Below are 144,179 nucleotides of genomic sequence, written 5' to 3' on the forward strand. Positions count from 1 at the left end.
GGTTATGTATAGGGGTCTATTCCCTATCATAAGACATAGGTACATTTGTACACTCCTTTAAAAATTTGGGAGGGGTACTTTGGCCCACCCCTTTAATTTTGGAAATTGCCCCTTTTACATGTTTGGTATTATAGTATAGAACCCTAATATATATTACTATAAATTTGGGTGGTTCACCACGTTTCCTTTGATGAGTACGAAATTGCCAAATTTTAGTACAACCACGTGTTTGGTTTTGGCTCAATTTATCCCCTTGGATGAGGTCCTATTACCTTATATGGTTATATGGTTATGTATAGGGGTTTATTCCCTATCATAAGACATAGGTACATTTGTGCGGGTACAAAATTGTCAAAATATAAACGTAAGCAATACGTTGTACCACGTGTTTGGTCTTTTGGCCCAATTTATCCTCTTGGATGAGGTTCTATTATCTTATATGGTTATATGGTTATGTATAGGGGTCTATTCCCTATCATAAGACATAGGTACATTTGTGCACTCCTTTAAAAATTTGGGAGGGGTACTTTGGCCTTCGGAGGTTATTGACACCTATTTAGCACGTTATATGGTTTATTACCTTTATATGTTTATGTTCCCTTTTAAATTTGGGAATTATCAAATAACAAAATTCGGTAAACGTTTTCTAGGACCCATTGGTGTTCCTCTTATGGCCAAATATTCAAAATTTAAATGTTATTGACCGGCTTTATTATTGAATAAGTACAGGATTTATTACTTTTTTCATAAGACACAGGTGTATTTGTGTACCAATCTTAAATTTTGGGAGGGGGTACATTTCTTATTGTCGTATCAATAATTGGTAATTGGATAGTATATCATTCATTGGGTAAATCATTGTCAAATATGAGTATGATCACGTGATCAGTTATTAACCTATGATGGGATTAGGAGTCCAGGACATTGGTACATTAAAACTTTGTAGTATAATTTAAGAATTGTCAAATGAAATTACGTCGTTGGTTTTGATTATTCACGCCAAATATAAACGTAAGCAAGACGTTGTACCACGTGATTGTCCTTGATGAGGTAGTGTACAGGGATTCATTTCCTTTGTTGTGGTACTTCTTAAGTTTGAGTACACACACTTCTAGAAAACAGTTGGTTCTACTCAGGTAAACAATTGACGGACATTATTGACCTTATTGAACATATAATAATATGATTAACTCTAAGACTTAGGTATATCAGAAGAAGTATTCTTTAAATTTGGGAATGGTGATAAACAGAATTTTAACATAAGGCGCGAAATTAGAAACAATACATTGAACTTTAGTCACAGCTCATAGTCTAAGATCATTGGTGGTGATTGATTTGACCTTGAGCTTTAGAAATCTGATAGCTAACCTTATTGAATCTTATGACTCATAGACGAAAGGCAATACATGCTACAACAGTTTGAAATTTAATGATAAGGTGATGTAATCTGACACTAGCAAAGTTATTGTTAATGCAATTTGATTGGCTGATCACTATCTTTCCTGCAATCTCATTGGTTGATCACTATCTTTCGTGCAATCTGATTGGTTGATGAGTTTTAAATCTTTGCTGTATTCAGTTTTTAAGTTTTGTTTTACATTTAAAAATCTTGTTTTCGTTCAACATTTTGCACTCAATGATAAATATGATCAAAACCGTTTATTTGTTAATCGAATAGTTAAAAACCGGATAAAGTTTGACGGTTAACCGTGAAACATAAAAATTTTTTAGTTTGAAATTTTTTTTTGCTTGAAACATTTTGTTTGAAAATTCTTGCTTTCAAATTTTTTGTTTGAATTTTTTGTTTCAGAATTTTGTTTGAAATTTTTTTTTGTTTCAAAATTTTGTTTGAATTTCTTTCGTTTGAAATTTTTTTGTTTGAATGTTTTTTCGTTTCAAAATTTTGTTTCAAAGATTTTTGTTTGAAATTTTTTGTTTCAAAGTTTGGTTTGACATTTTTAAAGTTTGTGCACTCATTAGTAAAGAACCGGAACTGTTTAGAACTAAAACCTCTGGCAACATTATGGTGCAATAGTACACGTCAGAACATGTGGTTTGTTCTTGAAATGAAAAAACACAATTCATTGAAAATGGATCATTTTATTACACTCCACATAATCCATACCAGATAGTTGTTCTGGATATTGTCGATACAATGTATTTTGAACTTCTTGCACTAGTTTGTCTTTAGCGTATAATTTTAATTCCAGTTGAAGTCTTTTAAGGTCTATTGCAATATCAATTGGTGGAAACTCAATGTCCATTTGATCACAAATAAACTGTTTATCAATACAGGTATGCACCCACGAACGATGTTGACAACCATCACAATATCTAGATACATGTTGTACAATATGCATAACACATTTTTCAAAATAGTACTTTTTCAGGAATATACTTGTTTTGTTGCACACTTCCACTGTATGTTTCACACACTGAAATACGCTGATGAATTTGTTCCATTCTGTTTCCGTTAGATACACCATATTGCGAGGGACATGAAATGTACTCTTTTTACGTAACAGCACCATCTTCTCTTCGAGGACTGTACGTAGCAAAACTTCATGATTTGAGCCTAATGATTTGACTATGGTCACATTTAGCTCATCATGAAAATAATCGTTCATTTGGTCGATTCGTGAACATAATATTTGCCATTCTTCACAGGTCAGTTGTACACCAAATTGTTCTGCTTTGCCCAATCGAATCACTGGTTCAAATGTTCTAGCACTGATACCAATCATCACATGTTTTGTTTGAAATATATTTATTGGATAATAGCTTGCGAAGATGAATTCTTTATCGTTAGAAGTACACATCTTTCCTCCTGAAAAGCAATTGCTCAAATGATTTCGTGGGATGACACTGTATTGGTTGATTTATAGAACTACGGCTGACGTCATTGGAAAGGAATGTGCTGACGTTTGAATTCATGATTTCATCACAGTTCCTGACGTCATGCCGACCAACCAAATTCATACAACTATGTCTGACGTGTTGATGTTTGAATTCATGATTTCATCAAAATTACTGACGAATCCGGCTGTGTACTAAATTCAAACTGATGACTTCGACCCAAGAATCCTTTGTAACATAAAGATACAGATCCAGTATTTAAGAAACGCAGCAGTTCTTCTTGTTTTGATGCCTCCATGGGAAAATATCTTGCTGGTAAAATTATATTCTTATCATTTTCAAGCTTCACTACGATTCTTAATCCAAACTTTGTAGGGATCATTTGGCTAGCTAAGATTCTATAAGGTACATTCTGTTGTAAATCAGTAATCTTGGTAAATGATTTCATCACATCACGTGTGTTTAGAAACTGCAGACAAGTAGCCATGATGACGTTACCATGAATACTAACGCGAACGATACTTATATATGATGCAAAACTGATGACGTTGCGTTATCATGTTCTGACGTGTACTATTGCACCATGTTCTGACGTGTACTATTGCACCACAATGTTGCCAGAGGTTTTAGTTCTAAACAGTTCCGGTTCTTTACTAATGAGTGCACAAACTTTAAAAATGTCAAACCAAACTTTGAAACAAAAAATTTCAAACAAAAATCTTTGAAACAAAATTTTGAAACGAAAAAACATTCAAACAAAAAAAATTTAAACAAAAAATTTTGAAACAAAAGTTGTCAAAAAAAATTTCAAACAAAATTCTGAAACAAAAATTTCAAACAAAAAATTTGAAAGCAAGAATTTTCAAACAAAATGTTTCAAGCAAAAAAAAAATTTCAAACTAAAAAATTTTTATGTTTCACGGTTAACCGTCAAACTTTATCCGGTTTTTAACTATTCGATTAACAAATAAACGGTTTTGATCATATTTATCATTGAGTGCAAAATGTTGAACGAAAACAAGATTTTTAAATGTAAAACAAAACTTAAAAACTGAATACAGCAAAGATTTAAAACTCATCAACCAATCAGATTGCACGAAAGATAGTGATCAACCAATGAGATTGCAGGAAAGATAGTGATCAGCCAATCAAATTGCATTAACAATAACTTTGCTAGTGTCAGATTACATCACCTTATCATTAAATTTCAAACTGTTGTAGCATGTATTGCCTTTCGTCTATGAGTCATAAGATTCAATAAGGTTAGCTATCAGATTTCTAAAGCTCAAGGTCAAATCAATCACCACCAATGATCTTAGACTATGAGCTGTGTCTAAAGTTCAATGTATTGTTTCTAATTTCGCGCCTTATGTTAAAATTCTGTTTATCACCATTCCCAAATTTAAAGAATACTTCTCCTGATATACCTAAGTCTTAGAGTTAATCATATTATTATATGTTCAATAAGGTCAATAATGTCCGTCAATTGTTTACCTGAGTAGAACCAACTGTTTTCTAGAAGTGTGTGTACTCAAACTTAAGAAGTACCACAACAAAGGAAATGAATCCCTGTACACTACCTCATCAAGGACAATCACGTGGTACAACGTCTTGCTTACGTTTATATTTGGCGTGAATAATCAAAACCAATGACGTAATTTCATTTGACAATTCTTAAATTATACTACAAAGTTTTAATGTACCAATGTCCTGGACTCCTAATCCCATCATAGGTTAATAACTGATCACGTGATCATACTCATATTTGACAATGATTTACCCAATGAATGATATACTATCCAATTACCAATTATTGATACGACAATAAGAAATGTACCCCCTCCCAAAATTTAAGATTGGTACACAAATACACCTGTGTCTTATGAAAAAAGTAATAAATCCTGTACTTATTCAATAATAAAGCCGGTCAATAACATTTAAATTTTGAATATTTGGCCATAAGAGGAACACCAATGGGTCCTAGAAAACGTTTACCGAATTTTGTTATTTGATAATTCCCAAATTTAAAAGGGAACATAAACATATAAAGGTAATAAACCATATGACGTGCTAAATAGGTGTCAATAACCTCCGAAGGCCAAAGTACCCCTCCCAAATTTTTAAAGGAGTGCACAAATGTACCTATGTCTTATGATAGGGAATAGACCCCTATACATAACCATATAACCATATAAGATAATAGAACCTCATCCAAGAGGATAAATTGGGCCAAAAGACCAAACACGTGGTACAACGTATTGCTTACGTTTATATTTTGACAATTTTGTACCCGCACAAATGTACCTATGTCTTATGATAGGGAATAAACCCCTATACATAACCATATAACCATATAAGGTAATAGGACCTCATCCAAGGGGATAAATTGAGCCAAAACCAAACACGTGGTTGTACTAAAATTTGGCAATTTCGTACTCATCAAAGGAAACGTGGTGAACCACCCAAATTTATAGTAATATATATTAGGGTTCTATACTATAATACCAAACATGTAAAAGGGGCAATTTCCAAAATTAAAGGGGTGGGCCAAAGTACCCCTCCCAAATTTTTAAAGGAGTGTACAAATGTACCTATGTCTTATGATAGGGAATAGACCCCTATACATAACCATATAACCATATAAGGTAATAGAACCTCATCCAAGGGGATAACTTAGGTCAAAACCAAACACGTGGTACAACGTATTGCTTACGTTTATATTTTGGCAATTTCGTACCCCTAAAAGGGAACGAGGTGAACCACTGAAATTTATCATAATAATACATGTTAGGGTCCAGTACTATAATACCAAATATATAAAATGAGCAATTTCTAAAATTTAAGGGGTGGGCCAAAGTACCCCTCCCGGGGTGCACAAATGTACCTATGTCTTATGATATGGAATAGACCCCTATACATAACCATATAAGGTAATAGAACCTCATCCAAGATGATAAATTGGGCCAAAAGACCAAACACGTGGTACAACGTATTGCTTACGTTTATATTTTGACAATTTTGTACCCCTAAAAGGGAACGAGGTGGACCACCCAAATTTATCATAATACATGTTAGAGTCCGGTACTATAATACCAAATGTTTAAATTGGGCAATTTCCAAAATTTAAGGGGTGGGCCAAAGTACCCCTCCCAAATTTTTAAAGGAGTGCACAAATATACCCATATCTTATGAAAGGTACTGGACCCCTATACATGACCATATAACTATATAGGATAATAACACCTCATCAAAGGGGATAAAATCGACCAAAAACCAAACACGTGGTACTACGTATTGCTTACGTTTATATTTTGGCAATTTTGTACCCCTAGAAGGGAACGAGGTGGACCATCCAAATTTATCATAATACATGTTAGAGTCCAGTACTATAATACCAAATATATAAAATGATCAATTTCCAAAATTTAAGGGGTGGGCCAAGGTACCCCTCCCAAATTTTTCAAGGGGTGCATTAATATACCCATATGTTATGAAAGGTAATGAACCCCTGTATACGCCAATATAACCATATAGGGTAATAACACCTCATCAAAGGGGATAAAATCGACCAAAAACCAAACACGTGGTACTACGTATAGCTTACGTTTAGGGATGCGCTCGAGTCGAGACATGTCTCGAATCTCGACTCGACTCGACTCGAATTCGAGTCGAGATTCGAGTCGAGACACACTTTGTAAAATTCGAGACGAGTCGAGACAAACGTATTTCTCGACTCGAATTTTCGAGTCGAGACACGAGTCGAGTCGAGACGGCTCTTAAAAATCTCGACTCGACTCGAATGTCTCGAAAATCTTTCTATAATTTTTAATATTATTTTGAAGAAAGTATTCACTCAGAAACAGCCTTGAAACCAATTCCAGCTTTTATTCCTTCAGAAAGGTACAGAACGCATAAAATTAATTGTTAATCTTTAAAGATCAAGATTTAATTTTCAGCTCAATTCAGTTAATTAGAACTAATAGTTAATGTCGTTGTATTTGGTTGTACTGCAAATATAATGATAATAATAATAATAATTGATTATCTAGTTTGTATAAAACTATCATCCCTAGTCTAAATCTAGTTTGTATAAAACTATTGCGATAAAATGAACTTCATAAATTCTCTGAATGAGCAGTTGGTAGTCTATAGTAATTTAGCATAATTATAATTATTGTGTTTTCGTTCCCATGAACGCAATAGGGTTACGTAACTTCTGGATTATTTGCTTGCCCAACTATTCTGAGGCTTTAATATGTTGCAGCATATCACGAGCTACGGATAATATATAATGTAACATTTGTTGTAAATCACATATTATGATACGAGACTATTTTACATAGTATATCTTATCTAATATAAATAAAATAAAGAGTTTGTTTGTGTGTTTGTCTGTCTGTCTGTCTGTCTGTGTGCGACCTGGGGACCAGACGAGTGGACCGAGAGTTCCCAAAATTTGTTCACGGGTACCTTAGTCGAGGCCCCAGATCAAGACGAAGCGTTTTTTTAAATTTCGAACCAGGGGGGTCTCGGGGGGGACGTTTACTGGGACCGACCTGGGGACCAGACAAGTTGACCGAGAGTTACCACATTTTGGTCACGGATACCTTGGTCTAGGTCCCAGTCTAAGGCGAAGCGTTTTTGTCAAAATTGGAACCAGGGGGTCTCAGGGGGACGTTTAGCGAGACATGTAGTAAAAGTAATCCAAATTGATCGACATTAGTGTCAAATTCATAGTTTTCACGGTCGCTGAGATCAATGGTGACACTTCCATCAGCGATGACTTGCAAATTCAGCTACTACTGTATGCGGGCCGGGTGTCAGCGGGTGAGGAATATCGAGACATGTATAAATAGCCCATATTGATTGATACTAGTGTCAAATCCATAGTTTTCGCGGTCACTGAAATGAATGGTGATACTTCCACTGGTGTTGACTTCCAAACACAGCCCCCATGCGAAGAATGGGTATATTAAGCTAGTATTACAATAAATGGACTGCTTGGATGCCAAGAACTAGTACAGATAAGTACCATTCACTTCTATGAATAGGTATTTTTTAAAAGGATTTTTGTAAACACTAAGTTATAAAACAATGAACTACATACAGTAGTTATGGTTTTGGTTCCCAACATAAAAGAAATATGGATTGTTCATGAGATATTGAACTTCAACTTTCACTCCTGGAAAATTTCAATTTTGGAGTTAGGCCACTTGGCATCAAAGCAGTTCACTGTAAGATAAATACATTCCGCACATTAGTAACATAGTTGTTCAGGAGCCTTCGATTTCCATTCTCTCAAATGAAAGCTGAACGATTGGTTGATACATGCTGACTATATAGGAGAAATAGTGTATTAAGTTTTCGAGCTTTGGTGCGTATCCGTATTTACACTCTGATATAACTTTAAGTTCACACTCAAATCGAGCTAATTGTTTAATGCATTTCGAAAGCTTTTGTTTTTATGCAGCTCATTAAGGAAAATCTATTTCATAATCGTAACATTTATGTACTAAGAAACTATGAACGTAAAGTGGACTCGACCCGTGGCCGCTGTAAGTCAGTGGCACAGCTATCACCCTTGGTGTGTGAGGACTCTGATTCTGTGTGTGTGTGTGAACTCCGCGGCTAGTGTACGCGTCTTTGCCGTGGAAGACTCGGGCTCAATTCCCGGCGCGAGCTCATGTAGTTCGGATTCCACGTTAATCAGTAGTTCTACATTTCATATATCCTCGCTGCTGAAAGAGACGGTAAAGTCAAAATCAACTCAACAATATATATGTGTGTGTGCTTATGTGAATTTCCTCGTGGCTGATGGTTAACACATACGCCTTGATCGCGGGAGACTCTGGTTCGATTTACGGTGGAAGCTCATGAAGTTGTTACCGGTATCCCACTTTAAACTGTAGATCCATGCCTCATATATCCATACATATAATATATATGCATTTGATACACTTGTTTTCCGACTTGGAAGCCATCGAAAATTTCCGGACACAGAGTCTCGTAGACCGAAAATGAAAAACATGGGTACAGAGTAAAACAGCCATAGAAATTTAAGTTTTTTAGGCTAACTTAATCCTTACATATAATGCAACTAGCTTGGCCAAGTTATAATGGAGGAAATGCTATCATTGCAACACTCTGAGAATAGAAAATGTTCGTCAGGTATTACTATCCCCCCTCTCCTGCAGAATGAAAACCCTGACTAAAACTCAATATATATATATATATATATATATATATATATATATATATATATATAAAACTATTTTGTGTAATGTAACAAAGAGTGGCGGATAGTATTCATGTTTCCTTGCAGAGGCTCTTACAAGGGTTCGCTTCCATCTTCCTCTCCCCAAGAACTAAAATAAATTAAAAAATTGCTATTACTTGTTAATCTTGTACAAAGGACGCAATTAAAGTCCCAGTGTAACAACCCTTCACATTTAGATTTTTCCCTTGGAAGAAAACCAGTTATTATTGTTTCTTGATTTCTCAGTCTCACTTACATAAACATACGAATAGAATTACAGGATAGGACATGTTTAGATTGCTTGCACGTGACATCTAACTATATTTCTCATCAAATGTGTCACAGATGAAAATTTCCGTTTGTACTGCCTCTATTTTCTGGTACATATGTTTCATTTATGTTATGTTGCTAAAATTCGTTAGGAAACAAGTACAGACTGCGCCTGTGTGCCTGACAAAACGTAAATGTACTGGATAATTATTTCTTCACTTTCTTCCAGAAAAAAAAGTAATCCATCTCATGTCGGCTAACAAAAGAAGGCAGCGGACCAAAGATAGCTAAGGTCGTTACACAGCAGGGGTTTCATTCAGTCAGAGGGAAAAGAAAAAATAACTTAAGGTTTCTACATTTGTTTTGAACTGCAATATACTTCTTCCTTTTATTTTAAGAACCATTTCCTTCTCATTTGTGTGCATCAGAAAAAAATGCAAAAAATCACTAGAATGTGCCTATTTACCCAAAGTACATACTAGATCACTAGTTCAATAGTAAAATCACTAAATCTAGTACGAAATCATAAATGTGGCATCCCTGGGTTGGAGCGAAAGTAATGGTTGGAGTAAAAACTAGTCCGTATTTCTACTGCGTTCTGTTGTTGAATTCACAGAAATGTTCAAAAATAAATTCAAGAAGTAAAACACGATCCTACAAAAGACTGTTTACTTGCTCACTGGTTTTCGTATTGTGAACTGAAACTCAAGTGCGCAGTCATGTTGAATACTTCTGTCCCTTTCTACTTTAAAACTTGAGGTGGGATGAGGGTCAGGATAGATCTAGTGATATACCGCTAAAGGAAGTGCTTCAGTATAGAGTCGGAAGCGGTATGTATTGTTTACACTACTTACAACGTTAGCCCCCACATAAAATATAAATTCACCCTTTCTCCCTTCCCTTTTTCGAATACAATGAACCGACTCTTTTGCTGAAGAAAGATGCTAAAAGAAAATTGAAACATCTGTGTCTAAACTTTCTTTGAAGCGCAGTCTTTTGTATTTGTAAGGTTTTGCGAGTGTTTTCGAGATAGCCAAATCTTTTACCATGGACTCCTGCTGCGAACTGACCGTGAGTAAACACCCGATCTCGCTGTGCTCAATTTCTCTCGCACACGTGAAATGGGTTTGTTGTTTCCAAAACAAATAGGAAGTTACCTTGTGCTTTTGCATTTCTGCACGCACACAGGTACCATTGTTGTTTTAATGATCAGAAGAAATATCAAAACCATCCGATATATATGATACGAAACAGCTAACAGAGGGAGGCAAAGATAAAAGTAGGCCTATACCAAGTTTTCCGCGTGGTACCATTACGGAGAATAAATATTTGATAAAGTCACGTAGATGCGCTTAAACCTATTCCATCTGTCCTTATAACTTTTCTGGTCTCATCAATTTCTCAGGAGAATACGTACAATATATGTCCAAATTCCATATATCCTCTTTCTAAACTAATGAGTTAACTCATTAAGAACACCAACTGATATCAATAAACAGGAAAGAAAACAATACTTTATACTTCTATCATTTGGTACACATCTCTATGAAGCACAGCTTGTTTCTTTTCGAAATAGCTCCTTCGTGTCACAGCTGTGGTTAGTTTTGTTTTGTGTTAGGATGAAAGAGAGAAATGCAACATTTGCTTCGCGGTGAAGTTATATATATTATTAAGATGAGCGGTGATAAGCGAGGTTTAACAAAGAGTGCCTTTCGGATGCACAATTTAACGGGTAGTTGCAGTCCGTGTTGAGAATCGAACCAAAGCTATGTAAGACATGTTATGACAAATCCAAAAGGTGTGTTGTATCGGTGCAGTACCAGTTTTTCACGTTTTTCAAAATGTTCCAAAACCCAAAGAATAATCTTTAATTTCTGATATTTTAGTCGTCACAAATTACAGTTTTATAATGTAGTCAATGTTTATAATTACTAGGCAGTTGGGCGTTTCAACTAATGACATCATAATAAAGTCAAAACCATAATTTTGAGTTGAATTGATTCTGAGTTTAACGTCCCGTTCAGCAGCGAGGCTATGTGAGACGTGGACTTACTGATTAACGTGAAATCCGAACCACATGAACTCCCACCGGGAATCAAGCCCAAGTTTCCCACGCCAAAGGCAAGTATGCTAACCGTTAGCCACGAAGGAGCTCCACCATAATTTTAGTGGGCGTTAAGAAATATCTCGCCAGTGCTTTTACAATAAATAAAATTTTATAAGTATTAAAGAATAGTGGTAAGAGATTTTATTATAGCTCTTTTATTTATGAGATATGAGTATTTAAAAAAAAACAACTAAAGAATAGGTTGGCGGAACCACAAAAGACTTTCTTATAAATACATACGCACCTTACTCACCTTTTATAATTGCCATGCTTACGTACTCCATAAAAACAGAAATTCTCTTTTAGTGATACTTTACACAAGATCATGAAGTGGGTTCAAATTTAATTAAAGGCAAAATACAATACAATAATCCACAAATATTGCCTCAAGTGAGTTTAAAGATTTCTAAACACCAGTGCGAAACCGGGCTCTGCCGTTGCGATCGATTTACAGGTCTTGAGACGAAAGTAAGAAGGGACTTACGCACACAGTAAGTAAAAACAATTAATATGCCTGTAACTTTCCCCCAAATGGGTGTATCTTAAAACTAACATCACCATTATTTTTCTAATTAAATTCTAGCCCGAAATTATGTATCATATTACCCTATTCCCATTTTGAAAACTTGACCTTAATTCAAAATGGTGGATTTCAAGATGGCTGCCATCAAGGTCATATCTACCATACGACTTCCCCCCAGGACTTATATGTATCCACATGGTTTTTCTTCACTTTTCTTCATTAACGCTCCGTTTACAAAGGGTAGTAAGGGACTTCTGTAGTAATCTCTAATAACCACATCACAACTCTTAAAAGTTATTTAAAAAAATAGAAAACATGCACCATGGCAAAAATTTGTCATCACAAGTAATGATGCATACATGCCTTCTATCAGCAAAAAAAGTTTCATTGAAATTGGAGCCGGACATTTGAGTGATGTCCCTTGTGGGATGTGATTGAACGTGACGTCAGAGCACATCGCCCCCTTCCCGGAATTTACGGGAATTAGGTGACCTGAGTGAGCACATGTGGTGCCAGCTCTCTCCAGCGACCTATCAAGGATCATTGCGTGTATGCCAAGACGTGTCGCCGTTTTTATCCATGCCAAAAGTCGACATACTGACAATTAGGTAGGTAGTCATGATGGTCTGGCTGATGTGTGCGTATATTTTAACTCGTACATTTTGTCTCGACTCGAATTTCGAGACGTCTCGACTCGAATTCGAGTCGAGTCGAGACAAAGACTGTCGAGTCGAAACACGAGTCGAGACAGAAACATATTTTCGAGTCGAGACACGAGTCGAGACAACATTTTCTCGAGACGAGTCGAGACAGGCTTAAATCTCGACTCGACTCGACTCGAATGCATCCCTACTTACGTTTATATTTATGGCAATTTTGTACCCCTAAAAGGGAACGAGGTGGACCACCCAAATTTATCATAATACATATTAGGGTCCTGTACTATAATACCCAATGTTTAAATTGGTCAATTTCCAAAATTTAAGGGGTGGGCCAAGGTACCCCTCCCAAATTTTTCAAGGGGTGCATTAATATACCCATATGTTATGAAAGGTAATGAACCCCTGTATACGCCCATATAACCATATAGGATAATAACACCTCATCAAAGGGGATAAATTAGGTCAAAAACCCCCGAAATTTCAATTTTTGGCAATTTTTTACCCATAAAAGGGAACGACATAGACACCCAATACTGATAGAGGTACATACTATGGTCCTAGGCTACCATACCCAATTTTTAGATTTGGCAATTTCCAAAAATTAAGGGGGGTGGTCCTATGTACCCCTGCCAAAATTTAGGGGGTGGGCCAAGGTACCCCTGCCAAAATTTAGAGGGGGTGGTCCTAGGTACCCCTAGGTCATTGACCCCGGGCCAAGGTCATTGACCTTTGACCTATGACGTCACTAAAATTTTTGCTGACTCAGTTGCATATACGGGGACCACTACTACTCCGGTAGCCAGCCCAAAATTGTAGGGGGCAGCTGAAGTTAGGGGGGGGTGATCCAACCATATTATAGTTTATCATCATATTATAGTTCATTTGCAAGCCTACCGTGAAAATTTTAGGGGGGCCAACGAAAATTTAGGGAGGGCCCGGCCCCTAGCCCCCCGGGTAGGGGCCTGCTACGTGCTACTCTCCGTCAGAATGGAGAGAAAATAAATTCAATTCTAGATTCAATTTTATTTGACAGTCTCTGGAAGGCAACCTAGGTTTTGTGACCAGAAGTGTACCAAATATTCAACTTTGGTTTCTCGATTCTCCACTTTATAGATAACTTCCTATTGGCTCTATTTCGTACGAGTACTGTCTACAATTCCTTATGTTCGAATAATCTTTTTCGCTCTTGTTTACAATCTCTGGAATCAGACCTAGTTCGTATTATCAGTAATAGTATATATTACCCTTTTTCACACACGCGCTGAGGGAACGCAGTTCTGAAAATATCTGTCTCCTCAAAATTCTCTGCCTCTTAGTTTGCCTTTCGAAGGAATTTAAGTTGATGTTGTTACTGTTCCTAAACTCAACTTTCCGCGAAAAATATCGAATCGGCAATTATAATTACAATACTGATGAAACAAATATTTTGCTGCTTTACGGAAAGAAACATACTTCTGAATGGCAATGTTGTATTTATATTGCGATAGTTATACAAAAGAATATATTTGCGTACATGATCTTCCAAGATACAGGAGTTTTATGGGGCCTTATTCCGTAACGCAACGCAACGCAAAATATGCATTTTTGTTTGTGATTATAGGTATAACAGACATAATTGATTTATCCATGTTTTGCGTTAGGTTACGCTCCGCAATTTTAGCTTAGGCTAACACGGAATAAGGCCCTTAATAGTAGTTGAATTTTGTTTGTGTCACGTATTTCAATTTTAGTTGAACTTGGCTTCACACATTTAAGACTTTATTTAAATTTCTAAGTTGGATGGTTACATCAGAAGTTTAAATCTATTTTTTTTCTAATTTAAGGGAAAATTAAACATCGATAAGTTTCACTGAATTAACGAAACCATCTTATTAGGATGGTCATGTGTACAAGAAGTGAAATACTGCACCGCATCAGCTGCATTTTTTTTTAAGTAGCACTAGGAACGCTGTCGCTGAACCCTAGCGGGCGACGTACATCCTTCATTTCTCAAGGGAAAGATACCATTTTGATTTTGTTCTGTGCATGAAGATTTTAGCTGCGTAACTTTATTTTGTAAGTGTACAGTGTAAATACTACCTTTAATATTAATTTTTGTATTTATATTCACATAAATGATTTTTTCTAGCTAGTTACAATGTTATAATAGTATTGGTTTGTGAGAGAAAACTTTAATGGCGTGGTTTGGAACTTCCTTGTGGCGGGTAGAAATGTCAAATTCGATAGTCCATTTTATGGAAATCTGTAGCTTCTGGCGTCTCTTAGATAGCTATATCCATAGCTTTGTAGTGTAAGATCATCATACTATATCTTTATGATAATTTGTTCTGGGAGTTAACCAGAAATTCAGTCGGGGTATCATACCTACCGGTGTTCGTAAATGAACAGACCGGTGTGCTACAAAAATGTAAATGTCTGAGTTACGTATGTTGCATTTCCAAGAACATCTGATGACAATCCAGAAATGTTTTGCGTAATATAATAACTGATTTCCATAACTAAAATTCAATTTGGAAGTTGTAGTTAGGGTCGTATCACAATTTCCGCGCTTCACTCACCACCAAGCAAAGGCAGTCCTTCAAAATGGAAATTCCGGATGGCATTTAGTATCTTCTCCAACTCGTTTCATGGTCCTAGAACCGAGTTCCTTGTTTTTGTCTAAATTGTGATAAAGGTGGAAGTACAGGGGCCCTGGGGGTTTCTAACTCTCTTCGCTAGCTGTCTCTAGCTTAGCTATATTTTGTAAAGTAAGTAACAGACTGTACATCTTATATGTGCAAGTTTGGGGGAGATACTAAATAGCCGAAATTTCTGTATATGTTTGAAAGTGCCTTAATACGTATGAAAAACATACATAATGAGTAACGAGTCTCGGTTACGAAGGTATCCTAGGTTAATCAAACTTTTTTTTTCCCACGTGAGTAACGTGAACAGTATCTCACACACTATGCTCATTCAATAATATTACGGATTACTTTCCAAAGTTGGTCATCTGTTTCTAGCAAAATTTTGAAAAGTTACCGGGAAGACCTGGATAATTTTCTTGTTTGTGTGCTCGATAGCATGTAAGGAAAACTTTTTTTTTTCTTTCTTCAAATAAGCGGTTATAACTATCGAACTATTTTAAAGTAGAGGGAACTTCTTCGCGCAGGTGGATTGTGGGAAAGTAACGAGCATTTTGTATTCTGAACATGGCTGCAGGTGTATAGAGACGCTTCAGTTGGTATCCTTACACAGAGATGAGAAATTACACTATTAATTTAAACTGGGCCCAAAGACTTTAACCGTAATCTAATCTTACTCTTATTATACCCTTTTGAAGCATTCCTAAAAATTTATGGTTTGTAAATTGTCATAGCTGTTATGCTTTTTGTTGAAAACTAGGCGGACGACCAACTTCGGAATAAATACGAATATTACTGTGGGATTTTGCGAAAACAAGAAATAAATTACTTAATATTATTTAAATGTAAATTAAATTGCACTTGCAGTTAGGTATACGATCTCTATTATACAAGTGTACATAAACTTTTATGTATTTCTGGTCAAAATTGGTTAATAGTTAAATGACTAAGTTGATTTGCATAAACTGAAATCTCATTTCGGGTTTAGTGCCGTATCGCCGGACCAATTTTGGGAAATTTACCGGGTCAATTGGAGAATTTATTTAAGTTTGTGAGAAAGAATGAGTACAAGGGAGGTAAGGGGGATAGTAAAAGTTAAGAAAGTGGTTGTATTTGTTAATTGTTTTTGATGTTAGCGGCACTGTATGTGGAGGCGGATGGGCTATTTCGCGGAGAGGTAGACCTTTTTTTACTATACGGTGCCCATTTCATGTCGAGAAGTGAACTCAACCAACCCCTGCCGGGCTTCTAACCCGTTCCTACTACTACTATTACTCCTGCTTCTACTACTACTAATACTTATACTATGGATCCGTATTAAAGCAATACTGCACGCCTAATGTAACGTACCAACAAAATATAACCGAATGCAATACACTTTTATGCTTTTTTCAGTTTTCAAAGTGGTCCGGCGATACGGCATAAGCGCCCTCATATCAATTCAGAACTCCGAGATTTTGCGTAATTAGTGAGTTTCTAAACTTTGGTCTGTCGTTTTACAGATCTATTCCATTCAGTTTTTATTGTGGGCATTCGATTTATTGGGTGAACCCTACAACACGCGCTGCAGTTGCACATCTGTAAGTAGGGCCGCTTGAAAAGCTATAGTAGCGTAGGGTAAGGTAGAGTAGAGTAAGATAGCGGTAAGTAGGGTAGGGGTGGGAACGGGTTAGCTTAAGAGTAGGGAACTTTTGATCCATTTTCAAAAAAATGATAGTGTAATTTTTAGTTTTCGAGTGAGTATACCAGATGGAGCGGGCATTGTAAAGTTAACCCTATTTATTATTTTACGTCTTGTTACGTTGGTGATGTTCGGTTTTGAAATAGATGATAATGGAGAGAATGTGACCAGATAATTCGTTGACGATCATCATTCCGTATTCGTCTCGTGTTCTGATAGTGGTACAGTGTTAGGTTTCCTGGTTCGATCTCAGGTCATGTAGGTGTAGTGAACAGCATCGGGCATTATTCGAGCAGACAGTTTTACCAAATTTTCACACATTTTCAGGTTAGGTTACAACTTTGTGTTTCTTTTAGCAGAGCATCCACTATATGAGCAGCTCCATTACTACTAACAGATTGACTTCAGGAGGGCTCACTATTGATACAGTGTAGACGTATGTCAAAAACTAGTGCGTAAAACTAACCAACTTTTGCTAGATGGCTAAAAAGGCCCTAATACAGGGCTTCAAAAATATTTCTTGCATGTACTATCCGGCCAAAAAATCTACTAGCCAGACCATTTAAGTCAGTGTTTATACAAATCACTTTTGTTTATTGGTGGTGGTGATGCATTGCAATGGTACATTTTTTATTTGTTGTGTGGAATATATCCCTTTTTTTTGATTGATTGCACTTATCAAATATAAAAAGGTACTCGCCACTGATGAACAGGTGCGTTGATATTTTGAGCCCTGGCTATCTAACCGAGTCAGGGCAGGAGCGCAGCAAGGGTCCGTGCATCTGAGGGGATGCGTCCATAGGGAATAGGTGCGTCAGCGACGGGGTATACAGATAAAGGAAGATAGTAGAAGAGCACACTTAAACATACAATACTTTCACTAATACTCAAAATTCATTTCAACCCTAGGACTCCCAACGGGGGGCTCGTCGAACCCACAACTTATTATTATTATTATTATTATTATTATTATTTTTAACGTTCCAAGAAGATATGATCAGTTTTTTTTTTTTTTTATATACTTATTTGTTACGGTTTGACAGCTTGACTAAGTTATATCTGGCCACACTGTTAAATCTGGCAACAGAGTTGTACACTGTTGTCCGCAACTGTATTTATTTATTTCCTTCCTAACTCGACATTGTGTTGGTAGAGGAATTTATGGTTTTGGAAATACCTCACAGGCTACGATAAAGTCCTATAGAGCGAGAATAGACTTTTGAATACAGATACTGATAATGAATATGATTTTAGTGATGAGGATAGCGGGTTAGGAGACATTATTTTGCAAGTTGAACGTGGTATTGAGTCAGAAGTTAGCAGTGACGAGAGTTTTGATTGTTTAGGAATAAGCTAGTGTCTAAAAGCGGTCGTGCTTGTATGAGTAGTGTTCCGAAATTATGAAAGTGATTGTTGAACATTCCAACCAAGAATCTCAAAGAAATAATATTCAGTTCACAAACGAAAACGAACTCTATGGTTTTATTGGCTTACTTATCCTAATGGGCGCCAAGAATGACAATACGCTCAGTCCCCAGACTTTGTAGTCAGAAATATTTTGTCGACTAATTTATGTTGGGACAATGGCCCGAATACGATTTTGTGAACTTCTGAAAATAATTAGTTTCAATGATGATGATGATGATGATAATAAAAAACGACAAATTTGCTGCTATACGTGAAGTGTTTGGACTAATAAACTCAAAATTTCGTCATTTTTACATCCCTGGACCACATACAACACTGGACAATATTTTTTTATTTTTTATTTCGGGGTCGCTGTCTTTTTAAAGTATTTGGTATCAAAATAAGCCTGGAATTCTTATTCGCATGTTGTGTTATGCAGAAACCAGTCATGTCGTTTCGATGCATGTGTATGTAGGGAAAGAAGAAACAGCCGTGTCAGAGAAAGTCCTGCCGAGTGGTTAAGAAGCTAGTTAAACCTACTAAAGTTACTGGTCGTAATGTAGCTACAGATCGATATTATACATCAGCTGAGCTAGCAGAAGAACTTTGATGATTTCATGCACTCTCTCGTAGGCACTCTGAAGCTGAATCGAAGGCACATTCCTGACGAGCTAAAGACTGTAACCAACAGAACGATTCACCCGTTAAAATTTGCGTTTACCGATCCGCAGTCCAATAAACCACCTGTGACTTTAGTATCGTACATTTGTAATGATAAACTGAAAAGAAGTCTATTACTTTCTACTATGCACCAGGAAGCTAAAGTTGAAAACACAGAAGAGCAAAAACCGGACATAAACTTGTAGTACAATTCTACGAAAGGAAGCGTAGATGTCATAGATCGAATGGTTGGACTGTACTCAGTGAAACGGGGAAGTAGAGAGTGGCCTCTGTGTTTTTTACGTTAAGGTTGGTTTAAAGGAACAAGATTTCCCGATAGATGGCACTACAGTCTTCGTATCTCTCCCATGTATTTTTTTACCATTCACAAAAAAATCACGATTTCTCTTACAAATTTCAACCTGCAGACTTCCAACTTTTAGAAAAGGAACTTCATAATCTATCGAAGGCAATAATCCGTGCCGATTCTTTATTTAGAATTTTCTTCATTGTTGAAATGGCTTGATTGTTGAAATGGATATCCAAACCTTTAACAATGGAACTGTTTCAACAATGAAGAAAATGCTAAATAAAAAATCGGCACGGATTGTTCCCTTTAATAGGTTATGAAGTTCCTTCTCTAAAAATTTAAAAGTTTCTAGGTGGAAATTTGTAAAAGAAATAGTAAATTTTCGTGAAAGTTAAAAAATACATGGGAGAGATACGAAGACTGTAGTGCCATCTATGGGCAAAACTTGTCCCTTTACACTAACCTTAATTGTTATTGTTGGTGTCTGCGCATACACGTTATTTTGCCTCATCAATCCAAATTGGAACGAAAAGAAATGCAACAAACGTAGTTTGTTTTTGCAAGAAAAAGCAAACAACAGTTAACCCTATTGTTGAGAATCGTACTAATGACCTTCAGGGACTTCCACGCAATATCTTTTCAATGGAATATATACTGGGTAGCAAAATGCAACAAACAATGCCAGCGCCAAAGGAGACAGTTACGAGAGGATATTGCCACATTTGCTGCAGGGATGCCGGCACGAAAAGAGAAAGTATTCAAGTATTTCGAAGTCCAAACAAACGTGTTCAGTGTGTGAAAAGCATGTGTGCCGAAAAGATTCTAAAAAATCCATTGTTTATAACGACTGTTCGGATACAGAATAACATTCACTTGAGGAAAAATGTTTGCAACTTTCCACATATTTGTCTGCTTTTAGATGGGCAACTTCAGAATATGTTTGCAGATTAGAAATAATATTCAACCAAGAATACTGCTTCTTTATGTATAAAGAACGAAATAAATCTTATGCGTTTTGTGTATGAGTGCACATGTACAGTTATGGGTTAAGAACAGCTTATATTACTCTTTTACTTTTCATTATATAAAGAATTTAGTGGGTTCGAGGAGTTCTCCCTGGGGATTACCTACTACCTAAAATAACTTGGGATTCCTAGGGTTAATATGCTGTACACTGACAGTAATTACTTATATTCACACTCTTTTTCCTTCACGAAAAAGGTTTCATATCGTATTATACAGGGATAATTTTTATTTTTGATAGAACTATCGGCTCAAGCTTTCCGAAATTCTCACATTTCCTCTTAAATTTTCATTATTATTTTTTTTTTTTTTCATTTACTTCTATTACTCATCCGCCTCTTTTAGTCCACAGTGCATAAACGTTGGATGAGATGTAGCTTTAGTTTTATTGCTAGGTGTGCGTTTGCTGGGTCAAGACATTCTCAGTGAGGGAAACTAGTACGAAGCAAGTAATTGGCAGAGTTTCCCAGCATTCACATATTGACAAGACACAAAATGTTTCTCTGGAGCCGGTGAAACATTGCTCAAGGTGATAAAAGTTACACCAGGGAATTTATAGAGGATTGTAGCAAAGCATACATCTATTTTAATGACTAAAGTTGTATACATCAAAAACTAATCATTATCTTGGATTTCTCATAACACGAAGTAAGAATATTCGACTAAGGTTCCGCTAATGGCTCCCTCTGTGCGCGAACCTGTTTCCAACGTTATTTCCGTAATTAATCCTACTTATGGTCATTAATATATCTTAGTTATTCCTGTTTCATTTCTCACTTCCCTAGTAATTGTTAGACGCGAATTTTGATTTCTTCTTTGCTATATACGTTTGAATATATATTGTCCTACTACGTCTACAACTTAAGTATTGCAAACTCCATATTATTTAGTTTCTCCCCTAAATCACTTACTAGTAACTCGGGCTCATTGGTAATGATTAGGGTTCATTATTTGTAACTGTGGTCTAGTCATGGGTATAAATGCAGCGTGGGCGCATTGCATAAAAACTACAGTACATAAAACACGAACCAACTGATGCTACGTGACCACTAAAAAGCATGAATGCAATCTAATTGAATCGGGGCAGGAACGTAGCGGGTGGGGAGGGGCAAGCTGTAGCGAGGGGTGCATCCGTTAGGAGCAGGCACGTCAGCGACTGTGGGTATATGCATAAACGAGGTTGTTTACGTAGTTTCACTGTAAGTCACAGTACTGGCTCCGGAACCGTCGATGGACTTGGAGAAGAAGCTGAAGGTCATCCAGATTTGCAATTAAGGGTGTGATAATCGTTAGCCATCGCCAGCTTTTTAGCATCCGAACAAGAAACAAAAGAATTTGTACTGGGTTGCCACTTTAGTTCACGAATGCAACCAGTTCGCTGCAGTAGAGTCCTGAAGGGACGATACGTTATTGTACATTTTTATTTAGTTATATCATAAATACTGTCACAAGTTTGGATGTGAATAACAGAGTATTAACACCAAGGCAATTTATTTTGGTCATGTTTTACATTGACACCTGACGTACGAATCAGTTTTCGAAATGTCCCCCCTTGGCCTTGATTCAGGCACAAAGTGTCCGGCCACTGGTCAATGGCATTACGCACCATGTCCATGGGAAAATTGTTCACTGCTCGGGTCAAGGATTGTTTCAGACTGTCGACAGATGGATGCCGTTTATGGCAGACCTTTGCCTGAAGGACTGCCCAAAGTTTGTAGTCCAACGGGTTAAGGTCCTGGCTGCTAGAAGGTCAATCAGCGGTAGAAATGAAGTAGGGGACGTTCCGTTCCAGCCACTCCTGGATTGTTTGCGCTTCGTGGCCTGGAGGCTGATGGAAGGTCCACCTTTCTCCAGAGAACATGATAGTAGACAGTGGTTTCACTATAGGTGTTAGCACTGTGCCCTGGTACACCTTGGCAGATGTTCTGATGCAGCTGGGTTGTGCCTGAGTAGCTCACTCCCCACCAAACCATCACTGAGGCAGGATGATGTGCCCTCTGAACCCTTGGAGCTGCCTCAGCAGCTGCAGTAGATGACTCGGCATACACACGGTCATTTTGGGCGTTGTAGGCCTGCTCAATTGTGAACACCTTTTAGTCAGTGAACAGACTCTTTCTGTGCAGATTGTTGGCATAACGCCTCAACAGTCTCTTTAAGGACCCTCTGCGACATTGTTTGGATCACCTCTTATACGCCCGTAGATGTAGGTCACTCCTGAGCACACGAGACATGGAATTTCTGCTGATGTTCATCTCAGCAGCAATCACGCTTTGTGTTCGAACAGGATTTCTTAAAATTCTTGCTGCGACTGCTCTCTGGACCTGCGGGATTCGTACCGTTCATGGTCTGCCACTCCTTGCGCGGCCAGCTGCCGTTCCAGTCTCGGTGTATCGTTGTATGGCGCGATACGCGAATCTCTTGCAGATTTGTAGGAGTTTCAGGAGGTTGAAAATCTGACCTGCTGTTTTCCCGACCTTGTGTAATGCAATTACTGCTACACGATTTTTGTAATCGTCCCACTCCATCAGAACTCAGTACAATATCAACATATGTCATGAACAGACACACACACACACACAGTACATGCATCTTCCGCTCTATACACAGATGGCAGCACTCTGCCACTCCTGATGCCTACAGCGCCAGTTTCCAAACTTTGTGACAGTATTTATGATATAAGTAGGTATATTTCTCTCTGCTATTGCATCGTACACTTCTACTTCAGTAACTGATACAGTGGGTTTGAAACACTGGCCCGTTCTTCTCTATTGTTAGCTTACGTAATACGCCCTTGGTAAGATATGGGCCGTCATATTGTCCAGTATTGAATGGCATTTTTGTTCCTACATCCTACAGTGATGATCATAATTACCGTTTTTGTGTTTCGGATGCTTAGATTTCGTATGATTATGTTAATTTCCCGTAAATTTTATAATTTTGTGGGGTATCTGCGGAATTTAACATGAATATTCTTATTGTGGAGGAGGGATCACAAATTTAGACAGTTCAGGGGCAGAAGCCGCCTCCTAACTTGTACAATTCCAATATGATTACTATTGCTATTTATTTAGCTGTAGAAGAATGAACTTCATATGCCAAATTGGTGAACATTTCCTAAAGTTCCAACGAAAGAAGACTTAAGGAAAGAAAGACCTTAAGCAGCAAATAAGTATGTTAACGTTCAGGATTTACAGAAGCTTTTACGTGGTATGTGACTTGGCTATTCTTATCTAGTTATTACTGATATTTCTTAAATTATGTATTGTACTGGGTTAAATACTTCAGTAGTTGGAGGATTATAGACTTTAACGTTATGTGCATCAAATATATATACTTAAATTTCGAAAACCGGTGTGCAAGGATTCTGAGAGATTTGGAGTAGACAAATACAGTCCGCAATTCGCTTTATTGAGATTCTTTCACTTTATGAATTCACGTCACATTCATGTAGCCATCTTAAAGCTACTTAATTGAATAGGATCTATATTAAACCCTTATTAAAACTGTACTTACCCAAAAGCACCGTTTTTATTTAACTGTGTATGTATCGCCAAATGTGTATTGCCATCCTCACATACGAGGTTTGTCCGGAAAATACGTATAAAAGTTGAATAAGAAGGTAGAGCTCTTACTTTGATGCGTGGGGTTCCAGGTTCTCCAAGGCCAAGTAACTTACAAGATTGTGTCCGTGGGTTTTCTTGGCGTACTTCCGTTTCCTTCCACATTCGTATTCCAGCAATTCTTCCAACATTCATTTGCCTTAGCTTGACGGGTATATTCGTGGTGCGTTGAACTGGAAAATATCATTCCATTTTATTTGCGAACTCTTGGAAAATTGTAGCAGTTCAGCAAATACTCAAATGACACTAGTCCTTTCTAAATACGTTAAGAAATTCTTGACGGTTAATAAATGTTGACAAGTACCGGTATCATTTTTCAGGTTACGTTATCTCTTGACACCACTAGTTCGGCACAGCCAGCTGATTGTATTGAAAACGACACTTTAATTAGATCGCGTTGTTTTGGTTCCATCTTTTATGTGAATCAGAGTTCATAATATGACTGCAAGCAATGTTTCAATCCAGTTGTGTTCTAAGGGACGAGAAGTATTCAGAAAGTAAGGTTACAAAGCGTGCAGTGAAACGTGTATCTATTATTTCGTACAACCAACAAATAGTACTTACATTAGGTAATTTTTTTTACAGTCTCCATGTCGGTTGAAGCACTTCTCGCATCATGGGATGAGTTCGAAGATACCATCCTGAAAAAAGAAAAAGCGTGTTGAACCACGTTGTCACGAAGTGTTTCACCTCGTCTGAAGCGAAGCGACGGCCTCCTAGATGCTCCTTCAAGTGCGGAAATAGATAAAAGTCGTTTGGAGCGAAGTCCGGACTGTAGGGAGGGTGGTCGATGATATCACAACGTAACTGCTTCAACCAATCGCAAACTTTCGACACCATTCTGCGACATACTGACGAGACATTACAATCTCTCCGTAAACCTCTACCAGTTGCCGGTGAATTTCAGCCGCGGTTAGAGATTTCGCCCACAGAAATCGAATAACTGAGCACACTTCTTCGCGAGACCAGTTTTCCAAACGAGTCGCCATTTGTGTTTACCTACAACTAGCGCCATACGTGTCGGGTGGCTGAAACTCTGCACAGTTGCCAACTCCATGTATTAAAATTACCGTAACACCTGATTCCTCGATAACAGACTAAACTCTCCAGAAATATCGGCCTTGTAACCTTAGTTACTGATCCTTTGTCTCATAAGTTAATGAGCTGAACTGTAGCAATGATAATATTGTATTAACGAGAGTAAGGCTTAATTTCTGCACTCATGTTTAGAGAAGGAATTGAAAAACATGGGGTACTGCCTAAGTAAATTTTATTTCTAAAGATACAAATAAATGGAAATTCAGTATACTTGAATTGTATACGATACTTTAATAAACAATATTAACTGCTACGTTTTCAGTAGTGAGTTACACTATAAACTTATTCATTAAAATGTTTATGAACTTCCCATTTTTTTTTTCTTAACTGGAATAAATAGCCTCGGTGGTAATGTTCTTATTAAACCATAATCCTTCATTCATTTCCATTTTTGTATTAACAATATAGTAAAATTTTCTTTTGCAAATTACAGTGTGAAAAGGGATGGAACAAAGTTATCTTATTACTTAAATTAAAATTTTAAGAAAAGCCCAAACCTTTTTTACTTCTACGTATATCTTATATGTAGCGGAGGTTATTTTATCCCATTAATGTTTACATGAAATGATTGTTAGGAGAAATGGGTTGCACAGAAGAGCAAATATGCGCTAGTACACTTAGGAAGAAGTTCGTGTTAATTGGAAGTACTAGTTACTTACTTGATCACACATCTTTCCTTGTTTTACGAGGTAGAAAATTAGCAAGAAAATATATATATTTGGCTTTGTAGCAATGTATGCTACGAGGCACTGGAAAGAGTGTATTTTTAATGCTGCTTATCCGTAATTTTGTACGAGAGTAATTCGGAAAGTAGCCTCCGTTTGATTGTAAATTTTTTTTTTTTTTTTAAAAAAAAACAAGCTCATAAATTTTTACTTTTTAAAACTACAGCTCTCTCTTTTTCAGTATAATCGCCATGGTAATTCAAGCACCTGGTATAGCTCTTCACCAACTTATATATGCTTCTGCATAAAACACCCATTTGGTAATTCAATCAACCTATCACAGCATTTTGAATATCCACATAGCCAGCGAAGGGCTGTGCTCCAAGCCACTTCATGTAAGCCAGCGAATCGGTTCTCAAGAACTTTGTCGTCGATTGGATTGAGGTCATGACTTACTACACAAGGCCTGCCACACCTCGGTTCATCATGAATGTTCGTTCGTTCTCCTTTGAAAAATGGGATCCACTTTTGCATTCCACCCTTCACTCGTAATGTTCGGGCTACATACAATTCACGATGTGTGTCTGCAGCTTACATGTTCTTTTACTCAATCAAATCTTATTCTGCGTACCTCGCACTTGGCGGGATTATAGCAACACACGCGGGGCAGTATTATACTCTTTCTAGTGCAGCTGGAAGTTTATTGAATTACAGATTGCGTGATGTAACGACGATGGAGCTCTATCCACTACCAGTGCCACGCCACAGCGGCGGTTACTTTTCAAATTACCTTCGTACATACTCGTCGGGAGGAGTTTTATGACTGTGTAAATGAATATACTATTCCTTTGCAACTGATGGTATATAATATTTCACGTGATCTGAGTTTCCCGAATAGAATATTGCCGTGTGACGAAAAATGAATTTTTCAAAATCCAAGCGTGCACAAGCAGTGGTTAAACATAACTCAGGTGTTAGGACCTACCGCCAAACATGGGCATTTGGAACACAGAACGATGTTGTGCGTTGAACACAAGGTATGAGGGGATAATCCACGAAGAGTTAGTTTCAGATGTTCCATCCAGTAATGCTGACCTCTGCTCCAAACAGTTGGAATGGATATATAACATTGTGTGCCAAAAATACCCTGCATTGAATAGAAAACTAAGATTTCAATAGCAAGACAACCAAAACATAATTTGGAATAAATTCCAGTCCTCTCGATCTGGAATAATCTCCAGGAACTTGAGAGAATTAGTGATGCTTCACCTAACATATAGTCCGGACGTCCCCCTCTCGAATTATTACCGGTACTTATTCCAATTGATCGTTCATTTACCGCGCTCGCGATGCTTCAACAGCCAAGAAGCTTGAAGCTGCAGTGCAGGAGTTTGAAGGATAAGAACTAGCATCGGTTCGTATCGAAGAACTGACTAAAAGGTGTCTTGAGACTGTTCAGCAGCGCCAGGCAGATTTAGTTATAATTTGACGCATGAACTAAATTAACTGGAATATTACAAAACTTTTGACTGACCTACATTTGGAGTAGACTTGAATTTTGTTCCCTATGCTAAATATATCCGTACGATAAGTTGTGCTTGACGAAATTGAATGGAATCGAATTTTCGATAGCTTTTAAAACTAAGATGTCCGTATTTATGCCAGAAGAATATTGGTACTGCACCTTCTTTATTTCTGGCCAGGTCTCTTTCTTCCCTTTATCTGTTCGTGCGTTGTCTATACCAGTCGTTTTTAACTTGATGCTCTGTTACGTTTCAGTTCGCTGCTTTCCTTCACAATAAACCACACGGGGAGAACAAAGAACAGGCAACAATCCTGGCATTGAGAAAGAGCAGTAGTGACAAGCAAACGAAATGATAGTGTAATCGATAGTTCTACAGACATATTACTCGTTGATCGATGATTCTTGTACATTGTTAACATTTCCTTACTCCATTCTTATCCCTCCTCCTCCTCTACTCGTCATGTTTTCTCTCTGTCATTTCTCTGATTGTGAAAGCTGTTCCTCCATCGCATTGCCAATTAGAAATGACTGAGCTAGACTTAACTAGTGTATAACATAGCCTTTAATTGCATTTTTTTCTAAAAATTCTCTGCTGCAGTAAAACTTCTGTCGTGTGTACAATCCTGTTAGAAAAAGATGGCCACTCACCTCTTTGAAAAGTTGTGCATTCTTCCCTACAATATGGAATTAAACAAATGTTGATTTATTTAGTCAATTGAGATCATTATTTAAAGCAAGTGAGTGGCCAAACTTTCTAGAACAAGACTACATACAATTCAGAATTGTGTAGTTCAGATTATACGCGTGAGACACTAGAAGCATTAAAATATATAATTTATATGAGAGAGAGTATATAAAAACATGTTCAATCACCTGGAAAAAAGTAACTGTACACATCTTTGAGATCGTGATTACAGTAGTCTTCTACATAATCGCCATGCTTTTTGACACATTTTTGCCAGCGGTTCTTCACCTTTCGTAAGCCGTTTTGAAGAAGTCGGCACTTTCGTCTTGGAACCGAATTTCTACTATAGAAACGACGTAATCCCTGGAGTCAAAATGGCGTCCTTGGAGTAGACGCTTCATTCCTGTAAAAACAAAATTGACGCTTGATTCGGTGAATCTGGGGCAAGCTTTCATATCCTTACAGCATTGCTTTCGCTATGCATGCGTTGACTGAGTGAATTTGTGCACTGTCTGCTAATAGCAGCAAACATTGCTGATCGTTCCTCGATGTGAGCTGAAATAAATTTTGTATATTTTAGCTACTAGGAATACAAAAAGGTTAATACAACTTTTGTCTTGTAATATGTATTCCGTACATTATATCAGTCAACATGATTTACCATTTTTCTTTTTTCGGTTTTAGCATTTTACTTCTTAGCATTTTATTTCTTAATCTCTAACAGAAGCCCATCTGCTGATAAATTTTGTATATTTTAGCTACTGTCCTTTCTCAAGGACCATGGAGGCTTAGATCATATTTTACATTAGATCTTCACACGCTTAAAGCTTCAGTATCAGAGAAAATTCTAAATTTGTACGTAGAAACGTTTTTTTACCAAGTAACGTATTTTGGAAGACTGTGTTTGGGGGGAGGGGGGACTCAAATCATACCTTCCTCCATGAAACTATATTAAGTGACAAAAGTGCTCTTAATACTATAATTCTAATATAACTTTTGAGGGGCGGTATAAGATTGTGAAGCCCTACATAATAGCTAATTGTCCAAAATACGTTACTTGGAAAAAGTACGTTATTACATATACAAATAATGATGATGAAGCTATAAGAATGTCGTACTGCAAAATGTTATTTAAGCATTTAACACCCGAACATCCGAAACATTGGAAAATATTTCAGGTACTAGGAATACAAAATTTTTGTCTGGTAGATAGTTGGAGAGTACGAAATCGCATGGAAACCAGAACTGTGTTGTCCCTGCTGGTCCAGCGACCAGTTTCCCTTTATTCCACAAAAAAAATTATATTAGTTCCATTTTTGTGTTAAATGTATTTTGTGTTTATTACGAACAGTATGTGCCTCACTGGTAGGAAATTGCATGTTTCTGTTAGGGGAAGACAGTAGGTACAATCGACTAATTATCAGTATTTTAACACAATACATAAATAACCCTATATGGCAGCGAAATAAAAACTGTCAGTTATTATCGGCAACGAACGACATACTTCTTGGCACCAGAAAAATTGTTTTCTCAAAAACTTAGGATGAGAATTCGTCCTTAACCATGTCATTTTGTTAGATTCAACGTGATCTATCGATTCATATACGAGGGTGATTCATAAAGAAATGCCTCCAAGCTTTGTGTTCGACAGATAGCACCGATGGTGGTCTCAGTGGAAAGCTTGCAATGTCAGCTACAAATTGTGGCATCATTTTTCAATATAGGCCTCATTACGGGCAACACACTTGCACCAACGCGAAATAAGATTTTCCATGCCCTCGGCGAAGAATTGTGGTGGTTGCTGGTGACACCATTGCCGAACTACAGTTTCCACCTCCGTGTCACAACTATAGCGTTGGCCATTAAGTTTGTGGAAGAGCCGAAAGTCGTAGGGCGCAAGCAGCAGATGATACAACTTTAAGTTTTTTTGGCGGAGGAGAGGAAATGTGGCGGTACTCCATCGACTAACTGTTCGTTTCCGGGTCGTAATGGTGTATCCAAGAATTGTCGCCGGCAATGAATGTTCCTGGGCGCACAACCTTCAGCAGTCAGAAATTCAATGACAGCCCGATGTTTAACCGGAAGTTACCACTAGATGCCATGGATTGCTCCACTACTTTGGAGCGAGAAGAGATAGGAAGGTGAAACAAGTGACATTCTATAGCTTAACCCTTTTAAAATATATCGTAGATTTTACTACGAAATGATAGTGTCTTCAAAATTCGATTAAAAAAGAACTAAGAAAGCTATTTGGCTCTAGTTTGTTAAACAAGGGAGGAGGCATTGAAGAAAGCCTTGGAAGAGTCTACAGCGTCGGAACATTACTGCACTGGAACATAGGGGGTATGACGTCATCACTTTACAAATTTCCTTTATTCCCTTTTTTTAGTGAGGTCTTAATTTCAACATTTTTTGATTAGCTTCTCTTTAACCCTAGATTTCTGAAGTTTTACACAATCAATCAATGGGCCCTTTAGTTTTTATCTGAATTTTTTCGAATCTCTTCAACGCAGAAGGGGGGTTCAGAGGGGCTAAAGGGTAAAAAAGGCATATTTCTCGACCAAAAATCCCACTTTCGCGATTATTGCTCTGTTCGGGTACATGGTAGGGAAATCTAAGTGGTATTTTCTGAAAGCCTGCTCGATTCTGAACAAAACAACGTATGAATCATCATTCTATGATAATTAGGAACGTGTCAGTTTTTTTTAATTACATAATATCCTTTTTGTTACTACTAATTTAGAGCGCTTTTCCCACATGGGAAAATATTTTCCCCGCCCTTAATATTGAAGATAGGATATTGGTATTTGTCACAAGTAATTAGTACCACAAGTACTATTTTTACAAGTGATTTTCAGAGCTGTATGTTTACTCAGGGCTGCGCCAGAGGGTCTCAAAATGGGTAAAAAGGGGATTTTTCACAAAAATCCCTATTTTCCTCAACTTTTCCCTCCTTTGGGACGTCCGAGGGACACGAGTGATACTGCCTGAAAGCTTACTCTATTCTGAAGAGAACGGCGTATGAATTGTGATCCTACAATAATTGGGGACGTGTCAGGAAATTTTTAAATTTTGTAGGGTGTATTTTAGGGAAATTGTATGCTTTTTTTGATGCTCTCCCAACATGGGTAAACATTTTTCCCGCCCGTACTATCGAAGACAGGAAATTCTAATTTGTCACAAGTAATTAGTACACTACGTAGTATTTTCAAGATTTTTTTCAGGTTTGTGCGCAGATCCGGGGGGTTCAGGGAGCCCCAAACTTTGAAGGTTTTTTTTGGTCCAAAAAATCCCGATTTCCCTTTAAAAATCCCCTCAGGTACATGATAGGGACATGAGTGATATTGTCTGAAAGCCTACTCTATTCTGAACAAAACGACGTATGAACCATAATCCTACGATAATTAGGGATGATGCTGTACCTTCTTGACTGAAAGTCAACCAAAACCCATATCTTAAAAGGGATAAACCTCAGTGCAGTAATGATAAACAGTTCAGAATGTTTAAACTACTGGCATTACTTTCTGAATTACCCTCGTACATCTGTATGTACAGTATTATATTAAATAAATCTTAAAATTTAAGAGTTAATCATAATTTAGTGTTATATCTCATGACTTAACAGTATGTTATCTTGCTAGATTTTCCTGGTGATTTAACTATAATCAAAGATTCTACTGGGTTGTAACAAATCTTAACATGGTATTGTACAGCTACTTAAACAATTTTCAGACACTGAGAGACTTGAGACAGACGTCTGGGACACGTAGTCACACTTTTAATATAAGTATCCTTTGATTATGGGGGTAAAAATTTGAAGATTGTTAGAGATACGTGGTCATATTGTGACATCTATGCATTTTCTATAACATTGCAAGTCGTTTGATAAAATGTTTGGAATATCTACGTCTTCCACAGAGGAAGGGTGTAAAACAGATTTTAAATACAGCAACGCAGTGTTTGATACATGGAAATGGTTAGCTAGCTTTTACTGCGCATTTATCCTTAAACATACGATGTGATAATTGCTTTGAAGACACATTCCTTGACAGTACAGAACATATCGACAAATACGAACTGTTTCATTTAAGTAATGATTTTTTAATTATAAAAAATTACACAGAGAAGTATTAGCTTTCCCCCGTCATTTATTTCGCAATGTTTTGATATATATATATATATATATATATATATATATTAATGGGTGGGGCTGATTAACTTCTTAAGTACAAATTGCTTATTACAATAAATCAGTGAAAGTGACGTGGAGAAGTGAAAGATTGGATTGTCTTATTTATTACGAAATTGTGAAAATACTGTCATATTTGTTCGCAGGGCTTGAAAAAATCTTGCTTCGAAGTTGTATCCAGATCATTTTGCAGTCGGTGTTTATACAAATAAACAAAAATCACGTTGCGACACAGTTAACATATCAATAATTTTTTTGAAATTTTGTTTAGTGGCATGTCTCTTACAAATAATAAAAAAAGAAGGGGAGAGTCACATAAGTTCAAAATTTTTAAGCGAATTATGGTCATTGTGTAAAACTTACTTCAATCTTTGATTTCTCCATTTTATACTGATGACGTCCTATTGGTCCCCAACCGGCTTCCTTTGTACTCAAGCAGAAAATTTACTCTAACCACCTTCATAAATAACATTCCAAATAAGCCATAAACGGTACGTCGAGGTAATGCGTCGGCGTGTTTGATGTCGAGCTGATGTGTTCTTACCATCGCTAAACTTATATTAACGATTGATACATTATGTAATAATAATAATATAATGTTACTAGCATCACATCATATATATATATATCTTTAAAGAAGTCCAGTATAGTAGTATGGACAGAGGCGGTTCAAGGACGGCCTTCTGGGAATGGCAACGAAAGATTGTATTTTTTTCTCAAAGGTCTTTTGCATACGTTGGAGAGGGGCGAACAACCTAACGTATTTGGTTCGTACAAACGTTATCATTATGGAAGTTACACGATTATAACCGCTTTCTGGACTTGCCCCCTGCTGTCCTACGAATGAGTATTTTCAGGAGACGTGGACTTACCTGGTTAAGACACCGTTTAGCACCTCCAAAAAGGAATTACAGAATTTTCCCCCAAATTGCCCGCCGGTCTCAATGAGATGAGCATTAGGCACCGAGAGGTTCGGAGGTCTCGTCTCGAAATCCTCACGGACGATCAGACGGTCACTCAGACCACGACGCTCACAAAGATCATTCATACATATAACAAAACACATTAAATAAAATGCTACTATGTTTATTTATTAAAACACTATTAAAATAATAACATAGGAGAGAAAAACAATCACAACACTGAATATATAACTATTTCCACGAACATACAATCACACCTCACTTTTATTATACTGTAGCCCTTCGTATTACGTAGATCAACGAATAAAAGATTGATTTCACCATAAATGCTTTTGTCACACCACGAATGCACATGAGGGATTAACACTCTGGGGGTAACGCTGGGATAATTCCACGAAGTGGTTTGCAGCTGCTGAACAAATCCATAGAAGTCGACGTTAATCTCTAACGAAAGTATGTAGACAGTCACCGAAATGGAATGAGAATGTTGGAGGGCGCGTTTACAACTGATACGCACTAAATTTGAGAACCCAGGACTTCTCTGATTGGGGCTAGCCGTTAACAACGTCATTCACCGGCTAATAGCGTGTGCCCCTTAACAACGTTATGCTCGATCCTACTGACGTGGTAGTGGCTCGCAGGTACGGAGTAAAACTCTCCGAACTTAGAGGTTCGAGATACGAACTGCATTGACTGACTGGTCAAGGTTGGCAGTTCGTTCTAAAGTGCACTGAGGTTAAATCACCTGTATGTACATGCAAATTAAATGCCAAAAGAATTGATGTTAATTTTTAGTTCACTGGCCACGACGCACAAATCATTGTGGGAACGTTTAGATAACGAACTGGCAGAGAGATGTGGTTGGCGACGATTTAGCGTTCGGACATCTGGTTTGCAATATTTCCATAAATGATTGAAAAATGCACTTAATCCAGTTCCAAATAACTATAGAACATAGTTTTTGCATATTAATATGTAAGGAATAAGCACTGAGAACCAGGGTGGAAAAAAATCATGATTTTTTCAAAAAAAAAAATCATTTTTGTTGATTTTTTTTATTTAAATCAAATCTTTTTCTTCGTATAATATAAGTCGCGAACTGAAGAAAAAACATTAGGAAATAGTATTAAATGTTAATTATGTCATTTAAGTGAAAGTATTCGGTTTTAATTTTGAATTAATTCCCAATCGTTAACCTATTTCAATCCCAAACAATGTTTCTTAAGCATTAAGGAAAAAGTACAGCAATGTTTATCAACATGACACTCTTCTTTTCATGAAAGTTACTGATATTTGGCATGGGCATATTTTTAAACAATTGGAACTAGCTAGCGGCACGAAATACATATAAAGTACATAAATTTCGCCTAAAATTAATTAACTCACTCTGACCTATGGAACCCGGAGGTTCAATGCCATGTTCACAAAAGCTCTCCTGACATCTATCCTTAGTCAACTGAATCCAGTTTCTATTTTGTATTCTTATTTCTGCGAGATCCATCTTAATCTTGTCCTCTCATCTGCGCCTAGGTCTTGCTAATGGTCGTTTACCGATTGGACTTCCAGTTAAAACTTTGAAAGCGTTCCTACTTTTTTCCATTCTAGCTACATGTCCTGCCCACCTGAGCCTCCAAGATCTGATGACCCTAAAAATGTTTGGTGAATGGTATAAATTATGCAGTTCCCCATCATGAAGTTTTCGCCATTCCTCATTTCCGTTCCTTTTGGTTCCGAATATTCGTTTCAGGATTTTATTCTCAAATACTTTCAGTCTGCGTTCTTCCCTCAGCGTAAGCAATCATGTTTCACAATCATACAACACAACAGGCATAATTATCGTTTTATATATTTTAAGCTTCAAATTCCTCGACAGAATTCGCGACGACAAGAGATTTTGAACTGAATAATAACACGAATTCCTGCAGGAATTCCAAAATAAAAAAAAAAATCAAGATGATCAGTTCCAGAAGAACAAACATTTGTGATTGTTAAAAATATGCTTTATGTGACATGAAAAACAGTTCAAATGCGAGTTGTCCGTGCATTTAAGACATCTATACATAGCAGGCACGTTTTTATACTTTTCTGTTGGCTATTTTATTTCCTCTGACATTTTTTTTCCTGCACAGGCGCGGCAAATTTTCTGTGATCACATCGCAGATCGCGGCATGTTCTGCAATGGGGTCAAGTATCCACTTTATCAAAAGTATTATTCGATATTTTAACGCATCCAAAATTTGTCGTATTACGATCCCGAGGAACTTCTATGTATTTAGTACATAAATTTCGCCCAAAATTTTAAAATTATTATTATTATTATTATTATTATTATTATTATTTTTGTTTCGGAGAGGGGATCGGACCCCTCTAAATACGCCGCTATTATCTGGAAACAAACAAATGGACGTGGACACAAAAGAGTTTTCATCTTAAATGTCCATGGTGATTTCCCCGTTGTGTTACAAAGAGAAGAAAGCAGGGTTCACCCGTAACCCGTTCAAACGGGATTTTCCCTGATCGTTCCCTACATGATACTAGTTTCATACTGTGCTTACATACATTTGAGTCTCATTGTATTATGATTATTATCTTCCGTAATCGAAATAACAGAAGAGAAACTGGATTTTACTTACTTTCACTTTAAATTAATTCATTTCGGAATTTAATTTAAATCAACGATTTTTATTTAAAAAATCAAGTGATTTAAATCTTGATTAAAATCGTGATTTAAATCAGACTGATTTAAATCAATCCACCCTGCTGAGAACATTTCTCGCTCACTAAAACATTCTCATCACAAAGCAATGTTTCAAACATATATATGAGTGGACGATGAAAGAGTCCCTTGTCCTGTTGCGTGGAAAGAAAAACAGCTCCCATCGAAGAAAGAAGTTATTGCGTCGGAGAATAAAGTATAAATCGAAGAATAACTGCTGTCTATACAAAATATACAGAGCGTCCACAAAAATTATTTGTATAACCTGGTGACGGTTATACGATATTAACAATATGCTATATTTAAGAGTAAAATAAGCACACACATCATGAAGCTAATGACTGATTTTATTTGTACCCTAAGGTCTCTACATGTTTTCTAAAGTAGGAGCCAATTATCAACAACGAGAAAAAAAAAGTGAACAACAGTACCGAAAACAAAACAACGAGAAATTAGAACAACGAAAAAAACTAGTTATAACAGAAGTTGAAAGTCAAAAAGCACACACGCACTGCCTTTCTGCCAACATTATATTGAAGAATCAGCAAGCAAGAAGGTGAAAATTGCAACACCGCTTTCTTTTTCAGCAGGTCAACTGGAAGGACTTGAAGTATTCCTCTCATGTAACAAAGAAACATGTGATTTTCTTCAATGGTGTTCTGCTTCCTTTGAAGCCTACTGAGGAGAGTGTGGGCGAGTTTGCTTTAATAAAAATGGAAAGCCATTGACTGGCTTCCAACCTTCCATATTTTCTGCGCACATTCTTGTTTAAGCTTCTGTAAGTAACGTCAAATGGGTTTGCATCGAGTAATTCTCATGTCCGTCCAGATAGTTTCGTTGAATAATGTGTGGCCACCACATTTCCTCGTGTCGTTATTATTTTTGGTTTTCTACACCAGTGATGATACCTCTTAATTCAAGTAGCTCCTCGATTTGCCTCACAATATTGGATCAGTGCCTTTGCTGAGAATCGAACAAGGACTCTGAGCACCAAAGATATGGGAATTCAACAGTTAAATATTTTCATGTTTCCGTAATAGTTATTCCCGTAAAAATTTAGGTGTCCTCAATCACCTTTTAAACCGCAAAACAGCGAATTACGAACTAGCTTAGAAGTGTTAATTTTGCTTTCCGAGACTCTCCTTTTCAATTTTATTCCCCCTCGAACTTTGGATAACCAACAAAAGTGACTTATCTTGTACCTCTGTGTTCGTTAATTTAATAGTATATTTCTTCCCTTGTTGGGAACGACATCACCACCAGTCTTATTACGGCGTCACCAGACTCACATCTATATCTATTTTAGATTTTGTTATAAAGATCAATTTGCACCAAATATTCCGTGGACTTAATTTCGTTTTTTACTCCTGATTGTTGTCTTCGTATTCAACAGTCCACTCGCTGTTTTTATGAACAAATTGTTGTTTTAATTAATAACTTAATGAAATTCCACAATATTTCAATTTGTTCTAATGTGTTTACCACCATATGCACTTTCTGAAACTATTGTGAACACATGTTGTCCTTGGCAGGTTTAAGAATCCCCAAATATTATATTAGATCTTTACATTAAGTTAAGGGAATATTAGGTCTTACATGATTGGATATTTATTTTGACTAATATTCACAATAGTGTTTGGGAAATGTTAAATCTGTCATCGGAAAGAATCTTCACAACCACCTCAGAAAGTAAATTTACGGGATCTCAGCGAGGAAAGAAACACTGAAAAGTAACATACACGGATGCAAAAGGTAAGTTTTTATTAAGTTAGTCATTGTATAGTTGGACCACATACCTGTTAACCGTGTAAATACATTCATATATTGTACTCAGGTAACTTGCCTCCTACTTATTTTCCCTAGCAGCAGGCGTTGCGAACTTAATTTCAATAACAGATAACGTAAAGTGTGTTCCCCATTTGAGATAGGAGAATGAGATCCACGGGTAATACAAACGTAGGGGTGCATATTTACTCGATTTCAGTACATACAGATAATGTAGTCAGCACGCTCGCCTGCCTTTCCCCTGTCTGTAGATTCCCTCATGCAATCATTTTGAGAGGCTGAGCGAACCATTTGGATTCAAATGAGAAATAAATCCCACCCTTCATCGGGGAGCGAACCTGTTCCCATCCGTAGATATCTTACCAATTACGTTACCGCAGCTGTGCAAAAATAAACAAACTCGGAGAAATTATCATTTTTGGGGTGATAATCAGTACTTTACAAATTGAAACATCTTTATTGCATATATTTTAGATTTACTGTAGAAAGTTTGGTATACTCACTATAATTGGTTTTCGTGTTCTTTCGATCATTCTTACATGCGCAGGTATATTTATATAGTGGAATCTTGCAATCCATTTCCTGTTTGTTTATACTGATTTACGTAGTTTTAACAGTAATATTAACATTTAAAATTCTTAACATATAGTTCCCACCGTTTAGTAATTCTAAGGTATTTTTTTCTTTTTTTAAATTTTATTTTGTCTTGAGTAAGTGTGCTGCAGTGTTTACGTAAATGATTTGAGTAGTGAAAGTTGTATATATCATTTGACATCTTGTAATTATTCTGTTAACCTTTATTTCGTGTGTGTCTGTATGTTAGAATTGAATTATGTATAATTAGGATGTGCTGCGACGTATTGAAGAAATTTCCGTATTCTTCATGGATAAATTTGAGACGAAAGTTTATTTTTAACCTACAAATAAACTTAATTGTAAATATTTTTTTATAGTTAGTCCGATAAGTTAAGACGCTTTCCGCTCTGGAGTCTGAAACCGGTTACAGCCGTTTGTGAGTTGGTAGGGAATACCGAACTATTTATATCAAATATACGGTAATTGGTTGAATCAAATCAGGTGACTGTGCTCGGTTAAAAATGTCTCTTGCCATCCTTAGAATATAAGCGAAATCCGATGGAATGAGTTTACCATAAACAGTAAATCACTAAAATTATAATCGTGAAATTCCTTGTCAATTGAGCAGTTCCCTATAATTTACCCGACGAAATTTTGAAGTGGTGGTTTTAAATAATTTCATCCACCATAGACACTCACGGAGTAGTGGGTGTGACGTTTCTTATTACGAAATCAACGGTGTTGGATTAACACACAATCTGGCAAGATAGTTTTATTGTGTAATGGTCAACAAAATTGGCTAAAATTTTTAGAACATGTGTGTGAAAATCAAGTCTACTTAAGCAGTACGTTTTACATTTTAATATCGCTATTCAGAGCTCCGTAATAAACTCATATTTTTCACTTTCATTGACAAAGTGTGTGATGTTCTATTGGGATTGTTATTAAGGATATGGAGGTAGTTCGCTAATATCCCTTTTTACCATGTGTCTGTCATTTGCGCTAACACATTTTGCCACACTACTTCCATATCCTCAAAACTGCAATATAAATTTTCGTCTTAATTTGGTATGAAGAATACATTAAATACGTTGTAGGACATGTCTGTATGTGTGAGTGTGTATGCTTTATGTGTATAATCAAATACTGTTAATTTTTGCTGAAATTAATGATCAATTTCCATGTAAAATATACCTGTATGCTCACTGGCAGGATCTTCTACCATTTTTAGAAAAAAAAAAATTAAATTCTAAGTTCCTAGAAAGCTAATTACAAATAAAATTTGCACTGTGCAACCCATTTTTATTGGTCGCATTGTATTTTTCGGTACGTAACGAGATTTAATAGGGAGAATTTTTAGTTAACCGAAATTTGTGATTTAAATATGAGGCAGGATATTCTGCCATCAGCATTAATGGGCAAAATTATATTTAGCGAGCATCATAGTTTGTCGTTTCTTGTTGTATAACTAGGGTCTACATGATCAGCGGGAGTTTGACAAGAATACAAATACAGCATGGAGCAGGGAGAGAACGCCCATAGAAACATTTCGGTAGTAAGTACTTTATCTTGACATTGGCCCTTGAGTTCTCCCAGTGTAGGTCTGGTGAGTTTTGAATATATATTTTTTTAAGTTGTAGATCACGGATTGTCGATTTTGTAGAGTAGTGAATTTCATAAACAGGAGGATCGTTTCGAATGGATAAGGAAAATGAATAGCATGCTTTTATTATTTTTATTTTATTTTTGATTTGTCGCTGCTAATTATGACTAACCAATCTTAAGATCCAGCTTACTTTGGAGAAATTTTAGACAGAACAGTAAACTGTAAAAAACTAAGAGGATTACATCTACTAGGGTATGTTAAATAGAAACGTAAATGCGCTTGAATGGAAATATTCCTTTGTGATCAGAAGTTTTAATTTCATGATTCAGTGGCATAGAACTGGTCTTACGTACAGTATACACGTTATAAAAGCATCACAAACAATATGCCTTAGTTATGAAGAAATCTGATACAATGGTTGCAAAAGAGGTATATTGCAGTGCAAACCGACAAATAACGTTTTTACTTTTCAACAAATGGTGCTGTTCACAACTCAGCAAGATTCATTACATTGTAGGCTGTTCATAGAGATGGTATTGTGCGTTTTTATTTTATTTTTCAGTCTTGCTAGACATATTAGTGTCATTACATCATGCGCAAAATATCACATTCAAAGGCTGATCTTGTACTTCTCATTGTAAATCCGTCTAAGGCAATTAGAAGAACCAAGTAACCATCTCAATCATCAAAGAATTGCAGTAGCTACATTTATTGCCTAACTGATTATTAGCAACTCGGAAGACTTCGTATCAGTACTATCCTGATTATTACTCTCATCTTAACCAAAGGAGATATCGAGAAATCCGACAACATTATTTGTAGTTGTTGTAGGATTTTCAGCCTTATAAGTATGGGAGCGAAACGAGAACTTAATTACTAACCTGTGACCACTTTCGAGCCCCTCGATACTTTGCGCTGTTCCAATATATTTTCATCAAATTGGATATCGACAGTATACTATTTGAAGGTCAGAAGGTTCTTCAAATTTTGCATTATGTGAAAGCGGCAGTCATTGGCTCTGAAATATTTGTGGTGTCAGAAATGTCTCTGTGTGGCGTATTATTTTCTTGAAGATGATATAAATTGTACAGCATTGCGTTTGTGTGATAATTATATTGTGAAATTAAATTTGCCTTATCATTATGTTATTTATTTGTTTAATTTGGTTTGATTTATTGCCAGGTTAGCACAAATATAATATTGCCTTCTTATTAGGTGTATTTGATTTATATGTTTGTCAAGTTACAGTGCATTATACCTCTTTAGCAAAATTGATTTTATGTTTTTGCACTCTGAGAAATCCCCGGTATCGTTTACGGTAATTAGTAGCACAATGAAAGAATGTGCCATCCTGGGATTAGATAGTAAAAATTTTGGCAACAAAATGTTGCTTTCTTCCGACTACACCTAGATAATTAATAGAAGCTTAGAGTAATTTATTTACATCATCTTGTGTAGCAGATTCACTTTAACGAACTTCTGTACGCTTGGAGATTTGAATATAAATAGTCTTCTCGAGTTGAAATGCTATATTTATACTCTGCTAATGCACTGATACTATGAAAAAGGTTACTGTATGTTTAAATTAATAAAGAGTGATGTATTTCTTCTGAAGAAACACTAAAACTACTTTTAAAAAAATACTCTCTTCACAACATTAGAGGGCCGCTGTGGCTTAGTGCTAGAGGGTTCACCTCTGGTGCATGGGGTCCTTGATTCGATCTCAGCTCGCGCAAAGTGAGCTTTGTGGTGGACAAACACCGTATGTGAGAGTTTTCTCGGGGATCTCCCACTTTCTTCATTCCATTATTTCATTCATCATCTTCAGTCTCCTTTAGCCTAGCCGGTATAACAGTGGGATCTAAAACTTAAAAGATTTCATTTCATTTTATTTCTTCACAACTTCATAAAAATCTGGAGGGCTTTTTGGCGAGAACCATATTATTTTTAACTGATAAAAGATGTGCCAGTTGCAAACAGTTACATTTTACAGTAGCACAGTGGTTTTGGTTTCGAAATGGAGAAAACCTTGAGAAAGTTCGTTGCAGGTTGAAGGGATTTTTCTTTTCGGATATGTACTAATAATCCTAATGAGCTCTATCGGATAATCTTCATCCACCCTGATTGACACTTTTACTCTGTCCGGGTACGGTCAAATTTATTTTTATGTTGTCCATTAAATGCTTCATTATCAGAAATGCTTTTGAAAATCGTTACATCGTAATACATAGGGTGGATAAACAGTCTGGAAATACTTCTGTCACTTGAAAGGCATGAGTCAGGCAGCGACAGGTGTTCGGTTGGAGAATTTGCTTTGATTTTTTAAAAATTTAGCATCTCTTTCAGCATCGAGGCTGTATGAGACGTGGACCTACTGCTTAACGTGGAATCCGACCTTCATGAGCTTTTGCCGGGAACCGAATCCGGGTCTCCCACGTCAGTGGTACGTACGTTACCGCTTAACCACGAAGGAGATCGATAGGATAATTCAAGAGCCCTAATGAAACGTTTACGAAAGTGGTACAGTGAGCATGGTACGTGATCAAACTTGAAGCGGCACGTGATCGGACTGTTTTCAGCTATTGCTTAAAGGATGTATTGACCATCACCGTCTCGAACAGCGGCACGACAGATAAGTGTTCCAGGAATGCCGTTCAGGACAACCTCTGATTTACACGATTCAGCCGCTTTCTTCCCTGCTGAAAATGGATCGCCGATTGACTGCATATAAGCTAACCGCGGATGTAGGCTTAATAAGTCTTGGTCCACATCCTGTGAAACGTTCTTGGCTTTCTCACAGTGCAGTGCGGTTAATATCATCAAATCCATAGTGTAATTTGCAGCATTCTGTACATCACCTTAGTCCTGCTCTAAGGAGAAAGTGATGCCATTTGCTAGCAACGATATATCTCCTTGCATAACAGATATGTCGCGCCGGTAATGCTGTACAAGATCTACTGCGTAACAACGTTAGGAGATACTTGGAATATCCACCGTTTCTCTAGATATAAGCCTGTGCGATTACGGTGTGTCTGCCATAAGGAAAGAACCACTTGGCTGGAAACATTACAACACAAGGTGTCGTAAGGCTGTCCGTGCGAACCTGATAGAGATGGACGCGTCGCGCACGTGATACAACGCTTTCCACAGGTACGGCAGAATGTCTTAGACATGACGGGCGACTGTATTGAAGCAGTGTAACTAATATTTACTCTGTCAATAAAGCCAGGCAAGAATTACCGTATAATAGTATTGCCCGTACTTTTTATCTGGCCCTTGTATTATAGAAAGAGCCAATATATTGTATCAAAAGATTACTATTAACACGTGATACCACAATTTTTCACAAGAAAATAACGGCATAATAGAAATAGCATTTTATACATACACAGTATGAAGAGAAGTTCAGTTCCGTGACTAAAAAGGAAACGCAAAATTTTCCCATCCGAATAAGGTGATAGATTATCTTGATAAAATTGGGAGAGGGATTCTTAATTAAATTTTCTGATAATATCGTATTATACCCAAGGGATTGTGTAACAATCTGACGTGAGGATTTAACCTTGATCAATCGCCTTTATATAACTACCGGAAAGTTTTGCTCTATCCTTTTAATTTTTATATGGTACTTTCAAATGCTCCTCACAATACTAGGATCATTTTTTTGCAGTTGAGGTAGTAGTTTTTGTCCTCAGAACCAAAAATTCATTTATACTAAATAACGTGTTTGCGTGTACAACGGTTCAAAATATGTGAAATTTTAAAATTCCTCCAGGTGAATATTTGAAATGCTCGTGGAAATTTTGAATTTAACCACTGACATTTTGTGTGATGCGAATATCGACAGAGGAAAGTAGTTCAACATATTCTACAATGCCAGTAGATTCAAAGTGTTACCAAACAAGCACACATTTTCAAACAGAACTCACTCACTCTATAGCCTATGGAACCCGAAGGTTCAATGCCGCGTTCACTAAAACTCTCCACTGACTTATCCTTAGCCAACTGATCCAGTTTCTATTTTATATTCCTATCTGTGCGAGATCCATCTTAATATTGCCCTCCTATCTGCGCCTAGGTCTTCTAGTGATAGTTTTCCGATTGCCCACCTAAGCCCACTGGATTTGATGACCCTAACAATGTTTGATAAACTGTATAAATTATGTAATTCGTCGTTATGAAGTTTCCGCCATTCCCCATTCCTGTTCCTCTTGGGTCCGAATTTTTGTCTCACGTCAGGATATTGTTCTCAAATGTTTTAAGTCTACGTTTTGCCTTCAGAGTAAGCGACCCATGTTTCGCAAGCATACGGAACGACATACGTGATTATCATTTTAATATTTCAAGCTTCAAATTCCTCGACAGTTCGCGACAACAAGAGATTTTGAACTGAATAACATGAATTTCCTGCTTTTAGTCTATATTTAATTTCATTGTGAATATGGTTTTCGTCTGTTAATATTAATCCTAGATATTTGAAAGTATCTATTTCATCAAAAGTATTATTTGATGTTCTAACGCATCCATAATTTGTCGTGTTACGATCCCGACGAACTTCCATGTATTTAGTTTTCTCTGCATTTACTTCTAAACCTAGTCCCTACAAGCGTTTAATAAGACCTCTGTATTTCTTTATATTGTTCTGTCATCCCCTATTACATTTACATCATCAGCATACGCCATAATCTGGTGAATACTATTCAACTCTAGGTCCTGGTTGCTATTTTTGATATTCCTTATAGCGTACTTCAAGACAAAGTTGAATAGTAATGGCGACAACGCCTCTCCTTGTTTCAGACCATTCTCGACGTGAAAGTTTGTGGCCAAAAATTTTCCTACCCGGACTTTACTTTGAGATTCATTTAAACATATTTGAATTAATCTAATTAGCTTTCGCAGTATTCCAAATTCTGTAAAAATGCTGTACAATGTTTCTCTCCTAACCGAGTCGTAAGCCTTTCTAAAATCAATAACTAATTGATGTACCGGGGTATTGTATTCCCATTTCTTTCCGAGTATTTGTCGAATGATTAATATTTGGTGGATACCTGATCGATTGCAAACAATACTACGTCAGAATATTGAATATTTCAAATCTACATGCTAAACTAAAACTTAAGAGTATTACCTTATTAATGTAGTGTTACAAGTTAAGGCCGCTATAGTATCATAAAACCACAATTTGGAGGACTGTACAACAGTAATAATGTAAGTGAAATAGACTTGGGCGATTCTTATCGAAAGTACCTTGAGACATTTCCAATAAAAGCAAATTTACAAGGAATTTAATTTTTTTTTTTTGTTTTTTTTTATTAAAGACTTTATGTATAAAAGGAAGAAATTAGGCAAGTATCACATCTAGTCACATGGACGGTGTTTAATAGACATTGAGATCATAATGCCGTTTACAGCAATTTGATATCTGAAACAGTTTCGGAGGTATGAAAAACATATATAGAGATTGCTGTACTGCTAAAACGTGACGTATTTGTAGACAGTTTGAAAATGAGTGTTAACTTTCCGTTGGTATGTAATTACAAGTTCTTTGAATTATATAATTTTAAGCAAGTGGCAATCTTTACTAATACAGTGAAACCTGTCTATGTTGACCAAAATTAGTTCCATTGAAAAGTGGCCAACTTACAGTAAATAATTGTGATTGGTGTATTTTTAGAATAGGATTTATAGTATTACTTGATTGTAAAATTTTAGTAAGTAAGCAACAGTGTATAAAGAGTAAACATAACAATATACAGTACTAGAAAAAATTACTATAGTTGTTTAATGTATGTACACGTATTAACAAATTTATTCATGATGGTTCGGGGAATTCATATCTAAACCTTCACTACCTTTTGACAAGCCGTCAGGTGCCAAGAGTTGACAATTGAGATGGTTAGCTTTAACCTTGAGAATTTTTCGGAATTACTGAAGCTCCCCACTTATGAAAGGAGCCGATATAGCTAATGGTTTTACCAAAACAGACAGGGTAAACAAATGCATACAACCATTTCCTGAGTTCCTGTATGTGCTTTTTCTTATTCACATCTTCCTTCACTACCCGTTTATTAGGGTACTGTTCTGGCCGTTGACCTCCAAGAACAAATCGTAGTAATCCATTCTTCTTTATCACCTGCCACAAATACAGAACATCTGCCTCTCATTTGAAAATACGAAAGAGTTAAAAAAAAATAAATAAATGACAAAACTGTATTTTACGTGGCCAAGATACGCAGGTAAATTTATCATTATCATTATTAAACATTGCTTCAATGAGGCCGCTTACAGAGTAATAAGTAACGAATGTCTTATGGAAAAATGCAGCCAGGTCAAGATGAGCAGGTGGTCAACTTATAGAGGTGGCCAAGTTGACAGGTTTTACTGTATAATCTCCTGGTCCGTTTGTGACGCCAAATTGCTGTAAACGACATCTATACGTCCATGTAAAAATTATAATTGGATGTGGTATTTCTCTAAGAAGTTTTCATAATAAAGAACTATTTCGAAAAGTTGCAGTTTCAATCACTTGCAACTTCGTTCCTGTGTATTCGAAACGTTAAATCATGATAATAGAATTAAACATTAAAGAACGGCTAGTAACAAGGAATTCATTTTCAAAATTTGTTTTCCAATGTTTTCGGCAGCTTATTGCTTTCATTGTTAGCACTTTTGAGGACATGGTAATCTTTAGAAATACCTTGTACAAACTGACTGCAGATGGTTACAAAATAACGGAAACACTTGTTTTTTGTAATACGTAAGACATGAGAGATGCTAACACCGAAGGTGTGTGTAATAGCGGCTGGCCGTTAGTTAAACCGCCTGTTCTACCTCAAGCAGAGTAGAACGGAGGCGTGTGTTGAAGCGGGCAAGTGATGCAAAATGGAAGACTTCTTTCGAATTTCCAAGAGGCCAAATTGTGGGTTCACGGTTAGTTAATGTAAGTGTATCTAAAGTTTTCAGTGTGTTAAGTTATCTCGAGAAGCCATGTCCAAGATGATGATGGCCTACAGAACTGATGGAAAATCAGCATTGGCGAAGAGTAATGGCAGACAGAAGTTTCAGTGACAGGGAACGCCAAACACTAAAGAGAATTGTCATTAACAACCGTAGAACGAATATGGAAAATGTTGCTGCGGATCTGTCATTGTGACAATCACAGCCCGAAGCGAGTTGCATAACCTCAACATCCATGACCGGCTTACAATTTCAAAACTGCTGATCACCGTCAACTAAACTATAGTACTAAAATGGTTGCAAGAACATGTCAAGGATACTGCCGATGATTGAGAATGCGTAATATGGTCCGATGATTCCTCTTTTATCGCATTTCTAACAAGCCGTGTTTATATACGGTATCTCCTTCCTTCCATGGAACATGGCAGTAGCCCTGTAAGCTGTGGCCAGCAATTTCGTAGTATTCCGTAAAACTTGTCATTATACTTAAAGGATGCACTAGTGCCAGTGACTGTGTGGACATTTTAGGTGACCACATACTTCTTCTGGTTCAGAAATTGTTTACGGTCAAAGTCTCTATTTTCAAGATGACAATGTTTCAAATCACACTGCTTTGTTGAGGAATGGTTTCATGAACCTTGTGATGAACATCATCTCATTTGGCCTGTACAAACCTAAGATCTCAACATTATTGAACGCGTGTGGTCAGTTCCATAGTTAAAAACCCGAAACAGGGATCCTTCATCCTTGCTGATGAAACTGAGTGTTTCGCTACGCTAGGAATGCTACAATATTCGCTAGTAAACTATTCATGATTTACATAACTCCATTCCACAGTGGATCACAGCCATTTTGGATGCTAACAGTGGTCTCACGTCGTATTAACCAGGTAAGTTGCATTTTCTTCATGTGTTTCCATTATTTTGGTAACTATTTGTGGATTTTCTTAATTCTTGAACAGTAAGTTTTACTATTACTTGAGTCTAGCATTATTGGTTGAGTGAGTGGTATACGATGTGTGTGCTAAGTTTAGTTGAAATTCGTCAAATCGTATTGTAAGTTACGGGGACTATTGATTGTTAACCGAAATTCTTTATCTTGGTCTATTTTACTTGTGGAATTATTTAAACTGTGATTTTTCGGATATTTTCATTGTGTAAATGACAGTGAAGACACAAAAGCTAACTTCCTGCACAAATACGCAGAGTTAAAGTAAAATAAAAGCTAAGATCAATATTTCTCGATAGAGCTTCTTTATATATAAAGGGTATTGGACTAATGCAGATACATTTCTAAAACTAAGTCGTAGACATGTGTTCTATAGATTCTCATCTATTCAATTTTCCATGGAGTTCTCCTGTGCTTACGTTAATGTATTTTGGGTCACCACCCAATGCATAGTCCTGTTAATTTAATACCGAGTTCAATGTATTTTTAATGCTTGTCTTCGAAATTTAACTAGGAGTTAACCGGGTTAGTATTGTCCTTCAATTTCCTTCCCCTTCATTTTTCTTTTCATCACCTTCAGTCACATCGCATAGAATAGTTTCTTCTCGGTGTCCTAAAATACCTTCTCATACTTCATTATATAAGGATTCCCCAAACAAAAGTGAGCATTGTTGCTTCATTAGACTGAGTTCTGTACCGCTACACAACATAAGTGAAGAAGCTACTGGTAGCTGGTGACGAAGATCGTGCTGTTTGCATGTAGTGAAGGAAGTTGAGTAAATACGGTCGTGCAGTTGATTCATCCAAACATGCCCGGCGAGTAATTATTCAATTGTGATGGCAGAAAGTGTTAATAGGCTCGAAATTGGTTTTATGAAAGAATGAATATGTCGCTCAGTACAGTACGTTCGAATGGGTGGTGGTTGTGGTATAAGATTATGCTAAGATGTGCTGTGACGCTTCCGCTGGGAGGTCCCTAATCATTACTGTAGGGTGTCGACCTGCGACTGTTGTCTTTAGGCCACCCAGTCAAAACTATCAAGAGCTACCTACGTGTTTGTGAACGAGGGTGAGATCGGAACATCGGTGAAGAAGGGCTCGCAACCAATTAGTCAATCTTCTTACTGAAGATATCCATAATTTACTTGCTTGAGCTAGCAAGGTAAATATGTGTAGCTAAATGACACCTATGTAACATTATTTACTTTCTGTACGGTCAAATATTCCATCCAACCAATATACATTATAGAAACCGACAAAAGTATTTACTTGACCATAAGTACAGGGTGGCCCAAAAGTAGGTATACACCCCTGCATTGATCAAGTATAACGTACTAGTTTATGGGTTTATTTGCTTCTGCCGTTCCGAGCTTAAGATATAAGCAAAAAGGTATTAAGAACAAATAATAAGGAAATTAGGTCTACAATAAGAAATATGAAATGTGGACTGATCAGTACGGGACTGTATACCTATTTTTGGGCCACTCTGTATATCACCACAGAAACATTGAAGTGTAATTTAAGTTAATTACTCATGGCTAGAGATGTTCTGTGTAGGGTAGTAGTGCCGTATATTTAATAGATCAAACTTAGCAGTAGCATAGTGTTTTATTGTAGATTGTTCCTTTGGCGCAAAAAGTCTGAACATTGGGTAATACCTGTATCTGTATAACATTTTTAACCTGTTCTGAGTGACTTAAATTGATTTCCGTTTTTAACTTCATATTAATAATATACATGTATGACATGCAGATGATTATCAAAATAATGAAAACTGATGAAACTCAAACATTAGATCACAGTTATGCCATGAGTTCCGTAGGCCGTCTTCACCATGACACTGTACCTCGCGACACATCTTACTCATTGGCCACCTTAGATATGAAGGTAACCAAAAAAGTTCTCTATCACCCACACCTTCGAATATCAATATGTCACCTAAGACGACTTGGAAGATCTAAAATAGTCCCCATCAGTATCTACGACTCTCTGCCAATGATCGAAAGGCTATGGATTCCATCGCGGTAGAACTTGGTGGGCCGTGAAGCGAAGTAGTATTAAGTATATTTTGCATCTCTACTAGGGATTTGAACTGGCGTCCTCTAAGGTGATTGTTCAAGGAATGGAACATGTGATAATCGGACGGTGCGATGTACGGGGAGCATGGCGGATGTAATAGTGTTCCCCATCCAAGGCATAGAATGTTGCCCCGGTTCATTCTAGCCACGTGGGGCTTAGCGTTGTCCTGTGGCAGGAGGACCATTTTGCAATTCAGAAGTGCTGCCTGGCTCCAGTTTTGAGTTTTCCTTCAACACGGCGCAACTGCTGACAGTACACAGTTGCATTGATGTTCTGACCAGCTGGTAGCAGTTTCCGATTCACGATGTCGCGAGCAGTCCACCAAACACACAGGAGGACCTTCTTCTGGTGCAGTAACGGTTTCGGCTGTTCTGGATGGGATGCTAACAATGATGATGATGGCGCTGTGGAGCTTCGTACAGGACCCACTTCTCATCACATGTCAACACCCTGTACAAAAATGACTCCTTCCTCAGACGAAACAGCAAAGAAACACAGGTGCCTGCTCGCGATGCCTTCTGGCCCGGAGTCATATCATGTGGAGCCTATCGACCCAAGTTGTAGTGCTTCCCAATTTGATGGAGGTGCTGCCGAATGGTTTCTAAACTCATACTGAATTGTAGTCCCAGTTCGTCACATGTCTGGCCACTGTTCGCCTCAATTGCTGCCTGAAGATCTTCATTGGTCTTCCGGCAGTAGTGTGTCTTCAAGTTTTTCGTCACCGTCCTTAAACTTGTTAAACCACCACTGCACTGCCCGCGTAGTCATGACACACTCACCAAAGACCTGGCATATCATCCGCCCAGCTGCAGCGGCGTTTGACCAGTTTGAACTCGTATAGCATAGACACCCTTATGAAGCTCTGTGGAGGTCCCATGTTCACTCTGTTCTTACGCAAGTTCACGGTGTAACTGAACTGCCACAACTAGGTAGTATGTTGGATATACCCGCACCAACTGACCTTCGCTTTACCTCCATTCGCATTCAACTTACAGTGTGAAGGTCAATGGAACACAGACCTCTACAAAAAGCGATAGAACTTTCTTGGTTACCGTATACATTTATCTCGCACACTCATAATTTAGCCTCTTCGTAACTCAGAAAGATGTCCTATTTACATTACCTTTTGGCTGCTTCAACACGCCTCCATTCTACCCCGTCTGACGTACTACACACGATCTAACACGCACTGAGAACATACAGGCGCTTCACATTCATTCTTAGCCAAGGTGCCTACCCGGCGATGAAAATCGTGACTAAGCCGTGAATTTCGTATACTGTGAGAAAACCTTTATTAATCCTTGGATTTCATTTTTAAACCTTGAAAATCTAAAATATTCTATTTTATAGTGTTTTCCTCGTTCCTTGTTTATACAGTTAACATCATAAAATTGAACGAGGGCAACGTACCGACAGTCGCGCTGCGCCTTGGGTCTCGCAACAGGTTTTTTTGTGCGTGCTGTCAGCAAAGATTATTTTAATCAACTTTCCGACTGTGAAAACTGTGAAAAAGGCGCGAATTCGTTTTAGTTTGAGTAGGAATCCTATCGGTGTTATCACGTCACACATCTTTCATGTTGAAACTGCAGTAGCGTCATAAAATTGGTTTTCCGGAAACAGAAACTAAGCAGAATTGTCAAGTATGACATGAATTTTGGTTCTGTTGTGCAAAAGTGCAGTGTTTAAAGGAAGTAAATAAATCTGTTTGGGACAAACCCTTCCCAAAGTGAACTGAATGGCCAGTTTTTATTATTTTGTAATCAAGACTCTACATTTGGACTCCAATGTTTTTAACCAGCAATAATGTACGGAATATGAACACATAGTGGAACGTAGATGATACCAAATCGCATGCGCTTCCATTGGGGATCGGTATGATCTCGCGCTTCTGAACGTAATTTCTGTTACAAAATGGCAGAATCATTAGTAATCTACGTGATATTAGTTTATCAATTTAGGTGTCAACATGTATCTTAGAAAGGCCATCTACAGCCAAAAGATTGCATCAGGATTGAGTTGCTTAGTTGCACAGGCGTGATTCATTTGTTCCACACTCGCAAAACTAATTACCTTTAATGATGAATATTGTATCAAGAAATGTAACTGAAAGTTTACTGTAATTCGTTGGCCTATAATATTTATTATAGTAGTCAATTTCTTTTTCTCTTACAATTCTCTTTAATTTCTGCTTTTGAGTGACTACAAATTTTAATTTAAAGCTTATGAAGGAATGTTTCGGAAGTTAGCAAATGGAGCATACTGTATTAATTAAAATAAATTGTACTCACCACTGTGCAGTAGTGACTTTATAGTGAATAATTATTTCAGTTTAGAACTGATTTTGTCGTCAGGTGCTTGCAACGTCAGTGAACCTCCCGTCCTTTTTATTTATTTTTTTATTTTATTTTATTTTTTATTTATTTATTTATTTTTTTTTTGAAGGGAGGGGGTATTTTTGTTAGGACAGATTGATACTAGTATGTACAAGTCCTGCACTAAAACAAGTTTCTGTAAAGAAAAATAATAATAGTAATACATACAAAATCTCTTTCAAACTGTTTACATTATAAACACTTCACTTAACCGCTAATTGTTGTTGTATTAGCCAAAAACAATTTGCAATTGGTATTTGACAATTCTACCGTGAAAGTTTCGGCACTGCCATTATAAGCAGGATCTTTTCCCAAATTTTGGTAAGGTTCTTTTGTTTTGTTTGCAATTTCAAGAATTGGAAGCAAGTCGAAGTAACTTTACAAAATTTGGAAAAGGATCCGTGCTTAGAATGACAACTTTCACGCTAGAATTGTGATCTGAATGTTTTTGGTAACTGGAGCATTAATTAGTATTTAATATGCTTCCTATCAAATCATATAACCCAACTCTGTCGACATAGGGGCCATGTTTAAAAATTCATGTTCAGAAATCAGCGTGGTCAAATTATAATTTTTATGGTAGCATGAATTTTTTTTTTTTTTTTTTTTTTTTTTGTAGTTTAACTCATTGTGCATTTCGGTTAAAAGGAGAATTAAAAGCACGTTGATTGATGTGATTTTTTAAAGTTAATATTGATTATATAATCCCATTCTTTATCTAAATGATCCTTATCCAGATGTAATGTAATTCTTTCTAAACACATTTCTTCTCAGAACCGAAAAATGTAAAATTGTTACGTCTTTGATTGTATATCTTGAAGTACTGAAATGCTTGGGCAGACTTGACACTACGGATTCATTCTTTACGATCACTAATTTGCTCCCTAATTCTAATCCCTATATTCCTTTTAGTCATACAATGAACATCCGATTATTCGTTCTAATCACTGTGTACAAAATATACCAATAATCTGAAATGTCTGTTGATTTGCCACAATAATGATAGAGCTTAAGAAAATAAACATACAGGGTGGCCCAAAAGTAGGTACACAGTACCGTACTGATCAGCTTATTGCATTTTATATCATTTCTTATTGTTATCCATCAGGTAGACTTAGTTTATTATTTGTTCTTAATGTGTTTTTACTTACATATTAAGCACGGAAAAGCCGAAGCAGATCAACCTATAAACTAGAATGTTACACTTGATCATTGCAGGGGTGTATACCTACTTTTGGGCTACACTGTATGTATGTACAATCAGTCATAAGGGAAGTTACATTACAGTATAAACAAACTAACAAAGACAAGTAAGTACTCTATTGTGCAGTCGAACTGTGTTTCGATTATTACTATTTGACACACGCACTGCTGTTATGCGAGCTATCAGTTCACATCTATTGGAAATTTGTTTTTGTTTCGATCTCTGGAACGCTTTTACCAAAGTAATATCCTACATAGATAACCTGGAAAACAAATAATCCGAGCACGAAATATCGAGTTTGCTGTACTAATAAAAGGTTTATCACACACTTCGTAAACACTAGAATGGATCAAGTTAAAAAAAAAATTAAAAAAAAAAAAAAGTTCTTACATTGAACGACAGACGTCTCTATATAGTTAATTTTAGAGCGACCTTAAAGTTGGGGTTTGGTAACCTGTTACGTCTGAACGTTAAGTTTAATCACAGTCTTCGGCTGTTTTATTTTTGGTGCTGTTATGACCTAAAATGCTTATGTTAATCACTTTCCATTTCCAAATAAAACAACTCTCAGTTTACCTAAAAACTAGTTTATACACCTTTATGCGAATGTAGTGTCACAGGCATTTGGCTGTCTATAGAATCAAGTGTGCTGATCATCATGTTATTAAAAAAAAACTAGTCAATTTTTCAAGTTTTGTCATTCGGTTAATTAGAAAGTGACAAACTGTTTTGTAATCGATTCAGTCTCTCATGAGTACATACTATCACAATCGGCAACACTCGGCCAAAATCAGAAGTGGATGAAGTTTACTTCTGATTTCAATATTGATTTCCGTAGGACAAAAACGGTAAGAGATATCGAGTAGTTCTATCTCCTCCCTTAGCCATCTGTTTAGTCTGGAAGTGGTTCAAATTTATGATATCCAGTTTCAACCTTTATTACTATAGAACAAAAACGATGGAACATAGTGCGTAATGGCTTTTTGATGTGAATTCAGCGTCCGAAAAATCCTATTAGTTTATTGTAACCAGTAGTTACTACTACAAATTTGAGTATTGGATTTCCATAGTGTGGACGTTACTGTCGTTTCACACTGTGAAACGAAACCCACTTGTTTGTTATTAGATAACCTTAATAAGATTTGAAACACTTCAAAATACTCAGACTATAAAATTTACTCACACCTAAGACCTTTTAAACCGAAAGCAGAAGCCTTCATAGTGGTATGACATTTTGTTTATTCCGTACAGTTCCAGTACACAATGTTTTTGAACTACCATTGTACATGATCAACAGGCGATTTTGTTTGAAAACACTGATTTAGAGTTCTGTTTACGTAGAGATCCCGATCTGACACCACTTTTTCCTTTTTCGTGGTGTCGTGGTTCCTCAATGGTAGGGCGCTTACCTCTGGTGCGTGAGTCTTCTCGGGGTTCTCCATTTCCTTCATTCCACCAGTATCCAACTCCTCATCGTTCCCCTTAGTCTCGGTGCAAAATCGTGGTATGTTAAGAAATATTTTTTTTTTCTAGTACAAGTTGGTATATTGCTGGTAAAATATCTTATAACCGGGACATTTTCCAGCAGTTTGACAGAATATTTATGGGCTATCTGGTCTATAATGTTTATATCAACTTTGTTAATTTAAAGCAAAAGTGTTACTAGTTTATTCTTTTGGTGATCAGTCATCTATGCGTGAGTAACGCTAATTCCTAATAGTTAGTAATCGTCGCTCCGCTCGCTGCCTGTCTACCCATCTGCCTTTATTTGAAAATAGATAGTGATGATGAACGTGTTTTGCTGTCCAGCATTAATCCAAACCTTGTTGTACACTATATGTTGAAATCGTCCTTAATTAAAGGTTCTCATTGTTTACACTTTTTTTTTTTTCAGTTTGTCAACAAACTTACTAGGCGGTTATACAAATATTAATGCTAGTGTGCTTACAGACTTTGTCCAATTTTGAAATAATTAAATTGAAACAGTGCAGTTTTTAAATCGCAGTATAAATCCTTAATAGTTTCGAATCCTCAAATTTCCTGCACGATAGCGAGATCTATTGGCGTAAAGTGACTTAAAAATTAGCGTTATGTATCGATATATTATAATTAGGATATTAGTAATTACGTGTGTACTAATTACACACGAAACTAATATTTACAAACGCTTAATCGTACTAGTGTATTTTGCACATGTATTCGATTACCTATTGTACAGAAGACTACATTCTTGTAAATTTGAAACAGATAAAACCTCCTCTCGGCCCTTTAAATGAAAGAATTATTGACATTTGATGATGATTGAGTTCTTATTTCTAGTGATTCCATTTAAAAATCGTACTAAAATCACTTATTTAATACACAATTAATAATACTTGAATTAAAGGGGGAGAGTGGAATGGAAACCTAGATTTGACATGATTCCGTATTTAAAAAGAAATATATGTTAACCAACTTTTCCTCCTTTTGCAGCGTTGAAGATGAGGGGGGATAAAGGAGTTTGTTTTGATTGCCTATCATCTTACGTAGGACAATCAATAAATAAAAAAAAAAAAATTGTTTATAGGATGCGCAACTCTCTCTAGATTAGGTCCTAATTAGTCGTTACTGATGACTGAATTGCTTGAAATATAAAGACAACACACACAATATATTTCTATTACTAGTTCGTTGGAGGTATTGGTACCTTTCAGCTTTCTTCTTAATGGTTTATCGTGTACTTAGCACTAATATATACAAGAAACGCTTTATCGGAAATAAGTTCTATGTAAAAATTTCGATGTAGCAATATGGCATCATAAATAGCCTACGTAGAATTAGGATGCGAGCGAACGAGATGTTATTTCATCCTATAACTGGCATAAAACTTTCACTTTTCTTTCAAATTTGTCTGCTTGACAAAAATGTTTATTTACAGTTGGTCATTTATCGGTTGTCCAAATGCAAAAGACCATATCTACTGAAAAAACTAGTATGGGAAAATCACAAATGTCTGTAGCTAAAAAGCCAATAACATTCACCCAATAACACTACATATACTCACATGCAGCACTTCTACAAAACAAATTCAGTAACTCATCAGATACGTATTATCCAGTTTTCAGAATAAATAAATCAAGGCAAGCGTCTTTTGAACTAATACCTAAAACAATTTGTCTCTGGTGAAAATCAGTGCCTGTCTAAATTATTTTTCTTATTTCGAGTGTGTTCTTTCGTTTCTTCATCAGTTTTTGTATTTCCATTTAGTGCATCGTGTTGCTTCGATTGATGGATTATTTGGTGAGGTTTAATGGGGACATCAAGTCAAGTTGCTTTATTATTATTATTATTATTATTATTATTATTATTATTATTATTATTATTATTATTATTACTTGAAGTTCTCTTGTGAAAACTACTGTGCAACCATACTTAATATATAGTATCCCTGCTTTACACGCACACTCACACACACACACACAAAAGTCGTGTATGTGGGCCAGTGAATTGTTAAAATAATCCTTACATCTAATGAGTTCGATGTGTATCAGCTAAATGAATAAGTACCTATAAACATCTGCGTTTACCAAGAGAAGATAGTATGTTTGATATCTCAAAATACTTAACATAATAACGTACATGTTTAGTTGGCATTAAATCTTTTTTTTCACTTATAGCATGTAACTTCAGTCAATTGCTGCATTTTTTAGTATTGATAAATATATTTATTTCAGCGTTTAACCATGGGAGACGAAATGGGACGGGGCTACGGGCGTGGACGTGGTGGACCAGGTCGTGGAGGTCCGCCGAGAGGACGAGGCTTTGGAGACAGAGGAGGAAGGTAAGGTTTAACACCGTTTGTTTTGTACAGTAATCGATCCTGTAATTACTTTCTATATGGCCATTTGCAAAAATTGCAAGAATTGGATATGTTCTGTGGATGTATTTGGCTACCTTAAGTTTCAGTGGACTTGTTCTGTTATTTGTATAATATTCAAAACCTTTGCTTTAGTTTATCTTTCTTTCTTTCTGCCTTTTTTAAAATATATATTTTTTTATTATGTTAAACAAAATTTCCTATTCCAAAATTCCATAACTCCACAATTCTTCCATAATCAGTTGTAATTTTCATCCATTTCCTTTAGCCTTTAAGGCATAATCGTGGGACGTTAAAAATTGAATTTCTAAGTGCATATCTTCAGGAGCTTTTGCTCATACTAATATCGAATTTTAAAGAATGCTATTTCTACTGCTGAATAAATTTACTAAGTATCCATTCATCCATTGGATATGTACGTAATTATATTAGAAAGGCTTCTAATGATACTATATTATTATTAGTACAATTTTCTACGTTGTCAGGACGTGATTTTCATTCCTTATTCAAAAATGAAACTGAATTGTAAATCTAGTTAAGCCTTTATTTTATCCAATTATATCATCTCTTCAGTGTTATCATTCGGGTGTGTGACTGAATGCATGTGAGTATGATTGTATTAATCGTCGTAACACTTAACAATATTCGTTAATGCGTATTTCACGTTTCGCTAGAAATATATTATTTTAAAATTTAATTTTGAATCTTAAATCGTTATTTGTAAGTTAATATTTATTGAATATTTTGGTAATAGTACGTACGTACGTACGTACTTATGCCGTGAGATTATTGGTATGTTCATGAGAGCATAATTGAAGTAACTCAAGACAAATAGTTATGAATACTCCTATGAGTAAGATAAATCATTATAGATGTACTCGCCAAGTTGATTCTTTGAGCGGAAATAAGAATACTACTGATATGATTGATTCTATGAAAATTGTTAAAACATGAGAATTGAGCCTACGAATTACTTAACGAACTCTATTTGGAGATGGATGTTCCATCCTGAATGACTTTTTATAAAATAGGGTGAAAGATGAAACGTAAAAGTTTTTATTTTCGAGGGTTACAACATTATGACGCTAACTGAAAGTTAACGTCATTCTCAGTAGGATTTTCGTCTTTTTGAGCTGTATTTTGATGGAGATTCCGAAAGCATGTAGAACAAATTGATGGTAAAGGTATTCCGTTCGGAGACCTCAGTAGGAAAATTTGAAATCCAGATACAAAACTATTAATCCACCACACACGGGATCAAAGAAGCAATATTTTAGTAAAGAAGATATTCATTCTTCTTGCTTCATGCTCAAACTTTAACAGTGACAATTGGTCCTTTTTCAGGGGAGGCCGTGGCATGATGAGGGGCGGTCCCAGAGGTAGAGGTGGTCGTGGTGGCCCTCCCAGAGATGGTGCAGGTGGCCGCGGAGGATCAGCACCGGGAAGGTATTAGTCTATCTGCTTCTCTCATGATAGTATTATACATACATATATATAATGAAGTTAAAATGTTAATCTCTGCTTGACGTAGATACGTTATTAGATTGAATATTATTGTTCAAAATGTCGATTTTTTTTGATTGTATGTTCATGATAATTCTGGCTTAGTGTTTTCTAGCAGACACGTAATCTGTAGAAAATCGTTAAAATCACGATTTGTAATAATAATTTCTGTATAAAAAAATAGGTAGCTCATTTGCTAGTTTTCAGTGAGATGTAGCGTAGTTCGTAACATGAGAAAAATATCGAAGAATTTTGTACATCAACAAGAAAACTTGTTAACACTTAATATAATTAGTAAAATAATTGGACTATTGTAAATGTAAAATGTATGCTTGGAGAGTGAATGTCCGCTTATTGAACCTATAAATACTCGTGTTTTTTAATCCTTGAAAATTAATTATATCGCAGATACTGAATATTGATATTTTTAATAACAGCATGAAATTTAAGGTGTGTATATATATCCTTTCACAAACTGAGAATTATACAAAGCTGAGTTTGATATAAAAATAACGTCCAACAGGTGACTCCCCTGCCTTTGCACACATTCTTTAGATCTACTACGCAGGTTCCTCATTGCGTTTTCAGTTTGAAAATACTTTTGTTAGAATATTCGGGATTTCTTTGATACAGTCCTTTAGTTCTTGTATAGTCTGTAAACGATACTTAACACATCACTCTCAAGGTACCCAATAGCATGAATACATAAGGAGATCTGTCGTCCAAGATTATAGTGACGTTTGAACACCCCTTTGTCAGCAGATGCACTCTCATTGTTGTGATAATATTCTTTCACGGTCACAGCACGTTCCGCACTGGTTCATTTTTCCTTATTTCTGCAAATTACGTTCTATTCCGAAACATAATAACCCATCAGGGTTACAGTGCAGTTGGTAAATAATTCCTACGCAAATGTAAATTTTCTGTTTTCATGAAAATCCATTTGTAATATTGACTTCGATAAGTTACATACTCCGAAAAGTTTTGTGACAAGTATGTTACTAATTTGAATTTGATAATTACAAGTCAACATCCTTATTTGTTGACCATACAAAATATCGATAAACATCAGTCCTGTATATTTACCGTAATTGTAAAATAATGTACGGCATTAAGTGACGAAGTCGCTAACAGTTTTGATTAATTTGCTAAATAACATACTTCACCCCTACTTCAATATGTAAATAAATATAACATTAATTCCAATTTTAACCACGATCTTCATTATTTCGATGCCTTTAAACGATACTTGATAATTAAAACATTATTTGCATTTGTAAAATGTTTCAACGAATCTCAGTGAATTCCTAGTTAAAAAAAAGTTTAAAATTTTATTTAACAAATCACCCATATACATGTTCAGTCACAGACACATATTTGCTGAATGATTAAACGCCCAAGCGTTTGTCGTTCCTGTAGGATGATGCTGTAGTTCTGCTAGTACGATACAAATATCCTGCCAGTAGGAAGATGGTATTGTATATTGCAGTTATAACATTTTATTATATTATGTTTTCGAATGTATTGTTTGGCTATAATATAGCAATGAAAATAGTAAAGTTGATAAAGAATAAGAAGCATTACATTATATTTGAAAATACAACGTTACGAACGTCTTTGCAAATGACATAAATTGCCTTTGAGTTAAAATAAACTACAATATTAATTTGTAAAGTAAAAAATAAGGTAATAAAGTATATTGACTCACGTTCTAAAATTAACCCAGCTTTAAAGCTGATAACGAAGGAATAATTATTTTGCATTGTACCAATGAGGTTTAAACAACGAGAGGAGGAGGAGTTGGATTGAGTGCCTGGAGCAAGTAGTCGATTGAGACGTCTGTTTCTGCATGCATAAGCGCACGGTGCAAGAGCTTGTTTGTAATTTGGACTTTTTGTAAAATTTTCTATGCCGCGAACTATGTATCTATGTCCTTTCCGACATTGGTTATAGTTATAGCCAGATAATTAACCTGTGTAAGAGAAAGCCTTCCATGTGTCAAAGAAGGGCATGAACGCAGTGTTGAATCGCCAAAAAGCGTGCACCGTACCTGTTGCTGGAACCAGTCAAAGTGGATCTCAAACATATCGGAAGCCTAAGCACCCCCCCCCCCCTCCCCGCTGTTGCGCGGAAAGTGAGTTCCCCGGTGCAACGTGAAAACCCGGTAACACAAAAAAACGGCCCGTTTCACGTGTCATCGACACGTGAAACGAGCATTCATGCAATACCTTTTACAGACATTCCTGTTAAATCCCTCGATACCTATGCATGGATTTTTTGGGTGGGGTTCCGTTGTGAAAAAAACGGGCCTTGGAAAGCAGATGTCTCCGCACAATTCCACACCTCTTTGGAAAGCTTGTCAGAAGGAGTGGGATCGTTTGGACCAAAATATTCTTCAACGCAGTCTCCTGCAATGGCAACTTCGCTGCAGGGCCATTGCTGCAAGACAGGGGTATAATGTGGAATACAATCGCTGGTGGCGTCATGGTTTTTTAAGATGAGATGGGTTCAAACTTCCGTTAGCATGAACATTAAACGGCCTTCTGTACTTTCTTTACGCACCTTGTATATATCATATTTTATGAAAATATACTGGTCACTGCACCAAAATTTGATTTAAATAGATTTTTTTTTTTTTTTTTTTTTTTTAAATCTATGATTCAAATAAAATTTATTTTGCTTAAAACAGAAATGAAATGCGGTATTTCTGACTTACGGGACACACATCGAATGTGAATCTGAAACTATCATCTTTATCCGTATGATAATAGGATCTTAATAATGCGAGTTTAAATAAAGTATATCGTTCTTTGTTATTTGACAATGTACTGATTTAATCATATCCTTTTGTACAGGAGACATGAGGCGAAAGCTCGAATCCATTTAACATTCTCATTCAATGCTCACAATTTTCAGTTCAATTGTAAAGTCGTGATTCTACATAGCATAACCTTTATACAGTAACATTTACATACATATATATATATATATATATATATATAATGGACTAACCCGCTTGTAATAAATTTTTGAACATAATTAGTACCTCAAACTGGGAATTTATCACGCCATTTTGATTAAAATTCGTATCCGAAGAGGAGGAGGGAGAAGAGGGATAAAATTTATGCCGAAAAAGTACCTCAGAGGGCTCTGAAGCTAGGTAAATGAAACTTGGTATGTAAATTCCTCATTAAAAATAATTGGACACGTGTTCCAGGTCCGCTCATAAGGGAAAAATTTCTGTAATTTCTTTTTCTCCGTATTCAAATCTACGTTGTTTGTCTTATCGTCACGGGAAGACGGCTGGACAATTTAAAGTGAATTTTTGAAAATCGTTAGCACTCGGAATCGAGCCCATTTTTATCACGTCACTTTAATTAAAATGTGTGTTCCAAAGTGGATGGAAGAGGAGGTTTAAAATGTATTCCAAAAATGTCTCACGAGTCTTTCATATTCGGAAGATGCAACTATATATATATATATATATATATATAATCTTCCTTATTTTAAATAAGTGGTCACGTGTTCCAGTGTTTTAGGAAGGAAATTCCATTTCTAAGGGTGAGGCAATTTCTATGTTATTCTCAATATATATGACCGATCTTCTCTTGTGCATCATAATGGAAAACGGGTGAATCTTTGGGGTGAAGTTTTGAGCACATTTAGCACTTGACTCGAGCCGGATTTTTATCTTGTCACTTTCACCAAAATGCATATCACAATGGAGGTAAGGGGAGGGTCAAAATTTGACATAAATATCTATCACGACCCCTTGAAGTTAAGCAGATAGAACTTGGTAATAAAAAAAACTTTACTGAAAAGAAGTTGAGACGTGTTCCAGAGTTTTCAAAAATTCTGGCTGTAAAGGAGTTAGATTTTTGTAATGTTTCAATTTCTTATTTAATTTCGTATTTATCACAATCTCTGCACATTGAAGTGCATATTCTAAAGGGGGAGAAGCAGATTTTTCGTAAACAGTAACGGCGGCGCCGTTTGAAAGAAATTTTCGAATAAAGGTAGCATTTGGGTCAAGCTGAGTTTGTCGTTCCATTTCGATTCAAATACCCATCATAAAAGGTACGAATATTGAATAAAAATAAATCTTTCATATATTCGACGCAAACCTATTCTTGCCGTGCTAAGAACAGGCATTTCAACTAGTTGTTAACACTATAAATAGGAAGAAAAATGAAAAATACATTTAAAAAAAAAGCTATTTTTAATTAAAAACTCCTTACTAGGGAAGTATCTTACATATGGTATTATACATATTAAGATATTTTTTGTTATACTGAGCGCAGGTAACTTTAAATCAAATATTTACACAGTTCATGCTAATATACAAGTTTGAGTAATTTTACTGTTTTAAAGAAAGACATTGATATTCATTATGGGAAAGTTATGGTGAAAGGAGATTAAAAAAAAAAAAAAAGTTGCATTTAATTTATTTATATTCAACGCAATGCAATTTTTTTTCCAGTTTTCAAAATAGTAACGTACTTTACATGTGCATATTTTACTTCGGTTCTGTTCTGATTAAGCAGCTTGAAAAGAAACAAATATCATCATAGTTACTTTTCTTCGTCTAATTATTGTGAAGTGAATTTTGAGAATTACTGTGATCGCCCACTTGTATGTTGGAAGAACAATAATGCACTGCTACTGAGTAATTGTCTCGTGTGAGAAATATCTTTGGAGAAAAAAAAAAAAAGTAAAACATAAATATCAGGAAATCCCCGTAGTTTACCGTTTAAAGAGGAATAGCATTTAAATTGTACTTTTTTTTTTTTTTTTTTTTTAAGTCACGTACAAATGATTTAAAAAAAGGGTGTGCACAGCTTACATCACATGTAATTAATACCCGTCCCCGTGTTTGCATTCTGATGTCCTGTAGCGTCAATGTATCAACATTCCATTCATTCTTCTGTTGCTGCGAACCCAACCCACAACCACCATATATATCTACTTTTCCGTGAAATCTGGTCAAGCCATTGACACTTGAAAAGAAACGAACTGGTTACGTTTTCAGCGAGAGAACTTTCCGCATCGTTGGATGATTTTGCTCGATCGCTTGGTGATAGCTCGAAACTCAATATTCCCGTTTCATAGCATATTGACTTGATACCACTGTTAATAGTTAACAATGGGATTCTGCTGTAATTATTCAATCATGGATGTGGTCTACCTTCGTAAATCTTAATCTATTGTTTTTAATTTAACTCTGTCGTGCTTACTTTCCATTACCTTATTGTACTTAGTCCACTTTCCTTCTGAAAGATGGCGTAACAGAAATGTAAGATTTCATGAAACTAAAAGACATTGAGATTTTGTCTTCAAGTGCCCTATAATATTTAAATCTTAAAATAAGGACCGCGAATATACATTGTGTGTCGCTATTGATGTTCTTATACACTATCATTAATCAATCGGTAGCGATATGTTGATATACAAATTTTAAGTACGACAGTGTGTGTACGACTTGAGACTCGAGACATACGATTCGAGATACACCCAACATAGAAAATAAATATTTTAACTATGTATTTTACAGATGAAATGTATAGGATCTGTCTCGGAACATCGGGAAAGATTTTTATCCACCAACCAAGTGTTTTTTTCGCGATGATTGGTGGGGCAGCTGCAGAATGCTGCCCGGTTCAGTCGCTTGCGCGCCGTAACAGTGAAAATCGCGATTGGCGTAAAGGTCAGTTCGTTAGTCGCGTCGAGAGCAAAGGTGCAGCGTTTAATAGAACGACGTCACGCGATTGAGTTTTGCGCCATACTCATAAAAGTGTCGAGAAGTTCCATATGAAGAATGGAGCGGAAAGAATGGAGAGGAACCATGTCGCAAGCAAGCATGTACGAGTGGCACATGTTCCGGTAGATCTAAAAGAACGTAGAGGGTGATCACTGTGCTGGGCGTCAGTCAACATCACAAGTTGATGGAAACTTGAAAAAATTTAGTGTTCAACTCAGATCGATCCTTCAGTGTTACAGTGGTAACCGACGCGTCCAATGTCTCGAATTTCGTTATTTATCGAATTCTAACAGATGATTTGTATATGAGGAAGGTTTAATGCTAAGAGAGTTCCCAGTGTATTGTTTGAGGAACAGAAGGAAAACCATGTTAATTTCGCGTGAATTGTTGGAATATTGTGAAAGTGAGCATAGGTTTGTAGACAATATGGGATGATTGATGATGAGACATTGTGGGATTCGAATACGATCCCGAATCAAAAAGATCAGGTTCAGAGTGGCACAAAACGTCTTCTCGAAAGAAGAAAAAAAAAAATCGAAGAAGTGAATGCAATGCTTATTGTCTTCTTCGACGAAATAGTGTAATTCACAGTGAGTTTGCGTCTGTCGGACAAACAGTCTACTACGTAAACGTCCTGATCTGGTTGCGGCAGGTTGAGCAGCGCACAAGGGTGGTATTTTGAAGAACTTCATTTGTTAGTATTTTGAACTGTAATAAATCTGCTTTTGTGATTTTTGTAGACTTTCAAACTATGCTATGCATAAGTGTCGGAAATTTCATAGAACGGTTTTGTCCGTCTGTCTGTCGATAGGTATCAAAGCTAAAACTCTGAGACCCCGAGTTTTTTTTTTTTTTTTAATAATCTATTCAGCTTTCGAAGGATAGGTTTCATCTTTTCCATTAACCCTCTATTCAAACTGCAAATGGTTCTAATTATCCATTTTCGGTTTCAATTTTTATCGACACAGAACGAAACGGTAACATAGCGGGATGCTGTTTTTTTGCAATTGATTCATTGTTCTAAGAATAGGTTCCATCTCGTTCGTTAACTTTGCAAACCAGAAGTGATTAAAATAAACAGTTTCCAGTTTCAAAATTTATCACCATAGAACTGAAAAGGGAATATATATAGCGACAAGCTATTCTCTGCAATCGATTCAGTGTTTGAAGAGAACACGCTGTCACAAGCCTCAACACTACCGAAACCACTTCCGGTTTCAATACTGGTTTTCGTAGAGCAAAAACGTCAAGAGTATCGAGATCCAGTTTTTTGTAATCGACTGAGCTGACCAAGAGTAGGTTCTATCTGTTCCTTTAACGATCTATTTAAACCGGAAGTAGTTCAAATTAACGATTTCCTGTTTCAGCCTTTATCGCCATAAAACAAAAACAGTAAGGCATAACGAGTAATAGCTTTTTGATACTGATTCAGCGTTCGAGAAACAGATTAATCTTATTAATCTATTCCAACCAGTAGTTATAGATGTGCTCCTTCAAGTTTGAGTATTGGATTCGCATAGTTTGGAAGTCTACTGTAGTTCCACAGTGTGAAACGAATATTTATATACACACATTTGGAACAGACCCTGTATCACGTATACTGTTTTATAACCAAAGAATGGACATCAACTATATAAAATTACTCTTTGTTTTTAGGTAATAGAATTAATAAATTTTAAATTTTAGGGGACCTGGTAGAGGTGGACCCAGAGGAGGCGGTTTTAGTTCTCGTGGCGAACCGGGATCCAGAGGATCTTTTGGACGTGGTAAGTACACTTTCAGAAAGCAATAAAATCTTAATTTAAGTGTGTGTAAGTATTGGAATAGCGTATAACGGTACTGAAATTTATGTATCTTGATAGTTATATGTATTATGAAAGAGGTAACAAAATAATGATACGTGAAATGTCTGAGTGAGTTCCACATTGCCGGAGTTTTCTGCTTGTCTCTGTATATAGTAGACAATAGTGAATACTAAACACTTCATCGGAAATAGGAACTTTCTGACACGTGGGTCCCTGTTTCGATTCCAGCTCGCTCTAAATAGACTTTATGGAAAACAAGCACTTTGTGCGTGGGTTGTCTCGGAATACTTCCCCCCCCCTTTTTTTTTTCTCCTGTTTCTCTGTTAAGGGTTTAGCGGAAATGTAATTTCCTTTTGTTGTACTGTGAAGGAATGTATAGGTGTCATGTGCTTATTATACATTATTTTTATTACAAATTTTGAGACTTTTCATATTGAATTGAACTTAATGGAAATGATAATCTTTATTCATTTGAAATCAAGAACTCTGATTTATCATCAAGTCAATGTTAATCACATTTTATTATTATTATTATTATTATTATTATTATTATTATTATTATTATTATTATTATTATCCAAGTTCATTCAGTAGTTCATTTATTTAGACATGAAAACTTTTCCATTTTTTGTTGACTTGTTTCTACATGTGTATTTCTTAATCAGTAAAACTGCAGATTGTTTCCTTTGTCCACATTCTGATCATCACCTGATTCTTGGTAAATATATGTTGTTTGCACTTTTTGTCGTCAACGCAAGAGACCATCGATCGACCAAGGAATGGCCTGAGGGACGTTGAACAAAATTGAGCGAATTACCTTGTCATGGGAGAGTCGAAGTTTGGGATTGCAACGACGAACATGTAGTTGCGCGGTGCCACGGATTAGAGATCCAGAAATCCGTAACTTGCTCTAATCTGTAAGGAACATATCTATCTTTTACGTTACTAAACATTTCACAAGTATGTTTCGTCATTTGAAAAAACTATTTGAATCTCGGTTAAGCTAATTGCAGCAGAAACGTCCGTATTGTTACATGAACCGCGCTGGATTTTAACTCGCATCTTTTCGCCATCAGTCAACGAATGGAAGGACGACGACCCACCGAAGGAACCATGAAACAGAGAGCGGCAAGATCTTAAAGTGCAAGTGAATTGAACTATCCCGCAAGCTGTTTTCCTTTTGTACCATTTTCTTTCCCTTCACATCACAATCTGTTTCTATCTTACATGTGTTTTACTTCATTGAAAAGCAATCCAGGTCCGATCCCATTATCATTAGCTCTACCAAATTTGATTTCAAAATCCTGGGCGCGATTTGTCACTACAGACATCCCCAACGTTTCTATTTATTGAGATATTTGAGCTGACAAGTGGCGATTGCACAGTACTATTTCTGATAAATATAACTGCTTTGCTTTTATATATAAACAATTAAAGGTGTGTTACAACATAAAATAATAAAAATATTAATTTTATAGTGAAAAAAGTAATATTTGTTTATAAACTCATTGATTCTGTAATTTTAGGAGGTCGTGGTGGACCAGGCCGAGGTGGTCCTCGTGGAGGTCGAGGCGGAGACCGTGGTCGTGGTGGTGGCGACCGCTTTGGAGGGCCTCCCAAACGTGGAGGAATGGGCGCACAAGGTGGTCCAGTTTCCAAGAGGGGTAGATACGATTCACAAGTACAACCCAACGGATATGGATCTCAGAAGTAAGTCCTTCAATTGTAGTAAGTTAATATCTAAGATTGATGATGTGCAAACAAGTTAAAATTGTGGGGAAGGAGCCTAGAAAAACAAAACTGTGTATGAATTTCTCTGGGAGATTTTAATATTTAAAGTGAACATTCTCTTGTAAAAACTCGTTCAAAAATAATGGAGTACTGGCCGTTCGTGTTAAGAATCTAGTCACGTTTAAAATCCCTACATTTATCCGTAGCTAATAGTGCAGTGAATAGATTAATCTGTCGAAAGCTTTTCTTTCAAGTCTGTGTCAAAATTTATTCTTACATGGGCTAGTAATGAGGTTTTAAAAAGAATTAAGCAAATAAAAAATAATAATAAAAAGGAACTTCCGGAAACTAGTAAAACTGATTTAAGAGTTTCTAAGAAATATTTTTCAATAGTGTAATTCTTTGTAATGTTACAAATATGTGGTTTTCAATATTCAACTGAAAATTACAGTATTTTAAAATGACTGCCTAAGTACATAGACACATATCTTAGAAAATCTGAAAGAAGAGAGAAAACGACTAAACGTGAATGTAGTAGGGAACAGTGAAATAAAATGGAAAGAACAAGATTATTTCTGGTCAGGTGAGTATAAAATATCAACTTGAGAACGGAAAACTGGGTCATTGGAGTTGGATTTTATAATGGATCAGAAGATAGGACGAGAAGTAAGAAGTTAAATTGTAAATGACAGTCACAGCAATAAAACTAGTTACCAAACCAAGGGATACAACTATCATCCAGGTATATTAAGAAATAGAGCAAGTGTAGGAAGCCATTGAAAATATCATGAAAGATGTAAAAGAAGAAGAAATTATGATAGGATAATTGCAATGCGATTGTAGAAGGCAAAGAAGAGAAAATAGGAAAATAGAGACCCCTAGATAAGCGCAATAAAAGAGGAGAAAAACTGATTGAATGTTGGACGAAAACAAACGAGCAGCAACAAATACTTGGTTTGATAAACTAAGCCCAGGACTTATAATTATAAAATGCCAGATCAATAAAGATATCAGATTATACACTTGTGAAGGAATGGTTAAGTAACCAAATAAAAAATTCTGGAAGTTACTTACTCGGAAGCGGATGTGGACAGTGACCAGAACTTAGTTGAAATGAAGAGTGAGCTGAAATTCAAAAAGGTGAGGAAAAAAGAAAAATGGAAAGTCTTGATAGATGCAAGCTGAAGAATAAAGAAATTCAGGGAAGTTACGCGAAGAAGATAGTAGAGAAGATAAGAGCCAATGAAGGAAGAAATTAACCAGGAATTATAATACATAAAAACTGACCTACTTATTACCGGGAAGGAAGTATTGGGATTATTATTATTTAAAAAAAAAAAAAAAAAAATCACAGGATGGTGATCTGGAATCATGGATGAGAGAAGGAAATTGAAATATAACAACTAAGCTGAGAAGCAATATAAAAGAATTAAGAAATGAGATTCTAAAATGCAGAAGTGTATAAGTCAACATTTTGAAGAAATAGAGAAGTATATGAAAACAGGAAGAGTAAATGTGGCTTACAAAAAGATTAAGAGGGACTTCAAACCACGAAGAGAAAATGGCAACATACTAAAAGATAAAGCAAGAAGACCATAACTGAAGCTGAAGATAGTGAAAGCCTGGAAGGAATATTAAGAGAGGCTCTTTGAAAGGGACAGCGAGAGATTGGGAAACAGGAAATAGAGGAAGAGACTAGAGAAGTCTTTATACTTAGAGTACCTCAAAACAATTCGATGTAAAACATGAGAAAGTTCCAGGTGTAGATGAGATACCAGCAGAAATCATACCCGAAGTTTAAGGTAGATAGTATAAATTAATATGAAGAATGGCAGGTGTCCCCCAGACTTCCTCAAGAGCAAGATATGGCAGTACCAAACACAGTAGGTGATGAGAAATGCAAGAATCACAGAGCGATAAGTGTACTTACTCATGCTTCAAAAATCTTGACAATAATAATCTAGAGAAGATTCGAAACCAAGATAGAAGTAGTACTAGCAGAAGACTAGTTTGGTTTCAGGAAGAATACCGGAACGAAGGAAGCAATACATTAGATGGATAGATAGAACAACGTGTACGCGAGTGGGGAAAAGCAACTTGCGTAGCATTTATAGAACTTGGAGAAAGCATTTAATAATGTAGAATGGAAAAAAGTGTGTACGATTCTGAAGGAATCAGGAATAAACTATAAGAAGCGAAGAATAAATAATAATCGATACAAAGGATAAAAAACAACAATTGAGGTAGGAGAAAGTAAAGCAACAATTCGGAAGGGAGTCAGGCAGGAATGCTGATTGTTACAAATTTTGTTTAATCTCTACACTGAAGAATCAGTAGAAGAAACCCAGGACTCAGTCTAGATATAATTGTTCATGTGTACAAAATATACACGTTTCGATTTGCGGACGATATCACACTGTTGGCAGACAGTGAGAAAAAAATTAGAAGAGGTAGGTCTAATGGAATACAAGTGCCTAGCAGCAAATTCAGCATAAAGATCAACAAGAAGAAAACGAAAGTTATGAGATGCTCAAGAAAAGCAAGAAAAATTGTCAAAATAAGAAATCACCTGCTAAAAGAGATGCAGAAAATCTTGTTTAGGTAGTAAAATAACCATAATGTGTCCCAAGATGTAAAATATAGAATAGCACAGGTGAAGAAGACATTCGAAAGAGAACAAAAGTTTCTAACTGGGAACATCGACATAAAGCTCCCAAAAAGTCGGAGAGCGTATGTATGGAGTGTGGCGTTATAAGAATGTTTTCGTCATTAGAAGAATGAATGGACTCTTAGAGGAGGAAAAACTTAGAATGGACACCTTCGAAATGTGGTGCTAGAGAAGGATGTTGAAAATTAGATAGATAGATAAGGTATACCCTATTAGCTATGGAGGGGATGGCAAAAGAAATAATAGTCTAGAGAAAGATTGCGATTGAAATATACGTACCAAATGATACAGTATATAGTGAAGAGAGAGAGTAATGGAAATGAAAAGTCTGGCTCAGGATAGAAAAGATTGGACAGCTGCGTCACACCAATCGAAAGATTGCTGATCTAAGAAGTACATACACATTCAAATGCTGCTCAATTATAACTAAATTAATGTCCATTATTCCAGGTTTTATTTACTGTTCACATAAAGCATTTAACCCTGCGTTACGCTAGCTGGAAAAGTCGCACTAATGCTCGCGCACAAACTTAAGAGACCATGTTTTCTTTTTATTGCTAAAATTGGGTTATAATGAAAAACAAACGTCGAAATTTATGGCAAACTTTAATATTACATAAAATAACAAGTATACTAGTGGTAATTACATGTCTTACGTAATTATATGCCTAGAATAATAGGTGTACTTAAAATGTCTACTATATACTTGTAACTAAATATCTAGCCGCAAGAAAACCTTTTTACTGGAAATAACTAATCAAAAACATTGCTTTTGGGCTAGTTTGCTCTCCACAGATGTCTCTCTTGCATCTGACACTTGTAAATCTGTTTTTTCTGTTCTGCTTTCACGAACAACGAACATGATCCAACATTAGCTTTGACAGTTGCAGGTTGCTGATGATCTGGAACTCCAGCGGCTCTTCGAACCCTTATTTGCAGTTTACGCGGAATGTTTGTTTTCGTTGCTCTGGGCTGGGAGGGCTAGAAACTGAAGCTGTATGGACTGGCCGCACGTGTTGCCAACTTATAGCGATGTAATAAATAAATAAATAAATACATTAAAAAAAATTCCCCCGGACCGAGACCGCGCACGAGTAAAGCAGGGTTAAGATTTACAATTTTCTGTGCGAAAGTTATTCAGCTGGGCTGGAAGCAGTCTGTGTTATTCAAATTATTTAACAATTACTTAGATTAGAATACTGAATTGACGTAGTATTAATATTATTACTGTACGATTATAATGTGTCTGTATATTATTTATTCCAATTACTAGTTTTACAGCATGTTTGTATTATTAATACTTTGTCAAGAAAATTGGTTAGGTGCTTAGATAGGTCTAGAATTAAAGAAGTGATTACAAGATTAGTTGATGTTAGAATACTCGTAAGCCGTTTTCTTCTTAGCTGTAAAAAGTATGGACCTCATTGCATATTGGTTTGCATCAGCACAGTGCAACATTTACGTTAATTACAGGAAACTAAACACATGTTACAGAAATGAACACATGCTGATAATTCTGCACGTGTGTAGAATTATATTTCCATTGATGAAATGCTGTGCAAAATTAATGTATCAATGTCTCAACTGCAGCGTGTTTTGATTCTCTTTAAAAATTGGAAAGAAAAAATTATATATTGAGTACAATCCATCTCCAGACAGGCAAAGGGGTGGAAATTATTGTCCCTGATTTTCCTGAAATTTGAATATGTAAAATAGAGAATCCAAGGAAAACACACAATTTTAGTGTATAAAAAATGTGTACTGGAGATATTGTTTGTCAAAGTTAACTATGCGAAAGACTGACCAACATATTTAAAAAAATGGTAAATCACAAAACCTTTAAACAATAGATAAAGAATCTTTATTAAAGTACAGTTATTGCTATAGTATAAACAAGTAAATCTTTGTAACATTTTTTAAAAAACTAAACGCGCTATGTGCGCCTTTTTCAGATTCTATGATAGTTTCACATGTTCTGATTTGTTTGTAAGTGGCTCTGGAAAGGGGAAGACAATTTTAGCATCCGGTTTGGACGAACCGGCTTAGGGACACCACTAAGTAGGTAGGGATAGAAATTGAGCGAATGAGTACTGGAGTCCAGTCATGTGTAATATTCCAGATCACATTTCAGTAATTTGCTGAGGTACATAAACTTTATATGGAACGATTCATTTCTTTAGTCACATTCATCGTTGCGGGCTTTTCCTTTTTAAGTAATCGAGAAGCGCAGAATAGTATAAAAATTCATATTTTGTAGTGGTACCTGCATAATACTTAGAAATTATAGTTAAAGTTATAATTAACATTGAGGTGCTCTTCACTTTTTTTAAAAAAAAGAAAAAAAACTGTCTGATTTTCGATATAAATTTCATTAATTAATTGAATGAAAATCAAATGAGGATTAATGTAACCAAATTTCCCGATGCCAACTGGAGAGAGAGAGAGAGAGAGAGAGCAAGCAAGCACTTGTTTCTTTAAAGGTGTATATGACGTGTTTCTTTTTTTCTTTGGCTAGGTCAAATTACCCTTAATGACTAACGATAAATAAGTGATGTTACGTAACAAGAATGCAAGTAGAAATACCCATGACAACGTTTTCAAGTAAAGAAAATGTGCGATTTTTAGGATACAAATCTGCGTGGCTTTTTTAAGTTTTACCTCTCAAGCTCGGGTGCGGACTTCATGCGAGCGTGTACGGTATATTTGAATACTTGAACTAAATTTCGATCTAAGTGCTATTTTCTGAAGTTTAGAGTTATAACCGGAATGATGGTCTATGGGTCAAGTCAGTTTAAGTATATTCGGATCTAAGAGCCAAACCTGTGCGTAGTAGTCCAGATCATTGCCAATAGAATGCGTGAGGTGTATGTGCAGAGCACAAATTCTCGAGGAAAAACATTATTATCTCAAAACGGTTCAAATGGCACTTGGATCTTTATTTACTTCATGTCTTCATTTATTTTTAATCGTTGCATGTGTTGATTTCAAATATTTCTTTCACTAATTGTTTGTCTTCCTTTTGTAAAGCCAATATTCTGGTGGATACGACAGTCACATGTATGGAGACGCTCCAGACAACAGTTACGGGTAAGTTGATTATTTCTTAACTGGCCAGAGTTTCTCAAATCTGAAGTTAGGGATAATTTTGTAAATTGAAGGCAGAGTTTTCTTACACCACTGTATAGCGAACCTATCTTTGCACCATTGGATTTAATCTATTAAGTGGATAATTTCTGCTGTCTTGGAAATCTTGGTCGCTACCAATGACAGCGTCGCTGAAAACCTTTATTCACATGTTTGTGATGTCCTATAAAATAAAAGAGAGTCCCGAGAGTATTGCGAAAAACAATTATATCATTCGTTTACATTTTTTTTAACTGCCATTTGGTAATATAGTAATTGTTCAGTAATAAATTAAAAAAAACATGGTGGTCCTTTAGTAACAGTTTTTTGAAAGTCATAGTAGGAATCTCTGAAATTGTAATTGTGATTCAATCTATTTAAAATTAATTTTTCACTAAAAATTTGGTCGTTTAGGGCGAGATGGATCTTTATATGCCCTTGTATTTTTTTTAAAATCTAAATTGCGGGGAAAATGCGAAAATAAGTTACCGCAAGCGACTGTGGACAAGTGGGGATGCAAGACCAAAAATAGCATGTGACATTAAAATCAGACTTTTCTTTATTTTTCCACATAAATACCACGTACACTCATGTCTAAAATTATTGTCGCATGTCTATAACTGTCTTCTTGTAAGAATATAATTTGATAATGATTTTGCAGAGTACTATTAATACTGATACTTTGTGTATAATCGGGAAATGTATATTTGTGGTAAATTTTATAGGAAATGAATTATAAATACGAAAATTAGAATGAGTAAAACAAAATGTTGCTAAGTGGACAAAGTTTTATTTTCGTTTTATTCGTATTTACTGTTCTTTTGACATGAAATTTGCCGCATACATATCTTTGCCGATTGTATACACTAACATTGTAAGAAGTACTGGGCGAATTCGTTATCAAATTATATTCCTACAACAACATATTTATAGATATGCGACAATAATTTTGGACATAAGTGTACACTGAGACATTTCATACCGGTCTATAAGCTTCAAAAACTCTTCTAGGAAAAGTTCAGGGCTCTGCATACGAAAGAAGAGTCGAACAGCTTCTGTGACTTCAATATTGCTTCCAAAGCACCTGCCACCGAGAGTTTTCTTCATCCACCAGCCTGACATTTTCGTCTGTAGTGGCTGTGCACGTCCTTCCAGGTCTCGGTATGTCCAGCATGTGCAGCCGCCCCTCACTGAATTGGCGACACCGTCTCCACACCATTTGTTTCGACAGCACATCAGGCCCATAGACTTCCACGAGGCAGTTATGGATTTCTGCTCCCGATACGTCACATGCCCATTCATAGCGGTCAACCGCTCGCAGTTCCTCCTTTGACCACGACGTCAAAACGCGCCTTCTCTCCATAGCTACCAGGCTCAGACTGAGAGACTCGTCTCCGCTTTGTGCTGGCACTGCGACGGCGTCATTTACGGGAGCAATCGCTGTCTTGTTTCCCCCTATTGCTGTTCGTTTTCCTGGGTAAAAATAGAGGGGAAACTTACTTTAGGACTCCCTCTCGTATTTCACTCGTCACTTCATCAAGTTTCTGGACTGAGATGTCGAATATCGCCGCATTACTCGTATGGAAATGATATGTTGAATTTTAATTGAGAAAAATGGCTTTGGATTATCGAGAAATAGGCAGAAAGTCACGTATAGGTAGATGTCCCGATAGAACATATCAGATATGTGTCTATAATTCTTCGAGATCCTTAAGTCATATAATTATTATCATACATTTTCTGTTATTTACAGATCACTTTTGCAACCGAGGAGCTTTCTTGCACCCAAACCTCTTTCGCCACCGTCTCTTTTTCTTCTTACAATACCTTCTAGCACGTCTCTTATCTAAATTAATGATTAATTCCAAATAGTTACAATATATTTGCAAAATAATCAGTGCCTGTGTATTACACAAATGCATTATTTATTAGTTTAAAGTTTTATTGGCTTGTATAAAAATCCAATCCAAGCTTTTAGAGTGCACACCAATGAAAAAATGGCATTTTTCATGGAATAAGAAAATGCATTTTAGGGTCTAAATTTCTTAACGTAGAATTATCTACGTTTTCAACTATCGACGAATGGTGATAGCTGTTGTTTCACACAAGTGATATTTTCGCATGAAACATGATCTTTCTTGATGTGTAATAATGTAACTACAGTATATCACTATTTCAGTGTTCCTTTTTTTCCCCACTTGTTTTACGTGTTGCTATCAGCTTTTTTTTTTTTTTTTTTTTTTAATTTCCTAATTTTACTGAAGAAAAAAACCACTCCTCCCTGCCGCGGATTTGAACCTTCAATCTTTGACTTTATCAACTTTGTTTTTCATATTATTTTACCACTGATCTGTCAGCTTGTTACTTGGGATCATTTGCTGGCTTTACAGGAAGACTGTCAATGAAATTTGCTGTTTGCATATTTCGATTGAAAATTTCCCCCTTTACATCTTACATATGTAAATCAGTGTTTAGGTAGAAGTATTAGGATTCTGCAGCTAATATTTATGGTAATTTCATGACAGAAAAAGACTGGATAAATTTCGATAAGATGTTTTGTACGTGGGTCTAAATCCACGATAGCTATGCTCTTCGTGGTGAAGTTTTAAAGCTTCAGCGTTCAGGAGTATAAATTCCCTCGAAATTCAGAATTAGTTATGTCAGGATAACAAGACATACGATACCGTTACCAAGCTTTGCTGGTACAATGTTGCTCTCTCTTCAAAGTGCTCGTTAAGGGGGGTAAGCCAGTTAATTTCGTGGGTGTACAAAGTCATAGGGGGTTTAACATTCTACTTTTCGGAAGGTTTTATTTGGAAAAAGTCCTTAGATAAGTATCGTATCCAATCACGGAAAGTTTTAAACGGACGTAAAGGTTATAATTTCGTTTTCAGTGATTTATCTCAAAACGATCTAGAGATTTGATAAAAATTGGTGAAGTTTACGATACTGCTTAATCATGTAATTGCGAGACCTTATTGTAGTTGCAGTTACCAAACATCTGTTGCTGTAATGTTACAGAAGCAAAGGGAAGCAACAAGCATTACAAAAATTACCCCAAATACGCCATTTCTGGCAGTATTTCAGTATCTAATACCATACCTCTTTAATGATTAGATATATATTAACACCTTGACAGCCATCGTATCTGTTAATCGTTATCACTTATGCGCCATGATCAACAGTCCGCCAGTAACTTTGTTCTCGCCTTTGTTTTAGCAGCATAAATGTATAATTTCCTTTGTGTGTGGAGCATATACACGGCGTGAACATTAAATTTTGACTTCTACGCCATATGTGTGTAATTGCATCCACAGTTACAGAATGAACGTGACAAAAGTGTAATATATTGTTTGTGTATGGAAAATCATACACACGGCGCTGCACGGGAGAGCAGTGTGAATGGAATTCCATACACATGGCAGTCTACGTGTTAAAATTGCTGTAAATGGCATTGTGGTCTTTACATCTTTTGAAAACGACACGATACCTATCTAAGCACTGTTTTGAAAAAAGTCAAGTTTTCTTTAACTGTGTTCTCATTCGTTCGAAATACGTCATATCATGGTCATAGTATTCGATACTTAAGTACTTCGAATGCACGTTGCACCTTTCGTCTCACTGCATTATTATTGTTGCCCCTAAAATTTGGATATTGGTGATATTGTAGCATCCTTAGTTTGCAACACTGAATAATAATTATAACGTTGTAAATTTTAGTTCAATATGTGGATATGTACTAATAACCTGACGTAAAGCCATTTAAAACAATATAACTTTGTTGAATTGGCAATTTTACTCATCTGGTGGTATTATGGAATATGTCAAAACGTCCTCTTTCGATATTTGCATCGTACAAAATCGGAGCTTATTTTTATCAAAGTTAAAAGAACGTATGAAAATATATGGTCCATACTGTATACTGTTAGTAAAGAAATTATTAGTTTCTTTGAGGTGTGTGAAAGAATAATTTAATTAACTGTGTATATTCAACATATAACCAATTTGTTAATGTGAGTAATTAATGTTTTCACTCGTTACAGAGGAGGAAGTTTATAGTGAAAAAAATAACCTTAAATAGATTGAATCATAATAATTTCAAAGATTTCTATTATGAATTCTGAAGAAATCGTTTCTTAGGGGACACTACATTCTTCTAAACTTGCTAGTGGACAGATATGTTACCAGATTACAATGATAAAGTGAAAACTAGTAATGTAGTTAAGTGTTTTTCGGAACATTTTGAGATCCCACTTTATTTTATAGGCCTGTACACTTACTTCTTCACCTGTTAATGTAAATAGGTTCCTAGCGACGTAGTGAGAATTGATAGCTATCAAGATCCCTAAGATCGAAATTATCCAGTAAATAGATGAAACCTTAAGGTACAAAGGTAGGTTCATTTTGGTAATTGAATTTCAGTTCACTCTGGAACCTTCTTCACCATTCTTTGTTGCACTACAAGGTGGTCCGGAAGTGGACGCACCCCCTCCCCCCCCCTTTGTTTCAACAGTATAGTGTTAGTTATGGTAAAATGTCTGTACACAGTTACCTTGAAGTCTTAAGAGTTATAAACATCGGTAGGATCACCATCCATGTCGTAATATAGCTGAATTCTGCACCAAGTTCTCGCAGACGTTTCCTGGCCGCTGGATTGGAAGAGGTTTTGCATCTTCACCAGCTCCCTTTGTCTGGCCTCCAAGTCGTCCCGATCTGACGACACCAGACAATGCTCTCTGGGGTTTCATAAAGCAACAAGTAAGAAACACTCGATATCACACAACGCAGGAATTACGAGCAACTTCCGGAGTATTTCCACAAAACATCTGCGAGAACTTTGCGCAGAATTGAGCTGTGATACGATATGGATGGTGATCATACCGATGTTTATGACTCTTAAGACTTCAAGGTAACTATGTACAGACATTCTCCGGACTACCCTGTAGTTTCTGTATATAGTAATCTGAGGGCTCTTTCCCCTAGCAATTATAAGGGTAAGATAATCATCCGGAAAATAAATGAATTGGTTATTACATGTTACTTCTTCACTTGTGGAATTTGAAATTTCCATAGAATGAACAAAATTCGATAAGTGCAGGGAGTAACATGTTATAACCAACTCCAGGTTTTAATATGGTTGGTCCTGTTTCTCGTATATTTTCCCAGGAAAAACAACTTCAGATGATTCCATTAAAAATCTAGTCCAACAAAGAGAATAGTGCGGAAGGAGGTTTCACAGTAAACCGAAATTACTGAATAACTAAAATAATAATTATAGAACACAGGGATGAGTTTACCGTTTATTTACTTAGTGCCTAGCCTTTTTTTTCTCTTTTAGTTTGTGTAATCTGGGTTCGATTACTGAGTATAATAATCTTTTTGGTGTAGTTAATAAATTCACGGGACTTTCCTTGGGATTTAACTTCTTGATTAGCTTATGTTGCCCAATTGTATACTTTAGAATAGTACATTGGGAAGCGAAGCTGAATATTTGTTTTAATTTTTATCAATATATTATCGGATCTACATTAATAAAACTAAATCCAGAGTTGATATGAATTTTAAATGCAGGGAATTCACTAGAACTAATTTAAGATTGTACTAATAGACTAACACTATACAGGGTGTTCCGGAAGGAAGTAACAATAATTTGGCAAATTGTAGTATGGGTGATTCTAAGCTTAAAAAGTACATATGAACATGGGTCCTATGAGAGCTATAGATTGTGAACCATTTTTGACCTTAAATTGCTTATTGGGTACCCTGTAGTTATTTTACAGAGGTGAGAGGCGAAAGGTGATGGAATGATCTTTCTATCGATATACAACATATAGCAGCATAAAATCGAGAATGTTTCATAACCTGTAGCTCTCAGACCCTTGAGAATGGGACACATGGTCATATGAATTCTTTTACTTATAATCATCCATACTACAATTTCAAAAGTATTGCAACTTCTTCCTTGGGACACCCTGTATACAGTCAAAATAATCGCAATACTAGTTTACTCAAACTTGATCTGCCATAGGTTCTGAGCTAAGATTCCTTATTTTTGCCGTTCCTCTGTTTTCAGCAGCTATAATTCGGAAATGGTGCGTTTGTGCACTCAAGTTGGTCTGTAATTTTTACACCCCTGTATATATAGTTGCTGTTGGGTTGTTCATAGTTAGGCTAATAGTTGTCGCTAGCTGCGCTGCCTCCCTGACAAGAAGTGTTCTAGTGCTAAGCTATTCGCGAACAAAACTAAGGCTTGGGGGAAATCCTAGTAACTACTAAAATACAAAACCAATTGTGATTAGAACATAGGAAACGATATCGGTTGTCAGGGAGAATCGAAACTGGTGACTACAAGTAGTTTTTGGTACTGGTTTCGTAAAAATCTGAAATATACGTAGTTAATAATAAAAACAAGGATAGGAATAGCGAAATAAGCTTCTAATAAGAAAATCATATTATGCAACTTTTTAATAAAGAGGTATGGATACCGTTGAAACGTTTCGTGTGAAGTACTATACGATACAGAGTGGAAATCTGGATACTACATGGATTGAAAAATTTAAAATCCTCTGAAGACTGGAGAAAGTGAAGTGTATGAATCGCAAAAGCAATGAGTAACTGGTAAAGTAGAAGAAAAAAGAGCGATATTAGAGATAAGGAAGAAAAACCGTAAAAGAGCAAGTCTATTTCACAGGATTAATTCTTGAACCGCTACGTATTTGTTATTCCTCTTGATTGCGAAAATAATACTTCAGCACTCACTTTAAATTGTAGTAGGAAACTTCCGTCTTCCGAGAATTGATAAAATATACACAGAACGAATGATAAGCGCCACTTTAAAAAAAAAAAAAAAAATCAACAGTATTTCCATACCTATTAACATTAAACTAGATGAAATTTTTGTAACGTTTACAAACTCCAGTGCTATGGAAATTTTGGTAAAGTAGTGTAGGTAAAAGATTTTAATATTTAGTGCAATTTATGATGTACTTCCACTTCATGTCAGGCTACCTTTATCCAGATTTTATTTCGGATTCTGATGAAGAGAAATTCGTATACTTGTCTTTCTATAATTGAGGAAGTTTTAAGCGGTATGCTTAAAATAAATATAAATGTATAGCGTATGTTAATGTATTACTGCCCCCCTTCCCCCCAAATGAAAAAAAGTTGCGATAGTAGAAGATAAAAGAGGGAGGGGGATTTGAATAGATGGATGATATTCATATATAGACCTAGTGGAGATGTTAGTGCATCGGAATTTCGTTTGAAGCTAATAAGGTGCCAATTGATTATTATTGTTGTTAAACGAAATTCACTTTTAATTCAGTTGAGTCTGTATTTTGTTATTTCAGAGGTCAGTCATATGGTGGTTATCAAACGAGTAACTACGGAGACTACTCCCAGGGCTATTCAACTGGAGGGTCGGATTCCAGAGGGTACTCTTCAAATGCTGGATATCCACAGGAAAGTTACCCTCCATACAAACAGCCAGGTAAGACATTTCCTTTCTCGAAATACTTTATTTAAAAATAATCTTTCCGAAGTAATCATAATACTTGTAAAACCGTGGCAAAAATAAACAGTCACAAATGACTATCAAAATTTGCATAATAAAAGAGCAAAAATAGCAAAATGAAAGAAAAAAATGACTTCTGTGTATGCTTTCCTTTTACATGTAGATTTGAAATATGTAATGACCTGACGTAGTACCATTTAAAGCAGCGTAATGTTGGCTTGCCAACACTGTCAGTCTGGTGGTATCACAGAGTATGCCAAACAGTGTCCCCTGCATATATTAGCATGATACAGAATTTATTATTATTATTATTATTATTTAGAAATTACTAGGGCATATCAAGATAAATGGTCCACACTGTATATAGACAGGCTGAACAATTTATCTTGATGCGCCCTTGTAACTTAAACTGAAATTTTGTACCTTGCAAATAACGACAGGGAAACATTGTTTGACATACCCTACAACACCAGATAACAGTGTTGCCAACCCAACATAGTTATATGTAAAGTTTTTAAGAGAAGTGTTGAACTCTTGTCGTGAAAGCTTGAAACTGAATAATAAAGATCATAATGCAGTTTACAGCAAGTTGATATGTCAAACTGTTCCGGAGATACTTACATTGATAAAGTTCGCAACACTGCGTAAAATTATGGAATGTTTAGAATTTGTAATTACATCTACCAAAAGTATTGTGGAAACGCTATAAAAGTAAAGAAAATAAACAGTTGTTTTAAAAAGTTTCCACAATTAAAATGTTCCCACATGTTTTAAAAGTGTACCATTTTAAGCAATAGCTATATTTCCTCTTTTTTTCATATGTCTGGAACGGTTTTAGATATCAAATTGCTGTAAACGATATTATGATCGTTGTCTTTCGAAAACCATCTGCGTAATTGGATGTTATAATTATCTAAACACTTTTTCAAATTAAAGTCCTTTGAAACAAGTTAATTTTTCAATTCCTTGTAACTTCGTTTGTGCCTGTTCGAAACACCTCATGTGATGATAGTAGTATTCGACACTGATTTACTTTGGATGTGCATTGCCTCGTCCATCTCGCTTGCTTTACTGCTGTTATAGAAAGCTCCAAAATTTGGTTGTTTTTCGACGTTTGTGATACTGTAGTGTCAGTTTGCAACAGTGATAATAAGTGTTGTCAGGTTTTCGTTTGACATGTAAATTTAAAATATGTAATAATCTGACGTGGAGTCATTTGAAAAAATGTAACTTTGTTGGTTGGCAGCACTGTTAAAATGTACGTTAAACAGTATTCCCTTGTCATTATTTGCGTGCTACGTAGTCTCAGCATTTTGTATCAGTTAGCTTAAAGTTACAAGGAAGGGTATCAGGATAATTGGTCCACTTCAAAATGTCGCAGAACGTTTCGTTTGTCTTCGTACCTACTAACCATATGAGAGTGAAATTTTGCAAAAAATGTCATTTTTGGATATATAATGCTATTTGGTAACATTTGGCACAGGTACTTTACTCTAGGATCCCGACAAGAGGCACCTAAATTGTTAAAGAAGTCGGTTGGTTCATTCTAAAGATTGACATACGAATCATGGATCTAAGATAATTAAAAACGGAAACTATAATTTCCTAAATAAAAGTGTAAAATTTCTTTTAAAAGTAAGTGATTTTAAAAGGGTTGAGACTCCAGGAAAGTGTAGCGGGGAGAATCAAAGGTCGTGTTTTTGTACTTTTATATATATATATATATATATATATATATATATATATATATATATATATATATATATATATATATATATATATATATATATATATATATATATATATAATATAAAGAAGTGTCAGATAATGCTATAATCGTTTAGGAATTTTGAGGGGGAGTTAAAGTACTTATTTATGTATCGATTCCTATGAAAAATATTGTTCTTGTGTCGTTTTAGCTCAAGATTCGTATGGAGGATATTCTAGCTCTGGTGGCTATAATACAGGCGGTGGTTACGATGATAGGGGCTACTCCACTGCTCCGAGTTCGTATGGTAAGCTATATTTTAAGTATTTACGTAAGCTGATCAATAAAGACTGATCATCAGTGTTTATGAGGTGAATACAACAGCAAGGCACAGAAAACGAAACACGTCTGTGTAGTGGGAGAAGTGACGAATAGATCGAGCAAGTTTGAAGGCCATGACGTCAGGAATGTGATCTTGGCAGACGTTCAAGCACACGTAGTTTCGCAAAAGTTAACATGGAAGTGATACGCGAAGAACAGTACAGAAATTCTGTTGACTATCTTGCAAAGATAAACGTTCTGTGTGTATTGCATCCTTCATATCGCTCTGATTTAGCCCCTTGTGATTCTTTTTTTCCAACCTTGAAGAAACACCTTTGGGTACGGCGTTTCGTACCGTCAGGGGCAATGGTGAAAGCTGCGGAGGCGATTTTAAAGAATCTGTCCAAAAATGGCTTTCAGGATGTCTTGGATAATGGGGGCTATTTCGAAAAAGACTAACAACATTTGTAGGATTAGTACACGTAATTGTTTTATTCATTTATGATATTCTTTATTGATCAGCCCTCGTATTTTTTGTAGTAACCAATAACCAACATCATATACAATCCTTGATCGTTCTGCGTGATAAATATTTAGATAATTGGTGTTAGTCTTCTGTTAAAGGCTGTGATAGTTGTCACGTTTGACATACTACTGTTTTGGGAAAGAAGAAAAGATGGACACAACATAATGCAGCATTCAGAGATCTGCTTGTACCTAGCAATCCTGATAAAAAAAGGTATTGGTACGCTGACCACGTATCTCTCAGTTAAACAGGCTTTTTGTTGAGTTGTAGGCCAAGGAATTTAGTGGTGTGTGGTTACGTATGAGGCACAGTTTTCATGTTGGCGAGAAGTCTTCATTGAATTTATAATGTGTTTTATTAATCTATACATATAGGGTTTTTGTTCAGATGTTTAGTTGTTATTCCATTCTCTTGCTCATATGTTTGGGCGAACTTATGTGTCCACACATTTTATAACGTTTTTATACATAACTGAAAATCTTCCCTTTCGGTGTATGTTACCTCATGATTTACACTAGTCATTTCTTGGTAAGCGTTAGTGATGGCTATACTGCATGTTAAATATGGTGATGAATACGAATTTAACCTACCAGACGTCTACTTTGTTCTACATGTCATTAGACGTATGTAGCAAATCTTCATACATCCAACTGATTATTCTTCTTAACCGTGGCTGCTGCTTGTGTTACTGGCAGATGAAGTTATAAATTACGTTGTAGATTGATCTTTCGCCTTTTTAAAATGTGAAATTTTCTTAACATTCTGGTATTTTCTTTTATCTTTTGTCCCATATTGTTTATACTTGGGTTGCATCGGCTTGTCAGATTTCTTTGCCAAGGATAAATCAGGCCATCGTATGCGTTTGGCCCTACTACAGTAGTGAGGAGGCTGAAGCCTAGTGAAACGATCGTCGGTTAGGGACGAAATGTACACGACATATGTCCTGAAAACCATCGAAAGCAATACAGTTGACACTCGCATAGTAAATTTGCTCTAAGTATTTTATGTATAGTTGTAGTTTGTCCATTTAGATATCGAAGATTAGTTTTCAGGTGTTGAAAGATAAGCCATTTCATCCTAGATTGTTGGAACGTTGCTCGCTTCTGCAGACTTCGCCACTTCTGCTTTATTGGAAGTTCCTCTTGTAACTAGCTCTGACAGGATCTTCATATGTCATAAGTACCCTTCTACTATTCACTATTTAAATTTTGGTGCACAGTATCTCTTGGGTCCGATTTAAGCTCAACACAATAATAAGGTAACTAACATTACTGTTGCAGTGAAGATCTTGATTTATCGGACAAAATGTTTTTAATCGTTATGCTGTTTTGTTTATGTTGACATAAAGATCATGGAGTAATTCGTATAAAGTAGACACCTCCGGTGCTTGGGGTCCCTGGGTCGATCCCAGCTCGCGCCGTGTGGACTTTGTGGTGGAGAAACACCGTGCTCGTGAGTTTTCTCGGGGTTCTCCCACTTTCTTCCTTCCATCATTTCACTCATTTCTCATAATCACCGTCTCCTTTAGCCTTACCGGCATAACCGTGGGACGTAAAGATTTCATTTCGTATAAAGTAGAAGGGGCCGCGGTGGCTCAGTGGTAGAGCGTTCACCTCTGGTGCATGGGGTCCCGGGTTCAAACCCTGCTCCCGCCAAGTGAACTTTGTGGTGGACAAACACCGTGTGCGTGGGCTTTCTCGGGGTTCTCCCGTTTCCTCCCTCTTTCTTCACTCCACCATTTCATTCATTTCTCATCGTCACCGTCTCTTTTACTTAGCCAGCATAACCATGGGACGTAAAACTCAAAAATTTCATTTCATTTCATTTTTGTATAAAGTAGAAGTTGTCGGGTGATGGTCAGTTTTTGTTTTCTGGATTTTAGAATAGGATATTATTGTTATTATTTGGGTAAGATTGTATGTACTTCTGGGGAAAGAATTAGATATAAAGCAATAAAACTACTGTTCTGATTTGAATATATGTATAGGAGTGTGAATTTGGAGTATCTTTTTTAAGTCGTAGATGTTATATCGTTACCTGTCATAAGAGTAATTAATACACCATCTCTGCCTGTTATATAATCGAGGAGTTTGGTTTACCAAAACTTTTTTTTTATATATATATTTATTTATACATATTCACTGTCCATGTGTCCGTCCAGGAGACAAAAAAATCGCTAGAACTATTTGATGAATTACAATCACTTTTGGCCAGGATACAGTGTGCCAAAAGTTACTAATCGAATTTGTTGATGGAGTTTGTGTGTGTGTGTGTGTGTGTGTGTGTGTGTGTTTGTTTGTTTGTTTGTTTGTTTGTTTCTGAAGGGCAAAAACTGTAATAAGAACCGGTTTCCTGCAGTCGATTAAGCATTCTAAGAATACATTTAATCTCTATCCTGAACACTCTAGTAAAAATGGTAGTGATAGAAATCTTTTACGATTTCGTTTCAATATTAATCTATATAGAGCAGAAATAAGAGAGCGAGAAGCTGTTTTTTGGGAATTGATGCAGTGTTCTAAGAATGGGTGCCATGTTCTCTCTTAAAGCCCTCTCTACCATTTCCGGTTTCAGTATTGATAAAATATCACGCCATACAACTCCTTACATGAGGTGTACATGTCACACTGCTCCTTGTCTATATATTTTCCATTTCCAAATATTTGCATTTCTTCACATACATCGATACTTATTTCTTTAACCATAAATAACTGTTGAGCCTTTTTTGGTCTGAAAACGTGCCTTAAATAACACAGCTATTTACTCAAACCTAGTCATAATTACATAATCATGACTACTTCAATCTTGACAAAGTAGCTTATTATACGTAGTACTGGGGGTACTTGCCTCGATTTGTGCCTTACATCCTACTTTCATTATTAGGTCCCATCTGATATTATCTTTTTCTTTCTTTTTTTAAAAAGAAAACTTTGGATAAGATAGGGAAGAAGAAAATTGATCATAGTGGGAAAAAAAAAATGGAATTCTAGATTTCAACGGTTTTTCACGTTCATAGTTCCCACAAACCGAAAAATTGATTTTTCGATGTCCACCCGTGTTGATGTACACTCACTCAGAGCCCATACAATGCAGGGTATTGAAGGAACCGCGGTTGCTCAGTGGAAGAGCGTTCACCTCTGGTGCATGGGATCCCTGGTCCGATTCCAGCTCGCGCCAAATTAATTTTGTAGTGGACAAACACCGTGTACGTAGGTTTTTTCAGTTCTCCCGTTTCCTCCCACATTCTTCGCTCCTTCCATTGGTCTCCTTTAACCTAGCCGGCTATACCGTGGGACGTGAAACTGAAAGATTTAATTTTTCATTCAACCTATCGAGACAAAATTTTAAATTCGAGACTTTTATACGATTCTCCAGGAGGATATTTTGATTTTTCTTCCTATCCTCCAAAATAGGGATCGTTTACGAAAAGGTTTAAAAAAAAAAAAGAAAAAAAAACGAAAACGACTCTTAATGATTTTGTACATTTTCCATAAATCAGTATTTCATTAACAACCCATCGTGTCCGTTTACTTCCGTTTTAGCATTTCACCAATTCCATCATTCACTTGATTTAATCATCTCTCTCAGCTTCAAGAGTATAATCGTAGGACGTTAAACTGAAAGATTTCATTCCATTTTTTCATTAACAACGCTGTATTATTGCGAAAGTCGTTTCTCTTAGAGAAACTGAGAAGGGCGAGTTTACTCTTGCGGGTGAGATTTTCCCGGACAATTTTGCCCACATTTCATAAATAAATGTAGTATTTAAATTAATACTTAATTAATAATTTCATTTGCTCAAATATTTTTCAGTTCATTTGGCCTTGTTTCGTTAATAAATACTTAATTTGCAATTCCGTAATAGACATAAATCTTTTGTATTTCTCGTGGAGTGTTCTTTTCGGACAATTTTCTCCAGAACGACTTGGACATTTATGTTCATATTTCATAAATAAACATTTCTGTAACAACTCTACAGCATGACATGAATAGTTTCTCATGAAAAAGGATCTACAAAGGGTTGTTTGTTCTTGAAAGTATTTTCTTTGATAGTTTTCCAAAAACTTCTATCGTAATCTTGTTCATATTTTGTAAATAAATGGTTCCGTAATAACCACAGCATATGATTTAATTTAAGAAGTGAGAGCGTGAAAGTTTAATGCGGTGGTCCGCCTCTATTAGTTTTATGTTCCACAATTAGGCTAATTTGGCTAAAGACCATGACAAATACTTAGTGAAAGTTCAATAAGTAACTTCGGTGTCCGAAGCGGAATTCGAATCTGCGACAATCATGTCTTGCGATTGCACGCTTTAATGCTGTAGACTTTTCAACCATCGAGGTCTGTCCAGGTCCAGTCTGTGACATATCCACGGTACTTACAAGAAAAAAAGGGAAGGGAAGGAATGTTAAACGTCATTCAATCAATGTTTCTAACTTAAGAAACCATAGATTAATAAGATCAATAACAACAGAAGGTTGTTTCATTCTTATAGTAGTGAATTGCATCTACATGCGCTAGATTTTAAAATCCCTTTTCCATTGATATTATTCAGTATGATGGGCCTAACATTGAATAACTACATCGGTGCAAGGTGGTTTCTGTTCAGCACAGCTTGATCCGGTTTAGCTCACCCGTCCTTTCTTACTTCCCAGACTTAGTGTCGTGTGGCACGGTATTGTGTGATGTTCCGTTTGAATATATCAAAATCACAAAAGTTCATAGGTTGTGCATGTGGCGATTTAACAGTGATGTGTCTAAATGGGATAGCCGTGATACCTTTCTCCTGATCCATACGAGCCACGCAGGCCACAGTTTCTTTCATGTTGTGACTGTTGTTCTTATTTTGGTGGATGTGGACTTTGGCAGTCTCATTGCCATACAAATCAGGGGCATGTTGGCAGTATATTGAATCTAAGACGTGTTGCATATAATAAGCACATTTATCTTTCATTAGATGCCATTTGTGTATAGTAAGCTTCCCTTAGTTCAGAAAGTTGGCACTACCATAATCCGTCCGAGGAAACTTTCCTTGCACATGCGAATCAACTGAGCCTGCTTCTTTTCATCGATACAATACCTGCTTTGGGCTGATCAAACAGGCCAGTGTCTCGTCTAGGATGATGTAACGCCATTTATTACCCGCTAGGTGGCACTCATAGACGTTTGCATGCCACACTGTTGGGCAATGTGCATTGGTGTTTGTGCATCGTTTTCGGACCTAAATCCTGTCAGATCCAATTAATGGTAGCTGCTGACCATCGGATATGTGCTGTTATTTGACGTTGCGGATAGATTATCTTCGGTCACATATTACCGTACTTTAGCAATGACGTTTCGGGTGTGTTTTAGAGCTGGGTATGTCTTCTGATCGGGCGTTGTGTCCTTCGAGGCTCGATAAAAATTACAGTGGATTGCTGCTTACATCCTCTTATTACAGTGAAAATATTTGCAATTACACTGTCTTTTCTTTAATTTGGCTATAACTATAGCCGCGGAAAGTATTACATGTAACCCTCCAAAAACGGATCCATTTTTCGAAGCATGACGGTAGCTAAGAGCCTTATTCTCTCCTATCTTGTAGGTAAGTCTGCTTCATATGACTTGCATGATATGGTACTGGGACAAACGTAGCACCGTAGCGGCGCCTACTATTCACTACCATAATTATGAAAAGAACTTTCTGTACTCGCCAACATAACTTTTTCTAGCGCTAAAAGATAACACATATTTAGTGGTGTTTCAGTAAAATGTAACTAGGGAACTTTAGTGAAGTAGTAAATATTGAATATTTTTCTTTCAGATTCACAGGGTTACGGAGGGTATGGAAAACCTGATTATGGTGAGTGTAATTTTTTCTCTATTTTTAATTAGAGAAATATAAATAGATCTCCGGTTTGCATGTCGTTTGTTGCATTTCAAATACGTTTCTCGAATTGTCGAACAAGATTACTTTTGTGAATATGGTAAGGGCAGGCAGTTTGTAAATAGTATGCGATTTTTAACTTGCAATTGTATCGTGTTAAGTTATTAGCTATTACGTTTTCCTTAACTGGGGCTTCCCATCAGTACTATGAGGGACCTTCCGGAAGTAAATTTAGTCATTCTTTTCCACAGGGAAGCTTTATCACCAACAGGGAAAAAAAAAATTATAATATACAATCGTTTGGCTATTTTTCCACATAGTCTCCACAGACATTGATACATTTATTGTACGGTGTAATCAAGTTCAAAAAACCCCTCTGGTAAAAATCGGTGCCCAGTGATTTGAGGAGGTTCCTCACTGCCTATTGCACCTCTTCCTCGCTTCTTACGTGATGTTCCGGTAGTGCTGACTGCAGCGCAGAAAACGTAAGTCAGATGGCAGTATCGGAATTGTAGGCTGAGTGATTGTGTCTCATCTAGACACCAGATTTTTATGCACAGAAAATTCATAAAATATGCGTGCAACTATGCTGTTAAATGTATTAAAATATGCACTTCATGCACTAACAATGCAATGAAAGAGCATTTTCAAAAACATGCTGAATATGCTTTTAAGCATTAATATATGCTCTAACCTTTGAAATATGCATTTATATGCACTATAAAACTTCAAATTCGAGCTGTATTTTTGTTATTAGAAACCCATAGCAGGTTCAAGAGATGCATATAAGTCCGATGTCGACTCATATCCCAGACGACGAATGTGTTCTGCAGCGTCCCTGGAAGGGAGGAGGGTCGCGTGCTGGGAGGGTCGTGCATTGTGTTGTCCAAGAACAAAATTCATAGACCCAAATGCCCTGGTCTCTTACATCAAATGGCAGACATCAGTTTGTGTATTATATGACAATAGCATGACGCATTGACAGCCTATACGGAGAAAATCAAACAATATTACATTCTTGCATCCGAACACTTGTCAGCATAATCTTTCCTGCGGACTGCGACACTTTTTTTTTTCGTGACATGAGCTAGGATGTTTCCATATCAGTGAGCAAGTTTCTTACCGATCTGAAAATCTGGAAAACCTGAAAAAGTCAGGGAATTCAACTTATTCGTAAAAAGTCCTGGTAAAGTCAAGGAATTTAATGAAAAACTGGAAAAATCAGGTTAAGTGCAGATTTCTACTTCTCAAAAACCCACTTCTCTTTTTGTCTTACTCGGTTGTTTGGTAGGGAATATTTTATCAAATGCATTAGTTTTCTAATGCTTCCCAACCTACACACACACACACATACATGTATGTCTTCACACACACACAATTTATATATATATGTGTGTGTGTGTTTCAAAACAAGAACAACGGTCGGGAGGTGATTCCTGAACCAAGATAGAACAAAAAGTATAGACCAATCTGAGTGCACAAATGCTTCCTTTCGGTAGCTTATAACTCTGAAAGAAAGCATTTGTGCACCCAGGTTGGTCTATACTTTTTTTCTTATCTTGGTGCCAGGAATCGCTCCCAAAAGTTGTCGGTGTTGTTTTGAAACACCCTGTATATGGACATGCATAGTAGATGAAGGACCACCTAGTCGAGAAAATGCAGTTGCTCTTTTTAAATTATATACGTGGAAATTCGTAAATCTGACCTGAAAAATCTGGAAAAGTGAGTGAATTCTTGCCTGCCAAACAAATGGGAACACTGTTAAGCCGGTCTTAGTTTCTGGAGTAAAGTTGTACACCCAGGTCTCATCGGCTGCGATGATCGTAACAGGAAGTCATCAGGTGTTCGAGGCTTATTCGTGGAATCTTGTGATCTGGGATTTGAGGTCTCGGCACTCATCTTGCCGACACCTTCCGATATCCCAATAAGTCGTGAATCATATGATGTCCTTGAGCACATCCAACACCCAAGGTGGATATGACATCACAGTTACGCGCTTGTTGGTTAACACCATTTCCTGTAGTCGACGTTTGTTGCAGTTGTGAACGTGGAGGGGTGCTCAGATCGATCTTCATCTTCCATACACTGCTTTCCTTCATTGAACATAGCACACCAGCGCCTAACCATTTGATGGGACATGACGTAATCTCTATAGTAGGCTTTGATGAATATCTGAAACATAGCCATATTCGCCCATTCATAGCATACGACAGCACGCAATTCCATTAGTGACCATGTTTCCAGCACACGTCTTTCTGCCATGCTAATTTGCACTCGAATGAGCCTGGACACGCCGGTCTGCTGCGTATCTTTATTCTTTGTCACTCCATGCATGCACCATTACTCCTCTGCTTTTCTCCCCTCGTGACTTTTAGGAACGATTGTTTTTTGATATAGCGATGTATATTTTCATTTGTAATATAGCTTCTCTGTGGAAAAAAAAAATAATAATTAGAATGTCAGTTGGATAATTTCAGCTTCAGTAAGTTAAATGCAAAATTAAAACTTGTTACTTTAATCTATTTAACATGTATAAAAGTTAAATCAGGGAATACTATGTTTTATCTGAAGCATACATGATTGGAGAATCTCGTAATTAAGAGCTGGTAATGAAAGGTTAATTCACAAGGAATACTTCTTTCGTACTACAAAATGTTATTTTGAGGATTAAATTTAGTGGAGTCTGCTGGAAACCAACAATTGGTTTATTTGCTTGTCCTAGGTGGGAGGCCCACGTCCACACTACGAAATTTTTCCAAATTATTTTTTATATTTCTTTTTTTACGTTCTAATACTTTTACTTCCATATTTCGCGAATAAAGTAAGTTTCCAATCTAATATTATATTGTCGATATTGGGCTACCTCCGATAGAATATCTTGTTTAGTCTCCTGTTCTTTGGGGGAGAAACTTATTGTAAAGTCAAGCCTTAGCGTAAGAGCCCTTGGGTCCAAGGCCTACCAGCCAGCTTGTGGCAGTCATGCCTTTAGGGTGATGTGTGGTCAGTACAGGCTTTCCTCGCCAATGCTGGCTTTCTGGATTGGAGTTTGCTGCTTCCTTCTTTCATGTACCTACCCAGTCGTCTTCACGGCGCTGGGTGGACGCTTTAATGTTAAAAAAGACCGAAATTCCTAGTAGATATTCAGGTATGTGCATATTCTTCATTAAAACAAATATCCTAGTTGAGATTTGAAAATAGTCGCAAATACCTATATCACCGATACATTTTCATTCGTTGACGATTGTTGTAATATTTTAAACGTGAGTGGGAGGCTGAAGTATGATACTTCTGGTGTGTGGGACTCTTGGTTCGATCCCCGGCCAAGTTGTGGTGGACATCCTGTTCGTGGGTTTTCTCAAGGTACTCCCGTTTCCTCCTACATTGTCATTCCATCGATTCTTCCATCATTCACTTACCTTAATCATCCATCTCCCTTATTCTTAAAGGGCATAATCAAGGGACGTTAAACTGAAAGAACTATTGCCGCTTTCTTGCCTCATTCCACGGAATCAATCTATGAAAACACTTTATGCGGTGATTCTCGTGTCAGAAGTCAGAACAGGGGTTTATTGTATTTCCCAGTAGTCAATTTGTACATGTAATATATGTATGTCTTCAAGAAAATAAGTAAAGTTGCTTCGAAAGAGTATTACAATAAAATATTTGAAACTCCCTTCTTCCTAAATGGTCAGCATTGTCGTCTTCAATGTGCGATCGGTCCGGGATTTGATTTCCGGTGGGGACACTCGGTCGAAAGGGTAAAAGCATTTTCAGGCCAGCCAGCCATCCTGAGAGGTTTTCCTGGGTTTCCTCACATGCCGGAATGGTTTAACATACTTTGCTTCCTTGCTTTCTTTCTTTCCTTTCCTCAGATAGTATGATCGCAGTGACGTCATTCCTTTATACATGACGGGCTAACATGGCCATGTGTGCTGAAAGCCCAGAAATCTAATTCCTAACCTAACTTCGATGTGCGAAACCTGACTGATTCCCGGTGGAATACATATAGTTCGAATCGAATGTTGAACTCCAAACAGAACAAAACAAAAGTGATTTTGCAACTCTTAACTTCTCATCACATTTTAACGTTTTGTTGAATACAGTTGATGCAATTACCATAGAAGTCTTCTTTATTGACTTACTTGTATTGGCGTAGTAGGTACCTTAGCGTCGTGTATTCAGTGTTGCTTAAATCATCATTTAGTTGTGTAAAATTCAGTAGAATATTTTCTCACTGATGAGTGTTCCGATATAATTCTTTAAGAACTGATAACATTGTTTCTGCTTTCTATGCGATCATCTTTATTTTAACCTAATTTCATCACTCGCTCTCTTGCTTGTTTTGTAAATTCCATTATCTTAGGTAACAGTCCGGGTGAAGTAGTTCATCACATATAGTAGTGATGTAAAGGTTTGTGTGCTGTGAACATGACTAGTACGCTGAGTTTGAAGCCATAATATGTTTTATTTCCTAATTGGAACACAGGTAGTTCGGATCCCATATTGACTTGTAGATCTGAAACTCAAATACGTTTGAGGGTCTGCGGTGGCTCAGTGGTAAAGCAGTCACCTCTGGTGCATGGGCTCCTTGGGTTGATCTCAGCTCGCGTCAAGTGAATTTTGTGGTGGACAAACATCGTGTGCGTGGATTTTCTCGGGGTTTTCCCGTTTCGTTTAGCCTAGCCGGCATAACGGTTGGACGTAAAACTTATCACTTGAGTACGAAAGTTGTTTTCGGAAATAATCTGCAAGGTGATGAATCGGGTTAACGACTACCTAAATGAAGGAACAGATGATTAGCCATATGTTGCACTTAAAATTAAATACAATCCAAATTAGTTTTCAACGTTGAATTAAGACCAGTCAAGTTTGTCGTAGATTTGCGCTACGTTGTGTGCTCATATGCAGTGGTCAATAAAGCTTGGATTCAGTCCGCGTGTAACTTTCTGACAGCACAATCACTCTCTTCGACAAAGCATCATTGTGAGCTGTCATCGTTTAGATCAACATTGCTGATTTGTTTTCTGTTAGGTATTTGGCTATTTCGGAATTTATTAAAACTACTATGTTGACAGCAACCAAGCACGCTGCTTTTGCTGATATTACGGCTCCATTGAATACCAAATTAACCAACTAGCAATACAGGAGTGATAGAAGTGGGTGGTATTGTGAGATGTCGGAGAAAATCTACAGACGCTGCTTCACCTTCAAGTACTTAAAACACTTTTTAAAATTGGATGTGAGATCCTATTTCTTGAAAGAAATGAGAACATCCACATTTACCTGCACTCAATAATCACAAGAGTGTGTATTAATGTGTGTGTAAGAGGATTATATGGGTTTTTATCTCGAATCAAGTTTGAGACATAGTGACATAAATTACAGTTGACTGGAATCAGAACATTACGACGACGGTTTTTTTAAATCGTTTGTTACTGTGACCAAAATTATCTGAAGTAGTAAAATCGAAATGAATTATCTCAGTAAGGAAGCATACCGTCCTCAAATAGATCGTATAGTGGGAATACAGTTCGAAGTTAATTTTCTTAAATGTTATGAAAAACCGGTATCTGTAGTAATTGAAATATTTGGTAACATTGCATGTTTATTTAGAAAATTCGCATTCTGTTTGAACCTGACCTCCTCTTTATGTATGAGTAGTTCTTAGAAACTTTATCTAGAACTATTAAAATTGTAGTAGTTTATCATTATAATGTACTAGCTTGAAAGTAATAGATGTTTTTTTTTTTTTTTCTTTGCTGATTTGTTCTTCATATCGTATCTTTTATGAATTCAGTTTTTGCGTAAATATTGAGAACAAGTAAAATATTTTGTTTTTTACCTTTTTTTTAAAAAAAGTAAAGATTTAAGGAACCTTGTGTACGATCAGGCAACAATAACAAATCATAAGTTTAGGAGTATTCGTGTCCGTCCACCTTGATGGAAGTTTCCTCAGTTTTCGTAAGTCCTATGATTATGTAAATATACTAGATTAGTACAATGAAAAATGGCGAGTATTCTTCAATTAATCTAGTCTCTTTATCAAGAAAATAAGACATTGGCATCTAAAATTGGTAATAGATAGAAATTAAAATTAAGTGATCGAGTTTATAATCAAGAAATCTCGTGTTATGTTCTCTGACTAGAGCTTTTAATTTAAACTTTTCTTTTAAGTGTTTGGCAGCAAATGTTTCGAATGATCCATTGTATAAAATTTTAGCTTGGAATGATTCCTTGCATTATAACTTAGCTTACTTATGCACATAGTCCCTGAAAAAGGAAGAGAAAGAAACGAGATATTGTTACACTGGAAATATGAACTATGCGAAAAAGTGACCAGGAGGACTCATGTAAGTGTCATCACAGAATTCGCTGGAAGTACCTTAGCCAAGATGCCCACCCTGCGAACTAAGAACGGTATTCGTTCGGTAAAATTAAGGTGGCTGTTCTTAACTTAAGGTGGACTATTTATTTAAAGCCTAATGTGAGTCCATTTTATTAACTTTGTAAATAACTAGCGGAATAAATTGTCAGCAAAAGTGGATGGGTAAATATATTTTCGTTTGAAGTTCATGGTAATTAAAGCGTGATTATTCGAATCAGAAATAGTGTTAGAGCGTAATTAAATGTTTACTACAGAACAGATTTAATTTGACAATCAAGAAATTTCCATAACATGAATTTTGAAATAAAACCATCTAGTGTGACTATAACCGCTTTCCGGGGTCTGTCCTCCGTTGTCCTGCGAATGAGTATTTTCAGGAGACCTGGACTTACCTGGGTAAGACGTTGAAGGACATCTCCAAAAAGGAATTACAGAATTTTTCCCAAATTGCCCGCCGGTCTCAATAACGAGATATGAATTAGGCACCGAGAGGTTCGGATGTCTCGTCTCGAAAATCTAACGGACGATCAGACGGTCACTCAGACCACAACGCACACATATTACTCATATATGTAACAAAAACACACTGAATAAAACGGCACTATGCGTATTTATTAAAATACTAGTAAAAAAAATATTAGAAAGACAACCACAACAATCACCACTGAATATCTCTAATTATTTTCGCTAATGAAATCACACTTCGCTTTTTCACTATACTATAGTCCTTTACCACTTGTATATATCTGTATGGAAGATTATGATTGGGATTCCACTATAGATGCTTTTCTCACACCGTTAATGCACATGGAGAATTAGCACTGTGGAGGTGTCGCCGGGATAATTCCGCGAAGTAACTTGTTGCTGCTGAACAAATCCATAGAAGTCGACGTTAGTCTCCCTCAAGAGAATGTAGACATTTGCCAAAATAGAATGAAAATGTTGGAGGGCCCGTTTACAACTCATACGCACTGGGTTGGCGAACCCGGGGCTTCATTAATTGGGGCAAGCCGTTAACTACGTCCTTCACCGGCTAATAACGTGTGCCCCTTAACATAATGTTATGTTCGATGCCACTGACGTGGTGTCTTCTTGTATGTACGGAGTAACACTCCTCGAACTCAGAGGTTCGAGATACGAGCTGCACTGACCGACTGGTCGATGTTGGCAGTTCATTCCAATGAGCACTCAGGTTAAATCACCTGTATGTACATGCAAATTAAATGTCAAGAGAATTTATGTTAATTTTTAGTTCACTGGCCACGACGCACAAGACATTGCGATAACTTGGGTGTGGGAACATTTAGATAACGGACTGGTAAAGCGATGTGTTTGTTGTTGTTCTGGCGCTCAGATACTTGGTGTGCAATATTTCCATAAATGATTGGAAAATACACTTTTAGGAATGAAACTGAAACGTAATCAGCAAGTTTAAATATTACGAATGCACAAATAAGATGTAAGGATATATTTAGTTCGTAGGACTAATACTGAGCGGAAGCGTAGAAGTACCGAAAGTATTTGGTTTGTAATTTTTAAGATACTAGATTCGATAAGTGTTTTTTCTCAGTCCCATAAGGAATTTCTCGATGGTACCATCAGATATTATTACTGAAAAAATCTGTGCCGACTTCCGAAAATGTCTTGGCACTTGAATTATTCAAGTGACCAGTGTAGCAATGACCTCGTACAGATTTTTATTTGAAATACTATCCATTAGTTACCTTGGTGATAAACAAGCATGCATCTACTCGTTCTGTCTTACATCAGGAGTAACGGCTTTTATGTTATAAATGTTAGATTGGAATTATAGACATGATCTCTGGTATTTGTCGTACTAGCATTGGTGTTGGAAATTAATAATGATGTTTTTGAAAATTTGTTGTTGCTTGAAATGAGTTATCTTTTGACAATATTGACATGCTTGTGCTATTATACAATATGGTATAAATAAAAGTACATGTAAACATCACGATTACTTTTTATCTAGATGCATCGTACCAATTTTCAATATAATAGCATGGAAGTTAGGCATGACTAAAGAAAGGAAGCATGATATATAGTGATAAAAAGCATTGTTTACTGCTATTAATTTTACGTTTGTCTCCCTGGCTTGTTTTTTTAAAACTATATTTAGGAATAAAGATGTTTGAAACAAGAGAATAAGATGTCAACATTTCATTAGGCCCGTTCGTAAAATGTAGGAGGAATATTTAGTAACAACTAACAATTATCGAAATTTCAGCGGAATAAAAATAAACTCATGACACTTCATTTGTTCAGAATTGTACAGCAAAAAATTTAAGATACAGATAAATATTTTGAACTATTTTTACATAAATATCTTAAGTAAGTCAGTAAATAGTCTGCTGCAAGTATCGAAAGTTTACAGATAGAAACTTAGTTTATTTTCCTAGATTTAGTTCCGAGGGCTATTTTATTCGATTCACGATTATTAGCCATTTTATTTATGTGCTATCTAGAGATCATGAATTGTATAACCTATATGCTGCTTTGTTTGTTAGTGGATAGATAGCTTCAGTTATCCATTATGAGTACTTAACATTTTTAAGGACTTGATTTTCAACTACTCTTAATTAAGAAAAACTAATTGTTTTACTTACAGAATATTAACTTAAAAAACGTTGATATTCCAGTAAAATAATATAACCGAATATTTAACACTTTTTAAAACTATTTCCTGAAACTAGTACGTAACCCAAGACGCTTTCTAACGTTACTATCGTTTATATTACTATGTTGTCTTACGGTTAGCACTTCCAGTTCCTTAATATTATTTGATTCTTAAAAGGGGGAAGGCTATATCTAGGTAATAGGCTTCTAGTTTTGAAGTAAAGTTATTAGTCATTGATTTCTATTCTTGTACTTGATCTTTTCTAAAATTAATTTTTCGGTGAATCCTGGAATATTAAAAGTAGATTTTCAGCTTCGTGCTTTCAAAATTGTGAAAGGAAAGATTTTTTAAAATTAAATATTGCATATGTATTTGTATACTTGAGAAAGGTAACCTTAATAATAGTGTAACGTATATACGTGATATAGTATCCTGATCTTAACATACAGCTTTAAATATAATTGAAAGCTGTATAAATTGCACTATTTTAATAAGCTGTTGTTGTTCTTTTTCAGTATAATGATATTGTGTAAAAATGAATTTTGAGATTAGCATTTGCATGCGTATAGTATTCTAAGTTGTTATTTTCAGGGTTTGTGGTAATTGTTGTTGAATATATGTCCTTTGTTTGTTTTCTTTCATGTGCTATGCATAACATTAAGAGACAGAGTAGTGTTAGAAATGATTGTATGCTTGTTCTGTTTTTTGCTATTTGCCGTATACTCATTTTTTAAATAGTAGCTATTTCAATTACTACGTACATGATATTTTTCATTCGCACTATTACCATTTCAATAAAGCGATTCTAATGGTTAATTGACCTATTTACGATTTAACATTTACAGAATTAATGTCCGCTACCGACATGATTAAAAAAACGTACTATAGAATTTTGGTTTGCTAAATTATACGGGTATATTAGATAATTTACATGCTGCATAATGATAAAACTGCTAAAATGGAGTCTTATTTCAGGTTTAACTGACTACAAAATTAATGTATAATGTTAATACAATTATTTTAAACATGATGTTCAAATAAACAATGTAGCTTACATACCTTGCAGGAGCAGGATATTGGGCCCCACAGTGAAAAACGAATTGCCCACGATTAGTATGTTGAAAAAAATAGGAAGAACTTTCTTAACTTGCATCTCTCACGTTTGGATGAGCTGTATGACACATATAGACATTTTTTAAATGGCACTTCAACAGTATTTTAACGTATACAACTATTTTTTCAAACAAATATGGTGTTCTGATTGATAAAGTATTTTTTATTTTAAAAGAAAGACAGTTGGTAATATATTGATGTAGAAACGATCATTTGAAGCAGACTAACTCACTGTTTGATATATGTAAAGTTTTTTTTTAAACCGTTGAACTTTTTTGTAAACCCATCGTGATCCTCTGTTCTTTCAAATGCAGGGTTTGTTGGCAATACTTACTTTTATTGGCAATTAACTCCGGTTTAAATTAAGAAAACAGTATCATAATAAGCAGAATGACAGAAATATAACCAGGTTTTTAAGTGCTGAGAGGAGATTGTTTTGAAATTTAAGGGAAATAACCGTATTGATAACTATTCCTATCCATGGTTCAAAGATACACATATCTATAAACATAGTCAACGCTTTGTTATACTACATATTTTTGTTTTCATTTTCTTGAAATCATTTAGTAGGGTGTAATAGAAGTGCAAAATTCATTTTATATATCTGTACCTGACTCATGGATTAAAAAAAAATATATATTGATTGCCTGCGTTTGAAACGATTGAAATGTTCCCCCAAAAAGCGGCAAATATTAAAGTTGCCTTTTGTTAATTCGTTAATGAAGGAGCGATAGCTACCATTTTATTGTGGAGTTTCAAGATGGGTACAAGAAGAGTGAAATCCCAAACTTTTTGGAGAATCATGTGACTTAATTTTTTTGTTTTATTGTCATTAATAGTATTTGTTTCTAATTTTTCGTGTTTCTTTTTTAAATTTTAAGTCCTGTAACAAGTGTACAAAGGATAATACTCATTTTTTTAAATGTTAAAGCAGTTTTAATATTTGCCAATCCGTTCGAAATGTTGGGGAAGCATTCATTACATAGGATTAACGTTCACACTTTTAAAATTCATATTGACGTGTAAATGGTGCAGAGAATAAGGATAAATATATATATATATATATGATGTTTCTTAGTACATACTTTGTTTAGCGTGCTTTCAGTTAATTTTTGCAGATTTATTATTGCTTGCTTGTATTTTTTTTTTTTTTTTTTAATTTTATTATTTACTGTTAAGTGAATCAGGGTTTATTGTTGTTTCTGATTAGTAATTCAGAGTTGTTTATTGCCTCCTTGTTGAGTAGCGTTTAAAGAATGTTAAGAACCCCGTTCGAAAGGAAAACAGTTACTTTGTATTGCTGCAAATATTATCTCTGGAGGTAATAAGCAAAAATTAACATTAAATTTCCAAAGCTAATTAATTGGAACCAACGTATAATTCAGAACGTGTGGATGTATGAGTTAAACAAGTTTAAAAACTGGCATTTATTTAATATTTGTATCAGTAATAAGAAAATATTTAACACAATAATATCGTTCGAAAAATGTTAAACTTGATGAAAAATGTGTAAGGTATGGGATGGCACGTAAGTTTTTTCTTCTTCCTTATACCCTTGTTACAGGTGGAAGTTCTGGCTACAGTCAGTCACGTGACTACGGCGCAGGTCGGTACTAGTCACATGATGCCCCAACTATCTACACTGAAGTGTGTCATCATTCATCTAAAGATGTTTTCCTAGCTTTCATTTTTTGTTTGTGTTACTCGTTAGGCATTTCAATATATTTATATAATATATATAGAATATATATATATATATGTGAACTCAGAATCCTATTGATGTCATTAAGTGATTCAAAGTAAGAGGAAAAAAACAGAAAATACATATATTGGTGTGGTTATAATAGTGATTTAACAATATTCTTACGTTTTCAATGCATTGTGACAATCGAGTGATACGAACGGCACCCAGACTCGCAAAGAAGAAGCATAAGAAAATACAAAAAAATAGTAAAAGAAGTACAAAGTTCAATAATGTGGAAAATTAAAGAACTCTTATTAGTGAAAAAAGCCAAAAAAAAGTAATTATATATATATGACATATAAACTCCTTATAGATACATTTGGACGTATTCACTGGTCGTAATCAAAGAACATTCCAAAAGAGTTTTATTTTAATGATCAACCAGGTTATTTTCTTTTCATTTCGTATCAAAATAAAGAATGAAAACAATGCATGTGAACGAAAAGTTTGTACAATGTGAACATTTCCCCTCCATGTTTTAGTTCTTTTATATTCATACACTATGTGAAACTTTCCTTTGTAAATGTAGAAATGTGTAATGAAACAAACAAGTTTTAACTGTATTGAGTTTTCAATAATAAGTATTAAAATAAGAAAGAAAAAGTTTTGTTCAATTTTTGCTGGTGTTTGAGGATGTATAGAATCAAATGAATTATTGAAGTGGATTGAAAAGCTGGGAGATTTGTCTAGTGCATAGTCCTCGTTGTTATACGTAGAATTTATTTTTCAGAAGAAACATTGGGGTTCACAAGTCTTGTGTGTGTATATGTATATATATTGAAAAAAAAAATACTATACTATGCTACTAACTAAATTTTAATCGTTCCGAGGAAAAAGAAATTTAATTTGACGAGATAGATATCTAGCTTCTAAACAATATATATCAAAATAGTTAACGGGTCTTATGCAGTTTATTTCATAAAGGTTATCAGTAGCATTTCACTCGCTCGTCATTCGGAGCCTTACTTTATTTCTAAAATAGGATTTTTTTTTTCCGAAGTACAACAAATTAGTGCGCATGAGAAATGTATATACGAAGCAGAAAAATGAGGGTGAATATATCATTCGAATTACATTTTGAGAGATTTTAAAATGCGTTTCTTCTACTTTAATAATAATCATCACAGCTAATTTGTATTAAATATTGTGCTTGGAGACAAAACAGAACCTATTACTTCTGTGGTTATAGCGCAGAATTAAATATTCTGAGAAAATTAAACAAAATGTAGTCAAAATATAATTCGAAATTCTTCAAAACTGAAAGTTTAAAGATTGTTTCGAAATTTGTTTAAATATTATATTTGTTGACACCGCTTAATTCACGTGTTTTACTGAGATACTTAATGATCGGAGAATTTCACGAAAACTGTGGTGGCGTTAGTTTAAGTTTTATTTCGCAGATGATGCGTAAGGAATGCTAGAAACGAGTTTCTTACAACATACCCAATATTTCAGAAATCGTATAGTCACAGTCGCCGATGGGGCATGGGGTAAACGAAGAAAAGATGGAAAAGCAGAGTGGGTGTTCAACGTATTCATTTTCCTATTTTCTATAAAATTTGTCTTTTCTATATACATTGACCCCTTCTGTGTTAATTTTTCAAAGCACTTAGTAAATCAAAAGGCATTAATATAAAGTAGAATGCTGAGATATGCAATGCGCACTCCACCATTGAAGCACAGATGATGACCTATTACACACAACGGGTAAGCTGAAGGAAAAGAATACCTGGTTTAGGATACCAAATTCTGTCGAGTAGGTAAGTCAAATAACAATGATATTTAACATTCTCATTGTGTGGTTAATGAAGTGGGTGTGTGATTGTCATTTAAAAAACAAAATTCTTGCAAAATATAAAAGAAAGAATGGCTTTACATTTTTCGATGAAGGAAAAAAGAATGAAGTTAAATATAAGAAAGTTTGTTATACAATTACTTGAATTTTAGCATAGTTACATGGTTCATGAAATAGACAAACGAATTAAATGTTGTAGTGTAGTCCTTTTTTTATTTGCAAAAAGAAATTAAGAAAATAATGTTAGATAACGTGGTAGCATACATTAAACAAAAGTATATATTTTAAAAAAAGCAAATGTAAAAGTTCCTATAGATATCTTATTGTGTATTTCCACTTAACAAAATATGTTGGATTCTGAGTTCTGTTTTTCCAGACAAACGGCAAGATGCAGGTTAAAGCACCACACCAATAAATATAACGAAAGAAAATAATAGTACTTGAGTACAATTACCTTTTTAAAATGCGTTGATTGATACCAGCAAGAAATCATTGTGTTGTTAAAATATTGCTGACATGACTTTCTCAAGAGAATTAAATCTTTTCCGACGTGGAACAAGGTGATGTCAACGTTGAAAAGTCCTCTCAGCACAAATGAATGTAGTTGTGATTTAAAAAAGAAAAAAAAGTTACGTTAAGAGCAAAGAAAGAAAAATAAAACGGAAAAAGGTGAGTGCCTGGTTGTTGTTGGACGTGTAGAGGCACTGGGAGATGCATGCAGTTAGGTAGGAGCGTAATTTTTATTATTATTATTTGACATGAGGGAGTTGGTAGGGTTTTATAGACATGGAAAGTAATAATATAGATGGGGTGAGAAGTAATAAGCGAGCAAATCACTAATTCAATTATATGTAAAAGTTACTTGAAAACTAAAGAATGTCTAATATCTATAATAACTGCAATATATTTACAGAAAATTCTCCAAAGCACAATAACACTACTTAGTAATTCGAAAAAAACAAAAAAATATAATAATTTTGAATGGGATAGATTGAGAAAAACTATCAACAAACACATGCGTATAGAAAATTGTTCGTTAAATTACAATGTCAAAAGTTCATTGTGGTTGCAATAATTTCAACAGAATTGTAGTAATGTATAATCATTAAATATATGACAGTTATAAAGAAGTAGAACAAACATACCAGAAATGATTAAAAGTAAAATTTCCTCTACAGAAAAAAAGTATCTAGATAGATGCAGATTTATAATATATAACGTAGATGAAAGATAACATTTAAGTGTGTGTCTGTTTGTCTTCGTATGCATGTGTTTGTGTAACTTTTAATCTACGCTGTAAATCTCACAGTTGTTTACAACATTTGCAGGAATAAGGTAATGGAAACCAATCAAATAGCTTCAGCAAGAACGACTCAGTCTCGTCATAATGCAAGCCTCACAGGAAACATTACTGCCCACATATCGGCATCAAGAACAATACGAGCGAAATAGATAAATGGAGGTGAGTATTTTTAATATTTTTTTATTGTGCGGTGTGTGTGTGTGTGTGTGTGTGTGTGTGTAATATTTGTTTAATTTGATCCGTCAAGAATAGTAAATTCAGATTTACTTTGAAACAAAGAGTTTCTTCGTTTATTTGCCATCTGCTGGAAATCTTTCGTAGAAGAATAAGTGCTTTGAACACAAGAGAAACCAAAGTGAGTCTGACATATATCCGTTTAGCCATCTAATCTGGATTAACATTGGGTAAGATTCTTGGAAATTGTTCTGAATGGATGAAAGAACTAGGAACAGACCACAATCATTAATTCATTGCCGACAATAGCCGAGAAAACGTAAGTAATAGTGCTTTCTATATTTTGAACGTGTTACTTCCAATTAAGCCTAATTTGCTATTAACTTTCCCAATGCATTGATAATCTAAAATACAGCGATAGTATAAGGACGTTTCGTAAATGTGTTTCCGAGAAATTAAAAGATAATCAATCAGTTGGTGCACAGTCAGAAGCATAGGTAGCCAATATGTAGAAGTGAAGTAACGGTTGCAGCAGAAGAACATGTCACTCTTATGCGATCAAGTTTTTTGATACTTAAGTGTCCTCTTACAGTAATAAGTAATACAGGAGTGAGCCATAAGTTTTTGCAGTACTGGCATTCACGCATCGTTTGTGGTTTGTATATCATATGATCGAATTGTGCTCGTTAGCACGGGTGATTTGACAATCGTAAAAGTGAAGGTAATGAAATTAATTTAGAATCTGTACGAACATGAGTTCGAATTGGACCATAACATCACGAAAGCTGAATTGACAGTTGATTACATCCCAGTTACCAGATGGTTGAGAAATTTAACTCGGATTCCAGAAATCTCACCAATCAGCCGAGGTCAGATAGGCCGAAAACTGTGGATTCCGAGGTCATGTTCTAGCGATAAAGCTAAGGGATAAGTGGATGTATGCAGGAAACTCGTGGAAAACCCACATGATCTGTACAGAAAATACAAAATGTCTCGGGAGAAAGTAGCCATACTTTCGGGATTCTAAGCAAAAAGTTCTTATGAACATGGATCCGATTTTGAACGTTAACAGATATTGAACAGAAATAAAAGGGAAGTAGAAAAACTGAAGTATGTAAAACATGGAAGTGTAAAAATATTTTGTTACTAAATACTAGAAGGGACATGCTGACACTCAGTAGTATATGATAATTAAGCATGTAGTTAATGATAAAAGAAAAGATACACGATGGTCAGCATTGACATGAAAGATTGTAAGAAGGTGAAGGGGATACGTAGCAGGTCACACCAGATTTTCAAAATTGCTACCACCATCATCAGTGCACTTCTCAGCGCGTCGAAGAACCTCTTGTGTTGCACTACGAAGCCCCCAATGATGTTCGCGGATTAATTCAGCAGTATTCATAACGTAAATTTGCAGTTCATCCCTTGTATTAACACTTTTGTGCCAAATCACTTCTTTCATCCTCCCATAAGCAGAAATAAAGAGGGGTGAGATCAGGGAAACGAGATGGACAAGTAACCATACAGCCACGATCAATCCATCGATTAAGGTGGGTGGCATTCAGTTCAATATTCAGCCGACCCGGTCCTCCGTAATGCTGCAAGATGAGGTTCCGCTTTGTGTGCAAAGAAACATCATTTAACCGGTCGTCAAATCATTTTTATCAGATGTAGACATCGTTGTTCATGCTTTCATGAACGATAAGGGGGGGCAACAAGATTGTCACCAACCGTGACACACGACACGTTCATAGTCTACCATACATAAGTACATGAAATTCCTAGACATGTTGACATTCGTGTAATACTTGTGGAAGGACTTCGTTGCACCGGGACAGTTATTTCCTTCTGTCTTTCCACAGACTGTCTGGTTTCATGTTCAGAAGTTACTTTAATACTGGGAACTGTTAACACGCTTTCTCAAAGCACGTAATGTATTAATAAACATTGCGTTATTTGGTTTCCTACGAGGTGGAAGACGCCTCTTGTATCCTTCAACAGTCGCGTGAGCATTTCATTACATAGCCTATGCACAAACACCATGTCTGTACATTCCTCATTCGTACATGTTAGGCAGTGGTGCCCCCCCCTTATGTCCATGACGCACCACCCCCCAATTGTCTATTCGTAGGTGTTCTTCGATGAAAAAATCTTTTCGATTAATTTTTACACCCCCTCAAACATATTTATATAGATTTTTAATTCCCTCCAATATTTCAGTGACGCAGTTTGCGTCATAGCCCCCCCCCCCCCTGTGGGCACCCCTGTATTAGGTCCCATTCTTCTGTAACTATGAAATGCTTCGGAAACAGCCCAAATAACAGCTCAATTGTGCGTGTTCAAGGTACGCATACTCACAATATTGTAGGGCGACGCTTCAAAGAGTAACAGTCGCGTGTACTGCCGCCTGTTGGCAAAATTGCTAATGGTATGAAGCATTCCTAATCGTCAATCATTTTAACAAGTGTTAACTTCGAAACAGTCATTCAATAATTGTCAGGGAACATGATGGTTTACGTACTAGCTACTATGTTGCTCTTACCTGCTTCAGTAAATTATTTACTTCCAAAACACAAAGTGCACATTAATCTTTGTGGCCCATTTCTGTTTCTATTCATATCTGTTCTCATTCAAAATCGGACCCATGTTCATATGGATTTTTTTTTTTTTTTTTTTTAATTTCTTAGAATCATCCATACTATCATTTCCCAAAGTATCGCCATTTCCTCACGGGAGATAAAGATAAAAGTATAAGAAGTCGTATTAATATCTTAAACATAAAGATTTTATTTGTAAAGACGTCTTACGAGGAAAAAAATATATAAACTTTTGTATTTTCTTTCAGCACTTCAGATGCCAGAAGCTTCTTGTGAAAAGGGAGTTAGTGAAAATGCGGAAATACAAAAAACAAGTGTATCGTACATTATGTAAACGTCACATCTGTAGATAATTACGTATTTTTAAAATAAAATACTTTACTTATTTACTACTTATTTATTCTGTTCACATTTTAAATGTTTTATCATATTCAGTGGCGTCACCAAGTCCTTCGAATACATTTGAATTCTCTGTAATCGCCATCGAGGAATCCGTTGGGTATACCCTTATTTGTTAAACCTCATATGCTTGTTTCTCTACCACACAATTCTCTATCAGTGAAATTCATGGTACTAACATTCCTTATGATATAAGCAAACAAATGCCAATAGAGCAAGTGCGCGACTTCGAGTAAGATGTATTTATTCCGGTTCAGGACACAGCGAAGTGAAAACTTGTAGCACTTTTCTGTTGTGATGCTAGACTTTGACTTAGTAACTTCACTCTAAGTAGGTCCTTGATATAAATAACACATATATTTACGTGTAGATTAAGAATTCGAGAAGGCAATCAGATAATATAATTTTGTATCACGAGCTCCCTCGTGGCTAAGCGGTTAGCGTACGCGCCTTTGGCGTGGGAGATCCGGGCTCGATTCCCGGCGGGAGCTCATGTGGTTCGGATTCCACGTTAATCAGTAGATCCACGTCTCATATAGCCTCGCTGCTGAACGGGACGCTAAACAAAAATAAACTCCCAAGTTTTGTATCACATATCTTTGTTTAAATAGTATAATGCATTCCACACACTTTTTTTTTTACCACTACCCACCATCTATGTACAGATTTAAAATATGGATATAGTCTTAAACAGTGGCGGCGATTGGACGTTAAAAGTGGGGAGCAAGACTTAACGGAAGGTTGTATAACTAATAGGGTACTTTTTTTTTTTTTTAAATACCGTATATCGTATTTCATATTTTAAGTAAATTGACAAGACCAACGCAAGTATGTACTAGCCCTTTGTACTCTTAAACAGAGATTTGATTCCTTGCTCATGAACGTCTTAAAATTCAAAGTGGCTGATTAATATAATGAATCCTTATAAGAAGTGAAAGTATGCTGAAATTGTTGTTGCAATAGGTTAATTTTTGGTTTATTTTTCGTGGCAATTAAAACGCAATTTCTGCAGCTTTCTTAACTCCACGGGAGGATAACCATCACGTACTCACACAACGGCGAATATTATATGGTACCATTTTTTTCTATCAACCAGTAATACATACAAAAACTTTACATTTCCAAATGAAACTATATACATAAATGGGTTACATCAAAAAAAGTGGGAGGGCAACTGCCCTCCTTTGCCCCCCTAATCGCCGCCCATGGTCTTAAATATGCTGTAAAATTAGGAGACCATACGTCTAGTTTTGACCGGGAGAGTCACGTTTTCGGGGCATGTCCCGGCCGTCCCGTCAGTAGATGAAAAAAAAAAAGTATTTGTCCCGTTTTATGCAAGTGAAAGAAGTAAATAACAAACTCAGAACTTACGGGCATGGGGAGAGATGGTGGTATCTTGGCACACCTGGCAAACGGGGTATTAATTGGGTGTTGGCAACACTGGAAAAGTCAGTTAAATGCAAGGAGGTATTCGTTGTCTACAGAAGTTTTTTTTGTTTGTTTGTTTGTTTGTTCTGAGAATCGTGTGCGTTTCGAACAGTTTATTGTGCAATTTAAGTGCTGAAACAAATCGTGTATTTATTTCCAAACGTGTGTACGAAGGGTAACACGGATATTTTAATTTATGATCCTTAGCTATGTTTATTCCTACACTCTGATTAATAATTTATGCTTGGTACACTCGGAACTAATTGGCCCATCCCCCCGTATATTAAGCATCTATGAGATGGCAATATTGAACCTCCCAGTTCGTAAACCTGACTTACTGAATGCAATAGAAACTTCAAGCAAATACGATTGGAGTAATTTATGTATTCAATTAATTATCCGTCTTAAGAACTCTGGAGTTCATATCTTCGTCACGCAATACAAAACGTTTCAATAACTACCGTTTGTACGTAATATATATTTGCTCGACACAGAAAGTAAATTTTAATTTTTGTCTGATATATAAGGCTGCTTAAACTACTACTCTACGCTACAAAATAGATGATTATGTTAATATAATTTAAAATCAATTTTTAACTGCAAATTTGGTATTTCTTTCACAGATTTTGGTTTTCATGATATAGTTTTATACCTGTATGGTGTAATGAGTTTTTTGAGTTTTTGTTAGCAGGAAATCTTGCGTACGAATATGATTTTTGAGTTTACTGTTGTGTTCGTTTATACCAAATTTAGTGAAAAATTTCGTTTCCAATAAATGTTTGCAGATGAATGTGAATGTGTCTGTTTCCAGAATATACATATATACACAGTGGTCCTATTTTTTTCCTTTTAGTTCCGTTTTTTAGCTGTTAAAATTATGGTCACCCTAGGTAAAATTAATTGTTCGTTCTAGTGAGCATGTTTGTGGAATGGGAGACAGCAAACAGAAGTAGTCTAATAGCAGATAGATTACCGAAGGTGCAGAGGTGGACACTTTTACAGTCATTGAAAGGGTATAGGTCTTTACACTAAAATGATTATTCCAGTGCCCTCTATTCCCTTTTGAAATGAGAATATTCGGTTCGTAATTATTTAAAATTACAGATAATGAAGTACATTTCTTAATGGTTCCTTTGTTGATATTGGCTCCCAAATGCTCTTTCTTGCTATATAGTCTCTATAATTCGGATTATTTAGATAGAAAAAAATTGCGTGACTTAATATCCCTTAATGTCATTCTTCCTTTGAGAGGTGATGGCGTGGGAGACCCGGGTTCGATTCCCGGCGGAAGCTCATGTGGTTCGGATTCCACGTTAATCAGTAGGTCCATGTCTCATATAGCCTCTCTGCTGAACGGGACGTTAAAACTCAAAATCAACTCAACCTAATGATATAACGAACACTAAAGCGGTGCCTCGTCGGCTAACGTGTAAGAGAGATATATATATAGAGAGAGAAAGAGAGAAACCATTTAGAAATGTACTTAATTATCGTGTAGTTGTACGAAAGGTAGTTACGAATTGAATATCCTCACTTCAAGAGGGAACAGTAGACGCAGGACTAATAGTTTTAATACGTAATTCCTGACCTTACAAAATAATTGCGAATAGTGTCTGCTCCTGCGACTTTGGCGGTTTAACCTCACTCTGGTGCTCGCTCTGGCTTCTGCTTTTCCCACTGGATCACGGAGCTCTCTTGTGCAAGTATAGCCACTAGAAACGAACAACGTATAGAGTGCTAATCATTTTCGTAACACAAGTTTTTACCCATATTTGTCTAAAAGCAGCTGTTGGATAGTAATCATGAAAATAGTGTGTATGAAATACATTAATATATTGTTTAACCCCTTCGGGATCCTATGGTACAATTTGTACCATATGCACTTTTCATGGTACATTGCGTTATTTCTCTTCTATTTGAGCTTTTTCGTCCCGTTTTTTGTTTTCCAAGTCCAGAGGCCTTGCAGAAGACATTACGTATGGTTTCAGACCGTCCTGCGTCCAGACATAGGAGGTGATGACGTCATAAGTCAAAAATTTTTCTCATTTTCTAAGCGTATGTTCAATATTTTTTGGCGGGCTTATTTTTCTATGTAGAAGATTGAAATTTTCTACAAACATTCAGTCTACGGAGTAGTATGAACCAGATTTTTTGTTCCGATGTCAGTGCTAAAACAGGGGGGAACCAGAGGGGCAAAGGGGTAAAAATAGGGATTTTTTACCCCAAAAATTCAGTTTTTCGTCATTTTCCCGCCTTACATACATGATAGGACCACGTGAGTCATACCGTCTGAAAGGCAGTTCCATTCTCAAGAGAACGACGGTCGAATTATTATTCTAGGGTAATTAGGGCCGTCTCAGTGAATTTTTATCCAAATATACTTCTGTATAGGGTAAAAGTGGGGCATGGTAGGGAAATTTTTTCTAGCGGGCCTATTTTTTCACGTAGAAGATTGAAATCTTGCACAAACATTCAGTCCACCGAGTAGTATTTACCAGAAGTTTTTTTCCGATTTCTGCGTAAAAACAGGGGGGTCCAGAGGGGCAAAAGTTGAAAAAAGGGAAAATTTTTCCCCCTATTTTTCTATGTAGAAGATTGAAATTTTCTACAAACATTCAGTCTACGGAGTAGTATGTACCAGATTTTTTGTTCCGATGTCAGTGCTAAAACAGGGGGGAACCAGAGGGGCAAAGGGGTAAAAATAGGGATTTTTTACCCCAAAAATTCAGTTTTTCGTCATTTTCCCGCCTTACATACATGATAGGACCACGTGAGTCATACCGTCTGAAAGGCAGTTCCATTCTCAAGAGAACGACGGTCGAATTATTATTCTAGGGTAATTAGGGCCGTCTCAGTGAATTTTTATCCAAATATACTTCTGTATAGGGTAAAAGTGGGGCATGGTAGGGAAATTTTTTCTAGCGGGCCTATTTTTTCACGTAGAAGATTGAAATCTTGCACAAACATTCAGTCCACCGAGTAGTATTTACCAGAAGTTTTTTTCCGATTTCTGCGTAAAAACAGGGGGGTCCAGAGGGGCAAAAGTTGAAAAAAGGGAAAATTTTTCCCCAAAAAATCCCTTTTTTCAGGAATTTCCCGCCTTAGATACATGATGGAGACATGTGAATGGTACCGCCTGAAAGACAGTTCTATTCTGAAGAGAATGATTGGCGGATTATAGTCCTAGGGTAATTAGGGATGTCTCAGGAATTTTTTTCCCTGAGATCACAGTGTTTTATGGTACTTTGGTGCATTGTGGGAATTTTTGATAAAATTTCTACCGCCCTTACTATTCAAGATAGAAACTTGAAATTTGGCACACACATTCAGTATACCAAGTACTATTTATCAGATTTTTTTTTTGATGGATACGATCACACAGGGGAGGTCCAGGGGAAGGGGGGCAAAGTTCGAGAGAAAAATTTTTCCCTCCGAAATTTTCACTTTGACATTTTTTTCCGCTTCTGGTATATGGTATGAGCATGCAAGTGGTACCATTCGAAAGCCAGCTCTATTCTGAAGAGAATGAGGTATGAACCATGATCCTAGGATAAATAGTGACGATACAGTAGCTGCTTGACTGAAAGTCTAGAAAATAGCCCAAAAAGCCAGGATCCGGAAAGGGTTAAACTAAGAAACATGATAAAAAAATATCTGATGGCCTTGGATTCGTAATCTATACGTACATTTATATATTATTTACTTCAAGAGCTTACTTACAGGAAATTTACCAACTCATGAAGTCTAGTATCACAACAGAAGAGTGCTAAATTTTAACTTCGCTGTATCCAGAACCGGAATAAATGCAGGGTTTCTACTGGTCAGGAAAGTTTGGAAAAACTCAGGGAAAAAGGCGGGAAATTTTATAAAATGTTTTCTAACATTAATTGTATACCAATTTCGCTTAGCCAATCATTATAATGGACATTGTTCAGATTTTTATGGAAGTAAGCTGGATGTACGTATGAGCAATTGATTACTATTTGTCTCTATAGAATAAATGTTCTCATATATAAATACTCACCGTTATTTCTTATTTATATGTCAACGTCAGCCGACACTTGTTATGAATGATAACGAATTTCCTGCTAAAGGTCAGGGAAATAGATTTCTCCAGATCAGTAAGAACCCTGAAATAGAAGTCTTGCTTGTAATGACCTCGCAGCATAGATTAGTTTATTCCTGTTACTTATTTCCTTTGCAGTTGTTTCCATGCACATTATAAATCTAAATGTAGTTGGTGGGTTGCGTACTAGTGAATATGTATTTAGAGCGTTTGCGTTGAATTTTAGCAAGAAAAAAATACTGTGTATAGTCACAACAATTAAGCCCTCCTAAAATGAATCTGCACCGAGGAAGCAGCGGAACTCACAAGTAGAGATTATTGAAGGAACTAAGAGGAAATTAGCGAAAAAGACAGTATATATATGAAATTTATATATAAACCCAAGAAAATGTGCGCCATATATATGGTGGGTACAAAAACCGGTTTTTAGGGAAACTGGTTCGTTTTTTACCTAACCGGTTTAGTTTTTCTCCAAAACCGGTTGTTTTTCGAAAACGTTCTGTTTCTGACCAATAGTGTTTGTTGTTCTCCGGAAACCGGTTCCGTTTCTACAGAAATAGTTTTATAGATCAGGTTTTTTTTTTTTTTTTTTTAAAATCAGTGCGATTTTTGCCGAAGCTGTTATTGGTTCCTTCTTAGAAAACTTATATATGTTTTAGTTCTTCAAATTGGCGTAGTTTTCAATCAAAATTGGCTTCAGTTTTCATCAAGAACTACTTTTGAGCTTCTACTTAAATCCAGTTTGAACGTGTAAATTGATCCGGTTTTCAGAAAACAATGAAACTCTACTCTGATGAGAAACAGAACAGTGTTTTGGAGAAAACCGAAACCAGTTTTGGTGAAAACCGAACCGGTTTTATGAGAAAATCGAAACTGATTTGGGTGAAAACCGAAATGTCGGATTTCGGTTTTTATAAAACCGGTTTTGCTCATCCCTAATTTGTAAAGGTGTTCTCAAAATGGCACCCACGGATCACAAAGCATTATTCTACAAGTCAAATATATTTGTATACCTTTCGAGTCCTCTTCTGGAGACAAATTGCGCTATGTGACAGTGTCGCAAATAAAGAACGATAGATTAGCTCTACCAGTCTATCAAATGGTTAATATCGATTCTTTCCAGGTGGCAGCTAAAGCCGATATTGATTGACACTGGCATTACTTATTAGTGTAGCAATTGATTCAGCTGCTTGCTGTATTCGTAGAGTAATGCTAATGGGTGCAAGTTAATCTGCGACGTTGCCACGTGAAATTTTGATTCTCCATAGAGGCTGAAGGAGACAATACCATCATATCACACATTCTCTTTATTTTGACCTGTAGAATAGTGGTCCGTGGGTGGTCTAAAAATAGCTATAGTATACATATTTGTTCATAATAAATTCTTTCATTAATCATCCTTATCTTTGGTCTGCAGGGGACTACGTGGTACGTAAAACTAAATATTTCATTTAATTTTTCACGAATAAAAATGGTCATTTAAAAGGAGCAATTCATATCGACATCTCTAGTTTCGTATATAAATTAACTAATAATAGTTGGCTAAAGTCTTTGTATCTTTAAAAAAATAAATATATAATGTTACATGAAGTATCGAAACTTTAATTAATATGGCTTTTCCATTTTGATTTTCGCCTCAAAATCAGGAAAACGTTCTTGTTTTCTGTAAGTTAAGTAGAGCGCGCTGTCATCGCTCGCGGAGGTGTTCAATGACGTCATTAATACTTAATGGATACGGAATGCGTACACGGATACCATGTACGTAACCACTGAACTTAACTTCATGTTGAAAAAAGGAAGGTAATTAAACATGTTAAACGTTGTGTTCTTCCTAACAATTGTCAAGACATAGGTAAGGAAAGACTTGTTGGGGATAGGATATTGGGCTTATATTATGGAACAAAAGGTTCGAAAATGTGAAACTAGTTCTCATTCATCTTATCTCCACTAAAACCTTTTCTTACCTATAGCTTGACAATAATGGAAGCTGAAAGGGGAAAAAATCAACGCTTATAACATTTTTGCTTTAAAAAGTGACATCTTGTTCCTCCGTGTTTCTTTCTTTATTTCTTCACTCGGTGGAAATGTCGTAATCACCAGTTTCATTACTGTATCACCAGATTCTTAGCCTTTACATCAATTGTAGTTTTTCTTATAATGAAGAATTTGTAATTCTTCCTGACAGTTTTCAAGACATAGGTGAGAAAAGGCTAAATTTCGAGTCTTAATTTGGGTTTGTCCCTTTATTTATTTAACAGCCCATTTTTTTTTTTTTTTTAGAAAAAAACTATTTTTATGATCGAACTATTGTTTCTAATAACCTTCCACAATATTTCAATTTGCTATTTTAATCTTTTTGCCACTGAAGTAATTTTTGAAGCTCCTGTAAATAACTGTTTCCTTACATTTAACTTCGATACAGAAAACCATATTGGTCGTAAAATTGCGTAAACTCAAAATCATATCAAAGTACTAAATTTTGGAGCGGCGTCATAAAAGGGAGTAACAAAAGGTTCGTGCAATCAGTCAGGTAAAAGGTGACGAAATTCCCCCCCCCCCCCTTCGAACATGCATTTTATAGTTAGATCCTTGTATGTTAATCATACAAATTTTGGACTCCTTAGAATTTTTTTTCTTTTTCGGGTAAATCACTGAAGATGCGATGATTGACAAGCTTGAGCACGAAGCGTCATTAAGTTCCTCGATCTTCAGGGAGATCAGCAAAGCAGATCCACGAAGAGATAGAAGTAGTCTATGAGGATGAAAGTCCATCCTGTGAGATAGTATCCAAGTGGAAACGGCAATTCCAAACAGGGCACATGATCACCACGGACGTCTCTAGATCTGGAAGACCATCTTTCACTGATCATTCTACCTAGACGTCTCTAGATCTGGAAGACCATCTTTCACTGATCATTCCACCTAGACACGTCTAGATCTGGAAGACCATCTTTCACTGATCATTCTACCTAGACGTCTCTAGATCTGGAAGACCATCTTTCACTGATCATTCCACCTAGACACGTCTAGATCTGGAAGACCATCTTTCACTGATCATTCTACCTAGACGTCTCTAGATCTGGAAGACCATCTTTCACTGATCATTCCTCCTAGACGTCTCTAGATCTGGAAGACCATCTTTCACTGATCATTCTACCTAGACGTCTCTAGATCTGGAAGACCATCTTTCACTGATCATTCCACCTAGACACGTCTAGATCTGGAAGACCATCTTTCACTGATCATTCTACCTAGACGTCTCTAGATCTGGAAGACCATCTTTCACTGATCATTCCACCTAGACACGTCTAAATCTGGAAGACCATCTTTCACTGATCATTCTACCTAGACGTCTCTAGATCTGGAAGACCATCTTTCACTGATCATTCTACCTAGACGTCTCTAGATCTGGAAGACCATCTATCACTGATCATTCCACCTAGACACGTCTAGATCTGGAAGACCATCTTTCACTGATCATTCTACCTAGACGTCTCTAGATCTGGAAGACCATCTTTCACTGATCATTCCTCCTAGACGTCTCTAGATCTGGAAGACCATCTTTCACTGATCATTCTACCTAGACGTCTCTAGATCTGGAAGACCATCTTTCACTGATCATTCCACCTAGACACGTCTAGATCTGGAAGACCATCTTTCACTGATCATTCTACCTAGACGTCTCTAGATCTGGAAGACCATCTTTCACTGATCATTCTACCTAGACGTCTCTAGATCTGGAAGACCATCTTTCACTGATCATTCTACCTAGACGTCTCTAGATCTGGAAGACCATCTTTCACTGATCATTCCACCTAGACACGTCTAGATCTGGAAGACCATCTTTCACTGATCATTCTACCTAGACGTCTCTAGATCTGGAAGACCATCTTTCACTGATCATTCCACCTAGACACGTCTAGATCTGGAAGACCATCTTTCACTGATCATTCTACCTAGACGTCTCTAGATCTGGAAGACCATCTTTCACTGATCATTCCTCCTAGACGTCTCTAGATCTGGAAGACCATCTTTCACTGATCATTCTACCTAGACGTCTCTAGATCTGGAAGACCATCTTTCACTGATCATTCCACCTAGACGAAGAAAGTTGAGATCATGAAGGAAGACAGGATGATAACCATTGAAAGTGAGAGTATGCAATAGGTATGAGTTATAGGTCTGGAATATCATTCACAACCAGCTTCACCTTCAGAAAGTGTCAGCACGGTGGGTACCACGACTGCTTACGCCCTGCCTCGTAAGAGAAATCGCGAGGATGCTGCGAGAGAAATGTTGCATCGCTGTGAGCTAGATGAACACTTTTTTCAACAGATTAGTGACAGTGAATGAAAGTTGGGTTTATCTATTTGGTCTAGGAATTAATTCGTGCGGTTGGTACGCACACATTGAAGCTGTAGTACAAACACAAAATACATAAATACCTTAAGAAAAATATTGTCCATCGCTAGCCACCACTTTCGCCCATCTGTCAGGCAATGTACGGATTCCGTGGCGAAAGAAGTCCTCATCCTTGGAAGCGATCCAGTCAGAGACCCATGTTTCGATATCTTCTGAAGAAGTAAACCGCTGTCCAATCAAATCGTTGTTCATGCAATCGAACAAGTAGTAGTCCGAAGGAGCAACGTCTGGTGAATACGGCGGGTGGGGTAAAACTTCCCATCCGACATTTTCTAAATAGGTTTTGACCGGTTTTGCGACATGTGGGCGAGCGTTATCATGTTGAACAATAAGTTTATCATGTCTGTTCTCCCATTCTGGTCGTGTTCTGGCCAGAGCTTGCTTCAAACGCATTAATTGTCGTCGATAACGTTCTCCATTCATAGTTTCACCCGGTTGCAGCAGCTCATAGTACACCACACCTTTCATATCCCACCATATGCACAGCATAACCTTTGCACAGTGAATATCTCGTTTTGGTTGTGATGGACCTGGTTCACCTGGTTTCACCCAGGCCTTTTTTCGTTTAGGGTTCTCGTAATGGATCCACTTCTCATCACCCGTAATAATTCGATGCAGAAACCCCTTTCTGCTCTGTCGTTGAAGCAGCAATTCGCAAATGGTTTTTCGTCTTTCAACGTCTCTGTCTTTCAATTCAAGTGGAACCCAATGTGACATCTTTTGAATCATTCCCATGGCTTTCAAGCGTATGGAGACTGTTGTTTGATCAACGCCTAATGCTGCTGCAAGTTGTTCCTGCGTTTGACACGAATCCTGCTCGAGCAATGCTGTCAATTCTTCGTCTTGAATTTTTTTTGGCTGTCCAGCTCGCTCTTGGTCTGCCAAGCCGAAATCACCACTTCTAAACCGTGCAAACCACTTCTGACACGTTCGCTCAGCTAGAGCATGGTCACCATACACTTCCACCAAAATACGATGACTTTCAGTCGCACTTTTCTGCATGTTAAAGTAATGCAGCAGGACACCCCGCAAAAACACTTTATCAGGCACAAATTGCGCCATGTTCACTTAACTACAAACTGGTGTTGATGACGCTTTAATCCACTGCCCTATACTACGAACGATACGCGATGACAGGGGTTTGCAACACATGTGTGGATACACGGAACTGTGGGACGCTTCGTTCGTTGCGCCATCTCTTGTCCACCCGCACGAATTAATTCCTAGACCAAATATATGATGCAGAAACAAAACAAAATGAACAAACAGTTGAAGCACCCTTCCTCCCCCACCGCTAAAACGACGCGAGTGCAGAAGTCTGCCGCCAAGGTGATGCTTTCTGTTTTCTGGGACTGAAGGAGCCATCGTGACTAAACTACGAGAGGAACTGAAGAAGAAACGTCGTGTATTGGTCACAAAAGGGGTACTTCTATTGGCAGGCAATGCATCAGTTCATTCTGTCTATGCGTCCATGATGAAAGTAGTGGAATTAGGACATGAAATAATGCTTAACCCCATACTTACCGGACCTAGCACCACGTGACCTTTTTTCCCGGAAATGAAGCGTCCACTCAGAAGACGTAATTTTGTCTGTAGGGATGAAGTCATTTCTGAGGTTGAACTGTAGTTTCAAAGCTAAACTGCAGACTTTCACTGAACGGGCTTACGGAAAGTGAAGAAGCGCTGGAAATCATGTGTTGCTAGACCTGACTACGTAAAGAATTCTCCAGAGTGGATTTCTTCTAGGTGATTGCACAAACTTTCTAATACCACCTTGTATATTTCGTCTGTTTCATATTAACCAGATACCTTTAAAATCCTTATAATTTGGTATGTATAATATTTCGTAAGCAGTTAATGACCATGAGTTAGATCGAATAAAACAGTAGAAAAAGTAATTTCTCTACTAAAAATAACCCTGAACGATTCATCGCTTGTAATGGGGAAAGGAAATGTCCAAAGATATATATATATATATATATATATATATATATATATATATATATATATATATATATATATATATATATATATACAATATACACTGGTGTACGAAACACAAGGACGAAAATAACTTTCGTATAGTGTGTCACTCCCAAGTTACATAGCACAGGAAACAAGAAAAAACACATGATCAGAACAAAAGTGATACTTTGAATACAAAATAGACACAGTAAAGTCATTGACTCATGACCCCCACAACATTACAAAATAAAATGGTCCTTAGAAATTGGCGTGATCACCACGGACAGCAATAACTGTTCAACATGCTCCTTTCTGATCAAAAGGTTGGTAATGAGTTATGCGGAATTCCATCCCTGCACTGCGTTGTTGATATCGGTTGGATGGTTCTTGGTGTAGATGGATATGCTGCAAGACGTCTTCCTATGACATCCTCCACGTGCTCGATGAGATGAAATCAGGCAACGGCCAAGTCAGTCTATTCTAATATCCTCTCGTTCCAAGAACTCTGGCATGTGTAATGCAGTCGTTCTTTTTTGCCCATAAAGTTGGGGTCAACTGCACCTTTGATAGAGACATACGTAAGGAAAAAGTACAGTGTCAACGTAGACCGGTGACTACTGTATTCAGAAATTGAGATCGGTACGCCTATTCAATATTATGCCTCCCGCAATAACACCTGGAAACAAAAAATCATATTCGACAATGTCCCTGGGTTGAGTGAATGTTCTTACACCTCGCCATATGAATTTACTTGGAGAATCATTACTCAGATATGATACATACTATGCATCACTAGTTATTGAAATATTTCCTTGCTGATCTCAAGGATTTAATTAATATTTTTGAAAGAAAATTTCGTTTACTAATAACTTACTGGATGTGTGTAAATAACATTACATTGTCGGAAGTTTGCAAATTACAGTAATTCATACATAATTACTCAGGAAATGGATCTGCTCTAAACCACCTGGATTTGTCTTGTGCAGGCAAACAGTCCGCCACACTGGACCCGGTATTAGGCAACAGAAGAGTACCGTAAAATTCTTGAATTGAGCAAATTTCAGCATTTGCTGTTGGTTAAGATAAGGGCTGTTGTGTTTAGGGTTTTAATTTTCTTTCAACCAATGATTTCAGATCCACTCCCTAGGAGCGGAATTTCAGTGTGTGGGAGAATGAAAAGTAGTATTGCGAAAATTGTGGGAATCCAGCTTGAGTGCGGTAGGAGAAAATGGCTCGGGGAATTTCTCCCTGAAATCATCGAAATTCCAATACCGAGGCGAAATAAGACGAAACCAATAGATCACCGTAGGACACGCACCAAATGTCCTGTTTGGGATTGATCTGATAACACGCGCTCAGAGTGATTATTCAGTATTTAAAAAAATTGGGAGGCTTCAACAGCAGTAATAACGCGAGTGAGACGGATATGACAATGCACATACAAATATATGATTATGTATTTCGAATAAATAGAAGCAGAGTTGTAAGGTATTGAAAATTTTACTTTTTTTTCCCCTCGAGAACCTGACTTCGAAAGACTGGTTATATTAAGTGCCACACCCAATCACATGGATAGTTCTCAATAGATGTAAAGCTGGTAATGCCCTTTAGGGCAGTTTTCTATGTGGGAAAAAAATTGTAAAGTTCGCAGCACTACTTTAAAATTGTGTGATTCCGAGAGCTTGTAATTACTCATACCGAAAATTACTGTTACAAGGTTATAGAAGCAACAGGAAACATTGTTTTAAAAAAGTTCCCACAAATACGCAATTTTAAGCAGTGTAGCAATGTTTTTTAATATCTCCGGAACGGTTAGTCAACTGAAGAAGTTGTATGTAATTACTTTTTTTTTTTTTTTTTTTAATAAAACTTTTTGGGTGAAAAAGTTATAATCAATTGTAACTTTCTCCCATTCATTCAAAATATGTCCATGTTTGATAGTATGGTTATTTGAATGTGCATTATCTAGTTCGTCTTGTGCTATTGCTGCAGTAGAAGTATCCAAAATTTGACGCTGTAGCGTTTTGAGTTTGCAACACTGAATAATAAATGTGTTAATTTTTCGTTTAACATATAGGGGAAGATGGGTAATAAAAGACGAAGTGACTGGCAGTTTGATATATCATTAAAAAAATCCCCAGCTTACAGTATCTTTTGTGTGCAAGCCTTAAAAATACATTGCTTTAAGGCAACTTCTTTACCTTCTTTTCTGCCTTTTCAAAAAGGCTACTAAAAACTTTATGAATCTAAAGTAAGTCTTTTTCGCGAAGAATTTTTTTTTCATCTTACTGTTAGTTATAAATGTTTCTTAAAAATTGGTTGCAAAAAATTGTACAGCATTAGTGATAAAGTGGAATTGTTCCAGTTTTTCTCTGATAAATGAGCTTGCCAGAAAATGCGTCTCTCTTATTACCCGATTTTTTGTTTTGTCGGGGTAATAAGAAACAGTCGCTTGGTCTTCCCAGGTTCACTAGCTGAATATTAAAATTGCACTGGCCTCATGATATTCAGTAAGTGAATAAAATGTTTGTCTTTTATGGCCCTGTAATTTTGTTAGGAAATGATCCGTTAATTTTTAAAAGCGCAGAACTTCTAAATATTAAGAGGCTTTATTCTGTTAAAAGAGAGAATGTTCTGCTTCTAACCCCAGTTTAACAAGGCACAACATGAAAGAAATCTGGGCAGCGTCTCTTACTACTCCATTCGGGGTAATAGGAGACAACTGAAATTAAAAAATATATATATATATTCGCAGCCTTCCTGTACATTGGGAAGAAATAAAATAATCTTCTATTGTGTTCCCCAGTAACAAAGCATACACACACACCAAGGATCAGGAATGTGACTTGAAAACTGAAACGTTTTAAGACCAATTCAATTTCAAATCGTCCAGGCAAACCACAATTGGTCCCCATCATAGTCTCAGATTTCATTTTTTTAAATATGGAATCTACATGCAATATTATTAAACCCATACTTTTTTCTTTTTGCTGAAAAAAATTTTCCTTCGATATACAGCCTTCCAAAATGGCTGCCCTCCTCTCGGATTGCTTGAAAAGCTGAAAAACATATCAAATTAAAAGTTCTGTTGTAGAGAAACGAATGTACTTAGTAACATAATCGCAATAGCAGGAAGAGTATAAAGTTGTATGTTTCGTTGGAGGGCCAAAATTCGTCTATTGGTCTAATAGGAATCGCGCAATTCACTCGCAATGTTGCCAACTTTGGTGATTTTTTTGCTAACTTCAAACATTTTTTTCTGTCCTCACGAGCAATATCAACCATCTGCTTCTAGCATCGAAATCTACTCCATAAGGTCTCTTGAAAATGTAAAGGACTTGCGTTTCTGATTATTACATCCCACGTTATAGCATGATGAAAAGCTGAAAATTTCATGAAGACGCCATTTTCTCAAAAAAAAAAAAAAAAACACCTTTTAAAAATGATTTTTTTTTTACATGTATTGGAGAAGTACCTAATTATTTAATATCCGTTAACCGTTCATGCGGCTGCAGTTCCTAACATTCGCAATTAATTATTGAAATTTCGATTCTTGTACTTGAAATGTAAATATTTCCTATGGGCATTTAGGTCCTATACACAAGGCGATTTGAAAGGAAGTATGAAAATTCTGACATCAAATCCAGTAGAAAAGTTCCCATAAACATGAGTCGAATTCCGCTTCGTTTTCGAGTTACAGGGTTTCCAACTCGGGACCCAAAATCGGTTCGGGACAATATATATATATATATATATATATATATATATATATATATATATATATATATATATATATATATATATATATATATAATATAATATAATATAATATTTCGCGTTAAATCAGAAACTGTGTTAAAGCTTTGATAAAGTTCAGAAATTGATTTGTATCAATATGATAATTTTTACATGCGTTGCAATTCGGTTGGCAGTGTTGCCAACTTGGTAGAACTTTTGTTTCCAAATGACACTACGTGCTTTTATTTGATATTCATTAATGATTGCAAACATCACATGAAGCACAATTTTCCCCACATCATCACAGTTTTCGAAAAGTTACATGTGTTTCATTAAAAGGTTTATCTCGTGCGTTATTGATAGTTTGCAATATTAACTGTGAGTTTCAGTTGATGTTTGCCATCATTAGTAAAACCAAAATGTCGGATAAAAACTACGTCTGTGTAAGTTGTAATAATAATAATAAGAAGAAGAAGAAGAAGAAAAAGTATTTTTATTATTGCAAAGCTCTCATAACTCCACGCATCAAATTCGAACTTGTTCAAGAAGTTCTGCTGCAACCACGAAACAGTTTCTTACGAGATTCGGTGGCGTGAACATCGTCCTAGTATTCTCTGGAACCATGAAAATTGTTTTCACTGGTAACATGACATTGTAGTGCACTAGTTACAGTTTATGTGAATAACAATGGGGAAGTCCTATTACAGTAAGGACCTTATTAAATGTGTTGATGATTCTAAAAGGCATAAGATAATTGTGTACAAAAATAATTCTTGACAAACATTTTATCTTGCGGTAAAATATATGTATTGCGTTCAGCGCGTCTGCCAAAACGTAGTATTAGGAGAGGATGATTATTTGTGTAAAGGGTGCTTTGAATATTTACCGTGAACAACGTGAATGTGTGAGAGATATTGGTGACCACGAAAGAAGATTTAAATATGAAATCATGCACCAGCAAGATAAAGAATTTGTTCCTCTGAATGCAGATTTGGAAAGCATTAACCAGACAGTTAATATGCTAAACATAAATGTGTCGCCATTAAAACGGCCGCTATCGGTGAAACCTAGACTACGGTGCAGGATTCACCTCTCAAAATATTTGTGTACAGAACACAAATAATCATCCTCTCCTAATAGTACTTTTGGGCTGTACGCAATCCATACATTTTACCGCAAGATAAATTTTTTGTCTAGAATTATTTCTGTGCACAATCCTCTTACGGCTTTTAGCATAATCAACATATTAAATACGGTCCTTACGGTAATAGGACTTCCCCATTGTTATTCACACAAACTTAACTAGTGCACTACAATGTCATGCTACCAGTGTAAACAATTTTCATGGTTCCAGAGAACACTAGGACGATGTTCACGACACCGAATCACACAAACTATAAATAACGCACGAGATAAAACCTTTTAATGAAATACATGTAAGTTTTCGAAAACTGTGGTGATGTGGGGAAAATTGTGCTTCATGTGATGTTTGCAATCATTAATGAATATCAAATAAAAACCACGTAGTGTCATTTGGAAACAAATAAAAGTTCTACCAAGTTGGCAACACTGCCAACCGAATTGCAACGCACGTAAAAATTATCATATTGGTACAAATCAACTTTCTGAACTTTATCAAAGCTTTAACACACAGTTTCTGATTTAACGCGAAATATAACCTATATAGCCCCTATTTTATTTTTTGTCTCAAGTGATTTTGGGTCCCGAGTTGGAAACCCTGTAACTCGAAAACGAAGCGGAATTCGACTCATGTTTATAGGAACTTTTCTACTGGATTTGATGTCAGGATTCATCTCTCAAAATTTTCATACTCCCTTTCAAATCGCCTTGTGTATAGGACCTAAATGCCCATAGGAAATATTTACATTTCAAGTACAAGAATCGAAATTTCAATAATTAATTGCGAATGTTAGGGGCTGCAGCCGCATGAACGGTTAACGGATATTAAATAATTAGGTACTTCTCCAATACATGTAAAAAAAAAAAAAAAAAAAATCAGATTTTTAAGTTTTTTTTTCTTTTTTTTTAGAAAATGGCGTCTTCATGAAATTTTCAGCTTTTCATCATGCTATAACGTGGGATGTAATAATCAGAAACGCAAGTCCTTTACATTTTCAAGAGACCTTATGGAGTAGATTTCGATGCTAGAAGCAGATGGTTGATATTGCTCGTGAGGACAGAAAAAAAATGTTTGAAGTTAGCGAAAAATTCACCAAAGTTGGCAACATTCCGAGTAAATTGCGCGATTCCTATTGGATAAATAGACGAATTTTGGCCCTCTACCGAAACATACAACAACTTTATACTCTTCCTGCTATTGCGATTGTTACTAAGTACACTAGTTTCCAAGGGCGCCCATGTTGTGATTTCCAGGGGGGGGCAAAGTATAAGCGACATTTCAAATGTAGTCTCAAATTTTGCGGTAACTATTCTAAAATATCTATTGGGTTTTCGATCTTCCGAAGCACAATTTCCTCAAAAGGGGGAGGGGAAAGCGCCCTAACTTGCCCCCCCTAATGGGCGTCCTTGCCCGTTTCTCTACAATAAAATTTTTAATTTGACATGTTTTTATGTTTTTCGAGCAATCCGAGAGGAGGGCGGCCATTTTGGAAGGCTGTATATCGAAGAATTTTTTTTCAGCAAAAAGAAAAAAAAAATGTCTAATAATTTTGTATGTAGTTTTTTTTATTTTAAAAAATAAGCTGAATCTGAGACAGTCGTGTGTACCACCCTGGACGATTTGAATGGAATCAATCTTAAATTATTTTCGTCACTTATTACCCCATCTTCCCCTAGATTTGAAACATGTATTAAGCTGAAACACAAAGAGAAAGATAATTTTGATTAGAACCGTAGCAATTCGCGATTCTATATAAATTCTATTAAATAAATCAATGGCTGCTGTGTAGACTCCATACAATGTAGAAATTTAAGTGATAATGATCTGTGGTAAGTAACTTGGTTTGCATATATATGTAGGTGCCACTAACGTCATCCGTATATTGTAGTCACGGCTCCCTTTCTACAAATAAACTGAGGTCTGAAGTCGTTGAGACTAATTCATTGTTTAACAATTGTTTCGAGGAACAGTGAAAAATGGCTAAAATTTGAATTTGTTCTCTTTGTTTCTGAAATGATTTTTTTTACCTCCCACGCTTATGCCGTCTAGGCCAAAGTAGACGGTGATGATGAGAAATGAATGAAATGGAATGAAGAAAGTGGAAGGAAACGGGAGAACCCCGAGGACACCCACGCACACGGTGTTTGTCCACCACAAAGTTTACATGGCGCAAACGGTGATCGAACCAGAGGTGAACGCTCTACCACTGAGTCACCGCGGTCCTCTTTCTTCCTGAAAGAGAAAGCAGCAAAGGAGCTTCATGAGAGAATGTTTACTTACGTTCGGTGTTTCTGATCCTTCCTATGAGACTGTTCGACCTTGAGTAAATAAATTCAAATGTAGTAGATCAAATATTGAAGATGCACCATGTCCTGGAGCCTCGAACTCCTCGAGTAGATGTCATGATTTTTTTTTTTTTTTTAGCAGACAGATGAGTGAAAGTGTGCGAATTAGCAGAAGCCACAAACATCGTTAACCTTTGCATAATGAAATTCATATTTAAAAAACTTTGCACAAGATGCGTGGTGTGTTTACTACAGGAAAAGAAAAAGCCATGTCGCTGGGCAAAAATTAGCCGGGCTGCGATTTGAATTGTTTCCGCATCCTGCCTCTTCACCAGATGTAACTCCCTTGGACTACCATATGTTCTTGAAACTCAAAACTTTCCTGGCAGGACGAAAATGCTAGTTAAATGAAGGGACCATACAGAAAGTAAACAAGTGTTTTGAAAGCATCGAAGAAACTCTTCCTCAAAGAAACTGCGAATCTGGAGTAATATGGCAAGTGCGTTGAATTGTGAGGAGACTATGTTGAAAAATAAAGTAAGATTTTAAAAAGATCAATTTTTTTATTTTTTTTTTAATATCACTCAAATTACTTGTCAAAACACTGTCGTAGTATTTTTTGATAGGTTGGTGCAAACGAAATATCAAGCCCAGGTGCCAATTTTCAAGGGCTAAAATATGAGCTTTTCCTTTCCGAGGGTTCGTTTCTACAGTATCTCTGAGTTCATCTGAACATGTTAATCTGTGTCCACAGAGCTCGTTTTGCAATGGTTTGCCACTGAAACGAAATTTGAGAAATCAACGGCGAATGGTACTTCTCAAATATACTGTTATTTTTTTTCTTTCTTTTTCGACTTGGTGTGCAGAGTGGCCTAACTTAAGTTCGTGAAGGAAAAAAATTACACTTGAGTTCTCCAAGGTACATTTTTATACGACCCTCCTCAACAACGCACTACCTTCTGACTGGGCCCTAGTCTATTTGCTAGGACGTTACTGACAAGAGAGCATTCCAGTTTGATTAATTCAATTGCTGAAAATGATTACTAGCACTGGATTCAGCATCAAAAGTAACAGAAAAATAAGGTGTTTAGTGACAGACCATATATAGGGTGGGAGATAAGTGAGGGCAAAGTGTGAAAATAGAACTTAGAAAATGTCTAGAAATGCCATGTTAATTTTGAAACTAGTAGAGGGGTTGAGGTCAAATGCATACGTCAAAACAACTCTTCACAAGTCCCACTGGGCCTTATGCAAAGTCGTTCTGACGCGTGATTAGTACCATACTAAAGAGGCCGACTAACAAATGTTTCCTGCAGTAGTCAGGACTTTAGTATTACACTAATCATACGTCAAAACGACTCTGCATAAGACCCACTGTATCTTCGCAAATTCTGCGTACAACAACGCAAAGTAAAAAGTCATTGGGCCTTATGCAGAGTCGTTTTGACGTATGATTAACGCCATACTAAAGAGTTCGACTAACATATGTTTCCTGCAGTAGTAAGTCCTTTAATATGACGCTAATCATACGTCAAAATGACTCTGCATACTGCCCATTTGCTATACTGACTATCGCAGCTAAATGGCAAATTTTACCATGAGTTGATGCAAACCGTTACGGAACAGTAGCGAACTACAATAGAGCAAATTTAGCAGTTGCTCCAGGGTGCAAAAACGGAAAAAGAATACGGAAAACGGTTCATTATGCAAAGAACGTTTGAATACATTTCAACAAGTACGCTGTGACTGTTAACAGTTAATTGGCAACAGCCGATACCGCTGACGGATCCAGGAATTTTTGAGGGGGCGCAGGTCTGAAAAATAAATTTGAGACATTTTTCGATATTTGCTTCGCTAACTAAAAATGTGGACTGCAGTGTTTCATGATACGTATTTATCTTTGCCCTTCTGCAGGCGGCATTGTTGAAAGCCATGTTTTTCAACACTAGAAAATCCTGGATAGCATGAAGTGGAAACGCATACATTATTTGCAGTAAGTGAAGAACGCACTCAGAATCTCCCTTTTGAGAGAGATTTTAAAACGTTTTTTTTTTTCACAGCCTTTGAACAAGCACATCATTTAAGGACAATTCATATTAAGTATGTAGTGTAACTTAGGAAAAAGGTAAATAAAAACTTACAGTGGCGGATCCAGGATATGATCAAGGGAGGGGCTAAACCATAATTTGCCGTTTTATCCAGTGTAAAGCTGAATTGAAGCCCATTTTATCCAGTGTAAACCTGAGCGTCAAGGGGGGGGCTATAGCCCCGTAGCCCCCCCCCTTAGATCCGCCCTTATATATATATATATATATATATATATATAACGCAGCAGCTGAAATGCGTGGGGCAGGTATAAGTAAATCGATGATCGATCGATCCACGGTGCAATAAAACTAGTTACGCCACTTTACGGAATGTGCCCGATAACACCACATAAACAGAAATTTATTTTGGGAGGGGTTCAAGTTCAATGTGGAAATAAATTATATTAAAATTTGTAAAATTAAACTAAATTTACAAAAAAGTCGGAATTTCTGGAACTCCTGACCCGCAGAACCCACTCCCTGTCTATCAGGGATGATGATGATCAGCTCACTCCTTTAATGTCACATCTCACAAGGGAACGCTCCGATTTGGTGAAATCAATTGCTGAAAATGATTGCTAGCACTGCATTCAGCACCAAAAGAAATAGTAATGAGCGCAAAAGTCTTTGTCTTGCAGTTTCTGCATGAGTCTTGCATGCAAGACCAAGACCAAGACCATGAATCTCGATGCAAACCAAGACCAAGATCAAGACCATACCTGCAAGACCAAGACCAAGACCAAGAGCAAGACTCTTACGCAAGTCTTGCACAAGTACCGACTCAGTAGCAGAGCGTTCATCTGTGGTGCATGGTGTCCCTAGTTAGATCCCAGCTTGCGCTATGTGAGCTATTTTGGTGGACAAACACCGTCTGCAATAGGTTTTCCTGTTTCCTTCCACTTTCTTCAGTCCATCATTTCATTCATTTCTCATCACACCGTCTCTCTTAGCCTCAGTGCATAATCGTGTGACGTTAAACTAGATATTTCATTTCATTTCAAAAACTAAAGAGAAATGTAGTATTGAACATCGGTAATTCCGTACACCATAGATGCCGACTACATGAGTATGGCTTTGGCTCCGAGGCTCAACCATTTGTTGGAAATTTTCAAGTTGCGCTTATAAGATTAATATCGAAATAACATTTTCATGGCATTGACAGAAACTTAGTGCATGCGACCGCAAGTTTGATTTCATGGCCCGATGCTTATACGTTGAATAATGGTTTATCAATATAACTTTTAGCCTTCTTAAGCGGCACATCGAGGGTTTAGCGATATATCATTATACAACAATAAATAATCCATATTCACAAATGAAAGTGATTTTGTACAGTTATTTCAAATAACTCTGAGTTTGATGCCGTTATTTTGTATTTCTAATATAGGTCAAAAAGTATTTATAAAAATTGAGTTTACATAAAAGACATAGACAGTTGAGTCGTTTTCAGTTATTCTACGAGGGCTGGAAAGTAAAAAGTGGCAACACTGTCCCATCCCCGCACATGGAATTTTGAGCGAGCTGCAGTTGGCAACACTTGTAGCGGGGGATTGGGCTATACAACACAGGCGGTGGCGCTAGTGTAGGCGAGGCAATGATCGTAGTGAAGTGTGTTGGGGATTACGTTGTGAGCTTCGACTGAGTGTACTTCTGTGCTAGGTCTACAGCCGATTTTGAGTGCTCTTTAGTTTCGTTGTTCTCGCATTATAGTGTATTTGACTTTAATAGTGTTCACTTACTTTTATTTACTACGTGTGTGGTGCATTAGTGCAAGTTTTTTTTTCACTTTCGTCGCTGCCAAATATGGCAGCCTCCTCAGACGGACATGTGCTCCAATCAACTAACATGGATACTTCATCATCTACTAATTCTACTTCTCATGTATTATCTGTGCCCTATGCACACACTACCAACAACAGTTATAAAAACCACCATCTAGGACCTTATGTCGTCCACGTGTCATCCACGTCTGCCTTGGGCAAACAACATCCTATGAAGTTAGGTCGACTCTTATATAATAACAATCTTACAGATGTCACCGATATTCGCACTCTTGGCCCTCAGGGTTTAAAGGTCTTTTTTCGAACTGGCAAAGCAGCCAACGATTTCCTACAACATCCTTTATTAGCAGCACATAATTGGCGTGCTTATATTCCAAATTACGCCGTTTCATGCCAGGGTATCTTGCGAGGAGTCGATCCGTCCTTAACGGACGATGAACTCATCACTGCGTTACGCAGTAGCGCTCCAATCTTGCATGTTCGCCGCATGTTTCGAAAACGTTCTTCGTCTGATGTTTCTACAGTTCCCCCTCCCTCTGACTCTTCTTTACCTCCAACCTCCGATTCTCCACCTCCTGTTACGGATTCTTCCATCCCCACCGGAACAATCGTAGTCACTTTTGATGCCAACACTCTCCCCTCCCATTGCAACCTTTTCTATTTTCACCTTCCCGTCGAAACATATATTCCGAGACTCAAGCAATGTACCAACTGCCTTTTTTACGGCCATTTTAAGCAGGCTTGTCGTGATAAACAATCTTGTGTTAGGTGCGACCTACCCGACCACCCCTCTTCCTCCTGCTCTGCACCTCCCAAATGTAGGCACTGTGCTGGTGACCATGTGGCTACCTTCCCTCAGTGTCCTGAACGCCTTCTACAAATTCAAATTAATACTTTGATGGCTACAGAACATCTATCCTATACTGATGCCAAACGACGCTATTTAACCACGACCCCTGCACAGCGCTCCTTCAAGGGAGATCCACTTCCCCATTCCACTTCGTCCTCTCTTGCCAATTCTAGATTTACTCCGTCCTCTATCCCTACCTCCGCTTCCTTTTCATATTCAGCTGTTACTTCTCGGCCTTCCACGTCTCATTCTCCTTCCTCTCCTTCCGGTGTTAGAAAAATGCGCTCTCTCAGTCCTCACTCTTCGCCTTCTTTTTCTGCCCGTCCCCCACCTCTTCCAACTGACCGATCCCCTTTAGCATTTTCTCCCCTTCCCAGCCTGTCACAGCTTTTCAGAAACCGTCAAATGCGGCAGATCCTATACCTTCTTTTTCCTCCGCTGTTTCGTCCATCCTTTCTATTTTAGAAAAATCGCAACATAAATTTTCTCCTCCCGACTATAAATCTTGCATCACCATACTCAAGCTATTACAATCACATTCACTATAAAATCATCTGGTTCCTGCTTTTCTACTCTCTTACAATGGAACATGAGGAGTTCTCGCAGTAAAATGTATGCCTTACATCATCTCATATCTCTATTTCATCCGTCTTTTCTCTTACTCCAAGAAACCTGGCTTACAGATTCCTACCGTTTTAACACCCCTTCCTACCATTGGCTTCATGATGTTCGCCCAGATGGTCGAGGGGGACTCTCTCTCGGCATTCATAATTCTTTACCTTACGTACTACACCCTCCTCCCATCCAATACCCAGACGTTCAATGTCAAATGGTCACCGTTCACTCTCTCACCCTGGTTAACCTCTATATTCCTCCTCACGTTCACCTTCCTGATCATCTCTGGCTCTATCTTTTTAATTTCCTTACCCCTCCCTGGATTGTAGGTGGTGATGTAAATTGTAATCACCCGTTCTGGGGGGCTCCTTTTTCCAACCCCGCTGGCTCTGCCCTGTATCGTCTACTTCCCACCTTACCCTGTACTCTTCTGAATACTGGCACTCCTACGCGTCTTCCCCGTCCCCGTGAACTTCCTACCGCACCTGATCTCACCTTTTGTTCTCCAGCTTACTCTAGCCACCTTACATGGACTGTTACTTCCGATTCCTATGGCAGTGATCACTTTCCCATCATTTTACATAACTCTACTTCTCCTTCCTTTTCATCCTCCTCCTCTATAGGTCGCCCATATTCTACTAACCTCGATTGGTCCCTTTATTCTTCCTGCTTTGACCATTTCTCTCCCCCTCCCTCGTCTAGTGATCCTCTCCATCTTCACACTGCTTTTTGTTCTCGCCTTTCCCAAGCAGTATCACACTCCCACCCTGATCCCTCTCCCTCCATTCGTTCCTCTCTTGTCCATTCTCATTATCCCAAATGGTGGACTAGGGAATGTCAACAATGGATTTTTCGACGGCGTCAAGCCCTTAAAACGTACCTCGCCACTCGCTCCTACTCCAATTTCCTGGTATATCAACAAACCCAAGCCACTACGACCCGTATTCTTCAACAAACCCGTCGTACTGCCTGGCGCCAATTTTGTTCCAACTTACGTTATGGTTCCTCTTTATCCTCCATTTGGAAATTTTACCGGTCCCTTCGTAACAAGACATGTCGTCCTCCCTCTGGTGAATCTATTTCCTCTCCCTGGCTTCATCAATTCCATTCCCAGTTAGCACCATCCACATGTCTCTTCCCTCCTCTCTGGCTTTCTCCTCTCTATTCTCCAGAACCATCAACCCCTATCCATCTTCCTTTCACTATGTCTGAACTTTCTCTTATCTTATCCCGTCTACCCAACTCCTCATCTGGCAAAGACGGTATACATTACCGCCACCTACAACATCTTCCTCCACTGTACCAGAACTTCCTCCTCACCTTATATAATACTGTATGGTTTTCTGAACGAATTCCCCCTCCATGGAAAGATTATGTTATTATTCCCATCCTCAAACCCACAAAACAACCAGGTATCGCTGAACATTATCGTCCTATTGCCCTCTCCTCATGTCTTTTAAAGGTCTTCGAACATCTCCTGAAACAACGCCTCCAATGGTTCTGTGAACACCACCTTTTATTTTACAAACAACAATACGGTTGTCGACTAGGTTCCAGTGTTTCTGACTGTCTGTCTGTTCTTATCTCTGATATTTGGCTTGCTTTTACCCGTACCCAGTTTGTTTTTGCCGTATTTATTGATCTTTCTCAGGCTTATGACTCTGTTCCCCTTTATGATCTCATAGATATACTTTGGCAACAAGGCATCCCTTCGAAATATCTCCGCATCATTTACAACCTTCTGGTCCAACGTATCTTGTATCTTCGCCTCGGTTCCCAACTCTCTGAAGGTCGTACCACTTCCCAAGGTCTTCCTCAAGGTTCTGTATTATCTCCTCTTTTGTTCAATCTCTTTCTGGCCCCGATTCTTCGCCAAACCAGTAACACTGTCCGGGTTCTTTCCTATTGTGATGATTTAGTCTTCTATATTACTTCTCCCTCCCCTCAACTAGCTATACCCCAACTCATTTCAGCTCTCACCACTTTCTCCACCTGGTGTTGTACACACGGCTTAAGAATAAACTGGAACAAAACATCCTTTCTAGTCTTTACTCGCAAACGCTCTCCCGCCCTACCCTCCCTTACTTTCACCGGTATCACTCTTCCTCGCCGTCCTTCAGTTAAATACCTTGGAATCGTTTTAGACTCTTCTTTACGTTGGACCCCGCATTATCATCTTCTACATCAAAAAACATCATCATTCTTACGTTTAATTCGTTCTATTTCTACTTCTACTTGGTCTACAGATTTTCGTGTTCTCCTCCTGTTATATAAACAGGTTTACTTACCTATTTTAACGTATGGTGGTTTCTTTCTATCTCCATCTCCTTCTCGAGTCTTTCAAAAATTCCAATCCCTTCAATATACTACTCTCTGCCGTACTCTTAGTCTCCCTTCCACCACTGCTGCCACTGCGCTTTATTCTGAGACCCGAGTTCCACCTTTAGCAATTCACTTGAAACACCTCTCAGACAAATTCTGTCTTCAACGTTTCCAATTTACACGATCCTCTCTCCTCCCTAAACTCACTCTGCTTCGACACCTTCATACAGGCCGCAAACGTTCTCCATATCTCGCATCTCTCCCTTTCATATACTCCAGTTACCTAGATCTTGCACCACATCTATTACACATCCAGCGCACGTATACTCTCCCTTGCTACTCGCATGACTATCCAGTTCTTTCTCAATCTTTTTCTATAATTTTTCCCCAATACCCTTCTACCCAACTTTTCCCTCCCGCAACTTACCAACATTGCTTTTCCTCATCCATTCCTCCTCTCCCTCAGGACACTGTTCATTTGTACTGCGATGGTTCTGGCCAGGGCGTGCATTTGGGATCAGCCTTCTACGATTCCTCTCTTCAACAATGTTTCAGCTTTCAACTGCCCTATTATGTCTCTACCTTTCTCACTGAAGCTTATGCCTTGTTTGCGACTCTTCTTCATTCCCTTCAGCATCAGTATACATCTATCTGTATCGCCACTGATTCTAAATCTCTCCTCCAATCCTTACAATCTTCCCCCTGGACTTCAAAATCCTCCTGGATTCTTTATGAAATCCGTTTTCTTTTATACCGCCGGACTACCCTCAACTATACTACTTGCTTAATTTGGTCCAAAGGCCATGTGAACATCCTCGGGAATTCTCTTGCCGATGCCGCAGCCCGTTTCGGAGCCCTGCATGGCACTCCCATAGATCTTTCCGTCTCGCCTATTGACCTTTTTCCCCGACTTATTACACTTCATTATCAACGCTGGACTGCTTATAATGCCTCCTGTACAAAGGCACGTTGGTACTGGTACCATCCTTGCTCTCTCCGCTCTCCATCTTGGTTTATTCAACATCCTTTCTCTCCCTCCTACCTCCATTTTCTGCTCCGTAGCAGACTTCACATTCTGTATACTCCCCAACGCTTATATCTTCTCCGAAAACGTACTACTGCACTTTGTAATTGTGGTCTCGATACTGGCTCTATCGATCATCTCATTTTCTCTTGCCCTCTCTATCAACAATATCGCCCGCCATTTCTCTCTATTCTTCATAAATTTCACGGTTCTGGCCCTTTTAATGTAGATTCGTTCATTTTTACTTTATCCCCACCTGTTCTTACTGCCTATTATCTTTATTTACAAAGAACTAAGTTATTTAGCATCTTATAAGTATCTCTAAAGATTCATCTCAATTCCTCATCTTTTTCTTTTCATCATACCGTATATAATTGCCGGGAGAGCGATCTTCGCTAAGGCAAGTTGCAACCGCAGAAGAAGAAGAAGAAGTGTGTTGAATGCAGGTTGGCAAAGCACACCGCTCTAAAGGTGATGTTTTCCAAGTTAGAACAACGTTCATGGATAAAGATCGAAGTGGTCCGTGGTAAAAAAAAAAAAAAAAAAAAGCCACTGAATGTCACCCCGGACTACGTGAAGCATGCGCGAATGACGCATTGCCGTATCGGACTGTGGCAGGTTGGGTAGCAGCGTTTCGTGCAGGACTGGCAGTATGCAACAGGAACCAGGTAGAGGACGCCATGCGGCCGACAACCGAGTCATTGAATTGATGCAATCGTTGCTGCATATGGACAGGAGATGGACTGCGAGGGAATTGGCGAACGAGGTAGGAACATCCCATACCACAGTGTTGAATGTGTTGCACAAGTCCTTGGGTACTGAGAAATTGAATCCCGGTGGGTACCGCACCACCTTACAGACGTTCAGAAATGGCTGAGATACGCCCTCGCAGGTGATCATTTGGCACGATACAGACGGGAAGGTCGCGCGTTCCTGGACAGGATTATCGCACTTGACGAAACATGGGCGCGCTCGTATGAGCCAGAACTGAAGCGCCAATCAAATGAATGGCGCCACCCATCATCTCCCCGACCCAAGAAGCTGCGTCAGGAACCTGGGAATGTGAAGGTAATGCTGATAGTGGCATACGATGTACAGGGTGTCATTTTACGACATGCAGTTCCTCCGAACCAGACCGTCAATGCAGTGTACTATCGCAGGTTTAGGTTACTTTATTTCTGTGGATTCAATGTTCAGAAAAACAATCAAGTGGCACTTCAATATCTTCGTTGCTTGTAGGGTGTGCAAACCATCCATTGAGGAGGGTACACCGGCTGGTGGGCCGGGAGATTAGTCCGACGCTGCTATAGAGCCTCTTGTAAAATAATTCAACATCAAAAACAGAAGAAAATAAAAGTTTTACCTTCCAAAATCACTTTTTCGTTGATAACACCTACTGCGTTTCACCTACACACGCGCCATTTTTATTCACCAGTGTTGCTAGATCAAACTCTCATTTAAACCTTCACTGCCTGTTTCTAACCAAACACTTTTCGAAAACAGCCACTATGCCATTTTACCTAGGTATGCCATTTTGGACCGGTCTCTACTACATAATTTTGTCAACTTTGTACCGTTATATTGGTATTTTGACAGGACCATCTTAATTATACCTTTAAGGTCAATATATTGTAAAACTTTGTCCCATATAGGTATAGGTAGAGCGTTAATAAAAGGAGTGTCCGGAATAGACTCCCACTACCGACTTTTATTATAAAATTTCTCACTATAAAAGTATTTTACAAAATACTATGCAAGTAATCTCTTCAAATTTACAAGGTAAGTTACAGGTAGTCTTTGACCATAAGGTCGCAGACAGGATCTCTAAAGAGCCCCGAAGCAGGCTAAGCAGAATGGAATTAGGGACTCTAAGCTCCGATGCAAGCAGGGCCCCGAAGCAGGCTAAACCAGGAGAAAGGAAGCAGACTAGAGGCCCTGGAGTTAGGTTACTCCTAATGTTCCGAAGCAAACAATAGGAGGATCATCAGAAAACTGGTACAGAATTGCCGTGGTCCATCCAATTTATAGCGTTCCTTGGGTGGCGGTGGCAGTGGCGCTGTTGCTCCAATGTCGTCTTCTGCTCCGTGGGAGGGGCTAGAAGCCGTAGTCTGCAAGTGGTTATAGATCCATCTGGTGTGAAATCTTGCCAAACCACGTGGTGGTGTTTGTAAACACTGACGTGTGGGATTGTTTGTTTATCACATCACGTGGGGCATTACAATATCCTTGAACCAGATTTTGGGAGGTTTATTTTGGCCCGAATTTCCTCTTAAACGTTTCAACATTGCATTGTTTAGTATGGCGTTATATCTTCTTGTTTTTCTGTACTTAATTATAATTGATAAATTTATCGATTATAATGATTTCAGTTTAGTGGAAGTTTTCATTGTACGAATCTAGTAAGTTGATTGTAATCGACTGAATGAGACACCAATGAGTTATCAACTAGAATTTACAAAAATTATTTAGCCAGTGTTCAGTTGAATATGCACAGTTTTTCAATGTATGCAAAATTTTTCAAACAAAAATATTTTCAGTGAATGCAAAAATCTTCAAAGTAAAAAGAAGCAATGTATTTTTTTTAAATTAAAAAATAGAGTGTGCAAAACTTTTCAAACAATGTTTCAGTAAGTGCAAAAATTAAAAAAAAACTTTCAATACAAAAAATCAAACTAAAATAGATCAGTAAGCACAAAAAAATCCTTAACAATTTCAAATTTAAAAAAAAATCAGTGAGTGCAAAATTTTTGAGTATTGAAAAAAATAGTTATCAAAAGTTTTGAACTAAGGTAAGGCATGATTTTTCAAGAAATAGCTATAAGAATTTTTTTTTAACCAAATGTATTTCGAACGAAAAAAAATAACCCCGATACAATATTAGTTTTATATAATCTGTAGGATGTAGAGCCTTCAGTCTTGCAGACGGGTAGGAATCAGAGAGGCGGTGAAACGTGTGATCCTTTAGTCATGCAGACGTATAGAAACGCGTCCCGTAATATTTTTTTTTTTTTTACTAAAGAAACAAGCTCGGTGATTAGTAAGTATTTTAATCATGAATTACTTACATTACCAATGGCAGAGTTCTAAATAGGCCAAATAGGCACGTCAGGGGTGTAGCCAACAGGTTTGTGTAGGGGGGGCCGTCGTTTTTGAGGGGGGCAGCTACAATGTACAAAGCCAAAAAAATGTGTTGCTGCTAGTGTTTTTGAGGCCTGAAAGAAAGGAAAATTTTGGTTTCCTTCTGGAAAACTAAAAACACTATTTTAGCTTATTATTATTATTATTATTATTATTATTATTATTATTATTATTATTATTATTATTATTATTATTATTATTATTATTATTATCCATAAATTATATTCAAGATAGTTTTTATTATGCTTAATCAAGAACTACTGCCCGGGACCAAACGCTATACTTTTGTGCATAACTATAAAGATAACCAAGAAAGTTCTGTCCCTTTTCGTGCAGGTCTGTGTTCAATTGGACCTCACACCGTGAGTTGAATGCGAGTAGAGATAAGGCGAACGTCAGCTGTTGGTGTGGGTATATCCAACATACTACCTGGTTGTGGCAATTCAGACACACCGTGAACTTGCGTAAAGACAGAGGGAACATGGGACATCCACAGAGCGTCATAAAAACATGTATGCTGAATGAGTTCAAATGGAGGTCAAACGCCATTGTAGCGGGACAGAAGATATGCCAGGCCTTTGGTGAGGGTGTCGTGACGATGCGGACATTGCAGCGATGGTGTAACAAGTTTAAGGACGATGACGAAACACCCGAAAACACCACGTGCCAGAAGACCAGCACATGTACAAAGAGGAACTGGGACTACAATTCAGTGTGTGGAAAAACCATTCGGCAGCATATCCATCAACTTGTGAAGCACTACAAGTTGGGTCGATGGGTCTCACATATTTTGACTCCGGGCCAGAAGGCAACACGGGAGTCGCCTGTGTTTATTTACTGTTTCGGAGCCATTTCTGGACAGGGCGTTGACATGTGATAAAAAGTGGGTCCTATACGAAGCTCCACGGCGCCGTCATCATTGGTTAGCATCCCATGAACCGATTTCAAAACAGCCGAAACAGCACTGTACCAGAAGAAGGTCCTTCTGTGTGTTTGGTGCATCGTGCATCGGGAACTGCTACCAGCTGGTCAGAGTATCAATGCAACTGTGTAGTGTCAGCAGTTGAGCTGTGCTCAACAAAAACTCAAAACTCTGGAGCCATCACTTCTGAATTGCAAATGGGTCCTCGTTTACGGGACAACGCTAAGTCCCACGTGGCTACGATGACTCAGGACACCATTTTCCGCCTTGGATGGGAAACAATATTGCAACCACTATATTCCCTGGGTATTGCACCGTCCGATTATCACCTGTTCCATTCTTTGGACAATCACCTTAAGGGACGCCAGTTCAAATCCGTAGTAAAAGTTCAAAATGCACCTGATACTTTCTTCGTTTCACGGCCCACCAAGTTCTACCGCATTGGATTCCATGGCCTTCCAGAACGTTTTCAGCAGGTCGTCGATGCTGATGGGGACTATTTTTGATCTTCCAGGTTAGGTGACATATCGATGTTCGAAGGTGGTGGGTGAAAAAGCAACAAAACTTTTCTTGGTTACCTTTATATTTAAATTTAAGACCTTGTATACAGAACCTATCTACACAAGATTCATTTTCGTTGAAATTTCACTTAATTTTTTTACGGTTTCCTGACAAAAATATTTATTTATTATTCGTGACTAGAAAAACATAATTATTTTATTACACTGAGTAGAAATAAAAGAGAGAGCGAATGAAATCCAAATTGAATAAAAACATTGTTTCTCACCAAATCTTCCATCCTCTATGCCTTTTAAAACACTTGTTAAAGGATACAAAAATATACTGTACTTACAAATCAGTTTAGTATCTTTGTTTTATGGCTGTATTTATAATATCTTGTTAAAACGTTTGTCTTCAAACTGTCAAATATAAATCGCAGTAAATTGTGTAATCTGCTGTCACAAAAAGTATCCTATTTTTCGATCGGTGTAAGGAAGAGATACTATACTATTTTTCGATCGGTATGGAAAAATAATATTTCTCCATACTATTTTACCATAAATTATTAATTGTCAATAAACTTTGTTACTTTTAAATGAATGAAGCGAGATAATTTTACTATGATGTTTTAAAAGCTGGTCATTTGGGAGGCCAGGAAACCACTTGGGGGGGCCTGGACCCGATGCCCCCCCTTGGCTACACCCCTGAGGCACGTACTTGAAGGCGGCAAATCCCTATTCCAGAATATCAGGGATGGTAGCTGATTTTATTTTAGAGTTTGAAGGAATTTTCTTTTTACAAATATTCTAAGTTTACAACACTGCACTTTATTGTAAATAATAATAATAATAATAATAATAATAATAATAATTAATAGCTACTGAAAGGTGTTATACCCAAAACACGTACCTTACAAAACTTTTAAGCAGGCGTTTTTTTTTTTTTTCAATAACAATAGAGAAGAATTTAAACGAAAGAGAGAGACTGTCAATGTGAAGAAGAAAACTTTTGATATTGATGTTTCCGCGTGATTGTAACAATATATCTTTAAAAAGCTAATGAAATAATAAATAGGACAGAACGAAAGAAAATACAGTACATCGTTTTGGAATTTTTTGATAAATGAATGCAGCTTTCGGTATTTGTTGTGCAGTATTTAGCAAGTGTAACAATTATCTTATTTTGGCCTGTAATTATAAAGTTCTTACACATATTTGCCAGTATTGCGGCATTTGTAACTTAGTGTGTTCTTAGTGTTGATCCAGCAACATGAAGCAAGCAAAATCTTACACACAAATCTCAAATGACGCTGTTGCTGACATGGGTTTTAGACAAAATGAAAACAAACGTGCAAACTTGATACGCAAAACGTTGTTGGTTTAGTGGAAAAAGTGTTGGTATATTTGTACAGAACTCGTGTGTTTATTGTGCATCATGTAGATCCAAGAGCAAAACAAAGATCGCAACTCATGGCATTTCAGACTGGAAAAAAACATTTCAAATATTCTATCATCTCATGTAAATTGTGAAGAGTACAAAAACTGCGAGAAGCACTACCGAGAAATATGTTGGGATTTTGGAGAAATATATTCAGTCACATGTTCAAACGGAACTTACGTATGGGATTAATGGTGACAGTTGACAAGTAGGGGATAAACTGAAAAAGTAATGAATTTGACCAGGGATTCTGTTGACCTTACTAAATGTACAAGTCAGTCTTATTCTTGCTAGCATTTTTATAAAATTTGGTCACCGGAAATGGCGAAATTACTTGACTTATTTATGATCACCAGTACCTCGGACAGAGTTAGAGCAGATTATTGTATGATAACAAATAAAACAAATTATTTTTTTCCTTTTCCTTTTCGAAATGTCGCATTTGAAAAATACAGTACGTTTTCTATTTCTATTAAATGGTGATGTATTTAATTTATGACTGCACCGTTCTTTACTTCAAATCTTGGAAATCTTTGGGATACATTCCTATGAGATTTCATCTTAATTTCATGCAAAATATTAAAGAAAACAATGGAATATTTCGTCACCTTATTGCCATATTTTCTCAATTGGTTTATTGTTGAAAATATAGTGAAATCAGTTAGTTTTATTTCACAATCTGAATAAATTTACAATAGACTCCATTGGTAGTTATTCCTTCCTCCCCCCTTCCAAATCTTCGGCTTGTCTGCAAGTTGCTTGCACAATAGTGACATCTTTAGGCGTCAGGTAAGACACAGAACAATCTGTGATAATTCAGCCTGGCTGTCAAACTGAGGTGTCTTGTGTTCATACTAAGGACTTAAAACATGTAAATACAGTATTTTCGTCTATATGTTTATGCAATCTGTAACCCTAAATGTTTTGAAGTTTACATATTAGCTTCACTGATAGGCTGATCTGTTTTTATATTACAAATAAAACTGATGGGTCGACGGACCTTTAGAGTCGTTAAAAAAAAAAAAAAAAAACTTTGTTTTTCAGTAGTTTCTATAGCCAATTAGTTATTAGAGAACCTGAAGCTAAAGTAAAATTGATAATTTTACAGGATTTTGAGGAATAGAAACTGAGTCTTGTGTGTTGGGGAGATCACGCCTAGACCACTACTGGAGGGTAGAAGTGTCTCATTTGGGAAGGGGGTGAAAAATGGTAGACAAGGAAATCACTATTTTCACCAAAGTAGAAATGGACATTCTTCGTTTGCCACCCTCAGTCGTGGTGCTCACAGTTGGAGGTTGCAATACATGGCGAGAATCGACAACAGGCTTACTTCCGGATTTGGCTCTCAGCTTCCCGGACTCCAACAGAGACATGCTGTGTTACTCGCGAGTTTTTATGGAATGAGCTGGCTATAGTGGGGCTACGCAGATGACCCTTTTAAATCCACTCATACATGTCGATCCAAGTCTATTCTGTTACTGTTCGTTCAAACGCGAACAAAGCCGCTGAGGAATGATTTCAGACGAACGATATTAATGCTTTCAGTTATTCCATTTGTTCAACTTCAATTTCCAACCACTATGTCGAATCGCTATATTCATTACTTGAAAGTTTCCATTTATTCAGTAGGAAACACCAGGATTATGTGATTATCTGAATTACAAATTTATTAATTACAATCGTACAAAATTGATTCTCCAATAATTCAGCATATTCAGTAGTTTGGTTATAATAAGATTTATCTTCCATAAACATTTCTTATGGCAAAAACGATTGAATTGTAAATATTTGGTAGGCACTTAAGAAGTATGCGTAAATCTTATTATATAAAAGAGAACGTACAAATCCTTTCTTCCCTCATCACGCTAATACGGCTGAACCAATTTCTTTTATTTTTGGGGGGTTATTAGGATTTGGACCCTAGATGGTTTTTATCATATCACTTTAATTTTTAATTACCAGTGTCTTGAGATAATTGACCATTCAAGTGTCCATACGTACAAATCCTTTGTTATTAGTTCATCATAGGTAAAAATAAACGTATTTATATGCAACCCGCATGACCGTGTCACTCGGCGGGTTAACATAAATGACAGGCGCTATAATGTTAACATTTACTGCAATTTGAAAGCGAAAAAGTAAAAATTATCTAAGTAACAAAGTTTATTGCGTTCCGGGGTGACCGCAGCGAAGCGGGGTGAACGCTGCTAGTCTATATTATAAAAGAGAACGTACAAATCCTTTGTTCCCTCATCACGCTAATACGGCTGAACCAATTTCTTTTATTTTTGGGGGGTTATTAGGATTTGGACCCTAGATGGTTTTTATCATATCACTTTAATTTTTAATTACCAGTGTCTTGAGATAATTGACCATTCAAGTGTCCATAACGTACAAATCCTTTGTTAGTTCATCATAGGTAAAAATAAACGTATTTATATGCAACCCGCATGACCGTGTCACTCGGCGGGTTAACATAAATGACAGGCGCTATAATGTTAACATTTACTGCAATTTGAAAGCGAAAAAGTAAAAATTATCTAAGTAACAAAGTTTATTGCGTTCCGGGGTGACCGCAGCGAAGCGGGGTGAACGCTGCTAGTTTGTA

The 144,179-nt window shown here is 36.7% G+C and overlaps 1 protein-coding gene across 7 annotated transcripts; it reads left to right on the top strand.

Moving 5' to 3' along the window:
- The first annotated feature begins 14,574 nt into the window (after nt 1-14,574).
- LOC145693579 (uncharacterized) lies at nt 14,575-114,915 on the top strand. 7 transcript variants are annotated; one of them, XR_014132807.1, is made up of 12 exons: nt 14,575-14,729; nt 39,634-39,716; nt 57,041-57,147; nt 58,528-58,629; nt 66,131-66,210; nt 67,776-67,959; nt 73,676-73,735; nt 81,121-81,260; nt 83,204-83,299; nt 89,639-89,677; nt 104,702-104,835; nt 107,699-107,846. XR_014132807.1 is itself a non-coding variant. In XM_081769682.1 (11 exons), exons 2-11 carry the CDS (start codon nt 39,678-39,680, stop codon nt 114,796-114,798), a joined length of 885 nt encoding a protein of 294 aa, XP_081625808.1. In that variant the 5' UTR covers nt 14,575-14,729; nt 39,634-39,677; the 3' UTR covers nt 114,799-114,915. The 7 variants fall into 7 exon arrangements, 6 of the variants coding, with proteins under 6 accessions (XP_081625808.1, XP_081625809.1, XP_081625807.1 ...); XM_081769682.1 differs by lacking the exons at nt 104,702-104,835; nt 107,699-107,846 and adding an exon at nt 114,761-114,915; XM_081769683.1 differs by lacking the exons at nt 104,702-104,835; nt 107,699-107,846 and adding an exon at nt 99,788-102,181.
- Nucleotides 114,916-144,179: the final 29,264 nt, after the last annotated feature.

Source organism: Thermobia domestica, chromosome 8 (genome assembly GCF_964235325.1).
Source record: "Thermobia domestica chromosome 8, izTheDome1.hap1.1, whole genome shotgun sequence".
NCBI classification, from domain to species: Eukaryota; Metazoa; Arthropoda; class Insecta; order Zygentoma; family Lepismatidae; genus Thermobia; species Thermobia domestica.

What these genes read in the sequence shown, in the direction of transcription:
- LOC145693579 (XM_081769681.1), top strand. Translation starts at nt 39,678, where the DNA reads ATGGAGCAGGGAGAGAACGCCCATAGAAACATTTCGGTA. An exon ending in CACTGCTCCGAGTTCGTATG is followed by an intron (nt 83,300 to 89,638) that starts GTAAGCTATATT and finishes TTTTTCTTTCAG; the next exon opens with ATTCACAGGGTTACGGAGGG. An exon ending in GTATGGAAAACCTGATTATG is followed by an intron (nt 89,678 to 101,398) that starts GTGAGTGTAATT and finishes CCCTTGTTACAG; the next exon opens with GTGGAAGTTCTGGCTACAGT.